General features: G+C 38.7%; 11 protein-coding genes across 19 annotated transcripts in view; 6 read left to right on the top strand and 5 right to left on the bottom strand.

Moving 5' to 3' along the window:
* The window catches only part of etfbkmt (electron transfer flavoprotein subunit beta lysine methyltransferase), a 6,391-nt gene extending 301 nt beyond the window's left edge, over positions 1-6,090 (top strand). Inside the window, exons 1-3 of the mRNA XM_059334747.1 lie at positions 1-296; positions 968-1,098; positions 4,486-6,090. The exon at positions 1-296 is cut by the window's left edge and continues 301 nt beyond it. Of these exons, the coding sequence (XP_059190730.1) occupies positions 10-296; positions 968-1,098; positions 4,486-4,835 (768 nt within the window). The 5' untranslated portion in view covers positions 1-9 and the 3' untranslated portion in view covers positions 4,836-6,090. The remainder of the gene's footprint in view (positions 297-967; positions 1,099-4,485) is intronic.
* A 14,155-nt stretch (positions 6,091-20,245) lies between these two features.
* Positions 20,246-31,301, bottom strand: si:ch211-106e7.2 (uncharacterized). The gene is made up of 4 exons (XM_059336120.1): positions 31,163-31,301; positions 23,341-27,478; positions 20,943-21,002; positions 20,246-20,837 (listed from the first exon to the last, which is right to left on the bottom strand). Exons 2-4 carry the CDS (start codon positions 27,458-27,460, stop codon positions 20,710-20,712), a joined length of 4,308 nt encoding a protein of 1,435 aa, XP_059192103.1. The 5' UTR covers positions 27,461-27,478; positions 31,163-31,301; the 3' UTR covers positions 20,246-20,709.
* A 26,281-nt stretch (positions 31,302-57,582) lies between these two features.
* Positions 57,583-71,536, bottom strand: slc41a2a (solute carrier family 41 member 2a). The gene is made up of 11 exons (XM_059334288.1): positions 71,517-71,536; positions 69,202-69,639; positions 68,832-68,939; positions 67,372-67,443; positions 66,771-66,915; positions 65,325-65,471; positions 64,513-64,660; positions 62,333-62,412; positions 60,489-60,620; positions 58,985-59,133; positions 57,583-58,909 (listed from the first exon to the last, which is right to left on the bottom strand). The coding sequence occupies exons 2-11, from the start codon at positions 69,580-69,582 to the stop codon at positions 58,733-58,735; spliced, it is 1,539 nt and encodes a 512-aa protein (XP_059190271.1). The 5' UTR covers positions 69,583-69,639; positions 71,517-71,536; the 3' UTR covers positions 57,583-58,732.
* A 746-nt stretch (positions 71,537-72,282) lies between these two features.
* On the top strand, positions 72,283-92,621 carry washc4 (WASH complex subunit 4). 2 transcript variants are annotated; one of them, XM_059335517.1, is made up of 33 exons: positions 72,283-72,420; positions 73,144-73,283; positions 73,383-73,436; positions 73,515-73,580; positions 75,815-75,860; positions 75,958-76,025; positions 76,114-76,196; positions 76,419-76,461; positions 76,637-76,740; positions 77,181-77,301; positions 77,509-77,632; positions 77,967-78,094; positions 78,197-78,357; positions 78,440-78,566; positions 79,406-79,531; positions 79,641-79,748; positions 80,169-80,315; positions 80,397-80,476; positions 80,975-81,080; positions 81,357-81,473; positions 82,289-82,457; positions 84,174-84,328; positions 84,421-84,495; positions 85,603-85,707; positions 85,831-85,965; positions 86,977-87,085; positions 87,197-87,263; positions 88,169-88,255; positions 89,198-89,345; positions 89,814-89,910; positions 90,017-90,213; positions 91,269-91,365; positions 91,557-92,621. In XM_059335517.1, exons 1-33 carry the CDS (start codon positions 72,360-72,362, stop codon positions 91,616-91,618), a joined length of 3,513 nt encoding a protein of 1,170 aa, XP_059191500.1. In that variant the 5' UTR covers positions 72,283-72,359; the 3' UTR covers positions 91,619-92,621. The 2 variants fall into 2 exon arrangements, with proteins under 2 accessions (XP_059191500.1, XP_059191499.1); XM_059335516.1 differs by having other exon boundaries at positions 91,554-92,621.
* Positions 92,622-93,722: 1,101 nt separating this feature from the next.
* Positions 93,723-102,376, bottom strand: cnot2 (CCR4-NOT transcription complex, subunit 2). 5 transcript variants are annotated; one of them, XM_059335828.1, is made up of 15 exons: positions 102,222-102,376; positions 101,002-101,127; positions 100,820-100,913; positions 100,444-100,591; positions 100,085-100,267; positions 99,848-99,927; positions 99,132-99,257; positions 98,759-98,883; positions 98,485-98,602; positions 97,981-98,137; positions 96,773-96,834; positions 96,120-96,169; positions 95,913-96,013; positions 94,370-94,514; positions 93,723-94,266 (listed from the first exon to the last, which is right to left on the bottom strand). In XM_059335828.1, exons 2-15 carry the CDS (start codon positions 101,113-101,115, stop codon positions 94,180-94,182), a joined length of 1,590 nt encoding a protein of 529 aa, XP_059191811.1. In that variant the 5' UTR covers positions 101,116-101,127; positions 102,222-102,376; the 3' UTR covers positions 93,723-94,179. The 5 variants fall into 5 exon arrangements, with proteins under 5 accessions (XP_059191811.1, XP_059191813.1, XP_059191812.1 ...); XM_059335830.1 differs by having other exon boundaries at positions 100,820-100,892; XM_059335829.1 differs by lacking the exon at positions 102,222-102,376 and adding an exon at positions 101,745-101,950.
* Positions 102,377-104,938: 2,562 nt separating this feature from the next.
* On the top strand, positions 104,939-105,781 carry lrrc10 (leucine rich repeat containing 10). The gene has a single exon (XM_059334257.1). It carries the CDS (start codon positions 104,954-104,956, stop codon positions 105,779-105,781), a length of 828 nt encoding a protein of 275 aa, XP_059190240.1. The 5' UTR covers positions 104,939-104,953.
* A 2,961-nt stretch (positions 105,782-108,742) lies between these two features.
* On the bottom strand, positions 108,743-110,758 carry LOC131973853 (seipin-like). The gene has a single exon (XM_059335956.1). It carries the CDS (start codon positions 110,492-110,494, stop codon positions 109,241-109,243), a length of 1,254 nt encoding a protein of 417 aa, XP_059191939.1. The 5' UTR covers positions 110,495-110,758; the 3' UTR covers positions 108,743-109,240.
* A 1,222-nt stretch (positions 110,759-111,980) lies between these two features.
* On the top strand, positions 111,981-120,475 carry fnbp4 (formin binding protein 4). 2 transcript variants are annotated; one of them, XM_059334966.1, is made up of 17 exons: positions 111,981-112,049; positions 112,643-112,720; positions 112,808-112,926; positions 113,167-113,341; positions 113,698-113,845; positions 114,006-114,108; positions 114,213-114,557; positions 114,691-114,883; positions 114,993-115,132; positions 115,217-115,321; positions 115,638-115,771; positions 116,747-116,916; positions 117,938-118,236; positions 118,343-118,460; positions 119,226-119,419; positions 119,681-119,838; positions 119,932-120,475. In XM_059334966.1, the coding sequence occupies exons 1-17, from the start codon at positions 112,046-112,048 to the stop codon at positions 120,020-120,022; spliced, it is 2,574 nt and encodes an 857-aa protein (XP_059190949.1). In that variant the 5' UTR covers positions 111,981-112,045; the 3' UTR covers positions 120,023-120,475. The 2 variants fall into 2 exon arrangements, with proteins under 2 accessions (XP_059190949.1, XP_059190948.1); XM_059334965.1 differs by having other exon boundaries at positions 112,007-112,169.
* A 750-nt stretch (positions 120,476-121,225) lies between these two features.
* Positions 121,226-130,819, top strand: agbl2 (AGBL carboxypeptidase 2). 2 transcript variants are annotated; one of them, XM_059334963.1, is made up of 23 exons: positions 121,226-121,290; positions 121,685-121,737; positions 123,096-123,225; positions 123,678-123,851; positions 124,042-124,149; positions 124,676-124,823; positions 124,938-125,193; positions 125,368-125,769; positions 126,107-126,249; positions 126,778-126,937; positions 127,159-127,285; positions 127,365-127,465; positions 127,633-127,745; positions 127,871-127,940; positions 128,061-128,180; positions 128,264-128,344; positions 128,438-128,536; positions 128,732-128,822; positions 129,348-129,500; positions 129,598-129,628; positions 129,730-129,956; positions 130,050-130,191; positions 130,315-130,819. In XM_059334963.1, the coding sequence occupies exons 2-23, from the start codon at positions 121,702-121,704 to the stop codon at positions 130,523-130,525; spliced, it is 3,123 nt and encodes a 1,040-aa protein (XP_059190946.1). In that variant the 5' UTR covers positions 121,226-121,290; positions 121,685-121,701; the 3' UTR covers positions 130,526-130,819. The 2 variants fall into 2 exon arrangements, with proteins under 2 accessions (XP_059190946.1, XP_059190947.1); XM_059334964.1 differs by lacking the exons at positions 121,226-121,290; positions 121,685-121,737 and adding an exon at positions 121,976-122,062.
* A 144-nt stretch (positions 130,820-130,963) lies between these two features.
* Positions 130,964-136,667, bottom strand: tmem17 (transmembrane protein 17). 2 transcript variants are annotated; one of them, XM_059334986.1, is made up of 5 exons: positions 136,469-136,667; positions 136,180-136,283; positions 131,691-131,804; positions 131,436-131,513; positions 130,964-131,263 (listed from the first exon to the last, which is right to left on the bottom strand). In XM_059334986.1, exons 1-5 carry the CDS (start codon positions 136,581-136,583, stop codon positions 131,186-131,188), a joined length of 489 nt encoding a protein of 162 aa, XP_059190969.1. In that variant the 5' UTR covers positions 136,584-136,667; the 3' UTR covers positions 130,964-131,185. The 2 variants fall into 2 exon arrangements, with proteins under 2 accessions (XP_059190969.1, XP_059190968.1); XM_059334985.1 differs by having other exon boundaries at positions 131,436-131,579; positions 136,469-136,657.
* A 2,061-nt stretch (positions 136,668-138,728) lies between these two features.
* LOC131973027 (E3 ubiquitin-protein ligase TRIM65-like) lies at positions 138,729-141,653 on the top strand. Its single transcript, XM_059334862.1, has 6 exons — positions 138,729-139,115; positions 139,207-139,302; positions 139,793-140,026; positions 140,131-140,281; positions 140,377-140,433; positions 140,834-141,653. The coding sequence occupies exons 1-6, from the start codon at positions 138,729-138,731 to the stop codon at positions 141,361-141,363; spliced, it is 1,455 nt and encodes a 484-aa protein (XP_059190845.1). The 3' UTR covers positions 141,364-141,653.
* The last annotated feature ends 486 nt before the right edge of the window (positions 141,654-142,139 follow it).

Here is a 142,139-nt window from a genome sequence, read left to right as displayed (position 1 = left end):
TCCATAAACATGTTGGGACTTTTAAAGCCCAGAACTTGTTATGTTAAAGAATTTCTCAAAGCGTTTAGACAAACAAACAGACTTAGAAAGCTCTCAGTCAGCTGTCAGCCTGATGAGTATATCCGCAGATTTATTTTAGACAACACGGAGGTGTCTGGACAGCAGAGCCTGACCCCAGAGGTCAAACTCAGACTGTTTACCCCGAACTGCAGATTTTGGAGAGAAAGACCGGAACTCTGGCCCTTTGATGATCCGTTCTGGGCCATATATTGGCCAGGAGGACAGGCACTCTCGAGGTAATCTTTTAACATCACTATAAACAACAGTGGGGGGGATACCTAACCACACAGTATCATCTTTTTCACCTAGCATCATCATTTGCAGCAGTCGTCATTAGTTAAACTTTAGTTAAACGACAGCTTTATATTAAGTCAGATCTTCTAGGCTTGACATATTCTGTCCATTTTTACCAAGTTTTATAAAATAAAAAGTTGAAAAGTCACTTTTTCCATTTTGTAGATGTCTTGTATAATGTTGGTCCAGTCCTCATTTCTTGGTTGCACAGGCTTGAGCCATCTTCTGGTAATGGCCTTTTTGCTTGCTGCTAAAAGAATATAAGGCAGTTTCTTGTCTCCATTGCTAAAGACGTCTAGTATTATGTTACATAGATGCACAGTTTCAAATAAAAAGGGGGAAACAATTGAGGACACATTCTGCACATGATGATGAATCTCAACCCAATACCTTTGAATAATTTGAAAGTTCCAGTTCCAAACATGGAAATGATTAGCTCCTTCTGTACCACACCTCCAGCAGGCATCTCCAGTTCCATGGTATCTTTTTTGCGCTGGTGTAATGAAAAAAAAAACATTTTCCAACAAAATTCCCGCCAGATATTTATAAACAACAGTTTTATGTGTGTTTGTGACTGCTGTGAGCTGTGATTTAGTGCCCCTGCTGTGTGCAGGTATCTCCTGGATAACCCTGCAGTGTGTCGGGGTAGGACGGTCCTGGATCTGGGGAGCGGCTGTGGAGCCTCAGCCATCGCTGCAAAACTCTGTGGGGCTGCTCGGGTAGTTGCTAATGACATTGACACTGGTATGTGTCTTTACTTATTTAGGGCGTGAATAAGTAGCGTGATGGGCGTGATGTCATGTCAGTTCAAACAAACCAACCCCCTGGCCCGGGAGTTATCCCAAAAGACAACGCTAAAGGTTGAGGCATAATAATTTATCATACAGTTTCAAGAAAAAGTAAGTAAACCCTTGAAATCACCTAGATCTGATCTGTGTCGAAGTAGGGCTGGGTGATATGGACCAAAAGTCATATCCCGATATATTAAGGCTGAATATCGATATACAATATATATCCCGATATTTTATCACAAAGTGAGAGCAAATGTTCAGTCAAAGTCAAAGCCAAATATGACATGTCACAAGTAGTTTTATTCATTCATTTAAGTGAACATAAATACTACAGGAGTAACTTTTTTTAGCCTATGAAATTAAAAAGGCTAATCTTTTTTTCTGAAATACATATATAATATGAGAAAAGAATGACGAACATTACAAAAGAATTAAATATGACAAACCCTAGTAAGGGCAGAATTTATATATAAAGAAATACTTCTTTTATTTAACTATATCAATATATGCGATATGGTCTAATTCCAAACTCCAAAAAACTCCAAAAAACTTTACAAAAAAGTAAATCCAAAAGATGGATTTACTTTTTTTAAAGTCAAAGTAGATTTACTTTGATGTTTAAGGTGATTGTCCTGCTGCATCAGCCAACTTCTACTCATATTCAGCTGGCAGACATTAACCTATAGGATTCCTTGATAAAATTGGGAATTCATTTTCCCCTCAATGATAGTAAGTGGTCCAGGCCCTGAGGCAGCAAAGCAGCCCCAAGTCATGATGCTCCTCCATCATACTTCACTGTTGGGATGGGCCCTTTTTACACCATACATAGTGCTACGTGCTCTTCATGAACAATCCAGCCTTTGTTTTGTGAACTGATGAAATATTTTCCCAGAAGTGTCATGGAGTGTCAGGTTGCTCTTTGGCAAACTTCAGGCAAGCAGCGATGTTTCTTCCTCCTTGGTGTTCTAAGGACAATACACCTGTTCAATCTTGTGTGTGTGGTAGACTCATGACTAGAAATGTTAACCCGTTCCAATGATTCCTTCAAGTCTTTACTTGTTACTCTGGAGTTCTTTTTTACCTCACTGAGCTTCCTGCGTTGGGCCTTTGGAGTGAATTTGGCGCCCACTTCTAGGGAGACACAGTACTAAATCGTCTCTATTTGTGGACAATATGTCTAACTGTGGACTGGGGAATACCTAAAGTCTTGAGGTTATTTTGTAAGCCATTACAGTCTGATGCAATCAACCATTCTTGATCGCAGTTCTCAGAGATCTCCTTTTTTGCGAGGCATGGTCCACATCAGCAGATGCTTCTTGTGAATAGCAAACTCAAAAAGTTTAAGTGTTTTTTACAGGTGAAAGTAGCTCTACACCTCACTCAAATCTCATTTCATTGTTAAGACTCCAAGTTTCCTAATTCCTGACTCCAATTAGCTCTTAATGGAGTCATTAGGCAAAGGGTTCACTTACTTTTTCTACCAGCATTATGAATGTTTCATGGATATATTCAATAAAAGCATGACATATTATAAATTTTAGTGTGGTATTAGTTTAAGCATGTTGTGTTTGTTTATAATCAGGACTTAGATACCGATCAGATAACATTTTATGACAAAATAATGCAGAAAACTAGGTCATTTCAAAGGGTTCATATACTTTTTCTTGCAAATGTATATGGCTACTCTAAGGATGCATAATATGAGCACCCTTAACTGCCAGACATGATAGACAGCACAAATGTGTGACTGCAAGAGAAGCAGTCTTGCAGAAGTGGTGTCGGCCAGACTGCTGCTGTATAACACAGTGAATTTATAGCCAACAGCAGGAATGGTTATTCTACTCTTTGGGAGGTCAGTGACCTGAAGCTTGACCTCGCTGATCTTTGAAAAATCCTACACCGAGTCCCTCTCTGACACAGACACAGAAACCAACTATGGGAATGCAGAATTATACCACACCTTCAAATCAGACATTTTAATCCTGAGCATTTTAGTACATAGATAACATCAATACATGCATACATCCAGAATATAAGACAAGAAAATACTTTATTTATCCCGCAGTGGGGACATTCAGTGGTCACAGCTCATTCTTATTTTAACTTTTAAAAAAGTCATGCAGAGCACTCAAAGACTTCACTGGGAGAGCAGAAATATTTTCAGAGAAGAAGAAGAGCTTTCATGCGTTCAGTTGCTTAGCACATCAACAACTCTGAGCCTTTCTCAAGGAGAGACTGACTCGGTACACTCAAACTATTTTCATTACCGGGCATAACTTGCCCCCACACCCTGACCTCTTATCAGGGACGGGCTATATGTTTTAATAGCACCATTTGGTATGACGAGGGGCATGGTGACCTCTTTCAAGGCTACATATAGTAGTGTATATATAATGTAATACACATAATGTATAATGTTTCACCTAGTACTGATTAACTAGACTTCTAACATGAGTATTTTTGGCCCACAGTATTGAGTAATTGATTATCAGGGTCTGTGATTGATATGCCTACAAAGCCGGTCCTATATGGCTTTTGTTATGTTGTGTTAACATATGCAGTGTTTTCATTTTGTTATGTAATGTGAGAGTTTGTGGCCAGTATTACCAATACAGTTGTTTTTGTATTTAGAGCTTTTAAACTTGAAGACACCTAAAGAGGTTGACTAAAGAATTTTAGTCCACTTACACTGCTACGGTTTTGTCAACTAAATGACTAACTGTCTTTAAATCCAGTTTACCAGAGATGTCTTCATAAGTTTCTTGTAAATAAGAAATTCAAGAATAAAGCCTGAATAAAGCCTTAAAAATTACTAATCAACAAAATAAATCGGTAACGCTTTATAATAAGGTCCTTAATAACCATTAATTAACAAGTAATAAGTCATTGTTCTCGCTTTAGATCTGGTAGTTGCAAAAAGCATAGTTAACTTATAGTTAACTTATAATAGATGAGCAATAAAGTATATTTTAATATCAATAAGCAAACAAAATAAGATTAATAAAGGCATTGCAAAGACATAATGGGTGGGTCATGGGTGTTTGTAATGCCATTATTAACACTTATATAAGTTTATAAACACACAATAATGTTAATAAGCATCTTGTAAGGACTTACAAGGGCCTTATTACTTGTTAATTAATGGTTATTACAAGGACCTTAATATAAAGCGTTACCAATAAATCTTAGTCGACTGAGAGTGGGAAGCTCCACAAAATTAATAATTAAAATTTGAGCTAGAGCAATTGTAAAATACTGTAATATGATACCTGGAGTCTGATGAGCCCATGCAGTAGACAGTAAATTACTAAAGTGCTGTTGTTGTTGTTTTGTTTCACAGTCGCTGCCATTGCTGCCCACATGAACTTTGAGCTAAATGGTTTGGAGCCGCCTGTTTGTCTCACTAACAACATTATCGGATCACAAACGGAGGGCTTTGACCTGATCCTCCTCGGGGACATGTTCTATGACGAGGCCCTCGCCACCAGCCTTCACAGCTGGCTGGACCGCTGCATCAGAACCCACGGCACCACCGTCCTGATCGGTGATCCTGGAAGAGCCCAGTTTGAGGAGCACGGCATCCGACGACTCCTGCTGCAGCTGGCTCAGTTTGAGCTGCCGGAGTCTGTCAGAGAGGAGAACCACGGTCTGACCTGCAGCGGTGTTTGGTGCTACCGTCCTGAACTCTGAGGACCTCAGAGGTGAAAAGTATTGTGAGAAGGCCTAACTGTCCTTTCTCTGAACTCATATGCAGAGAAATGTGTGAGTGTTTTACGACAGAAATTGCCACCATCAAAAGGACCGCCTGTGTTTTCTTGTGTGAATCAAACATAGACTGTATATAAATAATGGACGTAGTCACCGTGACGTCACCCATTGGTTTGTGGACTGCCTGTTGGAAGCCTCGAGTTCAGCGTTATACTTGTCGCCATCTTGCGTCGCCATCTTGTTTCCGATACGCGGAGCAGACCATATCTGGACTGTGGAGGAGGAGAGGGATCTGACGACACTGATTACAGCCTCTCTACACCTCAACCTGACTGAGAGAAGCCGCTGCTAATTCATGTTAGCATTAATTGGAGCATTAACTGGGATGTTAGTTTTGGCTAGCAAAAAACAAAAACAAAATGTATCTTTCTTACCTCAGGAGTGTCTGTTAGTCCAACCAAACGCTGAAGACATTTTTACTGAACAAAATGTTCAAATAAACTGTCATTAAGTGAACATACAGTGTGAAAGGCTAAAAGTTTTGAGACCAAATCGGTAAACGTCCTCTTTTATATCTATATAACGTTATATATAACTTTATTGACACGTTGCCGTGGATACGCATTGCTCTGCTTCTCTCCTGGTGACGGCTCGCCTTGTCAGTGACCTGTCAATCAAAGGTAGCCACGCCCCAAATCATACGATTCTTTATCTTCTATTTTCTTCTAAATGGGGCCATTATTAGAACTATTGACATCAAATTGTCTTGAAGATGATTTTTTACTAGCGATTGAGACCATAGTGTTGTTCTGAACATTTTTTCTGAGGTAATAAATCAAGTCAGAAGTTTTCAAATTTTGCACTGAAATGAATGGGCAGATTTTTTCTGCAGCCAAACTTAGCACACCCTGCTGGAATTTTTGGTGGATTGCAGGCTTAAGGCACTTCCTGGTTGGCCTCCATGCTCAGACACGGAGATTGCCGCCTGGAATCAACGAGTCACAGGTCATCAAAACACTGTGAGTTCATGTGAAAGTTTTCTACACTCAGGATCAATTGTCACTTCTCCTGTCACCATCTCTCAAAGATAATCAACATGATAAATCAAAATCTTTATATGTGGATGTTTAACTTCTTGTACTATTGCTTTGTAGATAAAAAATATAATTTACATTCAGAATTAAACCACTTTTCTTTGTCTTTTTCAAATGTATTTAATGCACAATAAATATTGAAGTTTAGTGTCAAAAGTCATTGCTTTTTTACATCCAGTTTAAATGAGACATCCCTTTAAGCCCCACACCTATAGCTCAATATTTCACATTAAACCTTAAAATGTATAGTCATTAGAAAACAAAGAATCTCATAATTCTGACAGAGAATAAGTTGAATTATAGGATTGACATCATGACGCATATTTTGCAGAGTATCAAACAGTATCAAAATAACATCTGGAAACATCTGCTTTGTCAAAGGAATCTGAAAACAGGATGTTACAGAACAAGATTGTATCAGAATGCCAAGAGGAAACACACACACACTTTTTTTTTTTTATAGTCCGTACACCGGATTTCCCCTCTTCACCCCGAGGTTCACACCGTTTACAGCTTCTTGTTTTCTACACACAGTCTTTAGCTTACATAGCAGGTATACCATTTGTTTTTCAGCCCTTTTTCTAATCTGTAAGTTGCATAGAACATTTCACCATTGCTGTAAAATAAATGAGCCGTGCAATGCTATTATGCAACATTAGATCTCTGGCTCAGAGCCACTGGCACTGAGTCCTGCAGCGCAATCATGTAACTGACAGATCAAGTCTACAACAGGTTTTGATCTGTGACTTTGATTCAGCTTTTACACAAGGAAACTAAGCAGGTGTTTTACCTTGGGGCAAACTCCTTGATTATTATCTGGCACATAGTTTCGTCAACAATATAATTCATTTTCAACTACATGGTGTGAGAATAATAAGAGAGTGAGTGCGCCAGAGATCAAATATTTAAGGCTTTTTTTCCAGCGTGTGAGGACAAACATCTCATTAAAACAGACAGCAGACTTAAAAGGATAATTAGAATTACATGTCTAATTTACTAATTATTTATTAGCAGCATTCCAGTATGACATAATTATATGGGTTTTTTGTTTTTAGAGATGAAGAAATCATATCTTGGTTATTTATAATAATCATTCTTTGTAGGGAAAAATATATATACATATATAGAGAGTTTTATTCTTGTAGAGGTCACAAGATCAAAACTGTGGTATATTTGATGGCAATGATGCGCAGATGAATGGAGTCTCCGCTGACACTGTCTTACTTGTATTAAAAAGGTTTATTTATGCAAAGCACAGCATCATTCAAGCACCCAGGATTGCCTGATTCACCACCATTATGAGTCTCCTAAGAAGCAGCCTTGCTGCTCCTTTTTATAGCCTAGTTGTTTTCATGAAACCAAGGTATAACATCTGGAAACCATCCCAACTGATATTATTCAACTGGACACAGACAGAGAAAGCGAGAGGCTGCCTTCTCAAGGGATGTTTACATTCCAATCTGAAGCCTCCAACTTAAAACACCGCAAAGTTAACATATTACATAATGAAACACCAGATACTTGGTTGCAACCACAGAGACTGAAGATACAGTGCTAAAACATCATCTTTTATATCATACATCCTTCCTTTTCTCTTTGTCTCATTGTCTTTTGTTAGGGATAAATAAAAATGAGCAATTATCTGCATTATAACCTTTCGTAAATGCTGCTTAAAATGTATTTAGCAAAGCATAAAACACAGATTGAATATCGCAGGCACAGCACTCAGAAAACATGAGTATTCAACAAGAGCACACACATATTTGAGGGAGAGCAGATGTAACACAGACACATTCATAAAGTCACATCCAAGGTCATACACTGACAAAAGATATAGTGTGCTGTTAACTTTTTTTCCTTCCACAGGCCGGTGCCTGGAAGCTGTAGCACCAAGAGGCTAAGGACTTAGCTTGTGTGCCATCAATGGGCAGGCCGAGTGTAAACCAGGGTGCAGCCCCAACAGTTTTGACCAATTAGATAGTTGCACATTCATATTATAAATGTGCAAAAGCAAGATAGGCACCCTTTTTTCTCTGACACTGGTTGCAGCTAACTGTCTTACAGACTGTGATTTCTGATCAGAAAAGGTCCATGTACATGATTTACTTTATTATTGTCTCAATAAATAATCAAAAGGATATTACTCTCCTCTTATCTGTTCTGTGTAGTATAGATTTACTACCTCTCTGAGTGAGAAAAATGGATTGAAGTTCATGGATTCAAGTTATTAATAATAATAATAATAATAATAATAATACATTTTATTTGGAGGTGCCTTTCTTGGCACTCAAGGACACCGTACAAAAAAGTTTGAAAAGATTCAGCAATAAAATACAATAAAATACACAGAATTAATAACAATTCAATACAAAAGATAGTTGAAGTTCCTTTTAGTTTTCTTTATTATCAATCATCAAAATACAGTGCCTAGGTGCAGCGGAGGAGAACTTTGTCAATTTCGAGGCTGCTGAATGAAAGGTGTCCAATGTAGCCCTTGTTCTCTCTGTCATTTCTTTCTATGTGTGAGGGTATTTGAGTCAAATATTGTAGCCCATACGCAACGCATGGGCGCGTCTTCCCGGGCACATGCACACTACTAAATTAACTTTTTAACCTTATTTAGGTCCACATTCCAACGTCTTTTCTGTCTGACATATAGACTTGTTTTTGTCTCAATTCCAACGTCTCTTCTGTCTGATATGCACCTGTCCCCAGAGCCCCAAAATAGACTGGAGACTGTTCTGACCAAAGGTCAGGGTGAGGCCCCTCTTACAGAAGCAAAACTCCTATACTGCATGTGCCCTACTATGTGTGGCATAATATACTACATCTGCAAAAACGAACTCTCACCTTTGTAAATAATGGTGTATCTTATGGGCTAGTTCGGTGATGACTTTGTGTATACTCATTGGGCCTCATTCATGAAACGTGAGCAGAACGAATTTGTGTGTAAACCGTTCGCAGACGGAAATTTACGTGCATCTCCGCATTCATCAATATTTTAGTAGCTCCGATCTTTTCGTAGCTACTAACAAAATCTACACATGCTGCTGACCACACGTAGTGCTTGTGTAAATTTAAGAACGCATATAAATAATGCTCGTCACTGTTGGAAATTACAATTTTAATTCATAATGCGTTCTGTTATGTACACAATACGCAGATGCCTTTGAAACATGTGATATAAACATGGCAAACGATTAAAAATATAACATATTTAGTTAAATTAGTTGGCAATTGGCGGGATTAAGATTCAGATTAAACTCATAATTGTGAATTATCTATGTTAATTGACGCATCCTGCCTGCAGTTCTCAGAGGTATCATTAAATTAATGCCAGAGTATATCCAATTTCCATACGGCGCACAACGGCAGACAGAAGTAATGCAGGGGTTCAGCGCAGTTGCAAACATGCCAAGTGTTATCGGTGCCATAGACTGCACACACGTACGCACCAAGGCTCCATCCGGTGATGCATTTGCTTACATTAACCGGAAAAACTTTCATTCCGTGAATGTGCAACTGATCTGTGACGCAAAGTGTGTGTTGTTAAACGTTGTGGCACGGTGGCCCGGTGGGACGCATGACGCATTCATCCTGCGTAATTGCGCAGTTGGCACGCGTTTGGAGGATGGAGCTGTGAGAGACAGCTGGCTCATTGGTAAGAATATAGCCTGCATAATCACATGTGTGTGTTATATATGGACTTACCTTTCTATATCCATAGGGGATAGGGGTTACCCACTGACGCCGTGGCTTATGACCCCACTGGCCAGCCCGCAGACACCACAGGAGCATACAATGAGGCGCACGCGGCTACTCGGGCCGTTGTAGAGCGCACCAACGGGGTATTTGGACTCTGAGCGTCCTCCTCCTGTGGCAGATGTACTTTTTTTGTGTGCGCTAATGCGTTTCTTTGCATCAAGTTTAATGTCAAACCATTTACATTTAACCTCGGACGTAGTTCTTTGCACTACAGAAACCACATTTACTGCGTCCGTCACCTCCCTCCACGCTTTCCTTTGCCTGTCCCTGTCACACCACTACTAACAGATGAAGATAAAAAAATTTTTTTGGACTCCACTTCTCCCAAAATAACTTCAATCTCTGCTTCGGAAAAATTCTTTTTTCTTTCTCGTTCTTTTTTTCTTTGTGCCATGACTGACAGGTTGACAGGATGCCTCTACACACCTCCTTATATGGTGGTCATTAGCAATTCATGGGCGGGGTTCATGCTAATTGCTGATTATCGGGAACGCGCTGCCACCTTACGATGGATTGGCATTCATGATCATACACACGTGTTTACGATCAGATCTGAGTTTCCCGCGGCGTTCATGAATCCGGAGTAGGTTTTTAGTAGCGTAGGCTTTTATGTGCAAATCTACGCACAAATCTACTAACGTTTCATGAATGAGGCCCATTGTTTTTTGGTGCTAATTCTCCAGGTACTTTCCAAAGGCCTGTTTGGGGCTTCTAGTACCAGGCTCACATTTCTACCGGTGTCAGCATTTTACCTTCCATGCTACCTTATTTAGGTACTAAGACTCCCTGTGTTTTGTTACCAATATTTTCAGGTGAGAGATCAGTTCATTTTAATCAAAACCTTCACAAACATTTTAACACATATCAAGATTTTACCGTTCTTTACTCTGGCATTACTTCTGCCCTTAGTCTGGTCATTGAAGTAATTGCTCATTCCATCTCAGGTTACAGCTCTTATTTGTAACACACACATTTAGCTCAACACAAGTCAAGAATGATCATTACTGCTTTTTGTCCTTATTAACACACACTATTGGATTAAATGCATACATTGTTTTATATTTTCTCACTACAGTCTGGAACAGGCAGTGAGATCATGTTAGCAGCTTGGCGTACTTCTCTGCCATGTCAACCCAGTTTCTTCTCCTTCAGAAGAGAGAGAGAGAGATTGGATCAGCTGGATACTTTGTGTTGGATAAAGTGACATCTGGGTGTCCCAGATAATGGTGATAGAATGGATTTTGATGTGGCTTATGAAGGAGAACAAATGGAGAGGTGGCCGTTCGATGCCCATTCAAACCATACAACGTTGGATTCAGTTCTGGCATGCTTCAGAATGAATGGAAGGATTACACAGACTTAAAAGATCTTACAGTATATACACATTGTGACTCAATGCCAGTTATTTTGGTACATTGAAGGTTACTTAACATTGTGCTTATACAGTCAAGTTGTTAAAATCGATGTAATGTATTACTCCAGTGTGGTCAGCCTGTCAACACTGCTGACTCAAGTGGTCAGAGGAGAGTCTTGAAGTCTTAAGTACACACATACCTTAGGGTCAAGTTTATGCTGAGCTAATACATGCTAGACAGGAACAAGGAAACACAGAATAACTATGTTTCACAGGGTAAGGAGTGTAAAAATGATTTTATAAAATAAATTAGTTATAAATGTTGGTGTATATGAAGAATTTTAAATAATTGATTTATCAAAAACAAATTTAGTTATTTTTAGTTCAGTTAAAAGATGTTCCTAAGTGTAACCTTATGGATTGATTTAACACGCACAGGGGCTTCAATTAAGGAGGCCACAACAGTCAGTGTGGGTCAAACACATGCCATTTATTTTACAATATTTAAAACTCTATAAAACACAGTCAAGAAAAGACAAGAGGACAGACAGTCATATCACGTCTGGGAAACCAACCATCCACTGCCTACAGGTGTGGAATGCTTGTTCTAGCAGGCATTCCACACCTACAAAACAAAGTCAGTCTTGGTGACTGATAATCTTTTATTTCATTTTAATACACTTTAGTCTCATCGAGGGTCACACCTATTTGAGCATACACTGGCCAGAAACCTGGGAAACACCCTAAAGACAGACTCAAACACTCCATCTCCCATTCAGTGGCGGTTCTACACAGGGGCCTCCAGGGGACACTGCCCCTGTGAAGAAGCCCTTGGCCCCTGCTGTGGCCCCTGTGTCAAATTAATAATAAAATGATCAATTTATAACAATGAACAATGGAACAATTCTAACCTTTTTTTTTGTTCAAACAATATCTCATTGTACACAAAAGGAACCCAGAATGTGAACATTGTATAATAGTTTAACTCTTTGGAGTCTTATAGGGCTATTTTGTCCATTTTTGAATCCTTTCCATGTCTTTGCGTGTCTTTGTAAGTCATTTTGTGTCTTTTTTGGTCATTGTGTCTTTTTTGTGTCTTTTTTTTTTGTAATTTTGTGTCTGTTGTTGTGTCTTTTTTATTAATTTTGTGTCTTTTTTTGTTATTGTGTCTTTTTTGTGTCTGTTTTAGTTATTGTGTCTTTTTATGGTCATTTTGTGTCTTTTTTTGTCATTTTTATGTCTTCTGTGGGGTTTTTTTTTGGTTATTCTGTCTTCTCATTTTGTGTCTTTTTTGGTCATTTTGTGTCATTCATTCAAAGATTTTGAATACTTCAATATCATCTTTGCCATTTTTCATTACCGGCAGCTGTGGTTACCAGAACTTCCCCGTAAAAAATACAGTGAGTGGATTTTCTATTCTAAATTTAAATGTAAATATCAGCAAAACTGTCATTAAGACTGAATAATCCTGTTATTTTTAGGGTAATTGTGTCATTCATTCCCACATCATGGTATTTCTCCATAAATTTTGCATGAAAATGTTATATTTTTAAAGCGAAACTGTGTGTTTCTTCAAGTTTATGACAGAAAAAAGTAAAAGTTTTGTGCTATTCCTTGATTTACGGTAATTAAAAGTGTCTAATATGGTGATATACAATTTTAAATTTTACGCCCTATTTCTGATGTATTTGACAGAATTTTACTGTTATTTCTAAAAACATTTTTTACAGTGTAGGACACTGGGAGTATACTAAATATTCAAAATAAATATAAACCCAACACTTCGAATAAACACACCACACTATTTCAATGTACAACCACAAGCCATATCACCATCTAAAGTGAACTCCCAGCATTTCAGCCACACCGTTGAATGGAGGTTCCCACCAGCCACAATACTAGGAACAGAAGAAGACAGAATGTTAAAATCCTAAAACTACACAACTCAAATCTAAAATAATAAAAACAATAAAATCAATATGGCTAAAAGATAAAATACTAAACTAAAATAAACGGCAGTCAGTGCTATGCCACACAGAACAGAGAGTCACCGGTCACAGCACATGTGTGCCAAACAAAGGATTTCCAGAAAGTCACTCAGGAGCTGGAGGAGAGGCTGATTAACAGCAGGTGTGACTAGCTGTCTCCTCTGATTGGTCTGTGCTGCTTCCTGGTGACCTACTGCTACATAAGGGCTGCGGTCGAATAGTCAAATTTGCTTAGGAACCTTCCTAACTGAGTGAAATGACCCGGAAGTATTATCTTAGCCGCCATGATAAGAGCTGTTCTAATTCTCTAACTGTTAAGGAAAGGAGCTTCAATGCTTCCTTTAGTATCTCCTTTAGCATAGGATACATCAGACCATCCTTTACGAAAGGAAAGGAGGTAATGCCATCCCACAATTCCTTGCGGTAGCAGCATATAAGGCCGACCGGTCACGAGAAGAAACGAACAAAATGACTGACAAATCCCGCAGATCGTCGTGTAAGTTACTGATGTGTTTTCATCTTAATTTAATTATATGTTGAAAATGAAGAATAATGACATAGGATCTCAATTCATCCAATTTTATTTTTATTTTTTTTAATTCTTAGCAATTTTATAGATTGTGTATATGTGAATAAGATCTGAATAATAAAGGTATGCTTTAAAAGCATAATAATAACATGTACAGTAGTGGCTTTGTAGCACTCAACGTTATAAATGTGCCATGATTTATCAGTTTTCATTCAATCATACCTATTGGTATTTTGTCTATAAATATGAATGGACAGGTGCATGATCAACCTTTCTCAATGTGATCACCATTTTGTTTCACTTTTGTGACTGGCGTGGTCTATTATTCTTTTTTGTTACATTTCATTTCCAATCATGGTAATCGCCTAATATTCGTGAGAACGCTGATTTTTGTAGTCCATCTTCGGAAAATTGTAGTTTCACCACGACATTCGACGTCATCAACATTCGCCGTCGCGTGATGACGTAGACTAAGTGTAAGTGCAGTCGGATTCTCTAAACACTGCGATCGTCTTCTCCTAACTCCTCATGAATTCTCCTTCTCATCTTTCCTTGACCTCGTGACGTTTTCCATTGAGGTTAATGAAAAGTGGTTAGGAAAGGATTTAGGAGCTGATTTTTTTGACTATTCGACCGCAGCCAAGGATTCCCTAGACAGAGGTGTAACGGGGCAGGTTTGTGGGGCGAACTGCTCCCTCTCTCAGCCAAAGGCAGCGAAGAGCGCACCTTTAACCCTTTATCAGGCAAAGAACTATATTTGTTAACTTCAGGTAATATTTTGAGAAAAAAGTTGCAAATTTACTAGATTAAAGTGGCAAATCTGCGAGAAAAAAGTTGCAGATTTACGAGAAAAAAGTGGGAAAAAGCTACTTTTTTCTCCCAGATTCACCACTTTAACCATTAATAGGGCACTCATTGAAATACTTGCAAATTCCAAATTTCAACCCCAGAAAGTATTGGAGGATATTACATCCTGCTGGAATGTGTAAAAAAAAAAACATACGAAAATAATATTTTGAGAAAAAAGTTTTGCAGATTTATGAGATTTAAAGTGGTGAATCTGGGAGAAAAAAGTAGCTTTTTTCCCCATTTTTCTCGTAAATCTGCGACTTTTTTCGAACAGATTTGCCACTTTAAATCTCTTAAATCTGCGACTTTTTTTCTTGTAGGTTTGCACTTTAATCTAGTAAATTTGCAACTTTCTCGAAATGTTACCTGACTCTAACTACCAAATATAGTTCTTTGCCTGATAGAGGGTTAAAGTGGAGCCTTCACTGTCTAGGCCAGCCTGCTAGTATAGTGCACCAATCCGTGAGTGCCACAGGTGGCATATTAATGAACAAGCGAGGGTTCCCGCCACGTGATTTAAGAAAAAAGCTGGTTCTAGGAGTCCAAACACGACAGGACTACACCACATTACTAACCCAGTTACTCATAAGATAAGATATTTTCTTTTAAATAATTCCGCAGTCTCTGCTTTGTGCCATCACAAACTTGCTACAAGATGTTTACAGTTACTTTAAACATTTTGTTATTTTAACCGTTGACAGATATTTCAACTGTGCACAGCATTTTTTCTTAAAGCAGTAAATAAAGTTTAGTAGTGGTTGGTCATTTGCTTCCAAGAGGTTTGGTGTTAACAGATTTAGCTGTGCAGATTTGACACACAGGGGAAGTGCATTCTTAACTACCTTAATTAAGTCATGTATTCTGAGAGACAATAAATATTTTACACAAAAATGAGCTGTTGTGTTGTAGTCACATGGTAGAGAACAAACAAAAGACTTTCCTCCCTGCACCTGAGCACCCGTCACCTCGCCTGCCACGGTTGGATCCTGGGAATAAACTGCACCCCTCCCCCTGCACATGACACCAGCTGTACCAATAAAGGATTTGTGTTATACTGATACCTGTCTCTTGAGTCGTTCATTTAGGTCAAAACCTCACATAGTTCATGACAAAAAGAGAGTATGAAGAAATAAGTCTGAACAACATCTACAAGTATAAAGATGGGGATTTATTTCATATAACTTCTACCCAGGATTCTGCCAAATCCTATTCTCATCAAATATTATCTCAAGTCTCTTCCTCTTGCTAGTGAGCTGCCAGCTGCAGCTTAACTATGCAACATCAGTATGTCTCCCCCCATTTCCATACACTCTATGATAGCCAGCTGTTTTCTATATTAGAGTGAAACTACAACCAGCTGGCTATGTTAAATGGTAACCATCAATTATATCCATATCTATCTAATGTAAAAAGTGACTGAAGAAACTATATTATTGCATACAGATCAGAAAAAGTAAAAAAAAAAAAAAAAAAAGTTTTCAGTTCGGCCCTGGAGACAGCTTGGGTTTAAACTCTTGTCTAAGAATAAACTCCTTTCCTTTTAACTCTGATCATATCTAGTGAAGTGTTTGAGGTTTTTGGACAAATGTAGCTGTTCATTTTTGTGGTTGGTTGAGACTCATACTGGCTCCAACCAGGGTATGAATGAGTTTGAGAAGATATACACCGGCCTCTCTTAGAACCGTGGTTAGAATTGTTTATATCATTGCCATGGAAACTGGCCAGACTGTCTTGCCTCCTGCTGTGATTAAAAAAATTAATTGAAACATGGCTGCACGCAAAACGAAACATGACATAAAATTCAAACGGTCTTCTATTAGTCATCAAATTCCGAAGAAGAAGTTAATTTCTCCTATAACTCTTTTCCAGATGGCAGTTATCCTCACCAGCTGTCGTCACAATACAGGTTGTGGCAGTTACATTGCAACATAACCACATTGCCACAGTTCAAGTTTGTCAGAAGCAGACATTATTCAACGACGCAGTAAAATAAGGGGTGGCGCTTTATATTAAGGTCCTTGTAATAACCATTAATTAACAAGTAATAAGGCCCTTGTAAGTCCTTACAAGGTGCTTATTAACACTATTGTGTGTTTATAAGCTTATATAAGTGTTAATAATAGCATTACAAACACCCATGACCCACCCATTATGTCTTTGCCATGCCTTTATTAATCTTATTTTGTTTGCTTATTGATATTAAAATATACTTTATTGCTCATCTATTATAAGTTACCTATAAGTTAACTATGCTTTTTGCAACTACCGGATCTAAAGCGAGAACAATGCCTTATTACTTGTTAATTAATGGTTATTAAGGACCTTATTATAAAGTGTTACAAAATAAGGTATAAAAAGAGAGCAAAACAAAAATTCTTAACAATATTCTTATGCTATTATGACTAAACAGCTGATCTGCAGCAGTGTGCATAGCGTATAAGTACGCTTATGGAAGTTCTACGGTTGAGCAAAGTAGTGCCAAATGAAATGGCTGTGGATAGCAACAAAAATCTGTAGATATATTCAGTTCAACATTTCATTCATTCAACATTTTGAGGGTGAGGGTGAGCCTTATGACAGGCCCCGTCTGAAGTCTGTTCCCTGCCTGGCCTGTGCATTCCCAGTTTGGGATTCCCAGTTTGGAAATGTGCAGGCCATCATCTACTGGAGGAAATACATTGACTGCAATGCAAAAAAAGAAAAGTTGGGTGAACTCAAAATTTCAAGGCAACAAACTTCGATAAAATTTTAAGTTGGACAATTAAACTAAATTTTTTAAGTTTTGTTTTTGAGTTTGCTTAACTCTGAATTCTGATTTTTGTCAACTCAACTGTAAGTTATACTAACTTATAATTTACATTGTAATAACTTGTCAGCTAATGTTGCGACCACAATTTTGAGTTAGCATTGATACGCTAATGGCTACTCTTGTAGCTGTAACAAGCAGCACCGCTAGCATCAGTTAGCCGCTAGCATCAGTTAGCCGCTAGCTTTCGCTAATGACCTAATTTCACCGCTTTCCTGCATTTCACAACAAAGAAATAAGAGTTAGCAGAACTATTGTCCCTTGTTTTGAACCCCAACTTAAAAATATAAGTAACAGTAACTCACAAACTTGTTTTTGAGCAGACAACTGGCTTCCTTTGTTGTGCTAACTTACATTATTGCCCTAAATGTCAATAATTTATATTTCCAAGTTTTACCAACTTAAATCACTGTTTTAGGCCAAAAAATACAAGTTGGCTTTCTTGCAGTGTGTAAGTACCTCGTCAAATGAGGTAGTCTTGGCTATATTTTATGTAACTGGATCTCTTAACAGCTGAGCCGGCTCCAGTATGTCTGCTGGCAACAGCTGTTGCAGTGAGAAAAGGCACACCTGGAGGAATCAAAGAAAACAGCTCAATTGGAAACAAAGCCTATATGAAACTGGAAATTAAAAGTGTGTATACAGATGTTAGCTACTTACACTTAAATGAAATTAAGTAAAAATGCATGTATGTACATGTATGATGTAAAATAATAAGTAACTCTAACTTTAATTTACCAGAAGTGAAAGTTTATTTGGAAAAAAAATGCATAGCTAAGGAAATTAAGTTGAATTGTTTTACTATTGACTTTATGTAGGTTTGTTAAGAAATCAGTCATTCTATTACGCTGTGGGTGTGAAATCCAGATGTCTTGAATTGTGCTCAGTAGCCTTTTTCTGACCTGACAGCTGTATGAGTCATTAGTTCCTGTGATGTACCAAACTTTCCCAGACTTGACAGTGACAATTGGTCTAGGATATCGTTTCAACAGCTGACAAAAATCTTCTTGTCAGGATTTGCAAAGACTCACTGGGACAGTGAGCCTGCTGTTCCATCAGCCAGAAACACAGATCAAAGCCCTGAGTCTACTTCCAGAAAGACTTCATTAAGTGGCTATATATAGAGAAACTATCTTATTTGATAGGTTGGACTACCAGAGGATAGGCCTAGATAAGTATATTTTACTTCAGCCTACTCCCTTTATTTCGGACCAAAATGATATAAGGACATGCGTATTGAATACTAGGTCGACTAGTTCTTATATTTATGTCATTACTTAGACGGGGCACATGCATGTATATGTATAGGGTTATATACACTGTATGTGTAAATGTATAGGGTTATATATACTGTATGTGTGTAAATGTCTATATGTTTATATTTACATCTGTAACGGTGTGTATGTGAGTATGTGTATGTACTATATATACATCTAGCCTACATTGTTTATTTTTTGGTTCGAAAAGATGAATTAATAAAATGAAAATGAAAAGATGAAAATTTCTGGTTTTCAACAAATCCACTAATCTTCAGGCACGAAGTCTTCACGAATTTCATTTTGATGCTGATACTTTTGCACTTTTACTTTAGTAAGTTTTTAATGCAGGACTTTTATTTGTAGTGGAGTCATTCTTCAGTGTGGTAATAGTAATTTTACTTCAGTAAGGGATCTGAATACTTTTCCACCATCACACGTTAGTCATAATACCAGGATTAATATTAACTTGTGTCCATAACTTGACCTTTGCTGGATGAGGTCTTCTTTATAAGGCTTTATTTGTAAGGAGATCTCAACTCACTTGATAAACTATATTACGCTGAGTTTTTTTTCTACCTGTGTGTTATACAATACTCCCTCTGTGGGCTACATTCTTTCCATTGCAGCCCCCTCTATCTTGTGAAGCAAGTTGGAGTCCAAACATAAAAGCTTTTTGGTTTGATTTGGTATATTTGCACCTCTCTGGGGAAGCATCAGTTGGATATTGGCACAGGTGAAGCAGGCAACAAAAGGCAACAATCACACTGTGCCCTTAGTCACACTAAAAGCATATCTGTTACAATCATTAAATTTCTCTGAGGTTAACCGTTAAAACGTATTTGTCTAACAAATGTGTGGAAGCTCAAACAAGTTTTCCTGGCTGTGTTTATAACCGACGAATGGAAGTTCTGCTAAATACTTGAATTTATTCCCCTTAAAAACATTCCAGACACATGTATGTAATGTGGACAAGAAAATAATGAACCCCCACTTAATTAAGAAATGTGGGGGAGTTAAAGTGAGTCTTTAACTCCTTAACCCTTTATCAGGGAAAGAACTATATTTGGTAACTTCGGGTAACATTTCGAGAAAAAAGTTGCAAATTCACTAGATTAAAGTGGCAAATCTACAAGAAAAAAAGTCGCAGATTTAAGAGATTTAAAGTGGCAAATCTGCGTGAAAAAAAGTCACAGATTTACGGGAAAAATGTGGGAAAAAGCAACTTTTTTCTCCCAGATTCACCACGTAGATTTGCCACTTTTCTCTCACAAACGTTTTTCTCGAAATATTATTTTCGTATGGTTGTTTTTTACACATTCTGGCTGTATGTAACATCCTCCAATATTCTCTAGGGTTGAAATTTAGAATTTGCAAGTGTTTCAATCAGTGCCCTATTAAGGGTTAAAGTGCTGAATCTGGGAGAAAAAAGTTGCTTTTTTCCCACTTTTTTCTCGTAAATTGCCGACTTTTTTCGCACAGATTTGCTGCTTTAAATCTGCGACTTTTTTCTTGTAGATTTGCCACTTTAATCTAGTTAATTTGCAACTTGTTTCTCGAAATATTACCTGAAGTTACCAAATATAGTTCTTTGCCTGATAAAGGGTTAGTCTTCAGATGTCTTCCTGCCTTTCATTGGAAAAAAAGTGAAGTTTCTTAAGATTTGTCTGAAACATAACACGAGGCAGAGGAAAGGAGTAATTACCTGTTTTTATATTTTACTCATGTATTTTTATTACTACTTTCCTTCTTTTAATTGATTCAATTCTTATGTTAATATATGTAATGTCTTGTCAGTTTATGTCTTTTTATTCAGTTATTCATTTATTTAAGTAATATTTTTTCCTCTTATGGTTGAAAAACATTAAAGAGTGTTTTAAAAATGTGATTTTTATTTTTGTTAAAAACACACAGTTACAAAACTATGTCACATTTCATGTTTTTTATAAAAAATATATATTTGTCTAGATCCAGATAATGTAGAAAAATACAGTTAATGTACAAAAATATGAACATATAAAAATAGCATAAAAGCTTTAAAAAGCATGTAAACAACTGAACTTCCACATGTACGATGAACAGTTCACAGAACTGGCACAGAACTTCAATTTAATCCTTTAATATATACAGTGCAAAAAGATAATGTTGCCATTTTCAGAAGCAAATTCCTCAGATGAAGAATTTCCACTGTCCAGCAAAACTTCTCCCCGTCATATTATTCATCCATGTATGGGACCGTCTTCTTCTTGTATTTCTTCTGATATTCATTGAAGAGGCTGCTGGTCTTGGGGACGGCAGGAGAAAGTGGACGATACTTCTTCTCAGGATTTGGAAACCATATACCTGTAGTGCATTTAATTCATAATTATAACAAAACACTGTAGACTTAAAATAACAACAAAGGCAAATGAAAAATCAAGAAGGATTTATACTGGATGAATTTGTTACCTCTTGTGCTGACAATTGGTCTGTGGCGCTGGTCTTTTTTTCCAACAGGGTCAGGCTTGTCTGGAAAAAAAAAAAAAAAAAATCTTTAACCCTTAATAGGGCACTCATTGAAATACTTGCAAATTCCAAATTTCGAATATTGGAGGATATTACATACTGCCAGAATGTGTAAAAAAAAAACATACTGACCCGGGGGAGGGGGGGGGTATTTTGAGAAAAAAGTTTATGGGATTAAAGTGACAAATCTGCGGGAAAAAAATTTGCTTTTTTCCCCACTTTTTTCTTGTAAATCTGCAACTTTTATCGTGCAGATTTGCCACTTTAAATGTCGGAAATCTGCTATTTTTTTTCTTGTAGATTTGCCACTTTAATCTAGTAAATTTGCAACTTTTTTCTCGAAATATTATTTTATTTACTACTCATTTATTACTCATTTTAGATATCCGCTGAAGTTACCAAATATAGTTCTTCGCCTGATAAAGGGTTAAAACAAAAGCATTAAAGAATGCAGAATCACTTGAATTAATTTTTGAGTACATTTTATATTTGAAGGTTTGCTTTCATACATATTATCTTATGTGGAATAATTATGTGTTGAGTGTGTTTATGTTTGACATGACCAGTCTAGATAAACAAACGCTCACAACTGTCAACACTCTGGCTTTATTTTGTTCAAGAAAAGGGAAATGTTAAGTAGGTTTTTTTTTTTGTTTGTTTATTCCATTTGAGTATTTCCACAAATGTAACTTTATACTACATACTTATACTACATTTTGAGGCAATTATTGCACTTTTTACTCCACTACATTTAGCTGCCAGTTTTAGTAATTTCTCAGGTCAAGATTTAATATAAGAAAATATACATTTAAAATGATTACCCATGTTAATAAGTTAAACCACGAAAAAGTATATTGAGCAGTTAAAATGAGCCTTACCTTGACAACAGTAAAATGCTTACATAAATGCATGAAAAGTAATAATCTAATAATATATTTGTAATATATAAAACAATCTGAGTGGGGCAATTCGGCATAACAAGTACTTTTACTTTGATACTTTAAGTTCATTCCAAACTCAGTGCCTGCTTTTCTGCTTTTCTTGTCTCTTGTTTTTAGCAACCACACAATGTTTTCTGTAAACTATCTGCTTATCTGGCGTGTTCTCACAAGAGAGTTTGAAGGCCTCTGGTTGCCTCTACTTAGTAAAAAGGTTAACTATACAAAGGAAATCCGGTTGGCAGTCAAAGTTATGGGAAGGCTAAACAATACCAGTAATTGAAAACTTTTCTGCCAAACATTATACGGTAACTTCATATTGTGTAGATATTATCTGAGTCACAGTAGCTTGGATGTTATTTGAACATTTGGTAACCTGAATAAGAATGGACAAACAATCTATTGAGGAGTAGCAGGCCTGGCCTTGGGGGGGAAGAAGACTGGAGGTCTGTGACGTATTTTGAAATGGTATCAAATAAGATGAGGACAGGTGGAGAATTGAAGGAAGGATTCCTTGTTTTGTCTTGTCTTTATTTTTTCACTTGTGCATACAATTCTGCAGAATTGTGACTATCTGTTGGCAGATAGATAAAGTGCTTGTGCTCAGTCAAAATGGATTGATTACTGATTCCCAAGTCATTTGATTGTTTTCAAAGTATTTTAAAGTTGCTGTTTTTTTTGTTTGTTTGTTTTTTACAATAGTGGGGCCGTAGGAAATGGTTTCTTAAATAGAGAATGTGTTGACTGAAGGTGTTTTGGAAGAAAAAAAATCCCCCTTATCAGTAGTGAATGTGGCCGGTGAAGTAGGCTTATGAGTCATTCTTGTTTTTGTGCCTGTTCCACAACCTATTTTACGACGATTCATTTTCAGGACTTGATTTATCACAGGTTGACACATTTAATGGCCATTATCCCAGAACATGTTAGATCACTTTTGGTGCTGACACTTTAAGTTAATGTGAACCCCAGTACACCCAAGAAGTTGACGGGAAATCTACTAACATGTCGGGACAGTGTGTGTCTGTTACACAATTTCTTGCTAATTAAAGAATTCATGCCAACAAACAGAGAGTCTCTTGAAGTGTGTGTGGGGGGGGGGGGGGGGGGGGGGGCAGAAATTAGTTGCCAATTCTTAAGAACAAGGCAAATAGTTTTCATTAAGTCAGTTATATACTTGTTGTATATCGTTTGCATTTGTATAAATTCTGTCATCACAAAGTGGCATTTTTAGATAAATACTATCAACTGGTATGGGGGGGGGGGGGGGGGGGGGGCATTGTAGGAAGTGTAGTAGCATGTAAACCTTGCCTCTCTGTTTTTATCTGTCTCTCACAAGTCCACCTAACTATTGGAGGTGCAATAATACAATTACTAGAGTACCTAATCTCAATATAATTACTCACATGGAACAGGATGTGTGGGTTTCTTTTTCCTGAAAGATCCATCTTGGAAGTCGAAGGTGTTGGGTAAGACACTGAACTTCAGGACATCCTTGCTCTGGAGAGGCACGGCAGCATCACTTCCACTGTCGGCCTGACGTCTTTCTTGATCAGCAGACTGGATGAGTGTGGTGCGTTTTGCCTCCTCTTTGTGTTTGTGTTCATCAATAACAGACCTCCTCCTCTTCAGATTCAGACAGAACTTAGGTTGTCCATCCAAGATCTTCATTTCAGAGGAAACTGTCATGTCATTCTTGTGTCTCCATCCAGACAAAGAGCCATAGGCACACTTCTTGGTTTTTAATTTGTTTTTGCGCCTCATTTTAGTCGGTTGAAAACTTCTACTCCATTTTTCGTAAATCTTATGTTTGACTGAAGATTCCCCAGTTTCATTGTACTTTATCTTCAAAGGACTGAGATTCACTGTGAGAACTGTTGGAGGCCTTGTAACTGCATAAGACACACCCTCTGGAGAGGAAACGTCGCTCTTCCAGCTGCTCACTGAAACACACTTGGCTTTTGGTGTTGAGCCAAACAGTACCAAATCTGCAGTTCTAGCGGGTGTTGCTGAAAAAAACTTGCCAGACTGTGAATTTCCCTCAAAGGATTTGCTTTTCTTTGGTTTATTGAAGAATTCAGGAAATCTATCAGGACTTCTTTGTCTCTTCCGGTTTCTCTCAACAGTTTCATTGTTACCAGTACAAGCTGTCTGGAGGGCCCCTGTCACAATACTTTGAGTTATTTCTTCAGTTTCCAATGATGACTTATTTTTGTATGTCAGCTGAGCTTGTCGACACTTTTCTTCCAGGTCTGACATCTGTCTGGCAACTTCATTTTCACTGCTGAAGAGACTTTCCATTTCGGTGTCACGAGTGACTGATGTATATGACTGTGCATTTCCTGTAGATGCCAACTGATCTTGTACATTATCCACCTCAGGGTCTGGCCGAATTTCAGTATCACTTCTGGAGAGTGTTTTGGTTTCTGTCTCGTCTGATCCGCATGACTGGCTACTTTCTGTCACTTTCACCAGAGCTTTTTCAGAATCACTCATAAAGTCTGGCATCTGGCAGAACATTTCCTTTTCACTGCCGAACAGGTCGTCTTTATTTTCACATGTGAGTGTAGTGCTTGACTGGCAACTACTTATGCTCATGTGGGAAATGTCCTCTGGTTCTTTGTCAGAATCTGAGTGAGGGTTGTCGTCATTTTCAGTCAAGTCAATGACGTCACTGAGTTCACTGCACTGCTCAGACCAACCAAGTGTCACAACCTGCTTGTCGAACTTCTCCCGACTATTCGCTTGATTGTCTCCATTTGTGGCAGAGTAGAGTTGACCGTCTGATCTGATGGCACACACAAGGGTCTTGTCAGTAATATTTTTATGGCTCTGCTTGGTCTTGCATTTACATTTACTCAATGATTCTGGTAATGACCCAGAAATCATTTCAATCCACTTTGAAATGCAGCAAACCTGCTCTATTTGACTGGCTGGCTTATTCTTCGGTTCTTTCTCACTCAATGATGTATCTATAATTTTAGATAGTTCATCCTCCACAGAGCTTTTTGTGACTTTCTGTGGCTGATTATCTTTTTCCATACTTTGGGGCAGCTTGCTTTTTGATTGTTCAAAGATAACTTTGGCTTCTTCTGGAGGCAAAACCTGGATTTCAAATGAGTAATATGGGTCACTAGAATCATCACTCTCCATTTTACTGGGAGATGCAGTGGAGTCTTCTTCTTCTTCACTTAGGACAAGTGGTTCAAGTTCTGTTGATGACAACAGCTCGTCTGACACTTCACTGCCACTCTCAAGCGTGTGAAGATGATGCTTCAAGGAAGGTGGGAAGTCAAACTCTTTGTCAATGTCATCTAGCTGCAAATTGACATTCAACCATGATGATTTGTAGGGCAGTTCTGAATAAACTTCATCATGTTTGAGGACATGGTATCTTTTGACTTGCCACCAAAGTTTGTACTTTATATGTGACAATACAACAGAATCTGGCGTAGTGTGGTTGCGTTGGAATTCAGAGGCATCACAGACTAATTTCTTGTACAAACCTGTCTTGAGCTCCGCTTGGAACTTTTCAAGGCTGCCATCCCAAAACATGCTGAGCATTTGGGTTATGGGATGAGGTTTTGTAGAATCTTTTAACGGAGCCTTTTCCTGAGCGTTTTCTACCTTCTTAATCAACCTAGTTAACTTGGCATGTGTCCATCCGACTGTTGGGAGTGAAGAAAGCTCAAAAAGCTCCTTTGGATATTCTTTCTCTTTATCATTGTTTTGGGTCACTAGCAATTCTGAGGTTACGGATTGTTGAGCAGTTGGTGCAACATGCTGCTCTACTTGCATGTCTGTAGTCAGCTCAGATCCTGCTTCATATGTACACAACTGTTTTTTAAAGCCTGAACCAGCTGAATCTAAAGACGGCAAAAGTGTACCATTATTGGATACTTCTGAATACCCATTTTCAGATTTGTCAGGACTCATTTGATTTTGGTTTTCTAGGGAAACAGATCCTACTGTCCTTTCTTTCTTTTTTGGTGAAATGTGGCATTCCTTAGGGTTACTTAAAGATTCATCTGTTGCAATTCCCTCAGTTGACTGACTGATGGTGTTAGAACAGGTTTGCTTGCTGGCAACCTGGAAGCTGTCATGAGACAACGGTTGCACAACAGCAACAGCTCTTGTGCGACCAGGAGATGATTGCATGGAGCAGTCATTTACCTTGACTGATGGGTGCATTTCAATCCTTTCACGACTGCCTGCTACAGGTGGCTGGGTCTCATTTCTCTGTGGTGAAATGCCCTCAGGCAACTGAATCAATTGAGCTGTATCACTTAAAGATCGAACATTGTTTTTAGGAAAAAATGCATTGGCTCCCTTACTTCCATTTCCACTTCCATCTCCCGTGACATAGATATTTGGTACAGTGCTTTGCTGCGGTGGCACATTTACAGTGTGCTGTGCTGACACAAGACTGTTGATGGTTTTAGGCAAAAATTGCCCCGAATTGATTGGCAAGGACTGGGAGTTATTTGAGTTATAACTTTCAGGTGCCATGGGTTGCATATATTGATTAGCCTGCATCCCTACGTTATGTGAACTAGTATACACTGGAGGACGATTCTCTGATCCAACAGGTTGCAAATCACGTAGAAACTGTTCAATGGTTGCAATCGCAATGCATCGTTGCATTTCTTCTGGAGCTTCAACTTGAGGATTCACTTGCTGGTTGCTGCGTTCATGCTGTCCGTCATATGAATTTGAGTTCATAGAGTAGCAGTGTAGAGTATTTGGACTTGTGCTGGACAAATTCTGTCCACTTGATGATGGGTTTGTTTTGATGATGTCGACCTTATATGACGACTGGTTGACAGCAGTACTATAATTCGGGAGGGGTTCGGAAGGTGCAAAGCCATGCTGGGTGCCATTTTGTATTTGGTTGTCGTTATAAGCAGCCTTCAAGTTGGGAGCAGCAGCAGGCACTTCTTTTCTGGTATAGGCCATCTGTTGATATGACGGCAAGGTAGCTGAAACAGGTTTAGTTGAGTTTCCATTTATGTTGTGAAACACGCCATTCTGAACAGGCATGTTACCCTCCTGTATCCGTAGTGATTGACTGCCATGAACTCTGACCGTCTGGTTCCAATGTGCCAACGAAGTTTTTACTGTAGCACTGTTAGTTGGACTCTGGCTGTAAAAAGTCTGAGCAGGGTTCTGCAATCCATAAGTGTATGGCAAACTAGGGTTCCCACTTTGCGTATCAGTAGATGAGAGCTGCCCAACTTTGCCCTTTAACAACAATTGGTGATGATTTAGCGTTTCTCTAGATGGCTGCTGAGAAGAAGAAACTGATGAGGTCTGCCAATTTGATGGCTGTCTGTTGGGGTGAGCTCCATTGTGATAGGTGAAGTTAGCACTCTGCTGTGGTCGGAATCCTGTGTTTGCTGTCAGGTATTGGCATAACAGACTTGCATTCCTAGGTTGCTGGTTCCGCATTGAATTATGGGAAAACTGAGCGACAGTCTGTGACGTTTGGGGGGGTGGTCGCGCCGGTCCATTTGTCCACAACGCCATTTCTGTCCTCCTCCTTTCCTGAAAGAGAAATTCAACAATATTAGTAAAACAGCTAAATGTTTAGTACACAACCTTTATAAATGTATGATTATATAATTAGCTCATTGTCTCCTTAAGTACATACACAATCCTGTTTTTTCTTCTCTTATCCATGTCTCTTGGTTTCCAGCCACCTGGCCATACAACTGAACAACTGTTGTACTATTCTTGTCAAACATGTGCGCTGGTTCCCAGAAAACTTTCCAAGCACAAGCAGCAAGAGCTGTACTTTCTAATCATCTCCGAGATGTTATATAACATAAAGAGCGTACACCTAATACTGTGGTGGTGCTACAGCAACCAGTGGGTGAAATCCTATACTGGTAAAAAATAAAATGGTAATAAATAAATGAATTAATTTAAAAAAAAGACAATGTGACTGATAGGTCCTGCTCTGGTCCAACTGATAACCAAAAAAGGGGAAAACATCTTAAGCTTTAAAAAAAAGCTTCAGGCAACAAACATAGTGCAAGCTTATAGTTAGGGCTGGGCGATATATCGATATAAAAAATATGTCGATATATTTTTAAATGTGATATGGAATTAGACCATATCGCATATATCGATCTAGTTCAAATTTGCACAGTGACCGTTGCTCCAGGCAAGCTGCGGCTTTTATTTAAGACATTTTCTTATTTAAATGTGCACTTTATGGAGCTTGAATTTTTTTTAAAAGGTACTCCTGTTGTTTTTCAGTATTTATGTTCACTTAATTAAACGGTTTCAATAAAACTTCTTGTGACATGTCTTATTTGGCTTTGACTTTGACTGAACATTTGCTCTCACTTTGCGATAAAAATATCGGGATATATATTGTATATCGATATTCAGCTTGAATGTATCGGGATGTGACTTTTTGTCCATATCGCCCAGCCCTACTTATAGTATTATGGCTTTAGGTTTTTAATTATTAGCAAATGTGACATGGTACATATTATTTTTGCCAGTTGTTGACAACATATTAACTGTATTAAAATACTGGAGTTGATATGATGCATTTTGTTGTGGTTTGGTGAATGAGGAGGTTGTCTAAGAAATGGAGTTCAATGCATGTGATTTAATTCACACGACATCAGAATCATCTCTCATGCAGCAGAATTAATGAGGTTACAGGAGTGGGGCCATTTATACAGTCGTGGCTTCATGACGGATATTTCTGGATACAGGTGTTTACATTTTGTATACACGGTGTTAGTATGCCTTTCTTAGTAATTATCCACTGCATGCATTGGCAAACTCATCACACTTGATACTTTGGTATGTGTGTATTTTGAGGAGGTGACGACCTGGCTTTAAAGCCATGACAAAAGATTAGGAAACGCAGAGAAACGGCAGACAGACTTTGTGTTTACTGTACATTTGAGTAAGATATTCATATCTGACAACACATTGACAACTTCATTCAGCTATGACACCTGACACATGTATGTTTCATCTGTGTATGACATGTTGACTATGTATGTACAATGTTCAGCAACCTGCAATGTCCAAAAAAGCTGGCACCGTGCCATGACAACCATGTACAAGTGACCAGTCTCTGCCACAATTCATTCATTTTCTGTAAGCATGGCAGAGATGAGTCCCACGTCGGATGGAATAAATGCGCATTTAACAAACTCTTCCACGCTTGTTCTCTTCCTCTATCAAACCACAAAATGCATCCCATCACATGGTCAACCGTTCATGACTGAAATCTATTTTATATATATAAAATATATGAATATAATATATATTGATTTAATGGCCAAATTCGGCATCCTTAAATGTAAATTCCAAGGTAAGGAACCATGCTTTATTGCCTTTCGGAATGACCACACAAGAAAAGGAAAAGAACGACTTAAGTATTGCCCATGGGTATGTCAAAAGGTTAATTCATTCATTCATTCATTCATTCATTCATTCATTCATTCATTGACATGTAAATAGGCTTCCTCAACACAAAATTCACATTGAGACATACAAAAACGAAGGTGTTTGATTGAGGTATGCTTAAATCAACAATATCAGATTAAATATATAGTAGGCATTACATTTTCTTCTTTAGCCACAATTGTATTTTATTTCACTAAAGTATTGACTTATAATTTTTTTATCCAAAAGCTTTAGTCTGATTTAGTCCCATTAAACCCAGCCCATGCCTTCAAAAAAATATTAAGAGTGAATCCATCTTATCTTTATGAAGGGGTCCACAGTGATAATGGTTGTTGGTCCATGTTAATGGACATGGACATGGGGCACCCCATTTCTCATCCAAAATATGCACACAGCTCTCTAACAGTTTGACAGCCAGCTTGTTAAAAGTGTGCGAATACAAAGATGGACTCCAATTTGTTATGGCAGTTTTCACGTTTAGGACAGTAATAGTCTGTGCATGTCTGACTGATAAGCCGGCACATGGCTAAGTTATAGGGCTAAGTCCACAGTCTGCACGAGTGTGATCTTGCTGACTAGGTTTATAATTATCGTTAGCTCACATGTGAAGGAAATGGGATATAAACAATCAATTATTTCATTGAACAACAAAAACATGAATGCCATGTCCCAAAAGTCCCATTCAAAATGAATTCCCATGGATAGTCATGGAATTTTGCAACCCTACTGACAACTTCTGTGGATAGGCAGCATTTTTGAGAATACAACACATGCTTCGCTAATCTATTTTCCATATTTTATCACCTGGATAACTGCAGATTTTTCACACGCAACAGAGAGACACGTCATTACCAATTTCTGGCGTGCTACCTTTTAAACTCAAACCAAAGTTAGCTGGAAGAGGACTCTTTCTCAGTTCACGCTTTGGGGGGACTGAATGCTTTTATTCATGAGGTGGCAGCTACTCTAAGTGACTGTAAAAGCAGTGTATGTATATTGAAGACTATTTGCAGAATACTCTGCAGAAACGGAAGCTAGTTAAGTAGTGAGCTAACAAGACTTCATAAAAAATAACAAATAACAAAAGAGTTATGAGTTTCACTATTTATACTATATAGTTTTTTGGAGTAAAAAAATCAAACAATTTAAAGGTGCTCTATAAAGATAGTCTGTTTCAAGCATATTCCAAAACTTCAAAAAAAATAAAAAAAACGGTTCTACGGAAGAGGATTTATACATACCGGTATTTGAGTTCTGACTTTATTTAAAAAAGTCAGAATTATGACCCAAAAAAAATTCTGACTTTATTCTCAGAATTATGACTTTATGACAATAAAGTCATAATTCTGACGTAATGACAATAAAGTCATAATTCTGAGAATAAAGTCATAATTCTGAGAATAAAGTCTGAACTAAAATATTTTTTTCTTGTGTGGCCCTAATCCTCTTCCGTACGCTTCCTATGGTAAAGTTAAACATTTTCCAAACTTTCTAAACTAAGTACAAACCCGATAAACACTCAGCAAGTTGATGCAATGATTGTGTCTGTAATTACAATTATATGTATGTAAAAGTGTGACTATTAAGCAGTTTGCCTATAACAAGATTAATGATAGTTACGGTGCAGTGCATGCTCGTGCAGAGCTGCTACTACGTCAGATAAGCTCCTGCAAATATCACTTTTAACACCAGGTAAATTAAATTAAATATCTTTAGGAATCACGAATGTACATTCATGTACGTATCTCCTCACACGCATGTCGATATATGTATAGGCTGCGACTTACTTACTTTTAAATCCCGCTGATGCCCGTAACGTCAGTAACATCCAGAGGTTCGTGAAAGAAAAAACGCCCCTCTATCTTTCTTTCTCTTTTTTTGGCGCTCAATCCTCCATAATATTGCTGCTTTGAGTCAGTGTGAGAAATCCTTCCTGTTGTTCGCCCTAAAGGCGACTGACACATGCAGCTTGGACTGAGCCAGAGGTGTTGCTTCCTCCCATGCGAGGATAATTATGTGTCATACGTCAGCGGCAGGGGAGGAGCCTGCTCGGCCACTGGAGCTGCACGAGCTGCACGCTGAAGTCCTGCAAGCTGCAAAACCTCTGCACGAAGCGAGTTCAGCAGAGCCAGGGATCCGCCAACTGTTGCTGAAAGTTACAAGTTAACTTTTATCTATGAGATGCATCAGCTGCACGCCACAGCTGTAAACACTGTAAACTGATGCAGATTTGATCCTTGGCCACACTGCTTCAAAAGTGTGTCTGTGATGTCTCTGAAAACTTCAGCCTGATGAAAATTGAATGGAATAGGCAGCTTTTATTGTGATTGAGTGTATTGTGATAACTATATATAGAAATGTTTTAAGTGATGCTCCTCATTTGCTGAAAGCACACAGGACTGGTGCATGAAATCAAAGAAATATACTTGAAGGCAAGATATACTAAAGGCAATATAACACAAACAAAAGGCAATCATTTAAAAAATAAAATGTGTAAAGTAATATAAAGTATTTAAAGTGCACAGTGGATTTACAAAGAGTGAGAGAGAGTTCTATGCATTGCTATATTTAAGTATGTTGGAGGATATTGTAGTGTATTGTCAGCCTTAAATTCTTTACTGTTATGTGTTAAAGGACTTTGAACAAGATGGTTACAACAGGATAAACAGAGTAATGCCCACTCAGTGTGACAGCTGACCATTGTTGATTAAACAATCAGTCCATTGTTTCCATTGTATGTAAAGCATACTGATAGATGTGATTGTGAGGACCTCTCAGATTCTTTCAGTTTGGAAACGTGGAGCCTTTGATAAAGAAACATATATAAGGTTGGGGTTTTGAGCCAAGAGACACACATCTCACATCGGCTCCAGAGGTGTTGTCAGATTTGTTTTTTTTGTACACTGTCTTTCTTCTTGTAATAAATTATTTTTAACTACAAGTGAAGATGTGTCGGCGGTGATCCCTTTTTCTCATCAACTCATCAATATAACACACTATATTTATAGAAATGTTTTAAGTGATGCTCCTCATTTGCTTAAAGCACACAGGAATGGTGCAAGAAATCAAAGAAATATACTTGAAGGCAATATATACTAAAGGCAATATAACACGAACAAAAGGCAATCATTTAAAAAATAAAATGTGTAAAGTAATATAAAGTATTTAAAGTGCACAGTGGATTTACAAAGAGTGAGAGAGCGTTCTATGCATTGCTATATTTAAGTATGTAGGAGGATATCCAAGCTTACAGGAGAAAGTGTACAAAAGGACTGGGATGATGTGGAACAGATGAATGAATAGTGCACACAGTTGTTGTTTTTTTTGTTTGTTTTTTTTAAAGGAATTTCAATGGAATATGTTTTTGTACAGCATGATGGGAAGAAGGGCAGATGTTTGGATATTCTGTCCCATTGTCTGGTGTGACAATGTCCCCCCCTGGAGTGTTTACTGGACCTGCTAACAAATAAAAACATGAATAAATAAATAAATATCAATTTGCATATATGAATTCAATTTTGTATCATATTTGATACATCAGGTCTTTTTGTGCAATTTGTTGCCCAAAGTTAGTTTTTCTTGAACAACAAAAACATATAAAACCTAATATTTTTAGCCAAGTAAAACTTTGACTTTCCTTTTAACATTTTCCTCAAACATACAAAATAACATTTTTCCATATAACACAACATCATACATCTGCTGAAATGAAGTTTTCACGCAGCACTGACAAATCCACCAGTAGAACCAGCAAATAATGTTTGCTACATCTGGTAGTTTTGTGCAATTTGTTTCAATTTGTTTATCTTCAACACATCTTCAACGCTCAATTTTTTTTGGCATCTAAAAATACACACCAAAAAAACAAATTATGTATTTCTTTGAATTGTTCAAGACGAGATATCTCAATTTTACTCTAAATTGCCTAATTATGTCAGTTAAACCTTTAATTAGTTTAACTAAATGAGAAAAGACTGTATGCTGCTTTATTGAATGCTTCATGTATGAAATGCAATAAAACAATTGATAGCTTTTCAAATAAGTTACCTTTAACACCTGCTGTATCGAATTTGATACACACATTTTAGACACATCAATCCATTAAATATCAATATTGAAGTTTCAGTAACAATTTTTTATCTGACAAAAATATTTTTGAAAAATGTACATGTGTGTCACTGATTGACAGCCCTCTGGTGCATAAATTACTGATCCCTACTAGATTATCCAGGTACTGCATCTATGTGATCATATACATCAGGTTTTTCAGGGAAAAAAATATCACACTGATGATCTAGAGGTCTCAAAAAACTCATGTATCAAATTTGACACACTTAGCTTTACAGGGTTACAAGCTAGACTCAAGATTTGTCTCAGTCTCTTGTGTTTTACTCTGTTAAAGTTTGTTTTTTGCAGAACAGATGAGAGGAGAGTAATATCCTTTTGACTATTTATTTAAGACAATAATGAAAGAGTGAGTGATGTACATCGACTTTAGAGAGAAGTATGCATCAACCTTCTGTCAAACTCTAATGACCTCATATAAATTTAATCATGAAAAATAATACAAAAAAGTTACGTCATTCAATAAGTAGGTCATTCAACCACTTCTGGCTGGTTGTGGCTTCTCTTGGGGCCTCTCAGAGGGGTGACCTCGTATGTTATGAAATGATGGCAGCTGTGTATGTTTGACATAAGGCAAATGATGTGTCTACAACTGATTAGGCGCCTTACGGTCTTCACCAAATGGTAATGACCTGCCTTGAAGTTCAGGGCAAAGTTCAGAGCAGACGAGGTGGCGGGAAAAAAGGTAATATTTCCCAGCTGACGAACAGGTCTCATAAAGGTTCTATAGAGTTCTGAGCCGGACTGGTGTTGGAGAAGAGATGACGTCATGAAACACAGGCGTCGATTATCCGTAGACCGCAACCAACGGAGGCCTTCTGATCGATCATTAGAGCAGACTTAGGGAGAATGGAAAAAGAAAACTACAGCGCTTTATTTCGTCTCATTACAGTCTATGTTAAACGTTCACCAGATGTGAGGCACACGTGGATTGTTTCAGTGTATAAATACACCCGGGCAGACTGGTTGGGCTGGTGAAAACACTCCATAAGCAAATGGGCAGTCGGCTGCGCAGACGCCAGGAGAAGATTTGAAGATTGGCCATTGCAAGACTTTTTTCCTGATGGGGAGCTGTGTGTGTGTTTATTTTTTATTTAATCAGAATAACTGTAATATTCAATGTTGATGAAAATTAAGTTTGTTTCTTCTCCCTGTATATATACCCGTAATAATACAGTGATGGGATATCCATGCAAGACTGTGACCTGATGATAGAATTCACAAGACCTATGAATGAAGGTGTGTGTGTATATCAGCTCTAATAATGTTTTTCAGGATAGACTATCTGTGCGTGTTTGTCTGTGTGTGTGTGTGTGTGTGTGTGTGTGTGTGTGTGTGTGTGTGTGTGTGTGTGTGAGTGTGTGTGTGAGAGAGAGAGAGAGAATATCTGGTATATGTACAGTACAGGCCAAAAGTTTGGACACACACCTTCTCATTCAATGCGTTTTCTTTATTTTCATGACTATTTACATTGTAGATTCTCACTGAAGGCATCAAAACTATGAATGAACACATGTGGAATTATGTACTTAACAAAAAAGTGTGCAATAACTGAAAACATGTCTTGTATTTTAGATTCCTCAAAGTAACCACCCTTTGCTTACTAGAATATAAGACATGTTTTCAGTTATTTCACACTTTTTTGTTAAGTACATAATTCCACATGTGTTCATTAATAGTTTTGATGAATCTACAATGTAAATAGTCATGAAAATAAAGGAAACGCATTGAATGAGAAGGTGTGTCCAAACTTTTGGCCTGTACTGTATATATATTCTTTAACACATCTGATTAACAAGATTCACTCTCTCATAGGAATCGCATTAGTCACCGCATCAACACCGAGGGAGGCTGGCCCATAACCACACGGAGAGGAGGAAGAGGTGCCAGATGCAGAGGATGAGGAGACAGTGGCCACTGAAGTCAACCGTGAGAGACAACATTCTTTCAGTGATATTGAGAGTGATTATGTTGACATGGAGGGCCAAGACATGTTGGCCAAACGACGTTATCCAAGTCACCCTGCGAGCCGATCGTTTGCAAGACGAAGTCACAATGACTCAGCGCTATGGAGCTGGCACAGTGTCTCAATTTCAGGAGCTTTTAGACCGATTAGTTCAGAGTAACATGGCGGTTTTCAGTGACGGATCTCTAGAGCTTGTGGGATTGTAAATAAGCTACTATAAGAAAATAATCAGAAGCATTAAAGAGGCAGCATTAACCAAACAGCATTAAAGGTAACATAAGCTTGAGTGAATAAAAGAAGTATTAAGAAATAAGTGTTGAAGAATAAACTCATGACACATCCTATATGTTGAAACACGAGCAGAGAGACACATAGTTTTATGGGACACTATGTACACCCGGGGGAGGGGGGGGCTCAATAGGAGACCCCCCGAGAGAATGAGGCGATACCCAGAGACGAGAAACAGACAAAAAGAGACAGTTGGTTAAACAGACAAAAAGAGACAGTTGGTTACGGCCTAATATGGAGGTAAATACATACGCAGGGTCAAGGACAGTAACCTTGCAGGGAAGGAGGAGACTTAGTGGAGTTTGTTATAAAAACACACAGAACTAGACATCGAGCAGCCTTTTCTTATGTACTGGTTGATGTATGTATTGAACTGAGCTCCGCACTTCATGAACTGCGCTTGAAGGAAGAATAAAGTGTTTTCATTTGACTCTTCCACCGTCTCCTCGTCTGCTCTCTCTGCTCCATCAACAACTCGGAGGAGTACAACTGGTGTACTCAACAAGCTTATCGTCAATTTTGTGAGGCCACAGCGTGGGGGTGGTAAGACGCGAATGGAATCGTGTTTTGCAACTGAAATTATAAAGAAAAAAGCAAAGCATTTATTTGTACTTCCCAACCCCAATCAGACGTGTTTTGCTAGAAATCTAGTGTTACTGACAAACCCTGAGTTGACGATGATGGAAGCCGTGACTGCAGGCTGTGACATCCACAGCAGAGTAGGTTTGAGTGCAATTGGTCAATTTGTCTGTGGGATGCCTTGGTTACCACCTCCTTAACTGAGCATCTGGTGAATTAACATCTCACTAACCTTTCAAACTTTATGTGTGTGTCTGTTGCCCGCTGAAGCTTCCACATCCTGTCCCCCCTCCTTATTCTGCTTCTCCCCTGCATACCTTTCCGCAACTCTGAACTCCTATAAATACCTCTCCTATCCTTATATGACCCAGTCCTGTCATTAAGTAACCCGGTCATAATTTAGAGACTCAGCCAACCCACACCATGTAGATAGTTGATTTTATGTTAATTTTATGATTTTATAATTTTTTGTTTTTATTTGTATACATGCATATTTTATTTTGTGCAGGCAGTACATTTTACATTTTATTTTATTTATTTTTATCCCATTTTTAACTTATTTTATCTTATTGCATTTTACTGTTCTATTGTTTACTACATCTCTTTGTATTGTGTTATCTATCTATTGTTTGTAGAGCACTTTGGAAACCTTGTGATTGCTAAAATTGTGCTATATAAATAAAGTGGATTGGATTGGAACCCTAGTATATTCCCCGCTCCCACAATGTCCAACTATCTAAATGGTCAAAAACTGTTGGGGCAGCTCCCTAGTTTAAACTTTGACCTGCCCATTCGTTGACACGCAGGCTAGTCCTAGCCTCTTGGTGCTTCAGCTTCCGGACACCGCCCTGCAGAAGAAAAAAGCAAACAGCACACTTGTGTATCTTGTCTAAGTGTTTATCAGTGCCTCCACCTGGGCTCATGGCCTTGAATTGTAGCAACAAGAGTGCTTCAGTGTTTCATCTGCTTGCCCTTAAATATGTGGTTATGTGCAAAGTGTTATCAGTATGTCCTTACTGTTGATACTCCTTATTTCTGTGTGCTGTGCCTGGCATATAAAATGTGTGTTTTATGCTATGCTTAATACATTTCTAAGCAGCATTTTACTAAAGGTCATAATGCAGATTATTGCTAATTTTATTAATCTTTAACAACTCTCATGTCTCGTTTGTTTTACTTTTCTTCGCTCTTAACAATTTTGCTTGTCTCTTTACTTTATTTTTGCTGGCTTTAACTTCAGTTTTATCATCTCCTTTTGTTACCCTTGCCCTTTAATTTTGCGATTTATTCCGCATTTATCACTTGAAATTTTGAATCTCTTTACTTCACTAGTAACTAGTAATAGTTACTAGTACTAGTAATCCGGTGACTGAGGTGGAACCATTTGATATCCAGTCGCCGATCAGCGCTAACAACAGACTCCAACGCATCCATCGTTGTAGGCTGAGGTTCTTTAGGCTTTCACTTGTGGTTAACAGGTTGGTGCTTGACTTCTGGATTAAACTTATATCTATTGATTTGAAGATGGTCAGATAACGCCGGTTAAATGATTCAGTTATTTAACGGCGTGGTTAGACATAAACACATATAGACATAGGGTTGTATTTTGTATAGGGGGTATTTTGTGGGAGGCCCCAATGTATGATGTCATGAGTGGCTATAAAGTGTTTGACTCTGGAGTAAATAGCCATATTTTTTGATTCCATGCTTCTGCAGAGTGTTTTTTTTTTTTTTTAAGTGTCCTCCTCTTTGTAAAATGTATTTAATCTGTGATTTGGTCATGCATCTATTTTCTCTGTTGATGAGAATCTTTTTAAAGTTTTTGAAAGTTAAAGCCACCACACTGTTCTGGAGCTTTCGATCTTATTACATGATGATAAAGGTCATGTGACTAAAGCTCTGTATCAGAGTAGCCAATAAATGTACATTGTGGAGATCAAGCTGAACTTGAAACCTTATTCAATAACATCGCAAATACTTTTTGCGTGTTACATTGTGATAACATGTATGCAAACTATATGCAAAGTACATAGGAAAATGTAGCTGCTAGAGTTTCACACATCTTTTGTTAAGGCTTCCAATGCACAGGATCATAAGGCTGAATGTTCTTTGTTTTTTGTCTGGTCTTTGCATAAAAGAGATGCAAAGCTATGATAAACATCATATCCAACTGCTCTGCCCTACCCTTGGCTTGTAAAATACAATTCAGTCCTTCATAAATGGCTTGTCTGATCTACACAGCCATGCTATGTTTACTTTTGTTTTGAATATGGACTGAACTTTCAAAATGACTCTCAACTTTGAGCAGCCATAGCAGCTGTCTACAAAAAAACTGTGAGCAAAGGAACACTACTATAGAAGACATACGGTCATGGAAAAAGTTATTAGACAACCCTTGTTTTCTCAAATCTCTTGTTCATTTGTCCAGGCATAGCCTGGTATTACTAAAGGGACATTTGTTTGGACAAATATAACAACAACAACAACAAAAATAGCTCATAAGAGTTATTTCTGAGCTGATATATTGACATTTTTCATGGTTTTCTTAATAATGGTTTTGGTTATTATCAAGAAAACCATGAAAAATGTCTAGATATCAGCTCTGAAATTAAACTCTTATGAGCTAATTTTTTGTTATCATTATATTTGTCCAATCAAATGTCCCTTTAGTTGTACCAGGCATCAGGGCCGGTTCTAGGCAGGCAGAAATGTGAAGGGGGCATCATGAATACACATCATGCTCCAGCACTTTTTTTTCTGTGCTTATAGTAACAATGCTTTTTTTATTGAAAGGGGTCTATGTGTCCAACCCTAACCTCGAGAAGTGGACAAAAGTCCTCTGGTTGCGTTGAGAGAAGTGAAGTCTATACTGGCAACATATACAGAATTCACTAAAAACCTATACTGACTGGGCAGTAAGAGTTTTTCAGCGGGGCGGTCTGAATCTCTCTGAATATTTTCTGTGATTAGTCTAAATCTGCATTCCTTTTTGAATTCACGACCGCTACGCCCTTCCAATGAACTGCCCCCGTTGGTCCAAGGCAATCCAGACTCTTTGCATTTCTTGTTCCACGCTGGTGGAACCACTACCAGTTCCAACCAGAGCAGGGACGTCCCTCCCTACCTTTAAAAAACTCCTGAAGACCTTCAGAGAGCATCTTCTCTCCTAGCACCACACAATAATTCTACTCCTTAAAGAATTGTCACTAGCACTTATTGATGCACTAATAGCTCTTTTTGCACTAAACCTTCTTTGTTTGCTTTTATTCTTCCTGTAAGTCGCTTTGGATAAAAGCGTCTGCTAAATGACTAAATGTAAATGTAAAGAAATGTAAAGTGGGTGGCACTTTGTCAGGCCTCTACCTTCAGAGCTGTCCAGGTATCCCACCTGAAGACTGAGCTCCTGCTGGTTTAGCTCTTAAGGTCACTGAGGCACAGAAACCCCCTGACCACAATAAGGTGGTACTCCCTCAGCAGGGGAAACTGAAAACTGAAAATAAAATAAACAAATAAAATAAAATAAAACATCCTTCACACAGATTTCAACCAACCATCGTGTCCCTTTTTCGGTGGATTTTTCCGCTACTGCAGATAATTTTGTCCAATTGTAATGTATGTGTTAATTTTGTGAGTATATTAAAATGTGCTTTCTCAACTTCTAAGATTTTGATTTGAGGGGGCAAGACATTTATTTAAGGGGGCTTGCCCCCCTCTTGCACCTGCATAGAGCCGGCCTCGCCAGGCATTAAAATGAACAAGAAATTGAATAAAATAATGGTCTAATATTTTTTTTCCAAGACTGTACATCTGCCATCTAAGTCAGAAAAACTACATGGTTTCCTGGACATTTCTCATATGCTTATATGTCTTGTGACTGACACTATGGGGTTAGACGTAGATATAGATAAGTGATAAGTGATAAGTGATATGTGCTTCTCATGGGATCATGCATGATTGCCTTTTTGGAATGCAACTACTAATCTATTGTTCACTTCGGTGTGGGCCTGTGGTATAAAAGAATACATAAAGAGGGGGGGTTGGGTGGCTGTTTCAACACTTACCAAGTACTTCCAAACCTCTTCTCGCGTCCCATGTCAAAGTTCATTAACATGAAGCATTAACATTCTTTATGCACAGTAGGTAGGGTTGTAAAATTCCAGGAATTCTCAAAGTTGGAAACTTTTTATGGGAATTAATGGGAATTTCCAAAATTGAAGGTTGGCCCTTAACAGGGAACTTAAATATAGTTGGGGAAAATATATTTTACCATCTTGACTAAAACAATCAACAGTTGGTGTCAGCCTGTTATTCTACAACCCAATGAAAAGCATTTAATGCTCAACTGTCTTTCAAGGATTTGTTCCTGTATCAAATATGAGCCAACAAATACAGAGTCACAGCACACTATTCAGCTGGATACGGACAGATTTATATCACCGAAGTAGAATCAAGAAGGTCCGAACAAGATCTCAACCTTGAGTGGAGCTTAAATACCAAAGAGTTTGTTGATTGAATTCCTTGGTATGTCAGAGTTGCACTCTGTCCCTCCAACAGGATATACCATGGAGGTCCATGTTTGTCTAGCTCAGGGTTGGCAACCTTTACTAACTAAAGAGCCATTGTTGGCCAAAAAAAGAGAAAAATATTATAATGGAGCAGCATACCTTATTTTGAGCCTTATTGTGAAGATGAAACAGCCTACTAAGTCTAAGGCCCCGTTTACACTAGGACGCTTGCGGGTAAAAACAACAAAATATTTTATCGGAAGTGCCTTTCGTTTAGACGGTGACGGCGTTTTGGGGGCTTAAAGACGCAAAAATCTGAAACCACCTTCCAAAGTGGAAAAGTTAAATACCCTCCGCCGTAGCGTGTCCGTCTACACTGCCAAGACACAAAACTCTGATCTGATCTGCTCACGTCACATATGTGTTTACGTCACATACATGCTCCAGTACAGGAAAATAAACAAACGTGGGATTATTTCCATGCGTCGGACCTTCAAGATGCTCTGGCAGCTCTAATAAACTTACAGGAGTCTTTCCACCAAATGTACAGGATATGTACAGATAGTATTACTGAACAGAGAAGGATCTGTAATTACCTCTATCACATTTTGGATGCAGCAATTCGTCGGAGGCGAGCCAGACGGCTGTGAACGAGACCTGGGAGATCTAGTGGATGGTGGAGAACTTTGTGGAAGGAGTAGCTGATGGAAATGTGTGGCGTGAAAACTTCTGCATGCCCAAAGATGCTCTTATCGCTTTAAGTGATGCCGCCTGGCTGCATACAATCGAATTTTCTTCTTCTTTTGCGTCACCGTATGCACGCAGATTTCCTCCCGAAAATGCTCGGCTAAACGAGGAATAAAAAGTGAAGACGCAACGCCACTTTTGCGTCTTCTGTTCAGACCGTCCTCGTGTAAACGTAGCCTAGATCAACCGACCCATAATACTAATAGGTCATAATGTACTGAATATAAATAAGCTAAATAGCAAAATATCTTTCAAGTACCATTTGAGAATGCACTATTTAAATTTGTGAGTAGGGAATGGACTGTATGAATGTAATAATAAATGTAATGCTTGTGAATTTAATAACTTATTTGAATAATTTCTGATGATTTTTAATTACGTCTACAATGTTTCATTGTGTCTACATCATCATTGGGTTTTTTGGACCCCAGGAAGACTAGCTCGTCCCATTTTGGTGACAGCTAATGGGGATCCTTTTAACAATTGACAATAAACAATAATGAGCATTTATTAGTATGATTTTGTCAGAATGCAGCCAGTACCCAAGTGCAAATGGGAGGCTGGACACCAAAAATATCTCAGGAGATTTTGAAGGAAAAACTCAAAATTAGACTTGATGTTGGCAAAATTCAGAGCCGTAGACTTTATTACTCTATGGTGCACCTTTAAGTTGACTAAAATGTAAACATAACATCAAATGTAATGCTGTATGTAAGCAACACATATTTATAATTCAGGAATACAAATTGCTTTGGGGCTACACCAACAATCAATGAAAATTAAAATGTAAAGAGAACAGAAAAGAAATTTCATTTGGTATAATTTTTTTGTTGCAGCCACGGGGAGCCACTGCAGACGGCCTGAAGAGCCACATGTGGCTCCAGAGTAGATATCAGATATCTTTATTGATCAAGACAGATGGAAAGAAAAGGGCAATGGAAACATGTTTGTTTGTTTGGATTACTGTTAGAAAAATTGCATGAGGAAACCTTGAAAATTGATAATCTGTCACCAACAGAAAAAACCTTACCATTTTTCTGCGCAGTTCGTTGATGGGGAAATGAAGAGCTGGAGACGTCCAAGTTCTCAGTTTAACAAAAGTTTATTACAATACGTCAAAAAATGTGCACTTTACAGAGAATCTCCGGGTTCAAAAACTCATGTCCCTGAATACAAACAGACGTGTTTCAGTTTGTGAGGTCTGAACCACGACTCTCTCCCTGAACCCATTAAAATACTAACATTTGTTTACAAAACATGCTGGTCAATTTCCTCCAGGAAGTCCCGCCTTCTTGATCACTGATTCGCCAGTTTTGATGAAGACAACGGCACGTCAATGCCAGCTGGTTGCTTGCTGCCCCAGACAAGGCCATCCTGCCCTGGCCTCTTCTCCAGAACATTCAACAAAAACATTCTGTCTTGTTATGTATAACAAAGATATTATGTCTACAGAGTCAAATGATTTTCACTGTGTCACATAGATTCTAAAAGTCTAAAAAATATGAAACAGACAATGAAATATATGTAGTCAAAGTTTCTAAACCAAAATTAACACACAAACACAATCAATGTATCAAATCATATTGTCTGACTTAATATAAATGCATAGAGATATTTATTACACTCAAGGTTTGACCTTTGATAGTGACCTGCGTCACTCACAGAGACAGAGAACAGAGACAGACAACAGGGAGTCAAACAGAGAAGCAGAAATCAAGCATAAAATCATTTACCAATATAGAAAATAATCAATTATTTTAACATTACTTAAATAATAAACACAATCAATTACTCTTTTTTTTTATCACACACACCAGATTTTCTTTAAATATCAGTATGCTACTTTGCAAAACATTCTGTCATGCATTCATAAACTGAAAAAATAAAAATAAAAAGTAAAAAAAAACACAGGACAAAAATACATTTCTGACTTATATCTCAACACGTCTTCTTTGTGATGGTGCAACAGCACAAATATTTTTTGAGGTGGAAGATCCACATTGGAAAACAATGCAAACACAGGAAAATGTTTTCAAAACAAACACAAAACATTACACCAATTTTTTTTTTATCTCAACACATCCTCTGTTTGGTGGTGCAACATGATGGATTTTTTTGCTAATAAAATTGTACATTAGGTAAGTGCCTAACTTTGCATTGCTTATTGTGCAAATAAAGCATTGCTATGACTTAAACTAATGAAGATATACAAGCATCAACCCCAGGTTCTGAAGGGTTGAACAGTAAGCGTAGGGACGAGTAGAAGGAAAGAAGAAAGACCATGCTTACTCACGCTCACAGAAGAAAAAACATGCATACTCACATCAAAAACTGTCTGTGAGAAAGTACCAGAGTGGATAAGAGCTATCTCAGCAGTTATCTCAAGCTGCAGCTGTTGGGCTGCACCCAGTCTTTCGATAAGGAATCACACCTTGACTTACTAGTGTCTAGTAGAAGGTCACTGAAGAAGGCAGACTTTTACATCCACAGGAAGGACAACACTATTGGAGGAATCGTGTTGCAAGGGGGCAGAGGACTCCGCCCGTGCACCTACTGTGTATGGATGTGAGTGTGTGATAGCAGATTCAAAGTCTAAACCAGGGACCTCCTCACCATAGTCTTAACTAATCACAAAAAAACAGCAATGCCCATGAGATCTATAAAATGCCTGGATGTAAGGAGCTCAGGGTTCTTCTAGAGGAACTGGTTTCAGAGTAACAGAAACCTGCCGACTGTGATCTGTGAATTCAGATGGAGGCCTTGGTGCCAAGAAAGATGTTGTCAGTTATTGCTTAAATAAAACAACACTACATTGTAGTCTGGGCTTCCAAGAAATAACGAACACTCAACAAACAGCACAAATGCTGTTTGAACATTGGATCCACTTTATTTCTGGTGGTATGCAACAAAGCATTCCAGGTTTGAAAACATTTCAATTTCAATGTTCAACAAACTGACATTCCCATCTTGAAACACCCTTGGGACAGAGGTTGCATCGGCCCCGCTTGTCACAGGGAAGTGCCCAGTGTCCCAGGGTGTCGTAACGCACATCTGATTGTGGCTCTGGTTGTGAGGGTCTTGGGGTGTAGAGTTTCTTTGTTGACTTGGTTCCAGACGGAACCTTTTGAGAGACTGTGGTGTCTGGTTCAGTAGGCCGCAGTCGCTATTGTAGACCAGCCAGGAATTCACAATGCACAGGTCAAGGACGTAGCCGAAGAGGTCAGACAAATCGATCCTTCCCATGTGCTCATTGGAGGGAGGGAGGAGTGCCAGGCACAGGGTGGCAATCTTTGCCTCTGGGTCTTTCCTCAGAAGGTTGACACATATGCTGTCAAATCATTTTACTGCGATCATTTCGTCAGCAGACCTGTAATCACAAGCTCCATGCCCCTGGTTCATCATCTCTTCAGTCAATGCCGTTTGGTTGCAGTGTGCCCATGCACTTGACACCCAAGGAGGTTTGCAGGTTCTGGACCAAGTGAAACTTGTGAAGTAGTTGTCACATGTGTCATTTTGTTCAAATAGTTAGTTTTTACCATATTTACTTGGAAAACATCTGAGAAAGTGACAAAAACTTCATACTTAAGAAAATATTTCAGCATATTTATGATAGAATAACGTTAAATGTTTCATATTTACAGCAATGAATGATCATAAGGTTTGATTTCATAGCACATAGTTCACACTGTAGCTGCTACCTCCATTTCTCACACAGTGTGTCTGCTGTTCAACCTCTTGCTGCAATGGTTCTATCGACTCTTTTAGTTCCTTATGGACGAAGGAAATCTTGGAGCGGTAGACAAACATGTCCCAAAATGTCTGTTTTCAGGGAGTCCATCATAGTCTGAAAAAGGTCAGCTTTAAGTGTGTTAGCAGTATTAGCCTTAGAGAGAAGCGAAACCAAAAAGGTCTATTGTTCTCCTGAATAAATTAAAAATACAAAGGTAATTTTGCATATTTTTTTTCCCACTGCTCCTCACAGTTTACCCCCTGTTTCTCACGGACTGACAATAACACCTCCCCCATACTCCTCTTGAAAGGATTTCATGGATGAATTTTAGGATCCTGCATATGAAATGTATAAGTTGGTGACTATAAGGAAACTTTAAGATTCAAACTATTGTCCTACCTACACATACTATAAAGTCTTTAAGATGCAAAATAGTGTCACACACACACACACACACACACACACACACACACACACACCATGACTCTAAATTTCACTTTGAGTTTCTCACAGCTTCCACAACACCATCACATACACACAGTACAGATGAGTGAATTAATATATGGTATAAATAACTCCAAAGCATGTGAAAAGTGCTGCTTTTTAGCATTACACACATTCATTGTGTTAAAAAAAGGAATCTCTATCTATAAAGATAATATCCCAGAGATTTCCTTTAAACAACAACACAGGTAATTATTATTCAACATAGAAAAGGGTATAAATATCAGGCACAAGATGATTTACTTTTGAGCAGACCACAGACCCAAGATCCAGCATGATGGCTACCGGTAAAAAACTTAATTTCATTTCCACACAAGTTACTTGTTTTTATAACATTTAAAAATATTAAATGAACGACCTATGTATTTTAGCATTTACCGTTTCCGCAGATGTTCACCTAACACCGCAGTTTTCTGGTAAGTGCTTACTGTATTTATGTGTATTCTATTCTATGTTTAAACATTGAACCATATTTGTAATTATATTTATATATTTATATATATATTATATATATATTAAATATATATATATATATAAAAATATTTATATATTTATATTTTCCATCTTTTAAAGTTGCCGCCGTTGATTTGGAAGAAATCAACTTCTCACCGTCACATTTTGGTACTATTTTTTAAAATCACACATCTGTTTATGTGCTATAATACCAGATACCACAAAACATACCGAGGTGTAACTGAAAATATACTTACTTAGAAATTATACTTGCAGCCAGAGGTAGACAGACTGGAATTTCTGGCCTCAAACAGAAAGCATTTTTGGCAAAACCATAAATTGAGCGCCCTGAGTTCTTCCTGAACGTTGTCAAGTAATCTGAAGGTTATTTGAGATCCCTAATAGCCACACACCAACAAAATGGTATGAGACTGGAAAACCAAGGGACTTACCAGCATAATAGCAGCTGGAGAAATTGGTACTTCCCTAACATGATGTAATACACAAGGGCACTGTGACTATGAGGTCATTTTTAATATAAAAAGATGATCTGTTATATGCATGACATTGTATTGAACTGTTGATCTAACATAATGAATGTGGAAATGATTGCACTAAATGAAGTAAGTAATAATATTTATGTGTAATGATAGTACCATGTTGATGTGATTAAATGATTTAACTGTTGAGTTAAAATACAATAATAACCAGTACAATAGTACGTGTGGTAACTGAAGTAATCATAAAGAAATGTGATGACTGTAACATTAATTCTGATGATTGTGTTAAACTGAAGGAACAGTTAGGGCGAAGTCAGTAGAAAAAGGGGAATTGAAACAAGAGCGAAGTTGAACTGAGGCACGTTGAGACTTGCCAAAAGAACGGAGACGTGAGAGGAGGATCGAACGGAAACAGAAGAATCATAGTTAGAGAAAAAATTAAACCAATAGGACAACGGTTGAGGAGTGGTAACAAAGTTGCAACTCAAGGAAATTCAGGGGTTACCCCTTGCTGCATCCTTCACGAGGAGCTGCAAGACTTTTTCAACTCTCTGGATCTGAGGACTGCGCCCCATCGACCACATCGGTGGCAGGACTTGGATTTTTATAACTAAAGAAGAAGACGGTTTTTAGGACGTTTTATATCAAGTTCTACATGTTTTTTTTTTAAGAAAAATGAAAAAATAGCTTTGTTAGAGCGATCTAAAATACTGTTACGTCTCCCTTTTTCAGAAATCTTCCTGCATTTTTAATATGGGAGTCAATGAGGCTGTTAGTACGTGCTGGTGGATCATCTGTGCGTCCTACGCCCAAACTATAACTCTGACAGCTTTACAAGAGGATTGTGAGTGAGAAGACAAATTTTCTTACATTTCTATGTATAAATTATTTCTGTAGAGTGGAATTTGCAGCCTGGAGCGCAGTTTTCAAATTTATTTTTTGACAGTTTTTTCTCTCCCTCTACACTCTGGCGATGATGTCACACACTGTGACGCGAACATTCCGTGCAATACACACCCATTATAATCTCAGAATTTCTCCAAAAATGATCATGGTCATTGAACAGGGATTGATAAAAAACCTATGACCCATAAAAACGTGGATTAATACACCGATACACAAGACTTGTGTCTACTGTTTAAAGTTTAAATGGAGTCTCTGGGTGAAATTATGCTGGAGAAGTAGACGTTTAAAAATCTCCAATTATTGTTATTTTTCGCTCTTTATTTTTCAGCAATCCCATTCATTTCAATGCAAAATTTATGGCAGTTTTTCTTACGTCACAAAAAATTCGTATTCCGTAGACAAAAGTAATAGCACACCGATCCCGATCAAACTGCACGTTTTGATATATAATCTGTCTAGTAGCGGGACTAAATTGCGTCCGGAAGAGGAAGAAGAAATAATTTGAGGCATTAAACCATAGTGAACCCAAATGATGATGACAGAGGTGAAGCTTGGCATCTCAGCATGCTCAGCAGAGTATGACCGCTTGACAGAGGTAAAGCTTGGCTTGGAACAGGATCTTCATCTCAGCATGCTCAGCAGAGCATGACCGCTTGACAGACTGACAGCTGTGCTAACTGTCACTAACTTTACCCACTCTCTTCTCACCAAACGATCCCCAAAATGAGTCTGTTTCCCTCCCCTCTTTCCCACAAGATGCACTATTATAGACCCCCCTGGCTCAGCAGCTGGGTGAGGGGCTGGAGGAAGAACACTCCCCTGCTGGAGAGAAGGAGGAGGGTTTTAGGGGGGATAGAGAGACCAGATCAACCTCTTATGAGCATTTTAACACCTGTGTCATGAGACGCACCTTTACAGTTCCCGGAAATGTACCTGACATTTTTTTTTTTAAAGATTATTTTTTGGGCATTTTGTTGCTTTATTGATAGTGAGAGATAGAGGGGAAGACATGCGGCAAAGGGAGCTCAGGCCGGATTCGAACCCGGCTCCTCCGCAGCACACGGCATACATGGTTAGCGCTCTACCGGTGTGAGCCACCGGGACGCCCCGACATTGCAGTATTTTATCGTGATGTGATAGAAATAATTCGGGAATTAGCTAACGAGGTAGAATCACAAGCTAGTCGCAATGATGTGATACAGCTTGAAGTGGTAGGTGAAAATGTGTATGATTATGTCTCACCCCTAAATTCCACTGAATGTGTAATTGCTGCAGATCCATTGGCGGAGCCGATACGCATTCATTATAATCACTGTGTGAGATTCCACCGACTCCGTATCCGCTGCGTAGTGAGACCGTCGTCACACGGCCATCCGTCAGCCCTCGCAACACTTGCGCAGAGCTTCTATTTATGACAGACGACGGAGCACGGAGCATCAATTCAGCACAGAGCAAATCGTTCGGGGCAGAAAAATAAAACATCCGGTGTATTTTCAAAATAAAATACCTCAGGTTCACGGTCGATCGTATTTCACATCTTGAAGACGTCATGACAGGCGGGGACAGACCTGAAGTCAACCGGTAAGAGGTTTTCACTCGTCTTTTCAGCCCACTGACACCATGGATAAGGAGATGTTGATTCTGGATGTCCAAAATCATACAATTATCTATGACCCGTCACATCCTTCATATGAAGACAACCATAAAAAGGAAGTGGCTTGGGAAACCATTGCAGGCGTAATGGGAGTGGATGGTAAGTTACTAATATGGTCCAAAAAATGTTGTTTGAAAGCCAATTATCTGTTCTTGTACATTAAATGAGACATTCTCTAGTCCGGTTATATCACTTGATTACGCGTGAATTCTCGATGGTTAGAGTGAGTCATGCACAAGGACAAAATCTTTATCCAGCATGCTCTCAACATGGGTGAAAAACAGAGTTGTTTAATCTCCACATTTCATACGTCTTCTGTTTAACGTCTTCCTGACCTTACACTTCCTTCCTTTAGAGACTGGCTTGTTCCATTGTTCTGGACATCCTGCAAGAGGCCCCAGAAACCCACATATGGTTCCTCAACTCAACTTTCTCTCAACTCAACTTTATTTGTAAAGCACTTTAAAACAACCACAGCCACAACAAAGTGCTGTACATAAACAAACAGAACAAGAGACAATAAAATAAATAAAACAGGAATAAACACTTAAATAAATAGATTCATTGCTTTTTAAAAAACAATAAATAAAAGCAAACCATAAAACACTAAAAACAAGAGCAGAGTCTCATGCATGGTTAAAAGACAAGGAATAAAAATAGGTTTTAAGATGAGTTTTAAAAATGGACAGTGAGGAGGCTTGTCTGATGTGCAAAGGTAGCTCATACCATAGTTTGGATGCAATATAGAAAGCCCTGTCCCCTCCGAGCTTCCGTTTAGACCTCGGTACCTCCAGGAGCAGCAGCTCAGCTGACCTGAGGCACCGAGCAGGAGCGTGGGGGTGGAGGAGCTCAGAGAGGTAAAGTGGGGCGAGACCATTTAAAGATTTAAAAACAAATAAAAGAATCTTAAAATGCACAGGCAGCCAGTGGAGGGAGGCCAGGATGGGGGTTATGTGCTCCCTCTTGCGAACTCCAGTTAAGAGGCGAGCAGCCGTGTTTTGCACCAACTGGAGCCGTGCGAGGGAGGACTGGCTGATTCCAAAGTACAGTGAGTTACAGTAATCCAGCCGAAATGTAACAAAGGCATGGATTACTGTTTCAAAGTGCTTTTGCGTAAGGAAAGGCTTCACCTTAGCCAGCTGCCCGATCTGGAAAAAGCTGGACCTCACAACAGCACTAATCTGACGATCTAATTTAAAATCACTGTCCATCTTAAAACCTAAATTTGAAACAGTCGGTCTTAAAAAATCTGCCAGAGGGCCCAAGTCAACAGGAGGGATCACACATACACATACTCCTCCTCTTAACAAATGTTACCTTTTACATTCACATTTGAGCTGTGTGCCATCATGTTTAATGTAACTACTTACCTCTCGTGGCAGGAATGATGATGATGACGTGCCTGTGAGACAGAGGTTTAGGAGAATCCCCCCCTCAGACTATGATGGTGTTAAGGCCCATATTAACCAGCTCTTAGAGGCCCAGGTGATCAGAGAGAGTTGCAGTCCCTATGCTTCCCCCATAGTCCTTGTGAAGAAAAAAGATGGCGTGGATTATAGTCAGCTCAATAGCAAGACACGCAGGGATGCTTTCCCTCTTCCCCGGATAGAGGAGTCTCTGGATGCTCTGTCTGGGGCACAGTGGTTCTCAACCATGGATCTGGCAAGTGGCTACAACCAGGTACCTGTAGCCGAGAAAGACAAGGCAAAAACGGCTTTCTGCACACCTTTCGGCCTTTTTCTTCCCAACCAAACCAGATCCTACACTTTTGCCTATGACCATTGACTTTTGCCTATTAGAACGTTCTCGTGATGGAAGAGAACAAGTTCTAATCATGACAGACGTCTTCTCCAAATTCACACAAGCTGTACCTACCCGTGACCAGAAAGCCTCAACTGTGGCAGGAGTACTGGTCCGGGAATGGTTTTATAGGTTCGGGGTGCCAGCACAAATACATTCCGATCAAGGCCGTAACTTTGAGAGCCACCTAATCCAGCAGCTTTGCTGTTTCTATGGCGTACAGAAGACGCTTACCACACCATACCGCCCTCAGGGAAATGGCCAGTGTGAAAGGTTCAACAGGACCCTACATGGCCTGTTACAAACCCTCCCACCTGATAAGAAAGTGGATTGGCCCACCTACCTGCTGCATGTGACCTTCTCCTATAACACCACTGCCCATCAAACCACGGGTGAGTCGCCGCATCTCTTAATGTTTGGTCAGGAACCCCAACTCCCTGTTGATTTTCTCCTTGGCAGGATTCAGGATCCGATCAGAGGTACGGTCAGTGATTGGTTGCGGGAACATTAAAGGCGACTCCAGACTGCCTTTGATGGTGCCAAAGAGCGGATTCAAGCAGCGGCTCGCCTCAGGAAAGAACGGAACGACCAACAGGTGACAGTCTGACTGAGGGTGAAGTGGTCTACTTGCGAGACAACAGTGCTCGAGGCAGAGTGAAGATCCAGGACGCTTGGGGTCCCAGGAAGTACCAAGTCATTAAGACCCCCTCTAATGGTGGGGCCGTATATGCAATCGCACCTCTGGATGCCCCAGGAAATGTTAAACATGTCCACCGAACCTTGTTGCGACCAGCTCCACCAACCACTCCACTTCCTCTGGAGCCGCAACCTGTGGAACCAGTGGGTCCCTCTGCCAGTGGAGGTGAAGAACACAGTGGTGAGTGGTGGATCATTCCTCAATCGGTGACAATTACTCATGGTGCCCCTGCTTCTCCTTCGCAGCCACTCACAGCGACTGGAGACTGACAATCCCATGGAGGGGCCCAGTAGGCCCCCCCTTCGCAGAACTCAGCGTGGGACAGCAGGGAGGCACACAAAGCCCTATCATCTTCCCGTGACAGTGGGGAGGAGAGGGACTGGGGCTGCAAACTCTCGGGTCCCTGGGTCTTGTAATATGTAACATGCAATAAAAACTTATTGCGTGTCTTTTGTGTTACAGTGTGTTTGACTTCCCCTTATCCCGGCCTGGTGGTGGTGGTGGTTCCCCCTTCCCCTCACTCACTCCCTCCTGCAGACTTCCCTGACACCCCCTCCCTTGTACTGGTAACCATTTTTAGCCTGTCACTGTTGCGCATTTTAGGTATTGTTCGCATTATTTTATATTTAAATAAAATCTCATATTTGTCTATACCTGGCAACTCACGTCTCTGCTTCTCCTTTGTATTACGAACCTAGATAGTAAGTGTGTATTTCCCTGGGTGAAACTCTGTTAAAATAATTGATTATTTTCTATATTGGTAAATGATTTTATGCTTGATTTCTGCTTCTCTGTTGTCTGTCTCTGTTTTCTGTTTCTGTGCGTGATGCAGGTCACTATCAAAGGTCAAACCTTGGGTGTAATATCTCTCTCTATGCATTTATATTAAATCAGGCAATATGATTTTGATTCAATGATTATGTTTGTGTGTTAATGTCTGTTTCATATTTTTTAGACTTTTAGAATCTATGTGAGACAGTGAAAATCCTTTGGCTCTGTAAGACATACTATCTTTGTAAGACATAACAAGGCAGGAGGTTTTTGTTGAATGTTCTGGAGAAGAGGCCAGGTCAGGATGGCCTTGTCCGGGGCAGCAAGATCGTATGCCCAGGTGGCATGACATGCCGTTTTGTATTGATTAAAACTGGCAGTCAGCGGCTCAAGAAGGCGGAACTTCCTGGAAGAAATCGACCAGCATGTTTTGTAAACAAATGTTAGTATTTTAATGGGTTCAGGGAGAGAGACGTGGTTCAGACTTCACGAACTGAAACCCGTCTGTTTGTATTCAGGGACATGAGTTTTTGAACCCGGAGAATCTCTGTAAAGTGCACATTTTTTGACATATTGTAATAAAACTATGTTAAACTGAGAACTTGAACGTCTCCAGCACTTCATTCCCCATCAAAGACTGCGCAGAAATAATTGGTGAGGTTTTTTCCTGGTGTCAGATTATTCAATTTTCAAGGTTTCCTCATGCAAACTCCCAGGGTGGCGTTGTCACATCCAGTGTCAGGGGCTTATAGTTGCCCTGGTCACATAAAGTTATATTGGCTGCCTTTAACATTTCTATTGCAAACTTACTTTCATTCTTGTGTGGAATTTGGGGGTTATATTTGAATGCATGGTATTGCTTTTGGTGAGATGAATGTGATGTTTTGTTTGTTTTGTGTCAGTGGGGGAGCTGATAGTAATTAACATTTGAATGACTGCTATTGTATATTGAGTGCATGGATGTTTTGGCTTTTCCCTCTCATTCTGTTTTCAGGAGTTCACATAGAGTGTGTTTATTTGGTTTACTTCACTGTCTCCTTTGAAGGAAACCACAGATCAGGTGTTGTAACCTAGCTTTTTTACATATTTTAACTTGAGCAAGATGGCCTCATGGTTGCTCGTCTCAAATATGGGGAGCAATTCCACTAGTCAGTATGTTGACAAAAGTCAGGCATAATCTTCTGAAGGTCAGCCTAATCTAGTTACATGAGCAAAGCATCAGGAATGAGCAGTTTAATTTGTTACAAAAATCCAACAGGGCAGCTTCTGAACTAGCTTATGTTGGATTGTAGATTGCTGTGATCTTAGCAGATTTAAACGTTTTTGATAAAATTGTCTTCTGCAGAGAGTATGAACCCCACTTGTCAACTTGACGGGTCTGTTGTCAACTTTGAATTAAGTATATTTTATAACAGGGTGGAATTACTATTTTTGCCAGTCTCTTCTCTGAGATCAGTTTGAGCTTCTCATATTCGTATGTATATTGTGTGATCATTTGTTTCTGAATTACTTCTCCTAAGGGACCTTTAGGAGCAAAAGATGCACTAAAAAGAATACTTGAGAAGTGGGATCAACTGAGGAGATCTCATAGTTGTATGCCCCTGATCTCAATTATGTCTTGGTTATTTTGAAGGAGAATTGAATTGAATTCTCCTTGAATGATACTAATATGAGAAGCTTAACCCTTAATAGGGCACTCATTGAAACACTTGCAAATTTCAACCCTAGAGAATATTGGAAGATATTACATACAGCCAGAATGTGTAAAAAAAATAAATAAAAAAAACATACGGACCTGGGGGAGGGGGGTAATATTTTGAGAAAAAATTTTACGAGATTAAAGTGGCAGATTTGTGAGATTTTAAAGTGGCGAATCTGCAAGAAAAAAATTGCATTTTCCCCACTTTTTTTCTCGTAAATCTGACTTTTTTCGTGCAGATTTGACACTTTAAATCTCTTAAAACTGCGACTTTTTTTCTTGTAGATTTGCCACTTTAATCGACTAAATTTGCTATTTTTTTCTTGAAATATTACCTCCCCCCACTGAAGTTACCAAATACGGTTCTTCGCCCGATAAAGGGTTAAACTGATCTCAGAGAAAAGATTGAGCAACACATAAGCAACTCATTTTTCCTACGGCTGGAGTCTGGTGTATTTGATGAGGGCAGAGCTGCTTTTGGCTAAATAAAAGAATTTTACTCATTTACATCCATATAGGTATCCTTTACCTCACGTTGCCACTTAGAATAACAATGTGAGCCTTCCAAGTTGAAAGTTGCTCCAAACAGCATATTTTGGGGATGATGACTGAGGGAAATTACTGGGCCAACCCCAAAACATTTGAAAAGGATTCACACAGGACGCTCAAAGACTCACTGGGACAACAGAATCGTTTGCAGAGTTAAAAAGCTTTAATGTGTTCTATCAGACAATAAAACCCTGATCCTCCTCAAGGAAAGACTGGAGAAAGACACTCAGGGTTCCTCATTTTATACAGTTCCTGGAGGCTCCCACACACCGGAGTCTCCTCTTATTCACTAACAAATTCATCATGTCCGGACTTACCAGAATCCAACCAAGTCAGTTATCTAAAAACATTTTGTATTAACCATGTCTGTATGGGCCAGATACCATTTGCTTCAACATATCTGATCAGATAGAATTCAAAATTGCTTAATATTTGCTTTCATGGTAGAAGCAGATCGTGGTAGGAGCGCATCAAGTCTTGCCTTCTCTGATCATACAAGTGTCTGATCGCATCACATCGTCTGTAGAAATAATGGATTAACACATTGTTGACGACCCGGAGCGTCAACAGGAGCTTGTTACGAGCGTTGCTCTCCAAATGAGTTTGGTGTGAACTGCAGGGCAGGATTACGGCCAGTATAATCAGTCATACTTGTCATGTGTTTGGTTCTTTTGTGTTTACATTTTCTCTGCCAACTTTTCAACCAATAAGAAAAAAATAGTGCAAGTAGATTTCCAGCCCTCCACATTTGTACATGCCCCTCTTCATTATTTCATTTTTATTTGGTCCACTTACATTTCTGCACTGTGAAAGCAAACCAGACTAAATACAAAACAAGACAAATGTATCAATTTCACTCTGATTCGGACTAACCAAACAGACTTGGGTTGCTGCACAGTCTTTTGAGGAAGTGGCTTTTTTTGAGTCTTTAAAAGTTTGTCATGCAGTGCCACGTGATAAATGACATATTTCAGAAGCAGGATGAGAGTGTGTGACTGAGCCTGTTAAGGCTACAGGATGTGAATTATTAAAAAAATAGAAAATTATGAAGAATTCAGACTTAGGAAACAAAGTACTTTCCTATTGCAGTTAACCAAATAAAAGAAAATGAATGATACATGTTTAAGTTGGTCTTGTTAGTCACGTTTACCCTGCCCCCAGCCACATATGTGGTTTGTGGTTTAAGACCAGCAAAGAGTTGGTGTCGCTCTGGAACCAGTTTTTTCAGTTTGTTCTTTGGCAGTCGAAAAGAGAGGGACTGGTTCAAGATGACACAGGAGTCAGAGTTACACAGAATTTGTCATACACCAACATGCAAGATAATAATAATAATAATAATAATAATAATAATAATAATAACAATAATAATAATAATAATAATAATAAGTGTGATAAATTCATTATTTAATATCCCAGAACATGATTATGTCCACTGAACACCAGCCAATTTTTAATTAGGTTAGATGATAAAGGGAAAATGTAAATGATCAGATCAAACCTACACTCAGGAATGATCAGCCTCTGGTGGGACTGAATGGAAACGACAGAACGATTGTTTTTACATTATTATAAATGTAGAAATATGTTTGTGGTCTTTTTGTTGTTCAGACCCACAATAAAACTGATTTTTAACTACATGGCGAATCAGAAGACCAATTAAATATAAATCTTCTGAGTGATACACTATAAAATATCTACAACAAATATTAACCGTAGAATCAAATCGAATTGTTCTTACACTGTATAGATTCAAATCGGTCTGTAATAAAAGTATATTGTTTTTGAATCATATCGTATCCTGTGTATCTAGATGCAAATCGAATCGTTTATCACACAGATGTGCAACCCTAATAATTAGAAAAGTTAACTCAGGGTGTTGAAACAGAGGATGACCTTTTGTTTGCAGAAGTGAAAATGACTGCAGTATCCTAAGTAATAGTTAGACAACATGCAGCTTCAGTTGTTTCTCCACAGACAGTGTGACAGATAAGAGGAAGCGTTACAACGTTCATACAGACAAGGAACTTGTAGCTCAGTCTGCCTGGAGACAAAGAAGAATGATGCATGAGATATCAAGAAGGGCAGACACCCGAAAAGACTCATCCCATCTTTAGAAAACTATTTTTAGCTTATAAAAGGGTTCAGGGAGAGTTAGTCAGAGTTAAGACTTTGTGAACTGACCCAGCTTCGTTTTACAGCAAGGAGATGAAAGTGACCAATCCATGAAAACTAAAGCGCACTGCTATTTCACCGGCATTAGTGTCCTTTTCCTGACTCCGGTAAACCCAAGGCTTACATACATGGTCAAAATGCTATAGTTAGACTCTAGTTTCATGTGAAAAATTGATAGAAAAGCCGGCCGGTGTGGGATTCATTGACGCTAGCTATTAGGATTGTACAGCCCTGTGTTACGTTACGCTCTGAGCAACATTGCTAGCTAGCTTAGTGTGCTTATTTTACAGACAGTGTCATTAAGATAAGTTTGTTGGACTACTTATGCACTAGTAGTAGTAGTTCACCGGTTCGAATCCCGGTACTGACAGGTCTAGGACTGAAGTGCCCTTGAGCAAGGCACCTAACCCCCCTGCACAGCTCCCCAGGCACAGTAATGTGCTGCCCACTGCTCCTTGCATGGTGTGTTCACTTGTGTGTCAAAAAGGATGGGTTTAATGCAGAGGTTGAATTTCCCCATTGTGGGATTAATAAAGTAATCTTCTTTTTCCTCTTCTTCTAGTGGTAAGAATACTAGTTGACAGGAACCATAACTGTTAAATCCAGTTTTGGTTATCTCATCTAACGTTGCTAGACAATCGTTAGTTAGCTCATGTTTGCTAGCTAGCAGCTTAACTTGGAGCAGACATTTGCGTGTCTGTTGATCTTGGAGATATTAAGTTGGGAGAGGGGTCTCCCACACTGTTTAATGCACAGCCAGCAACGCTCCTCTTGTTTTTTGAGTTTTGGAAAAAAGGGGAGAAAACGACCCCTCCTGCTAAACACTGAGTGTACCTGGTGTCAGATTTACAAATTCCGTATGCACACCGTTTCACCCTGTTGCTAAGAGCTCAAAGCTTATCAGACCTTCTTCTCATAGTAATGATTGCCAAGGTATGATTGGCGTGGGATTGGAATGTGAAGCTTGGAAAGCACCTAAAAGTACACCATTAAAGTAAGACCAATTCTTTTGAGATGAGATCACGCACTGAGTCGTTGCCTAACAAGGAAATGGAAACCTTAAGAATTTCTCAGAAAAGGAGGCAGTCCTTTTTTAGAAGGGCTGGCCTAGAATGCCCACCAATGAGAGGATGAGAAAAGGTAGGCTGAATGGTATAAAAGTTGTGTTTTAGACAGAATTTTCAGTCTGCTTGGTCCGGACCAACAAGGCTCAATGGGTCTTTGTGTTCTGCAAGAATAATCCTTACTGCTTGAAACTCTGAACAACTTTTTGTCACTACCTCTGCCCCGACAGAAGGAAGACACAACCTATATACTTGAGAAGTAGTTTTTCAATGGGGACCCAACCAAAAACAAACATCTTGCCAAAGTTACACAAACTTATAAAAGCTATATAAAAGTTTCTTTTTATGATTTCAGACACGTATATGAACACTCTCAACCTGTCAGTGGTATAAACAAGCACTTTTACATATGGTGTACAATTGCTGCAGTTCTCAGGTTCAACACTGGATCAAAAATTATGTCCACAAGTCACTCACACACAACGTGGTTAATGTATGGGCTCCAGATTCAAAAATACAAAAGTTCCACTTAAAACTCTGGAAACAGAAGCAGCAATAAGTGCTTTAATAAACATCCAGCAAGGCAGGAAGTGTATAGCTAGCAAAGATGTTGACTCCTTTGTTCTTCTTTAAACCTTCTCTTGTTTTAAACCTAAACACTTCCTGAGTCACCAATATACCACAGCATGACAAAGGCAAGAGAGAGGAGAGCAGTCCCAAGTAGGTCTCCGAGAGCTGTGAGGTAGGGTATTGAGTAACTGTCTGGGTCTTTACCCTTCCGCCATAGACAGTGGACCATACAGTCGGCTATACTCAGCAGGGAGGAGACCTAAGAGACAGACATGAGTGATATTGTGAAATAGAGATGAAGAATGGAGAAAGAAAATGAATACACGTGACTCACCTGAATCAAGGAAGCAGACAAGAAGGCGACAGTGAGTAGAGGACTTGGCAAGGTGTTGGCTCCTTTCATCAGGTGAATAGCATATAAGAAGACTAGCTGACCAGGGATTACCAGGAGCAGCAGAACCTGAGCAGACCGCTGGTTTGCACCTGTCGTGACAAAGCTCAAAATCAGATTGGCCCTCATTTATCAAGCGAGCGTAGAAACCAGCGCAGATCCGAGTGTATATTTTGTCTTACGACAGGGTCCACGTGTGATTTATCAAACGATCGTATCTCTCCAATCACAGCGTAAGAATGATCGGCTGTTGATAAATGTGGCGGCTCGAAACATGCGTCATTTAAATACCACGCCCTAATATATACCCGATTCAGAGGACTCGCCTTCAGAGTTTACGACATCAAAAAGGGCGCAATACGGCCAAAAAGAGGATTTTTTCACCCTCTAAAGTCAACTTTATTAGCAAAGTGCACCGTTACAATTAACAATAGGGGCAATATAGACATATTAAAGAAATACGCAGCGACAGAGGTTTATGAAATAAAAGTACTTATAGTAGTTATAAACTCAAACAAGTTCACTGAATATTTTACATTTGGAGCACGGACTTAGAAGTTTTCAGCTTTTTGGTTGAAGGAGGTAAACAATGTTTTAAAGTAAGTTTTAATTCTAAAAGAAGAGGCATTTCTCAGTCAGAAAGTGAAACGCTGACGTCCAACAGCTGCAACACAACAAACTAGTTTTGTTTGGCAGCATAAAAAGTGAAAAAGAAGGAAATCAGTGGTGCTGTCAGCAAAGTAGCGGACCATTAAACTCCCGGCGAGGTTTGAGTAATTACATCGTGATATATAAAGCCCAATAATCTATATAATATCTGAATATTGCTATTATTATGATGGAGATATATTATTCACCTCTTTACATTTACTAATAATGATGTCCTAGTCAGAGGAGCGTGTGGCAGCGCTGACTGGAAATGTTTCTATTCGGGCAACACCGCTGGTGAAGGAGACGCTGACGCTCCGGTGTCGGAGCTGGATAACAGTAAACAGCAGAAGACAACAACATTTAATATCCTCGGCTGGTATTCTGTTTAAAGAATTTCACGATCGCAGGGTGTATTTATTTTTGGATTATATTTTAATGATAAATTATGTAGTCTAGACATGTTTTGCTTTGTCACTATTAAAAATCAAAACACCACAGAGTTTTATCAGCTCCAGGCATCGATACTATAGTCTCAGATCAATTCTCAGACTCAGACGTGTGGACTTCACGCTGACTCAAATTTGCATACACGAGCTGAGAGCAGACGTTAGATCTGATCGTACCGTCCGCTCACGTCCAAATTGATAAATGCCGAGGCTTGCGTAGAAATCATCTTACGCCCACTTTACGCTCACTTTCTGACGTACGCTCGTTTGATAAATGAGGGCCAGTGTGTGTGGGGCATGTGTGTGTTGATGAAGGGACAATAGGCCATTTTTATGTAAGACCACTTCACCTGAACCAAAGAAAGTACGACAAGGGCTGAAGCAGCCCTTACGGTCTTCAGGAACCTCTCCAGGTGAGTAATTCAAATGCAGTTTAGTAGAGATGCGACTGGACTGAATAGAGACCAGGTTTCCTCCGATACCTGCGCAGGAAAGAGAAGGAAGTGGGAATTTTTCAGCCTTCACATACCCTTCCCTGCTGGGAATTGCACCTCCCCCATGACACTTTAAAATTCCTGAGAAGCTGAAAGACTTCCCGCCAAGCGTGACAGATACATTTTTTACATCCTCCCCCTTGATAGATAACAGGCTGCCTTAAAAGAAAAAGATCAGCTGTTTCTGAAGGTTTGGTCCCCTTTTCTAGATTATTTACCTGTAGACATGAACTTTCTTTCTATGGGTTAACACTATTCTAGTGGAAGAGGCTCAATTAAAGGACACACAACATGATACAGCTTTTGATGGCCAATCAATGTCTGAAATCTTATTCACTTTTTTCTCTGTGTTTTTGAATTTTTGTACTGTATAGGATGGGCGGGGTTATTGTGCACCCTTCTGTGTGTAGTGCTGTTTCTTTAAGTTATCTTGATCTCTTAACATAATTGGACCTAATTGACCTTATGACCTAGAACACAGACATCTGATGAGCCTCTCATAAAGAGTAAAGGTAAGTAAAGGTCTCACAGGTTCATAGATCAGAAGACAACGAGTAAACAATACCGGCTTTTATTTAGGTTACAGGTAAAGTTATGCGGAACTGGTCGCAGAATAACGTGCAGGAATTCAGTTAGAGTGAGCCCCGTGGGTGTGTGTGTGTGTGTGTGTGTGTGTGTTCTTGTACTTCCTACATAGTGAGGACCAGAACACGTTTTTCACCAACAGAGTGAGGACATTTTTGCAAAATGAGGACATTTCGGCCGGTCCTCACTTCTTCAAAGGCTTTTTTGAGATTTTGTTTGATTTTGACTTTGTTTTAAGGGTTAAAGGTTACATGATAATGATAATTAACTGAAACTGTATTGTGTGGTTACAAAACTAACTAAAATTACAGTAAAAACGTCCTTCATTTTCGTCTTTGTCAACTTTTTTTTATACATAATGAAGATGGATGAGGCAAAGGATATAAAGGCAAAATTTACTGTGACCTCCTTCAATCTCCCACCCAACAAATACCCCATTACAAAAAACTAAAACTAATAAAAACTGAACTAAAACTAAAGCATTTAAAAAAAAAAAATACTTAACTAAAACTAGCAAACTCACTCTAAAAATTCATTAAAACTAACTGAATTTGAGAAGAAAAACTGAGTTCAAACTAAAACTAAAGAAAAATACAAAACTATTATAAACTTGCAAGGGAATTCATTATTCCAATGAGGGCCCTCACAAAGATAGAAGTACAAGAATGTGTCTGTGTGTGTGTGTGTGTGTGTGTGTGTGTGTGTGTGTGTGTGTGTGTGTGTGTGTGTGTATGTTCTTACAGGCGCAAACCTATGAGTTACCAAGCCTAAATATGACAGCTTGTAATGACATCTTATTTCTGTGAGAAATCACTAACAAAGTTGAAAGTACCCCTGTTGTACAGCATTGTAATAATCCAAATATAACACTGACTTCTCCAAGATTTACACACAGATTACCGCAGGTCATGAACTAATGCAGAACCTGGAGTCTGGAGGAGGTGGGAGGTACAGTGAGGCCAGGGATTGCATATAGTATGAGGAAAATGTCTAAAAACTCTGGCATGCAATTTAGCCTAAGAAATTATCCAACACTGTTAACTGAAATTGTTTTTTACATCTTTGTCTTCACAGAAAATAGCCCATAAATGCACTTTTAAAACAGGGCGACTCACCATTTATGACTGGAGCATAAACTATGATCCCTGCCAGGTTGGGATCGGACACAGCCTTGTCAAGAATAAGTCCTCCAATACTGAAAGAAAGACAGCCAAAACAAACAAACAAACATAAAAATCGTATAAAAATCAAACCTTATAAAATTCAGTTTTAGTAAAAAGTAAAGTGGAATTGGAGATATTAGTGTTCTATCTTAAAAGTTAAGGCCTGGACATTTGAATGCCAAGTAAAATTTATTGGAAATACAGTTGCAAAAAAAGTAAGCGAACCCTTTGAAATTTTTAGTCATTTTGTGTCTTTTTTGGTCATTTTGTTTCTTTTTGGTTCATTTTGTGTCTTTTTTTTATCATTTTGTGGTCAATTTGTGTCTTTTTTGGTCATTTTGTTTCCTTTTTTGATCATTTAGTTTCTTTTTTGGGTGATCTGCGCGTGTGAAATTCTGTTCAGTGAGCGGGGGTCGCGGACAACATGCATGTTAAATTGGGGGTCGCGACTCAAAAAGGTTGAGAATTAGTGCCCTACAGAACTGCTTCCGCTCAGTCATGTTCTTAGTGTTAACAGCTATCTTGAGGTCATTCCACAGCATCTCTATTGGATTGAGGTCTGGGCTCTGACTGGGAAACTCCAAAAGATGGATTTACTTTTTTTTAAAGTCAAAGTAGATTTACTTTGATGTTTAAGGTCATTGTCCTGCTGCATCAGCCAACTTCTACTGATCTTCAGCTGGCAGACAGCCACTCTGACATTAACCTGTAGGATTCCTTGATAAAATTGGGAATTAATTTTCCCCTCAATGATAGTAAGTGGTCCAGGCCCTGAGGCAACAAAGCAGCCCCAAGTTATGATGCTCCCTCCATCATACTTCACTGTTGGGATGATGTTCTCATGTTGGTATAAGGGCCCTTTTTACACCATACATTAGCCTGGGTATACCCATACTGCCTTGCGCGCTCGAATTTCATTTCAAACCTGCCTGACAGGTCGTTTCTTAGCCCTGTTTTAGGGATCCAATCACAGAACGGGGAGGGATGGTAAGACGGTGACGCATACTACTCGGCAGACGGAAGCTTGTAGTTTTGTAGTTTTCTTACGGATCCAACATGACTGCAGCTGACGCAAAACTCTCTTTAGCTGTAGACGGCGTTTTAAATCGTTTAGAGCGAAAGTTGATTTTAAAAGAAAAACAACGTTTGACTTTACACTCCTGTTTCACCACCAAAAATGATGTTTTAGCCTTGCTTCCGACAGGATTTGGCAGTGCTACGTGTTCTTCATGAACAATCCAGCCTTTGTTTTGTGAACTGATGAAACATTTCCCCAGAAGTGTCATGGAGTGTCAGGTTGCTCTTTGGCAAACTTTGGGCAAGCAGCGATGTTTCTTCCTCCTTAGTGTCCACAGACAATACACCTGTTCAATCTTGTGTTTGTGGTAGACTCATGACTAGAAATGTTAACCCGTTCCAATGATTCCTTCAAGTCTTTACTTGTTACTCTGGAGTTCTTTTTTTACCTCACTGAGCTTCCTGCATTGGGCCTTTGGCATGAATTTGGCGCACACTTCTAGAGAGACACAGTACTTAATCGTCTCTATTTGTGGACAGTTTGTCTAACTGTGGACTGGGGAATACCGAAAGTCTTGAGGTTATTTTGTAAGCCATTACAGTCTGATGCAATCAACCATTCTCGATCGCAGTTCTCAGAGATCTCCTTTTTGCGAGGCATGGTCCACATCAGCAGATGCTTCTTGTGAATAGCAAACTTTTTTTTTTTTTATAGGTCAAAAGATCTCTACACCTCACTCAAATCTCATTTCATTGTTAGGACTTCAACTTTGCTAATTCCTGACTCCAATTAGCTCCTAATGGAGTCATTAGGCAAAGGGTTCACTTACTTTTTCTACCAGAATTATGAATGTTTCATGGATATAATCAATAAAAACATGAAATATTAAAATTGTTTGCGTGGTTTTAGGTTAAGCATGATGTATTTGTCTATAATCAGGACTTAGATGCAGATCAGATCACATTTTATGGCAAAATAATAATGGGTTTGCATACTTTTTCTTGAAAATGTAAATAATTTACTGAATTGATAGATTTCATAATCCTAACCACACCTAAATGCACAATATATCTGACCTGTGACAATGCTCAAATGTCAATAAGCTATAAAGTACCTGCTGATGACCATAGCTGTGATGATTGGTTCCCAGCCTGTACGAAGCAAGATGTTACTGGCCGGATGTTTGGATGAGATGATCACCCAAAGAGGAATTAGGCATAATAATAGCAGATCCACCAGGTACAGCACATAGGAATACAGGTCTGTCAAGAAAAATGGTCATTATTTATACCTTTATTTTAACCAGCAATCAGTCTAAACAGTGTGGTCTCTGATCTTTTTGGAAATATCAGTTTCAGGATCATGGCCACCATCTGCTGGCCATTAGAGAGAACTACATGGCCTCTAACTTCAAACTGATTATTCCACACTGTTCTGGTGTGTGTGTGTGTGTGTGTGTGTGTGTGTGTGTGTGTGTGAGTGAGTATGTGTCTGTGTGTGTGTGTGTGTGTGTGTGTGTGTGTGAGTGAGTATGTGTGTGAGTGAGTATGTGTCTGTGTGTGTGTGACTGAGTGAGTATGTGTGTGTGTGTGTGTGTTTGTGTGTGTGTGTGTGTTTGTGTGTGTGTGTGTGTGTGTGTGTGTGTGTGTGTTTGTGTGTGTGTGTGTGTGTGTGTGTGTGTGTGCATGTGTGTGTGTGTGTGTGTGTGTGTGAGTGAGTATGTGTCTGTGTGTGTGTGTGTGTGTGTGTGTGTGTGTGTGTGTCTGTGTCTGTGTGTGTGTGAGTATGTGTGTGTGTTTGTGTGTGCGTGTGTGTGTGTGTTTGTGCGCATTTGTGTGTGTGTGTGTGTGTGTGTGTGTGTGTGTGTGTGTTTAATGGATTCTAATTGGCCCACCAGCTCATATTGCTGCCCTCGTCTGTCTTTACCTAGGAGGGAGTAGAACCACTGACTGAAGCAGGCCAACAAGGCGAGAGTGATGAGATCCCCAAAACTGGCAGCCATGGGTGTGGCCACGTTGTCAGGATTGAGTCCGATTCTCTTGGACCCAATGATCACTCCCACCATAATAATACCTAGAGGGGTTTAAAGACAAGGTAAAGTTAATCATCAATAAGGAGAAGAGTGATCAGTTCTTTCAGGGCTTTCATTCTGTCAAAAAGAACTGACATACGTCAATACCTGGAATTAAAATGGCCATAAGCTCTTAATTTTAATATAAATGCTGATAAAGAAAATTGATGCATCCACTGAGCCAAAATTCAAATTGTGAGTTGATCAGAAGACATTCTGCAACCAAAAGTGATAAATGCCATGCCAAATTGATTTAAAATGTCCTAGATGTGCCCTGCCACGGCCCTTCTCTTCATACTCCAAATTCCAGAATATTTTTTATCATGGAGCTCAACTCACTTAACCAAACAAGAAGACAATTTCCTGAGAAAGTGCATTTTTCCCAGGTATTTAGGAATCCTGGCTAAGAAACTAGGGCAAAGTATAGTACCTTGAGGGGGATTTAAAAAAAAGAAATAATGAATTGGTAATAGTATTCAGAAACTGCAATGAAGAGTGAAGAATGTACAAAGCTTGCCCTAAACAGAGCGAAGGCAAATTGGGTTTCACCAAAACACATGGGTCAGCAGCTGATGGACATTGTTCTAGTACTTGTTACTCTGTTCAATGACAATAAAGTTGAATCTCATCTCATCTCCTCTCATGAATAATTAAGCTTAACCCTTTATCAGGCAAAGAACCATATTTGGTAACTTGAGCGGACATGTATAACAGGTCTCCTCATAGAACCACATGGATTTCTCCATCACAGATAGTGACACTGTGGCATCTGACCAATCAGTAAATCATACAAGATTCAAGCTTTCCTTTATTGTCATCGTGTTAAAAAAGTATACAACTAAATTTACGTGTGCTTCTCATATATAAGGTGCTTTAAAAAAGACAATCAGACATTACGCATATGTAATAAATAGTCTAAAAAGATAAATAGTTTAAAGGTAAAAGATAAAGTGGTGATGGATGCAAATGATGAGTTATTGTCTATTTATGGTTGCTGTGGGAAAGAGACTATAATAAATAGAATAATAATAATAATGACTCAATTGAACTCGATTTGCAATATAAAAATGAAACATTTTGCAAAAAGTCTTGTAATATCCTCCAATAACACTTCAGGGTTGACATTTTCAATATCCAGGAGTGCCCTATAAAGGGTTAACTGATTGTGGAGTTCAGGGGTGAAGCAGACAGGAAGGAACTGGGACATCAACAGGTTTGAACAGATGTAATGTGTGTGTATACGAGTGTGATGCAACCATCTAAGGTCAGCAGTTCAAGGTAATGAGAGGTTGTGTTGTCACCTTGCAGCAATGAAGCCACAAAGGAGGTAGAAACACTGGTTGAACACAGGAGCATCACGTGGTGTAAGGGCATCTTTCCTTCGGCCATCCAGCCCAACAGCGTCGCCATCAGAGAGGCTAACAGGCCGAGAATTGTGGCTTGTAGCTGTAGAATCAGGGTCATAGTGAGAAATATCCACAAATCATTGCAGAGAGCAATACAGTTATTCACATAAGCAGCTACAGACATGATTAAGTGGTAGATTAAATACACACACACTGTAAAAAAAGATAAACAATAGCTACTCAACAAAATTGAGGCATCAGATTGCAGGCAATATAACTAATTATGGAATAATTCTAATGTGTTGGATTCATTCAAAATTATCTTGATTTAGAATTACATACACATAAAGATTATATTTAATGTGATTAAAATAAGTAGATTCTATCTCAAAATCTTTTATGTTAAAGTTACTTAAACAACTGCCTCAAAATCAAGGACACATTTATATTTAATACATTTTATCAAATATATTAAGTAAAATGAAATGACTATAGAATTATTTATTACAGTGCAATTGATAACAATGTTGCTTTAACCCAAATAAAACAAATGCACCTGCTTGAGCGCCAAGTTCCCAGCGATCAACATCCACTTTTCTCTGGCAGTTTCCATTTTTCCTGCATTCACCTGACAACATTAGATATGATTAACTGATTAATGAATTGATATGATTGAAAGAACAGTGATCTTGATATCATTTTTTTGTCAAGTGATGTTTCCAAAGTCAAGAATGAACAAACTTTAACAGATAAATATTGAATATAATATTACCCCAGCATACACAACTGTGAAATTTAAAATACAATGCATGTCTACATCTAAAATACTACTACATCCTAAAAAATTTTAAATTGTGACCGGTGAAGATGCTTCTAAATTCGACCCTATATCTTGTAATTATTCATATGTCAGATTTTCAACGAAAGTACAAAACCGATCCGTAGAATGACATTTTATACAGAGTGCTATGGAAAATAAACATAAACCACAAATATATAATAATATATAGTGCAAAAGCAAATTACAGTAACATTTAACCATAAAGTAATTAATTAATAGTAATCACTCTAATTGCTCATTACTGTATAGCACCAAGCTCTGACTTATAAAGACCTATAAATGAGATTTTCTTTATTGTTCTTACTGTGGATAAATAACTGTCAAAAATTTGTAAATCTTCATCTCACAACAAGAGCTGTGGATTGTCTCGAGTAATCAGGTCATGGTTTCTGAAAATAGTTTTTCCAATTTCTCTTTTTTGGTGTTTTGAGCACCTTAAGTGAAGTGGTATATACACAGTGAACCACATGATCAACAAACATATCACAATAAAAAATGAAACCACAATTAACAGAGGATTGTGTCTGAAAACAAAATTATTGCAACTTTATGGGCAGCTATGTAGTTCCAATGTACTCAAGACATTTCTACAGTTGATATCTTGACCACTCAGCAACCCACACCAAAGGATTTGCACAGCTAAATAACACTATGTATGGACACTATGGAAAACATGTATTTTTCGATTTTGGGGTGACCTGTCCCTTTAATGAATGACAATTATGATCATTTCTGATTATTATACACTCCCCCTGTCCAGAAAAACAGATTTTTTTTAAATCACTGGACTATTGTTAGCACATTTTTTTCCTGGAGGATATTGTCCTGCAGGTTGATCTGCTGCTGAGGTCTTCACAGGTCTGTGAGGAGTTTCACACGAGGACAGAAAACTCATGATGTAAGAAGGCAAAAATATAATTCTGAGAAAGAGGTTCTTGTTGTACTCTTATTCTCTTTACCACATCACCTTGCACTTAATATTTTATATTAAAGTTCTAAACATATCTCATGTAATACTTGCTATTATATTGCTATATTATATATCTATAGCACATGCTATTTCTTTGTAATTGTGTACATGCTATACTATAAATGGATTAATGAGGTCAGTGTTTGTGTACATCATTGTGTGTGTGGACTGTGATTGGACTAAATTCTTGTGTGCACACACTCACAGCAGTCGAGAGTCTTGAGGCCAGGGTCATTTCCAGGTTCCCCTTCATGCCTAATACTGCAGGGACCAGGATGAAGATCTCTGTGATTTCCTGGAACACGTCCCAGTTCTGCCATGAAAAAACAATCATGAACTTAATATAGAAGATGAATCAACACCAACACCACAAACACACAATATATCATCTACTGGTTCAGCCAAGGTGATGTTCATTTAGAATAAACACAACAGTTTTGAAAGTTAAAAAACTTTTTTTTTAGAATTTCCATGTTTCAACTCTCTCCATCTTTTTACTTCCTGGGAAAATGAGAATGGTTTTTATACACAATCTCCTTCGTTTATCACTAAACTACTCGACTTTACTCCCTCACCTGAACCACTTCAAGCAGCATCCCAGCAGAGACTGTCCCGAGCCCGGCCAGCAGAAATGGCACCAGGATCTGAAGCACCATGGAACAGAGAGACTCAGCAGGTTCACCGGAGCCACCGGCATCCTTTGCGCTCGTGGACACACTTAAACTTGACAGGCCGTAGAGTTGATTCGGGAGCAGAAAGTCTGTCTCTGTGTACTCCTGTGGCTTATAATGGAGACTGGTGTTGACTGGTGAAATATTCCCATTAGAGCTAATATGTTGTGGATTTTCAGAGTGATAAGATGAGGACGGGTTTGATCCATACTGTCGGCTGGTGCCTCTGCCCACAGACCCATTTGAGGGCAGTTTCTCAGTATCATGTGACACTGGGACATTCATGGTGTTGCGCTTGCAGGATGTTATTCCTGCTGCTCCTGAGAAACAGTGGTGCCTACACTGGACAAAAATGAGCAAAAAAGGGAAATAAAACCAGCCATAAAGAATTGGTGGATTCATAAAAGCATAATAATAAAAAATGCTTTAAAAGTTGACTAAAAAGCATTAGATTAGATTAGATTAGATTGATTTTATTAATCCCACAGCGGGGAAATTTCTTTGTTACAGCCGATCACACAAATTTCACACAAAATTGAAGATAAAGATAGAAAATAACAATCTAAGAAAAAGACATTTAACAATATACAATATACTATATACGAGTAGTTCTCAACCTTTTTGAGTCGCGACCCCCAATTTAACATGCATGTTGTCCGCGACCCCCGCTCACTGAACAGAATTTCACACGCACAGTTCAGATCACCCAAAAAAGAAACAAAATGACCAAAAAAGACACAAAATGACCAAAAAAGAAACAAAATTACCAAAAAAAACACACAAAATTACTAAAAAAGACACAAATTGACCACAAAATGGTTGAGAATAGCTGCTATATACAACTTAGTGCAATTAAGTGAGGAATGTGCAGAGTGCAAATTATATGCAAAAATGTGCAGAAGAGAAAGAAAGAAAAACTACAACACGTTCAGGTTGTGCTGGTGTTGTACAGTCTTATGGCAGCTGGAATGAATGACTTGTGGAAGCGTTCCTTCTTACACTATGGATGTAATAGTTATACAGAGAAGAAATACTGTGATATTATATGATCTATTTCACTTTTATGAGAAATCTTGCGAGCTCTGGCATGTAGAAAGCTTGGCTGCAGAGGCGGTCTCAGAGTCATCTGATGGGACAGAGTGCATGTATTATCAATCTTCATGCCTGAGTGTTTGCCATCAGGAACACTGAGGCAGTGTTGTGTGAGGACAATGCACTTCATTGGAAATTCCTAAGAGATGACCAGGTACTAAACAGCTGAGGCTATCGAGTTGTGAGTGAGGAATTGTGCAAAATATATAACTTATTTTTATACCCAATCTGCAAAAATGTGTCATACTTCAAAACTTCACGTCAAAAGTGTATCAAAACATATCAAATCATCTGAAATTGCAAAGAAAAAGGAAAAGCTTGACCAAATATCAGGTTTATATAAGCTATAGTCTAGATCAGCTGTTCTCAACCTTGGGGTCGGGACCCCAATTTGGGGTCATTATGTGTCTTTTTTGGTCATTTTGTATCTTTTTTGGTCAATTTGTGTCTTTTTTTTGGTCATTTTGTTTCCTTTTGTTGGTCATTTTGTTTCTTTTTTTGGGTGATCTGAACTGTGCATGTGAGATTCTGTTTAGTGAGCGGGGGTCGCGGACAACAAGCATGTTAAATTGGGGGTCGCGACTCAAAAAGGTTGAGAACTACTGGTTTAGATTATAAGAGACTGAAACTTTGAGAGTGATACATAATTTTATTATGTTAAATAATCAAAGCCAAGAAACTTTTTTATCATCAAAGCCTCAAAACTGTCAGAAAAGTTACAGGCATCACACTGTTATGAGTCAAAAACTTATCTTCCTAACTCATTCAATGCTAATATTATCTATAAGGAGTCTTGTAGAAATAGATCTGCAGATGCACAAGGGTATCTAAAGGAAAGCATGCACATCAAACAAACATTATATAATCAAAGGATCTCTACAGTTAGGCACTAATAATCTCCAAGATTGCAATCAAAGGGTTGAGGACAGAAGAAGAGAAATTTTTAACCACCATATAAAATCAATTTGTAACGCTTAGTTTCTCTTGGTATGTCTCAGTTTCTCCAGCATGTCAGCTCACACAGATACTGCTTTAATCAATGTGTCAATACAAACATTTTAATTTGATAGCTGACAACATTTGGTTCACAGTTAGGAGTAGAAGAGTAAAATGAAAAGTTGCCTTACCCTTTTTATGAAACCATACGAGAAGAAGAGGCGTCTATTCTCACACTCAACTGCCAACCGTGACTCTTACTTGTGGCCTCTGTCGTCCTCTGAATGGTGTGCTCTTCAGTCTTCAGTGTGGCATTATCCTAACGCCCCCTCTACACACACACACACACACACACACACACACACATAAACACACACCACATGACTTTCACTCTCTCGCCCCCTCTATCATGCCTATATGCATATTCAAATGCATGGCAGTAGCAGTACTACACGGCTGCCCATAAACTAATATATAATAGTTTTGTTTTCAGACACAATCCTCTGTTAATTCTGGTTTAATTTCATGGTGATGTGTTTGAAAGAGATTGATTTATAAAGTTTTGAGAAGATATACTTTATCTGTCTATGGGTGACCGTGTATAACACCGACAGCAGGATACACACACATATTTGACATTTACTTGTTAAGAGCCGTGCAAAGCTGGCCTGTTGCCATATTATAATGTTGTTGTTATGGTTTTGTATCACATCAAGTGTTTAACTGTATAGGTACTAGTACATAGCATTGACCCTAAGACATGATATATAGGTTGCAATACTATCTATCTATCTATCTATCTATCTATCTATCTATCTATCTATCTATCTATCTATCTATCTATCTATCTATCTATCTATCTATCTATCTATCTATCTATCTATCTATCTATCTATCTATCTATGTCGTGGCACCTCTTCTGGACTCCATTTCCCATGAGCAGTAGCGACCATTCATGAAATCATGAGACCCATCATGGGACCGTGTAGCTCCACTCTTTAACAGCAGTGTTTTGGGTCACAGATGCAGGCAGTATGGCGGTAGAAACCATCGCACCTGACTGGGAGTTTGACCGTTTTGACGACGGTTCACAAAGTAAGTGACAGCTCGTCCTGAAACTGCAGTGAAACAAAGCGACGTGCTAAAGTTAACTACGTTAGCATCCAGTGCTAGCTAACGCTACTAGCAGGATGCTTTACCTCTAGGCACCGTCTATTTGCTGGCACCAAACAAACGTTGTTGATAATTGCAAACAAATGTTCGTCAATTTGATATATTTTTATTCATCTTCGCTTTGTTTACTTTAATTGAATGTCCAGCATACCCAGTCCAGATGTAATGTAAAAAGCAAATTCGTAAAATTAAGTGAGAAAGCAAAGTTAGCTAGCGTTAATGACCGTCGTTGGTCGCACAGCGCAGTTACAGCTGATCAGTTTGACAGCCTAACGACACGTAATTTTGACTGTAGCTCATCGTAAAAACAACGTTAATCGGAGACTTCCTTCCACTAAAGCAACAGAAATGCACCTTGGTTTGTTTACTTTTAGTGTGTCAGGTCTCCTGCAGTCAATAGTCAGTGCATCTAATATAAATTAATTAGGTCTGATTATTTATTTGGTCTCCATTCCTGGCTTCTAATCAAATGTTCATATACATTTAAAGGAGTAGGAGTTTGTTTTATTTAAACGTTTTAGCAAAACATAATGGTCCTGAAGCCGTTAACTGCTATCTAGCTGTAAAAGCACATTGGTATTAACATTAGAGTCAATCCTGAACTGTCCTGCTGAAGTTTCCTTGCTCAAACCCTTCACCCTACAGAAATACACACAGAGGTTCAACTGAAGAACTACAGTAAGTTTCTAGAGGAGTACACCTCTCAGCTGAGGGGTATCGAGGAGGCTCTGGATGACTCCATCGGAGATGTGTGGGACTTCACTCTGGACCCCATTGCCCTCAAGGTAAAACACCAAACACTGGCTGTACATTTACCTGAAAGGACTGACATTGTTTTTACACAATTTACACTGTGCAACTTCCTTCCCAATACTCTTTTTCAGCTTCTACCATACGAGCAGTCATCATTATTGGAGTTAATTAAAACTGACAATAAGGTAAATAAAGAATAACAGAATATTTGTCTCAGCCTTAAAGTTTGTTTTGGATAATAAGTGTTATTGTGGTGTGTGCAGGTTCTGAACAAAGTCATCACAGTGTATGCCGCTCTCTGCAGTGAAGTGAAGAAGCTCAAGTATGAGGTAAGTCAAAATATTGCACTCTGTGCTATTGCACCATATCTGTCTACTCTTGCTTAAAGGTGCTCAGTGGAGTTTGATGGCTATTTTATGAATGGGGAAAAATGCATCCATATTTACTATCTGTATTGCTGCATATTGTGGTGGCTTTGATTTTAAACTTTGTGTAGTTAAAAAGATTATCATAGGAAGATATGCCTTGAATACATTAACTTTTATTAAAACAATATGTGAGGAGGCTGAACACAGTTCTGCAGAGAGTGTTCGTTGACTTTATATTCACACATGACGTCACTGGTTACAAAGAAACTCACAGATGTGCAAACCATCATAGTAGCAACTACTTTCCCAACACTGGCATAGTTAAAAAAGGATTAATGTATCCCCTTTTGGCTTATTAGGAGAAAATCTTACATTTTAAGAGGCTTTGAAGAAGGGCTGGGTGATATGGACCAAAAGTCATGTCCCGATATATTTAATGTTCAGTCAAAGTCAAAGCCAAATATGACATGTTACAAGTAGTTTAATTGAAACAGTTTATTTAAGTGAACATAAATACTGTATAACAACAGGAGTACCTTTTTTTTTAAGTCAAAGCTCCAATTAGTGCCAATTTAAATAGAAAATATCTTAAATAAAAGTAGCCTATGAAATAAAATTGGCCAATCTTTTTCTGAAATAAATATATTTATATGAGAAAAGAATAACAAACATTACAAAAGAACTAAATATGACAAAGGGCAGCATATATATATATATATATATATATATATATATATATATATATATATATATATACACATCACAGGGTCCGCATTTTCAACTCTCAACATGTCAGAAGAAACTTTACTCACAGTTTCAATTTACCAAAATGACATGCCAACTTTCAAGCTTGGCTCTAGATATTGATTGCAACAGTATTTTTTGACCAGGACATGATCCCCAATTCAAATACAATGTTTTTGCTAATGACCTGCACACCTGTAAATGGAATTTTCCAATAATTACTTTTCCTTAATTGTAGACAACAGTTGAGTACATAATTTCTTTATTCAAAAGGCAATTATTGCATACACAAGATAAACAAAACAGGGATCATTCATATACAACTGCTCCATAGTTATACTAGAGGTCTATAACTCCAGAGGGAACCTTCCAGCAACATATTTTTACACAAATGATTATATCCCTCGTTGACTTTATATTCACACATGACGTCACTGGTTACAAAGAAACTCACAGATGTGCAAACCATCATAGTAGCAACTACTTTCCCAACACTGGCATAGTTAAAGAAGGATTAATGTATCCCCTTTTGGCTTTTTAGGAGAAAATCTTACATTTTAAGAGGCTTTGAAGAAGGGCTGGGTGATATGGACCAAAAGTCATGTCCCGATATATTTAATGTTCAGTCAAAGTCAAAGCCAAATATGACATGTTACAAGTAGTTTAATTGAAACAGTTTATTTAAGTGAACATAAATACTGTATAACAACAGGAGTACCTTTTTTTTTTTAAGTCAAAGCTCCAATTAGTGCCAATTTAAATAGAAAATATCTTAAATAAAAGTAGCCTATGAAATAAAATTGGCCAATCTTTTTCTGAAATAAATATATTTATATGAGAAAAGAATAACAAACATTACAAAAGAACTAAATATGACAAAGGGCAGCATATATATATATATATATATATATATATATATATATATATATATATATATATATATACACACACACATCACAGGGTCCGCATTTTCAACTCTCAACATGTCAGAAGAAACTTTACTCACAGTTTCAATTTACCAAAATGACATGCCAACTTTCAAGCTTGGCTCTAGATATTGATTGCAACAGTATTTTTTGACCAGGACATGATCCCCAATTCTTACAATGTTTTTGCTAATGACCTGCACACCTGTAAATGGAATTTTCCAATAATTACTTTTCCTTAATTGTAGACAACAGTTGAGTACATAATTTCTTTATTCAAAAGGCAATTATTGCATACACAAGATAAAAAAAACAGGGATCATTCATATACAACTGCTCCATAGTTATACTAGAGGTCTATAACTCCAGAGGGAACCTTCCAGCAACATATTTTTACACAAATGATTATATCCCTTGTTTGTGGTTTTTATGCTCAGATTCCTGTTTTTTTGTTTTGGTGTCCCAGCTTATTTGGAATTGGGGTAGTACAAATTTTAATTGTCCTGAATTTGCATCCCCTTGCAGGCTGAAACAAAGTTCTACAATGGCTTATTGTTCTATGGAGAGGGAGGTAATGTGTCGGCTATAACAATTTATTATTATTCTATTGTTCCCCTCAGTGGTACAAATATATTCTTGATTCATTAATTAAATAAATTGTGTTACAGTGTCTGACACCAGCGTTGTTGAAGGAGAGTCTCAGATTCAGATGGGCAGATTTATCTCGTTTCTTCAGGTAGGTGGAGAAAACATTCTGTTGTAATGTACCGTAGTTTATTGAAATCCACACAACATTTATAGTCTCCCACTTTGTCCTCTGGTAGGAACTGTCCTGTTTTGTGTCAAGATGTTATGAAGTGGTTGTCAACATTGTTCATCAGCTGGCCGCCCTCTACAACAGCAGCAAGTAAGAGCCGTCAACTGACACAAGTAATGTGATACAGTGACTGTACTGTTCTTGTTGGATTGGCTCGCAAACCCACACTGTCAAAAGAGCCTTTGTGCACTTCACATACAGACAAAACTGTAACTCACAGACTGCAATTCTCGGTTCAGCACAGTTAGCATGTTTGGCTCTGTTTATAAATTAATCAAAATGTACAAAAGCATCTTTCCTCTCATCACTCAGGGGTGCAACAAAAATCATTGAGTCGTCAGGTGTCCATTTCCAGGTGGGTTTTAGGATTTGTTTAGTTTTATTCATGACCTCAATCGAAATTCTGTGTATTACATATATATATATATATATATATATATATATATATATGTATATATGTATATATATATATATATATATATATATATATTTTTTTTTTTTACGGTGTCTGGTTTGTGTTTCCCATGTAGATTGTGTATGAACACCTCGGGGAGCTGTTAGTGGTTCTGCTCACACTCGATGAGATAATGGAAAATCACGGCACACTAAAAGATCACTGGAAGATGTATAAAAGGTTAACACACACACACACACACACACACACACACACACACACACACACCTGTCTGTTACAAACAATAAGATAAAGGTAAATCTCAACTCCAGAAGTTAAATGTTTTTGGTAAAGAAGATAACATTCAGTTATCCAGATGACCATGAAGGACAGCTCTTAAAAATGATCTTAAGATGAAGTGTTTCTCCTAAAGCCCAGAAGTCTATCACAAATATAATCTTGGAACAGCAAACAAAGCAAGAGGTTAATAATATGCTGTGTTAGAAGAGAAATCAGGAGCAGGGAAAACACTGAAGCACATAGAAACACACTGAGGCGTAACAATCCATTCTAGCAAGATATTTTGTTTTATTTTCAACATTTTCTGCATTTATACCTAATTTTATCTGTTTAAACCATAATATATATGAGCTATAGTCTTCTATAACCACCTGCTTTAGGTTATTGAAATCTGTGCACCATAACCCGGGGAAATTTTCCATTCCTGAAGAGAAGCTGAAACCATTTGAGAAGCTCCTGCTCAGACTTGAAGGACAGATGCTGGACGGCATGATACTCCAGGTAATTTCACTTCTTTTGGGCCTTTAGTATGTTGTAGAATTCATTTTCTGAGGTTGAAGTATTTTTCTGAATAGTCAGATGTTTTAGTTTTTTTGCTATATGTGAACAGAAATCCATTTCTCTACCATCAACTGAATACTTGAGTGAATGTATTCTTTTCATGTCTACTGAGCCTCATTGACTTCAATGTTCCTGACTGTGTGACAGGCCTGTGTGGAGCAGAGATTCGATGATCCTGGGGAAGGAGTAGCTGTTGCCAAAAACGGTGCCTTTGCCGAGGAGTTCGCCTTCAACATTCGCACCATATTCACCAATATTGAGTCCAAAATTGGTCAGTTTTTCTTCTCAGGATATCAAATCAAATCAAATCAAACTTTATTTATATAGCGCTTTTCATACATAAAAATGCAACACAAAGTGCTTTACAAAAAAAATAAGAATAAAAACAAACAATAAAAATGACAAAACCCACCCCTCCCTCCCCCACATACACATCTGTAAGTATACATACACAAACATGCACACACGCATTTAGTCATGCACGCACACAAACACACACTCAGACTCACACACAGCACATATTGATCGACTTGACTTGTTGACTTGTTTGCTCTTTCCATCGACTTTAAGTAATTTACAACTATGTGTCTTTTTATTGTTTTCAGGTGAACCTTCAGAGATTGACCAGAGAGATAAATATGCTGCCATCTGTGGTCTTTTTGTGCTTCACTTTCACATCTTCAGGAGTGTCGATAAAAAGTTCTACAAAGCGTTGCTTGACGTCTGTAAAAAGGTACTTCAGTATTCTTGCCCTGTCTCTTTTAACTTTTTTTATGGACCTCGCAAAAGTGAAAAGATCTTGCTTATGTGTGTTTGTCTCTGCCTCTTTCTCCAGGTCCCAGCTGTCACTCTGACTGCAAACATCATCTGGTTTCCCGACACTTTCCTCCTCACTAAGGTCCCAGCCGCAGCGAAACTGATGGATAAGAAGAGTCTTCAGAGCATCAGAGCGCAGAGAGACACCTACCTGCAGCAAAGAGCTCAGACACTAACAAAGTCAGTGGGGATAAAAACATTTGTTTTGTTTAAATCTGAATTTTAGATTTGTGGTGTCTGATTGTTCCTGTTGTCTATTCAGGGATGTTCAGTCTTACTACGTGTTTGTAACTTCCTGGATGATGAAGATGGAGTCTATCTTGTCCAAGGAGCAGAAAAGTGACAAGTTGGCAGAAGACCTGAACAGCAGGTGTAATGTGTTTGTACAGGTAAGGACTGACAGTATTGTTTTCTTTACTTTAAGTCCAGTCCCCACTGGACATGTTTCTGGAAGCGATTTTACGTCACACATGCACCTCACGGATTAAGTAGGTTTCCATTCTTTTAACCCTTTATCAGGCAAAGAACTATACTTGGTAACTTCAGGTAATATTTTGAGAAAAAAGTTGCAAATTTACTAGATTAAAGTGACAAATCTACAATAAAAAAAGTCGCAGATTTAAGACATTTAAAGTGGCAAATCTGCGCGAAAAAAGTTGCAGATTTACGAGAAAAAAAAGTTTCACCATTTTAAATCTCATAAATCTGCACATTTTTTCTCATAGATTTGCCACTTTAATCTGGTAAATTTTTTTCTCAAAATATTATTTTCGTATGTTTTTTTTATACATTCTGTATGTAATATCCTCCAATATTCTTGAGGGTTGAAATTTGGAGTATGGGAAAGTATTTCAATGAGTCCTATTAAGGGTTAAAGTGGTGAATCTGGGAGAAAAAAGTTGTTTTCGCGCAGATTTGCCACTTAAAATCTCTTAAATCTGTGACTTTTTTTCTTGTAGATTTGCCTCTTTAATCTAGTAAATTTGCAACTTTTTTCTCGAAATATTACCTGAAGTTACCAAATATAGTTCTTTGCCTGATAAAGGGTTAAATGTTTCAGTCCCCACTGAGGGCATGGGGTGAGTATCTCACCCAGTAAGGTGCATTGATTATCCTGCAAAAAACACACAAAGGAATATGTTAAAAAGTGTTGTTCTTTCACATAGAAGTTTGTTGAAGATAAAACTTCTTTACTAACAGTTTCCTTTGTGTCTCCTGTTCCCCACAGGGCATCCTGTATGCATACAGCATCAGCACCATTATCAAAACCACCATGAACATGTACATGTCGATGCAGCGGCCCATGACCAAGACCTCTGTCAAAGCTCTGTGTCGACTGGTTGAATTACTTAAGGTCTGTGTGTGTATTTGGATTTTTTTCGATTTTTTTGAATTTTTCCCACCCCTGCAGTGTCTGTCTGAGTAAAACTAATAAAAGTCACATGTTGTGCCTCCCCCCTCAGGCTGTGCAGCACACATTTCACAGGCGCTCCATGGTTGTAGCAGACTCGGTTTCTCACATCACTCAGCAGCTACAGTCACAGGCTCTCAATGCCATCGGCAACGCCAAGGTAAATATAAACGCATGGATAATGTATAATATTGTTGGTATATACTGGAGGAGGTTTGTTTTTATGGTTTTATTTTATTTGCACAGTTAGAATTACATAAAATGACAAAGATAACATATAATGTAAAGTGCAGGGAGAGGCAGAAACCCAGATGGGCTTATTTAAAGCCTCCACCTAAAATTTCATTAGAAAGTAATAAACTGATAATAGAAAAAACAAATGTATAACATCAACAAGTTATAATGACAATAACAAAAACAATTAAAAACAACATGTTAAAAAAGTGTATTTGTGTGTGAACTAGAATTTCAAAACGGCAGTTAAATGAACTTTCAGACATCTTTTGAAGCACAGGTTGTGACATAAGTGATATTTTTTCTCATTAGAGTTGTAACTTGATTGTGTTTTTATTCGATGAAGAAAAGGGTGATCTCTGACAAGAAGTACAGCGAGCAGCGGCTGGATGTGCTTTCATCTTTGGTTATGGCGGAAAATGCTCTAAGTGGACCCAGCACAAAGGAGCGACGCTTAGTGGTGTCTCTGGCACTGTGTGTCGGCACTCAGCTGGTACGTCCGGTGAAAGTTTGTGAATTAGAAATGCATCTGTTTCCTTAGCTTTTCTTTTACCTAAAATCTCGTGTCTCGTAGAAAACTTTCAAAGATGAGGAGCTGCTTCCACTGCAGCTCGTGTTGAAGAAGCTGGATCTGATTAGTGAGCTGAGTGAGAGGTGGGATTTCTTTCTTCTTTTGATCATGTTGAACTAAATTTCAATTTGTACATTTTCTAGTCAGAGCATGACACAATATCTTTTTGCCTCATCTGCCAAATGCTGGCATCATGCTTAACCCTCGAGGCAGCGAAGAAAACTTCCAGAAGTTTAGATGCTGATGCCTGGTGTGGAGCCAGCGCAGACAGCTTTCAACATCTCGTCGAATAGATGGTTGTTGTGATGTCTCATAGGCAAAGAACTTGTGCAGTTGTTTTGAGAACTTTATATAACCAAATTATGAGAAGATGCTGACATCTCAACTCTGGTCTTTGATTATCTGTTGAAATAAACATTTTTACTTTCGTCTGACACTTTGATGCTGAAGTTGGACGTTTACAAAACTGCATATAGATTCATTGCACAAATTCTTATTTTATGCACGTAGTTTGATGTTCTGTTTGACCTACATTAACAGTCTTTAAGCATACTTGGTCTCTGTTTTTCTTTGTTCCTCAGGGTCAAGCTGCAGTGTGACTGTAGTTTCCTTTACTGGCACCGAGCTGTGTTTCCTATCTACCTTGATGATGTATACGACAACGCTGTGGACGCAGCACGCATACACGTAAGTAAACTTGACTGTTCACACCCACTCTGGACAAGACTTGTAACCCTGCATGCATCACAAAGGATTTGTTTTTTTTTGTCAATTTAAGGGAAAACCTACATTGATTAATGAATGTTGGATTGCTGTTTTACCAGAAACATGGACTGACACTCTTCTTTTTTATAGAAACATCTCTCTCTGTAGTTTTTTTTTTTTAAATGTCACCTGTTTCTCTTCCTGTGTTTGATTGGCTCTTCTGCGGTCCTCGTCAATGTCTGTGATTGGTCGGAGCAGTACATGTTCAGTGCGCTGAGGGACAGTGTGCCCTCCATGTTGCACGCCAAACACATGGAATCATGTAACCAGCTACTGGAGAGCTACGACAAGGAGATCATGGACGTGTTCAACGAGGTGAGAACAGATAAAACAGAGTAGCCAGATTAAATGAGGATGTGAGAGGAGGAAAGAGGAAATGTACAGCATTGTGCATATTTTTTACAGATCAAACAAATTATTTACATTTACATTTAGTCATTTAGCAGACGCTTTTATCCAAAGCGACTTACAGGAAGGAAAAAGCAAACAATGAAGGTATAGTGCAATAACATCTATTAGTGCATCAATAAGTGCTAGTGGCAATTCTTTAAGGAGTAGAATTATCGTGTTGTGCTAGGAGAGAAGAGATCAATCATCACCCCTAAGTTTCTCATCACCCTAGTGGAGGCAAGACACAGGGAGTCAGTTTTGATGTTGATGTTGATGTTGATGTTGTATTGTAGGTTTAGCAGGGAGGACCAGCAGTTTAGTTTTTGAAAGGTTCAGCTGGAGGTGATGCCTTCATCCATGTGTTGATGTCAGAGACCCTTGCAGAGACCGAGGGGTCATCAGGAGGAAATGACAGATAGAGCAGAGTGTCATATGCATAGCAGTGATAGGAAAAGCCATGTGAGCGGATAACCTGACCCAGAGAGGTGGTGTAGATAGCGAATAGCAGGGGTCCCAGCACTGAGCCATGGGGAACCCCTTTGGAGAGGCAATGCAAAGTAGACAACTGTCCATGCCAGGATACACTGAATGAGCGTCCTTTGAGGTAGGAATCAAACCAGGACAGAGCCAAGCCAGAGATGAACATTTTAGAGATTATCAGTGTTGCTGTCTCATCCTTAACCTCCATGTACCTTTTGTAAACATTGACCTCATTTTGTCTTGGCATCTTCCTCTTATAGCACCTGCTGGACAAGCTGTGTAAGGAGATTGAGAAGGACCTGCGTCTCTCTGTTCACACCCACCTCAAGCTGGACGACAGGAACCCTTTCAAAGTTGGCATGAAGGACCTGGCTCACTTCTTCTCCCTCAAACCCATCCGGTTCTTTAACCGCTTCATCCATATCAAAGGTGATAAAGAAAAACGGCGTCCTGTTTTCTTTTCTTTCTTTTCCATTTTCTCATCACATCTATGGCACTTATTTGAATGAAAAAGTCCCATGATGGTTTCTATAATTTATATTAATTTGAAATTCAGATGCAAAATGTGTAAAAATGTTATATTATAAGGATAGTGTGGATTTATTGTCGGGTTCTATGCGCTACTTATTCAATCAGTGTGTTATCTACTGCTGTGAACCGGGGCAGCAGCAAAACATATTTTAGCCACCAAAAAAAAGAATCACCTAAAAAATGAATATCACTAAGTGTATGCTGTATTTACAACATTTTCACTGCTTTACCTTACTGTCAACAGCTCTCTTTATGTTAAAGTTTACAACAGGGAACTTAAGCTGTTACCTGGACTCTCTTCAAAGCCACCAGACGTTTTAAAAATAATATACGTATAATAAACTTTTTTTAAAAAGGGTGACTGAGTCAGTCAACAAACAAAAACATTATAAGAAATGTATAAAAATACTAAAAATAGAAATATATATACTGTTTTGGAAAATCACTGAAGAGCAATACTCAATAAGAAGTCACCAAAAATGAATACTGGAGAGGAAGAATAAGATAAGAAAAGAGAGAAGAGAAAGAAGTCATTGTTTGACGAAGAACACCTGCAGACCAAGCAACAACTTGCAAGACAGATAAGAACTAGAACAAGAACAGGCTTTCACTATTCATTTTTTTTATTCACAAAGATTATATTGAAGACAGTTTGTGTGCCATTCATTTCTCTATTACAATCTCAATAAATTAGAATATCATAGAAAGTTTATTTATGCCAGTAGTTCAATTCAAAAAGTGGAAATAACACATTACAAAGAAGCACAGTAGCTTCTTTTAAATCTCTTTTAAAAACTCACTTTTATCAATTGGCCTTCTCTTAATTTCCTTTTATTACTGTTGTATGATTACCTTGTTGTGATTGGTGATTTTGAATTTTACATTTAAAAAAATGTTTTTAATGTAATTTCTTCTTGTTGTTTTATTTTGTTGTTGTCAGTAAATTGTATTTGATATGTTTTATTTCTGTTGTACAGCACCTTGTAACTTGTTTGTGAAAGGTGCTATATAAATAAAGTTATTATTATTATTATTATTATATAGATCCATTACACACAGAATGAAACATTCCATGTCTTAATTTATTATTATTTATATTAATTTATATTATTTATTTATTTATTAACTAATTCTAATTATTAAGGCTTTCATTTAATGAAGACCTAAAATTCAGTGTCTCAAAAAAAGTTTAATATTACAAAAGACCAATTTTAAAAAGTATGTTTAATATGGAAATGTTGGCCTCTGAAAAAAGTATGTCCATCTATATGACGCAATACTTGGTTGGGGCCATTTGACTACAATTACTGGAAATGGACCTTTCCATAATATTCAAATTTATTGAGATGCATATGTGCACATGCACATGGCTTTAAAAGCTTCAGTTCAAAAGAGTACTGTGTGAGCTGTGTAATGCTGACACCTTCTGGAAAATTGTAAGATTACACTGATAACCGGGCGCAGTAATGTGCTGCCCACTGCTCCTTGCATGGTGTGAAAAAAAAGGATGGGTTAAATGCAGAGGTTGAATTTCCCCATTGTGGGATTAATAAAGTAATCTTCTATTTCTATTTCTTCTATAATAATTTGTCCTTTTTATCCATGTCCTTGCAGCTTACGTGACCCACTACCTGGATAAAACTTTCTACAACCTAACCACTGTCGCTCTGCACGACTGGGCGACCTACAGTGAGATGAGGAACCTCGCCACGCAGCGCTACGGACTTACAATGACCGAGGCTCATCTGCCCAGCCAGACGCTGGAGCAGGTCTGTGTGGTTGCACTATACACATCATGACAGATGTCTTTTAATGAAAGAAGCAGGTGACAAATGGCTGATTATAACTGTGTTGTCATCAGGGTTTGGACGTCCTGGAGATCATGAGGAACATTCATGTTTTTGTCTCGCGCTACCTTTATAACCTCAACAACCAGGTACAGACTTACTCTCCATATTCACCTTCTCTCTCTTGAACCAAGCAGTTTTCTGTGTTTTTTTTTATACTTTATTTGTTTTTCTTTTCACAACACAAACATGAGGTCATATACAAACTTTGTGTCACATTGAATAATACACATAAGCATTCACCACAGGGTTATAAACTTTTGTTCACAATCTACAACGATTTCAGCCGTCACACTCTGCATCGGCTAGCTATGTAGCCCATTTAGCCCAGTAATCTTTCCCCTTTTCCTTCTGTAATCTCAAAGTGAACGTTATATGTTCCACACTGTATATGTCATTTATTATATTTTTCCAAAGGTTCAGGGAGGGAGGTTCTCTAAGAGTTATTGCTTTTTTACTTGCTGCCATGAGGATCTTTAATAAATATCTGTCCCTGTTATGCAGATCCCTTGGTATATTCCCCAAATAAAATGAGACACAAGTGAAGACCATATCAAAGCCCAGAATCCTCTTTGTTGTAATAACAACAATAATAATAATAATTCATTTTATTTAATAGGGCCCCTTTCAAGGCACTCAAGGTCGTCTTACAACATGGATAAAACAATGCAGAACATCATACACACCATACAATCTAAACATCATAGAACATTTACGAATACATTACAATAAAGGAGGGGGGTTTGTGTGGAGGCTCAGATGGAGTGAGCGAGTCTGAACAGGTAAGTCTTGAGTTGTGATTTGAACTGATTGAGAGATGTGATGTTGCGAAGGGAAGGGGGAAGGGAATTCCAGAGCAAGGGAGCAGAGCGACTGAAAGCTCTGTTCCCCATGGATAAAGCTTGTACTTGGGTCCAGAAAGGTTGCAAAGCTGGGCAGGTCCAAAAAATATGGGTATGGTCTGCCATTAGTTGACCACATTGTCTCCAACATTGGGTCTGATGGCCTGTTTGTTATGATTTTATTTTGGGGGTTATTAAAAACCTCACCAAGTTCTTCCAACAAAAGCTCCTCCAAGACTGAGTTTGTGGTCGACATCTGGGTGTGTGTTATGGCGGTCCATTCCTCTGGGGAGATTGCAATTTCCAACTCTCTTAGTTTTCTGTGTTTTTGATACAATGTTTGTTTTCCTACAGATCTTCATAGAGAAGGCCAGTAACAACAAGCACTTGAACACCATTAACATCCGTCACATTGCCAACTCCATCAGGACACACGGCACAGGCATCATGAACACCACGGTGAGTTTACAGGAAGGGCGGTGGTGTGTGGTTGAGTCTCTATCCCTTTGTACTTTTTCTCTCAGATCTGGTTGAATCAAGGTTGTTTTTTTGCCTCATCTGTTGCATGTCTTCTTTCATCAGGTGAATTTCACCTATCAGTTCCTGCGGAAGAAGTTTTACATCTTCAGTCAGTTTATGTACGACGAACACATCAAGTCCAGACTCATCAAGGACATCCGCTTCTTCAGAGAAACAAAGGACCAGTCTGATCAAAAGGTAAGAAAAAACTGCCTGTCCAAATTAATTCATTTTAACAAAGCAGTCACACAACCAAAACACAAAGGGCAGCTGGTGAATATTGTAGGGGGAACTTCCTAGAAAACTCCTAATAATGAAATGAATGAGCATGTTAAGCTTCTTATCAACAGACGCAGAAGTTCAGTAAAGCCTCGGGAACAGGGGCTTTTTCTAGATTTCCTGTTATTGGAACCAGTTTGCTTCCTAATCCTTCTGAAGTTCATGTTATAAAATTATCACCGTGCACAGTAACTTGGCTTCCTGCCATCAGCTCTTGTTCAACTATAGATTTTGTTGTGTTTTTTTGTGATCAAATTTTTTTTAATTTACTCTCACAATTCAAGAAAGCAATAGAAAGCATTAAAAAAATATTAGATGTGTTTCCTGACCACCTGTTTACCACAGAATAATGTTATTTTGTTGATGATTGCAAGAAAAAATATGACTATAAATTGCATGACCCTCCCATGATCACTCAGTGGTTACAGAAAGTAAAACATGTCTACATGATGGAATATATGACGGCCCAATTACAGCTAAAAGTACCTGTTTTTATGAGAAGGTGGGCCCCAGTTACAGATTTTATTGCTTAAGACTCTTATACACTATTATTATCTAAATTATCCCTTTTATATTTTATTTTATTTTATTTTATTTTTTTATTTTTTTTTGGAATACAGAAACAGATAAAATATGTGTAATACCCTTTACAGTGCCATTTGTGTGACAGATGAGACCCAATCTCAAGATGTTTTGATTTGTTTTCCTTTGCGATGTTAATTGTCTGTAAATGTGCATAAAGGCAATAAAGTTAAAAAAAAAAATTTAAAAAAAGAAAGCATTAAAAATGCACCATGATGTAAAATACAAACAATGGCAGACTTTCACAATCAAATATACAACACACCGAAAACATAAGAATGTCTCCTAGGCTGTAATAAATGCACACATTACACAAAAATGAAGATGTTGTTGTTGTTGTTGTTGTAGTACCCATTCGAGCGTGCAGAGAAGTTTAACCGAGGCATCAGGAAGCTGGGCATCACTCCTGATGGACAGAGCTACCTGGACCAGTTCAGACAGCTCATCAGCCAGATTGGTGAGGAAAACACATAAGTGTTATTGATCTGTAGTTGGCATATAAATTTAGAAATCCAAATGTAGGTGCAGGCGAATGTAAACCAACATCAGTTTGACCCTTTTCTTTCAGGCAACGCCATGGGCTACGTTCGTATGATCCGTTCTGGAGGTCTCCACTGTTGCAGCAGTGCTATTAGGTAAAGGAGAGTTTTTAAGAGTGCTGGTTGTGTATTTGGTTTGTGCTCCATTGCAGTGTTAACCCATTGAAGCCTGGAAAGCAGATACGTCGTTTTGTAGTATTTGTATAAGCTCTCAAATACTTTTTGAATTTCATTTCTATCTGCTACAGAGGCTGAAAAATCTATTATTTAGTAGAAGCGTTGACACTTCTGTTGAATATCCAGAAAAACTTCAGGTTTTAGGGGCTTATTTTAAAATCGCCCAGAGGTTTTACAGGCGTTTTAGGCCTCAATGGATTAATATGGAGGTCTTGGGCTGAATATGTGTGAGAAAGTTAATGCATATTAATGAAGTTCATAAGGCATTTCAGAAAGATTCAGTAGGTAACTTTTATAAAAATAGCTTTCTTGTTCACTCAAACTGTCACTATATCCTAGCAGTAATACATGAGACAGATAATCTGTGAAACAATCATGTTCCTCTGGCTCCTCCTAGTGCTGCTAACAGCTTTTGTAAGAATCCTCTATGCCTGAAGAACAAAACAACCAATCAGAGCCGAGGAGTCCCGAACACAGTGTCACTTGTTGATGAACTGCAAACAAATTGTCATACTAGGCAGCGCTCATCAAATCATATTAAAATTTCTGTTACTGCATTGCCTTTTTATCCACATATTTCCATAAACATATTTTAGTGGACTGATAGCTGTATAATGAAAAAGTTTGTGACCCAGCCATCATGTTAAAAATAGTCAGTTTGAGCAAATATTACAAAAGTTATTTTTATAAAATTGATTTACTGAATCTTTAACTGGATGTATTACTGTTATATATACTTTTTTTTGCTTAAATGTGATTAAAATTCAAGTGTTTTCTGTCATATCTCACAATGTTTTATTTTGCATGTTATGTTTTTGTGCCAGGTTTGTCCCCGACCTGGAGGATATAGTCAACTTTGAGGAGCTGGTGAAGGAGGAGGGACTGTCAGAGGAGACCCAGAGAGCTGCTAGGTAGGGCATTTGAAAAACGAATTAACTAAAAATTAAAACTAAAATTATAATTCTGTGTTTCTGTAAATGATTTAGGGTATTTTTTGTGTGGTTGTTTTAAGTCCAGTGTTAGCTCTAGTCCAGGGATTCCCAAAGTGTGGTGCGTGGACCCCTGGGGGTGCGCGAGATGAAAAATGTAATGGCAGTCTGATAATTACATTTTCCCCCCACACAATAAAGTCGCATAAATAAACATTTCCTTTGTAAAATGTTAAATCAAAAACTGTAATATTAATTAATTAATAAATGCAGGCTATTCATAATGCACTTCATCTTTAAATGAAGCGTAGAAGAAGTTATCTTCTTCCATTTTTCCAGCCTGTGTTATGATGACGGGTTGTTTAGCTCCACGCTCATTTAAACTTGCTGCAATTTTTGTTCAACGCGGCTCAAAATATTATAACATTTTCCCAACTTATGTGCTTTCTGCCTCTGATCCTGAGCCTGTCATCATCCTCTTTGCTCTCAAAAGTGGAAGCTTGCACATAACTTTATTGCATTATACTGAAACTGTGTTCAGGCTAATTCAAATGCGAGATCGCATTGTTGTGATCGTGATTATGTGTGTTCTCATTTGAGCATGATTAAACATGCCGCCTTTAATATGGCTATAAAAAAGCTTATTGCATTTTAGGTTTTTTTGAAGGTGTGGGGGATTGGGGGTGCGTCAACCCGGTTGGGACATAGAAGGGGGTGCGCAGCTAAAAACGTTTGGGAACCGCTGCTCTAGTCAGTGTTAAACTCTATACAAACAGCTGTGCTTCATTTGCCTCTACATACAGATGTCAAGATATTTTCAGGGTGTTTGACTTTGTAACCCTGCAGAGGGCGCCACAGCTAAAAACTGTAAAGGCAACATCAGCTCTTGTTAGCACACTTCTTACTGTTGATTATCATTTCCAGTGTCCTCGATTCAGTGTTGGGAGATCTGACCAGCAACTCTGCAGAGGGGACGGAGTACTTCAAGATGCTCGTTGCAGTGTTCGCACCTGAGTTCCGTAGCGCCAAGAACATGCACCTGAGGAACTTCTACATGATCGTACCCCCACTGGTCAGTTCCAGCACCTTTTTTGGTCATTTTGTGTGTTATTTGGTCATTTTGTGTCTTTATTGATCATTTTGTGGTCAATTTGTGTCTTTTTTGGTCATTTTGTTTCCTTTTTTGGTAATTTTGTGTCTTTTTGTAGTCATTTTGTGGGTTTTTTTGGTAATTTTGTTTCTTTTTTGGGTCATTTTGTGTCTTTTTTTGGTCATTTTGTGTCTTTTCTGGTCATTTTTTGTCTTTTTTGGTCATTTTGTGTCTTTTTTGATCATTTCGTGGTCAATTTGTGTCTTTTTCGTTCATTTTGTTTCCTTTTTTGGTCATTTTGTTTCCTTTTTTGGGTGATCTGAACTGTGCGTGTGAGATTCTGTTCAGTGTGCGGGGGTCGCGGACAATATGCATGTTAAATTGGGGGTCGCGACTCAAAAAGGTTGAGAACTACTGATCTAATACACAATAAACAAATCTCTCCCATAGACGGTGAATTTCGTAGAGCACTCAATCAGTTGCAAAGAGAAACTCAACAAGAAGAACAAAACTGGAGCTGCTTTCACAGACGATGGCTTTGCTATGGGTGAGTGGGTTTACCCAAGGAATATATACAATACCTTGGTCAGCACAGTTCTGCTTTTTAGCTGTTAACTTCCTCTTCGTTTCCCCTATACGTCTCACTCTTGCAGGTGTGGCGTACATTCTGAAGCTGCTGGACCAGTATCTGGAGTTTGACTCTCTGCACTGGTTCCAGGCCGTCAGAGATAAGTACAAGAAAGAGATGAATGCTGTGGTGAAGGAGCAGAGCGTCCAGTCTGCCAGCCAGGATGAGAAGCTGTTGCAAACCATGAACCTCACTCAGAAGAGACTGGATGTCTACCTTCAGGTACAGCTCCTGTTTACGGTGGCCCTGAAGTGCAAATCACAACAACAAATCAGAAAACACAACGACAAATCAGAAAACACAACGACAAATCAGACACTCGCATGCCACATGGCAGCAAAAAGTGTAATATTGCCGTGGAACAGAGTTTATTAGCCTAAATATTTTTGACAAATTGGCAGCATTAAATCTATTCCGAATTAGCTATTGGTAACTGTATTTATGTATCCATGGATGTACAGATTATAGTCACTAAATTACTTAAATAGTTAAGAAAATGTAAAAAGGTGATGATTCTCAGGTAAGTTCTCACGTGTTAAGGAGCGTCTTTTTTCTGATTTTAAAGTGGGGTTATGGATGTTTTATTCATGATGGAAATTTGGAGATAATGTTGTTAATAAAATTGACACGCAATTGGTCAAATTGTATCTTTAAAAAAATGTGTATGTCCTTTGTGAAAAACAAACAACATGAAATTGCAAAATATTTGCTAGAAGATATTTATTTTCATCTTCAAATTTTCCGTTAAGTTGGATTGCAACATTTAAAAATAGCTGATTCATACCTTGGAGCTCCTGTCCGTTCCACCTCACAGTATCTTTATTATTATTATATATACTGTTGCTGACATTACTATTATTATTACTATATACTGTAATATACTACTATTATTATTATTATACCGGCCTTATTTATTATTATTACTATTACTATTATTATATATTTATATATCATATTATTTTATTTATAATTATTTTATTTATTTTATATTGTTACTATTTATTATTACATATTATATTATATATAATATACTGTACTATTATTACAATTATATACCGTCTAGTCACTATAGCATTGTTGCCATCATATCATCAGTACCTCAGTATTTTTATTTTATTGTATTTTATCGTACTTGAATACCGGACTGCTTTGACAACCGAATTTCCCTTCGGGATGAATAAAGTAATCTATCTATCTAACTATCTATCTTTCTCTCTCTGCCTAAAAATCTCACAAATTGTTAATTTGACCTCTTTTTATTCTTTTTTTTACTTCAGGAGTTTGAGCTGCTCCACTTCTCGTTAAGCAGCGCCCGGATCTTCTTCCGAGCGGACAAGACTGCCGCCGAGGAGACTCAGGAGAAGAAAGATAAAGGTACGATGATGTGATGATTTATTGAGTCTTTAAATTATGCAAAACCACTGGCCCGCCCACTCTGATATACAGGCTTTTCATAGATTTTTCATAGAAAGTTGGTACCCTGATTAATGAAGGGTGAGGTCAGTGGGTCTTCATCCTCCTGTAGACCTCAGAAATAACTCACTCGCCATTCTTTCCACCAGAAGAAGCTGCCAAATCAGGAGGTCCTTCAGATGGCCCGACCCCCACTGAGCCCGCCTCAAAGTGACCCTCACTGTGACATCAGCAGATCAGCGTTCATAGCTTGAATACTGTAAAATGAGGGGAAGTGTGAAGACAAGATCCCAAGCAGACTGCACTGAAATGGGTGTTCAGGGAGAAACGACCGGAAACTGGATGTAACAAAAGCCGATTTAAAGCTTCTCTTGACAAAACAATCATCTTCATTAGAGAAAGAATGTGTTGCTATTTCAGGTCTTTGTTTTTGTTTCCATCGCCGAAGCTTTGAAGTGTTCTCAACATCTAATAAATTCAGTTTGAATTTGTAGCATTTGCACAAGTGACTGCATTTTGAAAAAGTCAGGTGGTGTAACAAGTTAAAAGAAAATGCGCATTTTCTTTTTTGCCACGCTGCCTTTTGATACTTACACATCCCGTCTGGGTGGACTGGATTATTTTTCTACAGTAGAAGCTCACCTGTATGTGTCCTCTGCTGATCAGAGATGAATTCAATCAATGACTGGTTTGCATCTGTTTTGATTTCAATACTTTGCTGCATCTTTGTGTGTGTCCAATATAATAATTGTGATTGTTCCTGGCCTTTAATGGCAGCTGTTCTTAATGCCTCTGTAGATTATAGCACAGTAATGAGGACTCTTTGAGAATGTATTATCTTATGTTTGTGTGCCATATTTGTCGACTGCTTGTTTTTGTTTAGTCCATTTTATACAGTGTATGAATTATGGTGTATATGTGCCTTTCTAAGCTGTGGATACCTGTTCAATAACCTAATTAATTTAGAAATAATACATTGAAAAACACAAAGATTCTTGATCTGTGAGCGTAGCATAGTACAAAAGTTTCATTATTTCTCTGCAGCACTGGAGATGTATCATCAAATTTTTATTTCCTAATTTTGTAACTATCAACATGTGGTACATGTGAAAATGAGGCCATAATCTGGTCCAGATTACATTCCATGAATTGACTTGGTTTGAAGAGAAAGTTCTGTAAAGTCTTTGAAGACTAATAAAACTTGCACTTTTAACAAAGTTGAATGTCTTATTAGTTTGTCATAAAAGCCTTCATTATTGAAATAAGCACAGACATGAACAAATGTTTGCTCTGGATGTTTCCTGGTGTAAACATGTACATATCTGCCTGCAAATGTGTACAGTGTGACTATAACTGACTCCAAGAATTGAATTTACTGAGGGATCGCTGACAAAGAGAAATAAACACACACACACAGTGGCTCAGGAAAGCCTTTTTCTGCTTTAATACAAAGAAAAGAAGCTTTTGACTTCAGAAAATACAAGATTGGTCTGGATTTTTTTCTCTCCTCAATTTGTCATTTTTCCGTTTCCTATGAAATGCTGTTGTTCACGGCTGTTCAAACAGCTTGAAATAAAATGCATCCCTTCTTTTGCTTTGGACTCCAAACTTGGGGGATGATCTCCATGTTAATTCTGTTTCCTTTTTTGGCTGAGAATCAGGCCTTTCCTTAAATGACATTTTAATTTTGAATTATTTTGATGTAAGTGCCCGCAGTGCCATGTGACACCCTGTCCAGCAGATCCAGAAATGTCCTGTTGCGTCCACATATTGCATCCATGCTCACCTCATAAAAACGAGGTAAAAGGCAGGGCAAAATTTCTTCCAAAATAGATGTCATATATATATATATATACATACATATATATATATATAGCAATCATATATACACATTCATACATACATATACTAATTTATGTGATGCAAAGAAACAAAAATGTACACATTTCTTACAAAATTGTAACAAAGACTGGAAAGTGTTTTGTTTGCTCTGAAGCAACGTTGTGTAGCCGTTTAGCCTCTGTGAGGATTTGTCCACATTCATGGAAACCAAAGTAGTCTCCCAGATTTGTGTCCATGTTCAACTGGCACAGAACTCACAGAGAGAGACGGACAGAAAGAGAAACAGAGATTGAGACAGAAAACAGTTTTGTGGTGCAAAAACAGGTTGGGACCAAAGTAAACGGAAGAAAGGGGGAGAAAAAGTGAGATGAAAAGGGATGCACGTGGAAAAGTTGCATGAACCCCCGACCCTTAACAAAAAATGGAAAAGGAAAATAAAATGATCAGGAAGTATTCACATTAAAAAAAATCACAAACAAATTTTGTGTTCTTTTATTACTAAATATAGTGCAACAATAAACATTGCATTTCTTTCACCCTTTCACTTGCGTCTGAGGATGTTAACTTTCCTCTCCTTTTTTTTCTAATCTTAACACTTGGCCAGGCGTAGACATGTTCTATCACCGTCCTGTGCCACAAGGTCAGTCCTCCTTTCTAAAAGAAAACAGGCTTCAGATTCAGAGACGTAAACATAACACAAACCCTGCTCAAAACAAGACAAAAAAACAGGAGGAACATAAAGAATAAAAACAGAACAAGTGTTGGTTTTGGGCAGCATGTAATTTTGGAAAGGCAGGGCAGTTTTGATGGTGGCGACGACCCCCGCAGTTAAATCCTCGAGGAATAAAAACCAAGCTGTGTGAACCACAGCGCCCCTCCTGGACAACAGTGTTGTGTGCAGGAACCGCTGCGGCCCTTTGGACTGGTCGGGCCTTAGAAGGCCTGCTGGGCTGGGTTGTAATTGAATGTTGTTGGCACGTGAGGCCTCTCTTCCAGCTTGTCATACTCCAGATGAAATTCCTTAAAGATTTAGACACAATTTTAACACGATAGGAAAAAGTCTAATGACACCATTTCACCATGTAGTGTAAGTGCAAAGAGGCAGCAGAAAGACAATTCCTACCTTGGCTACTTTCCTCCAGTTAAGACAATCAAAAAAGTAGTAGGTTCCCCTCTCGTAGGTGTTGGTCTTCAGTGTCGGTTCCATACCAGGCGCCCTCGTTATCCATACCCGCTCCTCTTTGTGGTACCTCCAGTCCCGGTTGAAGCTGGAGAATTAAGTTATTAACAAGGAATGAGGAAAAAAAAGGGAAGAAACCCACAGACTTGGTTTTAAATCTAAAAATAAAATCATGGCTTAAATCCACTCAATCATGCACCCACAACTATAAACTCAAACATTAGCTCACTATTTTGCAATCTCTTAAGTGTTGTATTTTAACATTGTTTTGTGTTGTGTCTTAATACTGTGACTTTACTCTTGCTGTTGTTCTGTGTTATATTCTGTTTTTAAGAGTGTGAAACTTTGTTGTTGCTGTTTGAAAGGCTTGTTTGTTTGTGTTAGATTTAAGTTATTTGTTCCTGCCCAGGGACTACAGATGAAATTTAGCTCGTAGCCAATTCTGGTACGGCTGAGAGCCATGCACCGTCCCTGTTAAATAAACGAATAAATGAAATGAAATGAAAATGACTGACCTAAAGTTTAACCCCAAGAACCTCAAAACCCACATCAATCAATGCTTCACTCTAAAGAGAGAAGAGCTACTGACAGATTGCCATAAACTTAAGGGTAAACTGTTGCCAATTTTACACCAGCTTTGTGTCGTTGCAGTGAGGGTAGTATATACCAAGCATAAAAAAAGTGAAGCTAATGCATTAGTGCCTTAGGTCGATTTCAAAATCCAAATCCGTTTGGTTAGTCCGAATAAGAGTGAAATTGAAACATTTGGTTGGTTTCTTATTTAGTCTGGTTTGCTTTCAGAAATGCAGAGGACCAAATGAAAAAAAAGAATTGAAGAGGGTCGTGTATGAGGGTGGAGGGTTGGAAATCTACTCGCACAATTATTTCTTATTAGTTGAAAAGTCGGCCGTGAAAAATGTAAACAAAGCAACGTGGAACCGAGCGCAAACTGAGTACCTGTAATTATGCCGGCTGCAATCTGCTCTGGGGTTCCGACCAAAATAATTTGGAGAGAAACGCTCAGAACAAGCGCCTGTTGAGGCTTGTCAATAATGTTAATCAATTATTTTCAACGTGCTGCGATCAGACCCCTGTATAATCAGAGAAGGTGAGCCTCCCACCACTATCTGCTTCTACCACAAAGGCAAATATTAAGTTATTTTGAGCAATATGTTGATAATTCTGCAACTGATAATTCTGCAGCTTTAGCTCAGTGGTAGCCTACAGATGAAACTGAAGGACACAAATTTAATCTTTATATTATCTGTGTACATCTCACTGCGCAGGTAGCCCACAATCCACTGTATTTTGGTTAATTTCCTTTGATTGGGTCGGATTACGTTCACAGTGGTATCAAACCACACTAGGGTCAGTTTGGAAACGGACCGGGAACCCCTCTGCAAGTGGTCTCGGACGGGTTGTTTTGCCATAGTTTAGTTAGTTAGAAATTAATAAATGATCACCATTCAAAAGGTTAAGTACTCACAGCTCTACTGCTGCCAAAAGCTGTAGCAGGTCTCCACCATTCATGTAGTACAGGTAGAACAACAGGTCTTCACCGTATCGTGCCAGTTTAATTGCAGCCAACTGGAGGCAGGACAACAAAAGAGAAGAAGAATTAGTTAGGCACCCACATATACTACATGGAGACTACAACCACTTAATTTTGCACCGCTCTGAAGCTCATTATTACCTTGTCCCTTATGTGGATATTGGTTAAGTATTCAGACGGAACGTGGAAGTCTGAAAAAGAAAGAACAAGGAAGAGTGACTAAAGCATACAGGATGTAGCTTAATAGAAAATTAATGAAGACTTTTTCAATTCGCTTCCAATGGGGAGATAAAAAGAATAATGCTTCTTTTTACACCATATGTTAATGTTTTGCAAGGTAATTTCTTATTGAATTTGAGCCCTTTTGGAATCAACTGGGCTGGATTGCTACTTTTGTACTAGCGAATCATAATGATGTGGTTATTAAAAGTGACAAGATGAACTTCATTTTAAAGCTTTCCTCTCATCTCCCCTTTGGTGCAGATCAAGCAGCAGAGTGCAACATGAGCGCTAATATTTAACAGAAGATTTCAGTACATCGTAAAGCTAATTATATCAAACATGCGATATTCATACATTTCTTTATTATACTGTCCAGCAAGGGAAGTGTGCAGTTAGATGAGGCTTCAGCTGGTTCCTAACAACCTGTCTGTCATCATAAAAATGGCTCTGAATGGCTCTGACTCTGCCAAGTCTTGAGAGCTAATCAGAACCACCAAATGATCATTAAATTAAGGTAATTATTAAAGATTAAAAAGTCTTAATTTCCCACATAATTCACATTAATGTCTTACCAATGTCTTGAGGTCGACATGGTGATGAGGCCCAAGGAGAGGCGAACTTGGGGTACAAGTTTCTGTCAGGGAAGAAAGTTGCAGTGAGTTCTTGCCACTTTTGACATTAAATACGAATATTTTTTTCGTACAGTTAAAATAATAGAGAAAGTATCCATACAAAATAACAACACTATCCAAGCTAATGCCATGACATTGAAAACACAGTAAACGAGGGAAATGTTTCTAGTGGATTATCTTTCTCCTTGTAAGCTGGTGTTTCTGAGTAAGACATTAAACTCAATGTATATTTAAGTACCTTTAAAAAGCCTGTTTTTTCAGCAGGGTACGCAGCTTTCAAGTTTTCGGCATATTGTAATTCAAGTGGTCTGAGAGAAAACTAGATTCCTGCACGTCTTCTTGACACTATTTTAAGGCTTTAGAATATCTAGCCTGTGACAGGAGACTTTGGCCAATCATAGTTTATTTAAGAGATAGTTTAGCTTTTCTACAAATGCAGATGAGCATGCACATCCCTTCAGATGGTGAAAGTCTGATTTCAGCATTGGCAACAACTGCAAAGCAACCCAAAAAAATTAAGGGGGACCTATCAAAAAGACAGTCTGACAATTAACACAACGGTGGCGAAGCCGTCACGCCATGCTCACGCAAGCTGTGTGGCACAGGCTTGATGGCATCAGGGTTACTTTATGATGCATTCATAATGCTTTAAATGTGCTAGACTGCTAATTACAATATTGGGGGAAGAACCCGTTTATGGTTTTAAAATGAAACAAATGTAAAATGTTCAAGTCGGATATCTGTGGCTTAAAAATATTTTGATTATACTGCTTAAGATGTCTCAAGTTTTATTTGTCGTGATATAATGTGTGTGATATGTTTTTTACACCTCATTAAGAAAGAAAATAGGTCAAAGAGTCCAGCACAGTATTAAAAATGGCACGGCAGTAAAAAAAGGAAGTTAAGTGGTCCTGGTACCGACCAAAGTCAGAATTTAATCTGTGAAAAGGGAAGCTGGGCAAATGTCACTGTAACCATGGTAACCACCTGTACCTGCAACATGTATTATAGGTCACAACATTGAAATGACTTACTGGTTTCATTACTGGACCCTTGATTTACTATCCCATTGTCATTTGTTGGACATATACTTACTGGCTAATGAAACCCTAAAAGTTAATGGATTTAGAGGAGAGCAGCTGTCTTACTCTGGTGAGTTTAAGTTGAGTCCCAGTGTTGTGAGGTCACTTCCTAGCGCCAGATGGACCATCCCCGGATCAGTCTCTGCTGCCCGGATAAATGTCAGCAGGCCAATCATGCCAAATTGGTCTGTCACCATTCCTGAGGGAATGTTCGTCACCCGACCTGCAGCAGCCGAATAATTCAGAGTTCAACACACCGCTGAAACTGGACTGTGAACTACAGTTAATACTTACTGTCAATACATTACCTCCATATTTCTAACCCACACGCATTGGAGAGCAAACCAAGCCAATTAGTTTTTAACAAGTGATGGTCACAGACAGACTAATGGAAAGATGATGATGGTCTGTATCATACTGAATATCTTTTGGTTTCCTCACTGCAGCCTGTCCAATAATTATCTAACCCCAAATGCAGGGTAGAGAGCCCAACTGCCTCACCCAAGTTGTGCGATTAAGAAGGGATGTCTCAGTGGAATTGGAGCGATACGATTGGCTGAGAGGTCTCACCATCGGGCAACACCTGGATCCCTTTCTTCTGGTTGTTGTTCTGTGCTGAGGCCGTCTTGTCTCCGGGGAACTTCGGCCCATCTGCATTGGATGTGCTCTTGCTTGTGGAGTTCAAGTTCTAAAAACAAGAAAAATCAAGTTTAAAAACACAGAAAAATAAAAGCCGGTAAATTCATAATAAAACATTCCCTTTGATGTGTAAAATTGTCACACACACAAAAAAACAGACTTCCTGCCAGACTGTGTTGTGGACTCATAAGTGGCTCACACTTACAGTTTTGCTGTCATCGTTGTTCAACGTGGGGTCCTTGTAGTTTGGGCCAGGCAGTGCAGGGAAGTCCTCGTTATGGATGGAGAAATCCTGTGTCTGCTCAGTTGATGGCTTCGTCACCATGCCAACTTGATGATGATGAACACAGTGAAGTAGAGATTATAGTTCCCCAAAGCGTAATCAGCAATAAATCACAACAAAAGGCTATCATAAGCTATTCTGGTTTCTGTGAACTTATATGTGTATTAAAACAAAGCCTCAGCTTGTATAATGAACCCGATCAAGAAGCTAATATCCATTTCCTCTCCTAGGGGAACCTACTTCCTATAGTTTAATGTGTGTAAAAATAAGACACTTCTCCAGCCTAATGGCCTACCATAAGGAGCCCGTCCAGCCAGTGGGTTGAGCACCGGTGTTGGGTTTCCAGTCCCTTCTCTCCGACTCCTGTCTGCTAACGCAGGGAAGTCTGACAGATCCAGTCCTGTTACATTTTCACTCCCATCTGTAGTAACAGGAAGGTTAGGAACTTGTAATATGTAATGTCACCTTTCACTCAATGTATCTGTGTAGTAATGGGGCAATTATTAACTTGGTACTGTAATTTGATTGCACTCTGTATGTATGAATAACTAGCCCTCATCTAAGTAAAAGCTGACCAAACACAGCAGCTATTGTCTTAAGTAGGTACTCACTATCTGTTATGGCAGTCAAACATAAATTTGATACAATGGTACATTTCTTTCAGAAATGAATTTTACTTTCGGATATGTTCACCACAAAATACCCAATGATAAAAAAAAACATCAGATAATAAAAAATAAAAAAACCCAGAACAAATTAAACCGTGCTGCTGCATCTCAAAGTAGCTGTGCATCAAGAACATACTGTTCACAGCATGTCACAGGGAACAAGGTCATCTTGTCGTGTCAACAGCTCAGTCTTAACTAAAGTGTATCTATGAAACATAATTCTTGCTGTGTTTTCTGCAGAATTTATGTTTTATCAATTAATATAAACAAAGGAGTGTTTGTTTAAACAAAACCCCAAAGTTACAAACCCTCGGTGTACCCAGCAGGGTTAAAACACACTAACCTGTGCCATTGAAGATGTTGCTTGATAATGAGTTGTTCATCCCAAAAGCCTGATTGCGGTTCATTCCAAACCCTGACATGCTGCATGGATAGAAGAAAAACAAAACAAAAGATAAGGCCAGCTTCCAACACAACATTCCTTGAAATAATAAAATTAAACATCTATATCAGAATTGTAGAGGACACAAAGAACAGCAGATCTCTACAGGGTCAAGTTGGTTGTGCAGGATCTGTCTACCTGTTTATAGTGAATGGCTGGCGTGCTGGCTGCTGTTTGGGCATACAGATGATACTTGGCGAGCTGCGGTTGGGACTGCCCAGCCCCGAACTGCCCATACTATTGGTCCTGCCGCTCATCCCAATGCCTTGACCGACCTGAGAGTGGTTCAGCATGTTCCTTGTGTTCATCGGCAATGTCCCCCTGTTAAAACATCACCAGGTCAGATTTAGTGGAGTTACATTTTTTCTCATGTCATGTCAACTGTCATTCTATTCCAAGGTATGATTTATTTCTATAAACCACACAGGTGTGCGTCCAAACTGAGCTTGCAAACTCAAAAAAAAAATAATTATAATAATGAAAACTTTCATACACACCTGCTTGGTGATGGAGGAGTATGGAGGGACATGGTGGGAACCCCCGTTGTGGGGGGGATATGACTTGGTAGCTGTGTGCCTTGTGTTAGATTTCGATTTAACTGAGGCGTACTGTTCCCCATCCCCCTTACCGAGAAGCCGAGTGCACCTGCAGAAAGACATAAAAGAAAGCGGAGAGAAGAACAAACACTGTTAGACAACCAAGAAGATAAATATCCAAAAATGTCCCACATTCAATTTTTATTAGCAAGAAATCCCCTTAGATGCCTGAACTCATGTTAACACAATTTAAACGCAAGATTTCTTTTTACTCCAAACATGCTACAAATGTGAAAACTGCTCAGTAAGTGACTGTAGAAAATATTAAAACACTTACTTTGTGGACCGTACAAACTTGCACCAAGCTGCGATAGCTGACCCGACGACGACGGCGAGGGAGATGACAGCATCTGAAGGAAAACATTTGAGGACTAGAGAGAGTAAGACAACTAAAAAATGTCTCCTCTGCAGTTAACTCAAGATTTGACAGAAGTGTGCAATTATGTGGACAAAACTCACATCTTTCTCCGACCGATGTGGGAACATCGACGGCTGGCCGTAGTACATGCCTTCATCGGTGAAGTCATTATCGACTACCTCGAACTCTACAAATTTCTTTCTAGCACCAAACATGCCTTTTGTCACCTGGAGAGAGAGCAGAGTTGCTGTTAGAGATGTGAAAGGGAAATAAGTCTGGCAAGAGGATGAACTGTATATAATATACACAGTAAAGTTCACATTTCTAATCTAAACACAATGATTCCTCTTCAAAAGCAAATGTCCAAAGTATCATTATAGAAGTTTCACGTGGAGTTGCTTAAATGTTGTACAACCTTTTATTTATTTATTTTTACAATAACTGACAGTTTACATAATTTGTAACCTTAATCTGTTTGTCACAGCACTTCTCTGACACTAAACAGTCCTTAAATTTAATCAACTTTTCACACACAAGACATGATTTTCTATGGGTGCACCTGTGAATCAAATGGAAGATCCTGGATGCATCATTTATTCTTATTTCTTTGTAAATCCCCATGACATATTTTGCATCTTGTGGTTGTTAAGATACTTTTGAACATTCAGTGACTTTTGTTATCTCGTACACGCATAAGTAAAGAGTATGTTGAACTTTTATAACAAAATTAACTTTTTATTTTAACCATTACCTACTTAAATCAGCTGACAGCAGACCTAACTGTGAATGTTCTCCGTATTAAACTTCTGTGGATATTAGTACATTTTAAATGCTGAATAATTACCTAATTTGACACTGTTGAGAAAATGAACAGCAGCGATGCTAACATGCAAGTTAGCCAACACTAACTAGTGTAGTTCGCTAACGTTAGCAGGCTTGTAATCAATCTGCGTTAGCTTAGCTAACATAGCATAACGTCTAGCGGGCTGTCTCAATAAGAGGTTTAGTACCACAACACACCGACACCTTTCAACTCCAAAACACCCTGACTTAGCTACCAACGAACAGCCACTATAAGGCAATATTTTGGGCCCCCTCTGCCTCCATATATCCACAGTCAGCTGTCCGTTTTCTCGGCTCAGTTTACGCTCCGTTTGCAGCCAGCAGCAGCAGCGACAATCTGCTACAGCTAAAGGCTAACGTTACACATTCACTCCGGACAGAAACCGAGGAACACGGCGAAGTAAACCGCACACACCGAAGACTTAAATGTGAACCAAACCTATTAAATATGACGAGAAAATAAGTTAAATATCCTCACCGCATCAATTTCCCTTCTCTACGTTAGATCCAAGATGGCTGTGTGTATTCTCAATCGAAAGAAGTGTAGCCTTTACCCTCTGACCTTACAACCTGCTGACCACTTCCGTACACAAAACATGAACATGTCAGAAGTGTACTCCATCAGGCCCACAGGGTGCTGAGTAATCAGTAGAGCAAAAAACAAAAACCTTTGAAAATGTGTACTTTTTTATACTATGAATATAAAAAGGAACACCACTGTCAAGCCTCTACCTCCCTCCTGTGATCAGAAGGTGTCTTTGCATTATGAAGATACTGTGCTGTCTGCAGCTGGAGTCACTTCAGAGGATGCCTATTTTTATATAATTAGTCCTATATCAAAGTATTTAGGTTATAATGTCTTTTTTCAAATAACTTTCTTAAGACTGTGGCATTAGAGAGTAAGCAAGAGTAATGTTTTGCAGTTTTCTGGGGTCCTTACTATCCTTTCCAGGGGGCCCTAAAGCTCATGGTTCACTGTATCAACTGATTTGTGTAATCATTAATCACACTGATTTGTGTGTGTGTGTGTGTGTGTGTGTGTGTGTGTGTGTGTGTGTGTGTGTGTGTGTGTGTGTGTGTGTGTGTGTGTCCTCATGGTTAAATATGGTCCTGGAGACACCAACCTCAGCGGGATACTACCACAGAAGCGGTTTTGAATACTTTGCCAAGTGTTTTCTGTCTGTGGAATGATTTTGTCAAAAGATGCAGTCATGAACTTTACAGGTGTGTAGCAGAGAAAAAAAATAAAGGTTGAGTTCGAATATGGATCTGGTCTGAGCAAATGTGCTGGAAGTAGGGGGTATGAATTAAGGAAGGGGGCATTTCCCATACATTTTTATACCCGTTCCTTGGCAACATACATACACAAGACAGCTGGTACATACATGTTCTTTAATCACCACATTTGGATTGGAGTGACCATAGTGTTGCCTCCTATTGCTGATCGAAACCACTAGCTGGCTATTCATTGATTTGATTTATTTGGCACAGTTTTAAAAGAAAGAAAATAACATAATAACAACAATAATAATACAATTTATATATTCCATATACATATTGAAATAAGGTAAAGACATGCCAGGAAAACCCAAAAAACCCTCATGGGGCTTGAATAGTGGGATTCCCTAATCATCATCATTGAACGTGAAACGTGAACGTGAACGTGAAAAGAAACATATTTCTTCACTTTGGAAACATCCAAGTTTTTTGTAAATGAGCCTTTATAGACATTTTTTACAGAGAAATTTGACATACAGCAGGTCGATTAAATTAATGATGGCATCATAGCATGCTCAAGTATTCACATAATAGGAAAATGAATTACATTTGTACTTGTACTTGACCTGTACTTCCTTCTATGACATATCTATCTATATGTATACTGCCATGGCTTTCTGTGTGCTGGTCTGGGTTGTACTGCTGCCTGTTTGAGACCCCCAGGCGGTGAGTGGATAAGGAGAAAGACAGGTGCTAAAAACAGTCTGTCAGTGAGTGAAAACAGACAAGGGGCAGCATTGTCTGATAAGGAAAAGAAAATTCCTTTACAGTTTTATCGAATTGGAAAATAGCTCTAATGAAGGCATGCAAGATAACATGGGCAAATCACACCTCAGGAAGTTCAGGAGGAAGAAATTGAATAACTGAAAGGTTGCTTTAAAAACCATATGCCAACATGGAAAACTAAAGTGTGAGCACCTGCATTTCAAAAGGTTTGTAGAGTGATTTTGGCACTGAGGTCTTTACTCCACAGTGATCACACAGTTGATGTTCAAGCAGTTAAAATGTGACAAAACACAGACCCACAGAGCCGCACAACCTCCGCCACACTTCAGTACACCTCCAAGTTTTCCTGGGAGCCTGTAAATTCACTGCAACGATTTATTACTGTTGAAGTCAGAGCAAAACACATACAAACTCCCTGTTTGGTCTCCCTGCACACACTGACAAATTCTTGAGATTATTTCATGGTACGGGCCCACTTGACTTGCCCGGTGGCACAGACCCAGAACTGGGACGATTAAAGCAGCATGTAAATGACCTTCTCTGCTCCGTCATCACAAAGCCCTTCCTATGCTTTGCACCCTGCCCCTCCCTGTCTCTCTCTCTCCCACCTCTGTCATCTCAGAAGAAGAAGGGGGGAAAGTCATTAGGCACAAATGGGGAGGAGAGAGTAGCTAGTGGTTGCTATTGCCATGAAAGTCAGGGCAAAGCTCAGAGCCACTGAGAGATAGTGAGAGGGCTGCACTGGGGAATATCTGCCCAGGGAATACAATACGTTTTCAGCCCATTAAGTTGGATAAACAAATGGCTTACTGTAGGAGATGCTGAGAGTCATGGACATCAGCAGGGAAACATTGGAAAGTAGGTGTTTTTCAATTCATATTATGATTATCTTTACGCTTAATGTGGTTTCTTTTTCACAATTTGTAATGCCTATTTTCATCGTTGTTTGCATGTTTTTTTATCAGAAGAAAGACTGTAATTCAGCATCATAATCATGTGATTCACACAGCTTCATTTGCTGATGCTATATTACAGAAATGCATTGTTTTGTTGTTCTCCAGATCAATAACCCCAGAGGGCTGGTGGAGGAGCATTAATGGGATGCCATGAAATTCATTTGAAGACGCCAACAGCCTACTTCACTACCACCCTTGTCTGGCATTAAATTGATGTGGAGAAGCAGTGGTGCATCAGAGACTGGGCAAGATGGGTAACGCCATGCGAGGCGTCATTGCCTTCATCCCCTCGGAGCGCTGTCAACGCTTCCTGGTGGGGGATCTAAAGGAGATGCCACTTGATCGGACCCTGGACCTGAGCAGCCGGCAGCTGCGCCGGCTGCCTGTTGCTGCCTGTGCCTTCAGTGAACTGGTGAAGCTCTACTTGAGCGACAACAACCTCAGCAGCTTACCGTATGAACTGCAGGGCCTGAAGAAGCTGCAGCTCCTTGCTCTTGATTTTAACTGCTTTGAAGAGCTCCCTGCAGCTGTTTGCAAATTGCCCCAGCTCAGCATCCTTTACCTGGGTAACAACAGGCTTTACAGCCTCCCCAGAGAACTAAGAGAGCTCAAGGAACTTAGTACTCTGTGGCTGGAGACTAATTGCTTCACTGTTTTCCCTAAGGTGGTTTGTGAGCTCTCTAATCTCAAGACTTTGCACCTTGGATATAACCAGATACAGAGTTTACCAAAAGAACTAAAAGGGCTGGAAGAGCTAAGAAGTATCTGGCTTGCTGGGAACCAGCTGGCAGCGTTCCCACCCGTGTTGCTGGAAATGCACTTTCTAGCCGTCATTGATGTGGATCGGAACAAAATACGTTACTTCCCAGGCCTGTCTCACTTGGAGGGGTTGAAGCTTGTCATCTACGACCACAACCCCTGTGTTAATGCCCCGGTAGTGGGCGAAGGAGTCAGAAGAGTGGGGCGCTGGGCAGACAGCTCAGATGACGAGCAGGAAGATGACGGGTCAAAAGCAGTGAGTGAGACTGCAGCAGAGATCACCGAAGTACAACCTGAGGAGGAGCGCGAGAACATTTAGGGGTCAAGGAACAAAGTGACCTTCAGCTGTGTCGAGGCCTGGCAGCACAGGACGGCGTTCAAGTGGAACACAAGTGGTGTGTTGTGCATCAGGCTGATGGCATTTAGTCCATGTATGGTAAAGGCATGTTGTTGGTCAAGTTGTAAAAAAACACTTTTGAAAGGGGAATTTTAAACAACAAATGTTTAATATGTTTTGTTACTTCTAATGTATGAAATATTAATGTCTTATTTAACTAATAAAACTCTTTATATTCCTTCAAATGATTAGGTGCAGCAACAGCAACATTGTAAATTGCTTTTTTTTTGCACAAACATCAGATTTTCTGTTAGTCAAAATGTTCTTAATGATTTTATCTTATTGTACAAGACATATATTGTGGGTTTTTTTACAGGATTTTGTAGATCAAAACAGTACTGGCAAGCATGTATTTCTACTGGATAAATATTACTGGTGTGTATGCAGGACACTTTTCTAACAAATTTACTTTGCAGTTGGTCAGTATGGCAAGGATTGAGAAAAAGAAAAGGATTAATTGCACACATTCATGCCCCAGCAGAGTCTGCGATAATATCTGTACCTGCTGAGGCTAAATACAGTGAGGTTTTTAATACAAGTGATGGATGGTTTAAGTCAATTAGTGCACTCCTTATCCAGACCAATGCATAATTCATCTGATAGATTGGGGCTGTGGCTTTGAATAAAGGCTGCTAATGGGTCTTAATATCATCGCCAAAAGGTTTGGATTTGAAACAGATCATATATGCAGCTTTCCACTTCCTCAGAATACCAGGAAAATGTTCTGTAAACACGATTAAATGTCACTCCACAATGCATCGTTTTAGCATTTAGAATCCTTTTTAACAAACCATAGTACAAGACATTAAAATGGGCTTCACATCAGCACTTTTACTGGGAATGTGGTTATTTTACACAGCATGAACACACTGAGCTACTGTATGAACTTTAATTCAGCCTCCTAGTAAAAACAATCATGACTTTGTTGTGTGTTTATGTAATCCCAGAGGTCCCAAGAACAGACCATAGACAGACCAAGACATAATTTTGTTTAATCATTCAAATGCTGTGCAGTTTATGTCAGAGATAAACCTTTTTCTTCTGTTACACTGCCCTCTAGCAAACCTAAATCCTAATACTGCAGTTACTGTGCATGTTATAGTACTGTACATTTCAATTCTAAGGTCACTCTTGGTTTTACAGTAAACTGTCTGCAATAAAGTATGCTTTAAATTGTGTATTTAAAAAACAACCCCGTTCTTCATGTAAAGATTTTTTGAGGATTTTATCAGAATAATATAAAGATTATACTACAGGGAGTCCCCTTAGTATAATTTACATGCCAGAATGTAATGTCCCGGACATTACATTCTAGCGTGTAAATAGTAATGACTTTATTTAAAGTGTACTACTTTAAAAAATGCTTTAAAATTAAATACAACAATCAAGTGTAATAATGCACACCACATAATATTTGACAACCATTTTTTTATATACTAATATACTAATACTTTCTGAATAATTTTATCAATATAATATATCATGGTAGAGTAAAAATAAATCAGCCTTTCCGCCATGAAAAATATCAAATTTGTGCTTGAGAAGTAGACTGGCCTTTCATTTTTTTAAACCAGAGATTTTACATAAATCTTCAGATTTGGGTCTCTTAATCTCACATGGTATTAAAAAATAACACAAATTCAGTGATCTTCTGCACAAAAATTACAAGATTTTTCTGTAGACAAAATTATTTTCATAGTAAAGTAAAGTGTTTTCTTAAGTGACATGGATTTCATCCAACTGTATAGGAGAGACAATAAAAAAAAGGAAAATGAAGTGCTGTATGTTTATTAAATTTTTTTAACACATAAATAACACTAACACATGAATTCAGGGGCATTTGCGAGATTTTTCCATAATGAAACCCAAGATGACAGAATATGAGTGCAACAATATCTTTGGTAAAGAATCAAATGTCAACAAAACCTGTACAAACTCTTACATAAACCTGCTTTAACCCTTAGCTCCCCTGAAGTGTAGGTTCAATACACGGAGGCTATATTCCAGCAATTCCTGCACCATCCTTACTTTATTAGCTTTAACAACCATTATTTCAAAGTATAACCTTTACTTACCCTGCTCAAGGTTCCCCAATGTTAAAAACTAACATGTTTAATTAACAGACGTTATAATACTTAAAAGACCCATCTAAAATATCTTGGTGCTTTGTTGTAATGAAAGCCCAATAAATACCACTTTCTCAACATTAAATTGCATTGTTCAAACTGCACAGTAACAGATACTGAATACAAAGGAAGGATTATAGAATGAGCATCAACTTGAGGCTTTAACTGTATATGCCCCTGCTGGTAAACCACTTATTAATCAGGTACAGAATGTCTCTATATGCAAGATGAAAATTAAGTGCAACGTATTATGTCCCTCAGGCTGGACCTATTGCGCACATAAGTTATTCAAAAACAAAGACACTCTTTTGGGCACATTCTCCAAATCGAATTGCTCTGAGAGAGCCTCTTTGAAAAAGTACTAAGAGACTTGTGTATGCTCTAAAAGCGTGTGAAACATTCTTGGAAATCCAAAACAACTTAAAAACTTCAATTCATTCAAACAAAGAGTCACATCTACTGATGTTTGAACTGATAATCAAGAGAGTCAATGTCATGGGATGATACGCCTTTTTCACAGCGGACATACTGAATTCACATTGATGTCATAGTATAAAAAAGCACTCGTGTAAATAATTAAATCAATGATGACTGAATTCCATTTAGCTGTGTGGCTTTCAGATTCCTGGTAGCATGCATTCTGGCTTACTGTCCCTACAACTGGGACATTGAATAGAACAGAGCCATTGTTAGTTTTCTAAGTAACATAAGTGCTTTTTCTACTACGACAAGTCAAAATGTCTGCTGTGCAAGAAGGCCTTTGGCCATGATGTGAACATTCAGCTATAGCAGGCTGGCCGTGATGTGACAAAATGCCACCTTATAGCAGTACAGCAGTAAAACATGGACAGGTTCAATTGACTTTAAAAGGGTGTGTTAAAATGTTTGCTAACACCTATTGGTAATGCCACATTCCTCTAGGTATACTGTTGGACAAGCCAGCACTGGAATGTAGAATCTCCTGCTATAGACATCATTAAACTAAGAAATCTAAACATAAGACTGCATAAGCAAACGAAATGAGAAGAGGTCAGTGTTAAAATGAGGTAAAGTGTTCTCAACACAAGACAATAAGCAGTATTTGTTAGCTAAAGCAACACAGGCATTAGTTTCTCATGCATGTGAATTTAGGCTGACTCAAACAGTGGGTTTGCTAGAGTCAATTAATATCTGCCACATCATGTTCAAGCTGCTGAAGAGTGATGGGTCATAGAGCATATACTATAGGTGCCTTTATTGTGCGCAGCGGCATGGTTCACAGGCTCATCCATGGTCCAGGTCTCTGCCTGAGTGCTGTCTCACCCTGGGCAGGCAGCTGGCCTTCATTCAACACGTCTGAGCCATCTTTCTCCTCATGAGAGGAGTCATGAGACGCTTCTTCCTTGGCATCTGCCGCATCATCCCCAGGGGCATCTGGCATTTCCGATGGCTTCTTTGGCGACGGCTCTGACACCGAGTCATTCCCCTTGAAGTCAGATGCCTCATTCACAGATCCAATCGCTTGAGGAGCAAGTTCCTTGTATGAGCTTTCCCTCTCCATGCGCTTCCGGGCCTCCTCTCTCCTCTGCTGGATGCGGGTGTTGTCTCCCATCATAACCCTGACTCTGACTTGGTCTGGAGGCCAGATGCCGCCCCATATGAACTGCAGGTAGCTGAACAGCACGATGACACTGAGGAAGGCAAAGTTTGTGGCCACGCCGATCACTGCAGACGTCAGGGGGAAGTTGTACAGAACATATCGTATACCAGTGAAGTAAGCATGGATACGTAGTTGAGAGGAGTAGATCTGCACTCGTTTGGACTGGATCTCAATGACAGCACCAACAGAGGGTTGATAAGCATTTGTCTTGTAGTCGGAGAAGAGCTCAACTTCTATGAGCTGCTTCTGCTCAGCCATCCCAGTCAGAAGGAAAGGAGAGAACAGTAAAGTACTCAGGGTCTGCAGAAGGCTGGAGCGGTAATGCAGCATTGTAGATCGGCCCACTGACGAGACAGTCTTCCCACCTTTTGTGTAACAAGACATCTTGACCATGAACATACCCAGGTGTTCATTCACCGGAGACTCTGGCATCTCTAAATCCAGAGACACTCGATAAGGCTGACCATTAGCCATCACTTGGTCCTTGTCATTCTTCATGAAAGAGATGTTGGCAGTGGGAAATGAACAGAGTGATGACTCTGAGGTATCACAATCAGAGTTGTAGTAGAAGTGCACTGGGGTGGAGAAGCTCACAGTGGGCATGTAGGAATAATAGAAGCTCCCATAGAGAAAGATGGACACCCAGAGTAGCAGAACCAGGACACAAAACAGGATGGCAGCCTGAAATAAAGTCCGTCGGGCTTTGAGGAGTGTGACAGATGCCACATCGTGGATCCAGTGCAGAACCGGTCCCATGGTAGCACCCATCGTGTCTGATCCGGACCTTCTTCTGGTCCTGGTTTGGGCAGTTGTTCCTCCTTCGCCTCCTCTTGACTGCTGCCTCTGTGGTGGGTCTTTATGTTCATACATCTGTGGGCGGCTCCCTCCCAAACTGTATAATTGCTTATCTTCACCCTCACATGACGAGCTAGTTTACTCAACTAAGCTATTAAGCTAATGTCAAAATTTTAGATTACGCCAGTATGGTAACGTTACCAGACAAAATCAAAATATAATATAATGAATATAATATAACGTTTTTCTACCTGACTTGCTCGGAGGGTGTCTAAGCGCGTTAACAACTTAGCATTCAGACGTAGCTGCTGCTTGTTTTTTTTCTTTTGTTTTTTTTCTTCTTCTATGGTGTTTATTGGCAGTTGGCATCATTTTCGTTGCATTTATCGCCATCTGCTGGACGTAACTGCTTTCATACTTTCCTTCTGTTATATTCTTTGAATAAGTCCAGTTGTGGCAAGAAATCTCAGAAGGATTTTCTTCCCTTTCACTAGATTTCCCACCTTCTATTATATATATATATATATATATATATATATAATGTTCTCCTCTTATAGCTGCCTTCTGCATCTCTACCTTCATCCTTTCCCTCTTCCTTTCATACTCAGGACACGCTGTTACCACGTTTTACTGCCTCCCTCTCCCCACAGTTACACTCACCAGTTGCATGTTTTCCTATTATATTAAGTGTGCTATTTAACCTACTGTGCCCTATTCTTAGTAATTTTATATAAATGTCTCCCTTTTATCTCCCTCTTCCAATGATGGAAGTTTTGATGAAGTTTGTTTTTTGTTCTTGAACTTTATTAAAGCAACATGGTGCAATTCGAGACAATACACCAACAAAACGCTGTCAGGGGGGTTCAACAATACTTTCAGCAATCTTTCAAACAAAAACATTGTAAAGTGTACAAAAATTCAAAGTTTTTATAGCTTTCATGATGGTAGATTTCTTAATAGACTTAATATATTGTTTGGTTTCATTTTCAAAGAAAAGAAAGAGAGGTTTTTGACTAACGTAATAACATTTATGGATATGCCATTTGGCTAACTGTATCATGAGATTTATGATATAGTATTGTTTTTCTTTTGCAAAAGTAAAAAAAAAAAAAAAAATATCATATCATATCTATATCGATATCTATATCTATCTATATATATAAACATTAATGACACTTTGAAGTAACATTAATGCTCATGATACTTGTCATGTCATGTTTCTTATGTAGACACCTTCAAAATAAAGTGTTACCATATCTTGCTAAAGTCACAAAAGCATGTTCAAAAAATTGCCTAAGTCATATTTTTTCTCTTAAGTTACATTATTTACACACAGAGTTATTACTTTGGCAATAGCCATCCTTTGTTACATCCTTTTTGAGTGAAATGATCAATAAATGTTATATGTTACACTTTTGGTGATTTTTTGTGTGTTTCCTGCACAACTTTAAAAAAATGTGTTAGGCGATTATTTTAACAGGGTGTATATATGTCTGTGGCTGCTGCTGCATACAAAACATGACCCTTTGAACCGGAAGTTGATCCTCCTTTTGTGCAGCTCAAAGCAGCAGAGCGGAGCCGCAACAACGACGCCAGGGAGGAGCAGGAGCAGACTGACGGACAGAGATGGGTAAGAAAAGTCGCCTCACAGGAGGAGCGGTCGGTCGAAGAACGATACTACAGCTTTCACCTCCCGGGCTCCGTGGTGGGAATGCCGGAGAGAGGGAAGAAGCTGCTTCGGGATCCGAGGGTATATTTATTTTAATGTTATATCATTGGCTTGTTAGCATCAGGCTAGCTAAATGCTAAATGATCGAGGTGTGAAGAATGGGCCCATCTGGTAAAAATCGATTCACTTAACGACACGTAGCTAACTTCTAGTGCAAAGATAAACCACCACTAATAATAGGCTAAACGATAGCAATGTGCTATCTTGGGAAACGAAACCTTTATTTTTAAGCTAATGGATCGGCCAGAAGCTATCGGTTAGCTCGCTAAGCTAACACGCTAATAGGTTTGGTGAGCATGCCAAAACAGGCTTATAGCAAACGACTGGGCCAATTAACCTAAACGTAATTAACCTACCTAACACACATACCCTAAGATTTAATTTGCTTCTTTTATGAGTGTGAACAGTGTGCGAATAACGTTAGCTTTTAACTAACTAGCTTGTAGCAGCTAGTGAAGCTCAAGGCTAACATCTTGGCTGGTGTTTCTTTGCAGATGAACAGGACGGCGAAGGATTCAGATTCGTGAGAGAAAGACATACAAACATGAAGGCTCCCGCAGTAAAAGCCACAGGTAGAGTAAATGTGTGTGTGTACATTTGAAGAGCTGTTGTGTGGAAGACCAGTTTAATGAACAAAGTTGTCTTGTCACCACCTGTAGAGGGGTTGTCCTTGCTTGGAGCCTATGCGGACAGTGATGATGAGGATGCTGGAGACACGCTGCATTCAGCTGCCAAACAGCCAGCTGACATCGACAGTACACTTGCCAATTTCATGGCTGTGAGTATCACTTGCTACACAACCTAATCATACATTTAGGATAGTGGTGTATATAATAGAAAAGTATGGATTCAAGATGAGCAGTTGGACAGCTCAGTGTGTATCTGTGAACTAGACTAGGCTGCAGGGTTTGGTTTTCTCAATATAACATTTATTTTGTTTGTTTTCTAATCTTTTATTTTTTTTAAAATTAATAGGTTTTGACAAATCTAAATTCCTGATGCCATTTCCCCACAACAGGAAATTGATGCAATCACCACTCAACCAAGTTCAGATGATGCTGCATCTCATCCTTCGGTCCCAACTGCCACCCCACCCAGACCTGAGGTTAATACTCAGCAGCCAGCTGCCAGTGATGGACAGAATCAACAAAGCACAGAGTTTGAGTACAACACTGAGTACTCACTTGCTGGAGGTAACTGTCTGTGCTGTGTTTATGATTAGGTGTTCTATCCCAATGCCCACCTGATTGACAAAGGAGTGCTGTTAAACTATCTGTTAAAGTTTTTGTATATATTAATCAACTTTCACGTTTGAATGCAACCAATCAATGTGACCAAGTTACGTGCCAAAGGTGCTTATTCCGTCCATCAGAATATTGATGAAATTTTGTTTCCAGTTTCCAAATTGCTATGCAGTGATTAAGTCATTCATATTTAGCCTAAATTAAGAAGATTGTTTATTTGAGGCAACAGAGAAATTGTGTGCAATATGTTGCATAAAATCTGCAATGATTTGTTTTGAAGCATCTCCTGTATCTGTTTTTTGCAGTGGGTGTAGAGATGGGAGACTGGCAGGAGGTGTGGGATGAGAACTCTGGCTGCTACTACTACTGGAACACTCTGACCAACGAGGTGTCCTGGGAGCTTCCACATTATCTAGCAGATCAGGTGCAAAGCCTGGGGCAGTCTGCCAACAGGTAGGAGGATGTTGCCGCTCACAGCTTTGTGAACTGCATCTTCTGCTTCGAAGTCAGATAAAATTACTGCGCCTGCATGATCTGAACATTTCTTTTCACATTTCTTGGCTATGTCTCCAGTACATAAATTCAGCTGTTTTATTTTTCTTTGCAACTCTAGTGTTAATGGCAACGGCACAGCGCATGCAGCTTATCAGACCAAGGATTCTACAAATGCTACATCTTCTGCAGCCCCGCCATCAGTGAAAGAGACCAAAGTGAAGGCAAGTCTTATTTAAGTCCAATAATGTGAGTCCTGTTACGTTTTTTGGAGTTTAATGACTTTATTTTGAGTTTTAATATGTCACCTTGATGCTTTGTCTAAAAGGAGGTCATTGAGAGTGTCGTGGGCCTCACAAGTGAAGAGGAGGAGCGCCGTGGAGTGGCAGCATCTCTTCTCGGACCTCTGATCCCGTCTGAAGTGAAAGAAGCAGAAGAAAAATGGAGAAAAAGACTGCTTAAAGGCTTAGATGAGACTGAGAACAGTTTAGATTCAGATGGAGAAGGGGTTCGCCCAGTGGGATCTCCTTCTACTCCTCTGCGGGACCCTGAACCAGTCCCCACTGTACAGAAAGATCTTGGCGCCAAGAAGCAGTCGAGAGACAACTCAGATGCTGAGGAGGAGACTGAGGAAGACACAATGGAGCTGGAACTGGCTCTGGAGAGGAAAAAGGTTGGTTTTTCAGTGTGTAACTTTGATTACTGACAATAACTACCTTCAAGGTATTTTTTTATAGCACTGGAGTTATACTTGAATATATGTCATATTTTAAGTGTGATGCAGCTCTTAACTGTTTGGCTCTTAGGCTGAGCTCCGTGCACTGGAGGAGGGCGATGTCAGTGCAGGCGGCTCTAGTCCTTGTTCTGAGACGAGTCAAGAAGCCTCTGGTACTCGTGGCCTTCCAGTAAAGAAGAACAGATGGAAGACTGCCTTCCCCTCTGCACCCAGCCCTGACTCAAATAGCAGAAGCTCAGACCAACAGGACAACACAGAGACCAGTGAGTCCAGATATATTTACACATGTGCTATTATGCATAATTGTTCCTAATATTAAATGTAAAAAAAAAAAAATCCTGCTGACTTAAATGCATCTTTTGTGTCTTGTAGCACTTCCGAAAGTCCTGGAGAGCGTTGCGGAAGGAGAAGACAAGGAAACGGACAGTTCTGAGGAGAAGACGGTACCAAAGCCCCCAGTTAAAGAAGAGGTGGAAACATCTGAGCTCAAAGTAGAAACGCCTGAGCTCAAGGTAACAACAATGATACCATTACTTACCGTCATACTTTTGACAATCTTTTTTGAGACACATTTTAATGCAAAAACTATAATGTAGTTTCAGATTGGAGAACTGGCAAACACCTTAACCAGCAAGATGGAGTTCCTGGGAATAAACAAAAAGGCGATCTCGAACTTTCAGTTTCTTCTGCTACAAACTGAGGTGAGAGGAAAATGGTTCCATTTTAAGCAATACTACCATAGCCTGCAGTTGTACATATCTCCGTGCGACTTTTAAAATATTCAAGGCTTAATTTTGTTTCATATAATTTTGCACACAGCCATGTGGCAGTACTTAATATTTAAAATTCTCATGATAATCCATCACAAGGTGTCATTCTGGAAACTTACTGTAATTACTCTTTCACGTTACTCATCTATCTTCTGTCTCTTCTGTCTTTCTCTTTCTTTCTACTTTCTGGGCTTTTATCTCACTCTTATGTCCCTCCTTTTGTCTCCTTTTCCTTTTTTCCCCACAGACTCGGATTGCTGACTGGAGAGAGGGCGCTCTGAATGGGGTCTATCTTCGTCGCAGACTTCAGGAAGCTGCCGAACACATAAAATATTACGAACTTAACGCCACCCCTAAAGGCTGGTCTTGCCACTGGGACAGGTACGCGCTACTTACCTTTCACATCTCTAAACTCCCTCGTCCCCCAAAAATCTTACCGTGTGACTACACCCTTCTCAGTGCCGAGGTTGCAGACTTTGTTACATGACTTGGGGGAGAGGCTTAACCAGGCTGAGAGGATCAAAATACTTACCAGAAACAGACTCTTCAGGTTTCTGTGATGCAACCCTGGCACTCTGCCTTGCACGTACTGATAAGGGAGCATCCACACTGGGCCAGCCTGCTTCCTGTAAAATATACCTGCCACAGTGAAAACTCCCTGTCCCCATAACAGACTCTTAAGCCCTTTTGTTGTGCGGGCATTTGTAGACTGATTATGGGTCCAGTCAGTGGAAAATGTGGGAGGGGGAGGGGGGTATGGTAGGAAGGTTGGTTCATCCCACTTTACAGGACTGCAACTTCCCGAATGCAATGCAGACAGAGTGATGCCCTGGAAGCAAGGAGTGTCACGCCTCAAATAAAAGGTGAAGATGGAGCAATGACGGGAATCCAGCAGGTCAGACCTACTCTATTTCATATGTCTTCCTGTTTTTTATTTTCTTTTTCTGATGTAAAACAAGTTGACTGTGCTTGATATTTTCTGACCTATGGTTGTTGATGATTATGATGGTGCTTCCTCCCTGTGTCTGGGAGGGAATGGTTGTCTAAAACAGAACAAATCTAACAACCATGGTGTGAGCTGCTGAATGCTGCTTTCAGGACCTAAGAGATGATTTGTTTTGCTTTCTTTGTTTTTTGAGAGCAAGGTGGGTTCCCTATCCACATCCATAAAAACATTCTAATTGGGCCCTTCTTTTGGACGGCTAAAGACGCTGTCCATATCAACACTCCTGCCCCCTACTGTGGCGATTATGTCCACTCCCTTGCCACTCTGTCCCAGGGTATCATGCCACTCAACCAGTTGATAGGCCAGTAGTTGAGACTCTTGCCTTCTATCTCTGTTGTCCCACTCTTTAGAGAGCACAGGCAGTATTTCTATGTGAACGACCGGACCAATGTCTCCCAGTGGGATTTTCCAAAAGAGGACAACAAGGAGGACGACCCGAAAGGCAGCCAGGGTACCCAGACACCGACTTCTAATCAAGGGGACACCAAAACATCCTCTGCACCTGCGGGTGGGGTCACAGGTCAGTCTATTACTACTGTTGCTGCACCTTGTGCTCAGGCCACATTGCCTGTCTGAGTAGCGAGCATCACAGAACCAATGGGTTTTTGTTTCAGAATCACTGTTAACAGTTGAGGAGTATTGCTGCTCAGGCTCAGCTGCCACATGTTTAGAGATTCAGGGTCAGCCTATATCTTTTCCCATGTCACACACAGCAAAAATACACGGTGAAAATTATTTATTATACTTATTGTAAGTCGCTTTGGACAAAAGCGTCTGCTAAATGACATGTAATGTAATGTAAAAAATTATATTTTGACAGTTATATTGATAACCTACATCTTTCACTAAATGGTAATCTGTAGACTAATGTCACAGACAAAAATCAATTCCTGCATGTATCTGACACAACACCTTTATTCTGACACATTTGCAGAACCAAAAATGCAGTGACTTCAACAGCTTCATAAATTAAGTTCTTTTTTTCTCTAATCCATATGTATTATTTGCAACTGAGTACAAACCTTAACCTTTGCCTGTGTAAAATAAATAAACACATTTATGATCAAATTAAACATTTTAATATTGATGGCCATTATCCAAAGAAACTCCATGTAGAAAAGCTGGCAGCATCACAGCAGAGGTAGCTGTCAGAAGCTGTTCATGCAGCAGTGGAGCCCAGGCCTTAGATAAGATAAGATAGAACTTTGTTGATCCTGAAGGAAATTCTGGTTACAAAAACAATCACAATATAGGATAATATAAAAAATTTTAAAAAAAGAACAAAATGGCTAACAGTAACAATATATATATATATATATATATATATATTATAAATATACCATATAAAATAAAAGTGTCTAATTAGTAAAGTGCAGATGACATGGCAGGATGCAGTAGACTGATATATCTATAATATATAATTATAATCTAGTGTGTATTCCTGATGTTTAGGTGGTGTTCAGTAAATATTGCGTTGCTGTATATCAGAGACAAGATGCTATCATCACTAACATCCCATATTGTCTTCCTCTTTATAACAGGATCCTCAGCATTCACCACTGCTCCCCCGACAGCACCTCCTCAGCCCAGTGCATCATCCCTCTGGTTTTCATCTCAACCCCCTCTTCCAGACAGCCCACCTCCACCATCCAACAACCCCCCACCTCCGCCTCTCCCCCCAGGCTCACCGCCTCCACCTCCTCCCCCTCCTGACAGTGATGGAGAGATCATGGAGGTGGAGATGGAGATGGATGATGACAATGACAGTGAGCCTCCAGCGCCTGGAACAGAGGAAGATGGCAGCGGGAGGCCTCCTTTACCTCCAGGCACTAGCATGAAGGTATGCTAGTAACTAATCAATTTTCTTCTTGATGTTCTAATAATGCAATAATACTACATGTGTAAATTCAGAATAACTTCAGTTATATTTGTTGTCACTCACACAGATTGTGGAGTCGTTGGGCGCCCTGGGGAAGGGTCAGAAGCGTAAAGCCAGCCAGCTGAGTAAAACGATTACTATCGGCAGCAGTCCCATTCTCTACACCCAGCCTGCTGTCAGTGCAGGTAAAGAGATATCGCCATACATCTGCAGTTGTAGTATGCATTAACCATATCAGGAACAAAGTTTCGGTAACTCTTTATATTAAGGTCCTTGTAATAACCATTAATTAACGAGTAATAAGGCCCTTGTAAGTCCTTACAAGATGCTTATTAACATTACTGTGTGTTTATAAGCTTATATAAGTGTTAATAATGGCATTAGAATACAGCTAATAGCAGGCTATAAGAGATTTATAATAAGAACATTAATAAAAGCTTCATGAGTATCTTATAATTCTTCATAATAGCATTACAAACACCCATAACCCACCCATGTCTTTATTTATCTTTATTTATTAATCTTTTGTTTGCTTATTGATATTAAAATATACTTTATTGCTCATCTATTATAAGTTAACTATGCACTTGTTAACAATTAAATATGCTTTTTGCAGCTAAAGGGATCTAAAGCGAGAACAATGCCTTATTACTTGTTAATTAATGGTTATTACAAGGACCTTAATATAAAGCGTTACCAAAGTTTCTTATCTGTGCAAACAGCTTAATTCCATATTCCCTGAAAGAGGACTAAACACTGAACCCTCACAGGGCAAGTGTGCCAGTGCTCCCAGTCATACAACTTAAGAACAAGACTGGATTTGCTGGCCTATATTGCGTAAAGGCACTCCTGTGTAACACCTCACTTGTAACAGCCCTTAAATCATGGCTTGTATTTCAAACAATAAATGTTCAAGTGTTTACAAAATAAAGGCTTTTCTTTGTCTGCAGCTCCTCTAATGTCTGCAACTGCCTACTGGGGTGTGCCGGCTGTCCCCGCTCCTTTGGTCCCTTTTGAACCTCCTGTTCCACCTGTGCCTGCCCTTCCTCCTCAACCACCTCTGCCACCATCCCAGCCGCCTTTTGAACCTCCTGGAGCCAAAGCTCTGCCCACAGACAAGACCAAGAAAATCAAAAAGGATAAGGTTGGTATTGGAGTTCACATTTTCCAAATGTCAGGGTAGTCACGCCATTTACTGTAATCCAAGGCTTAAGGAAAGGTTCGTATTTTTTGAATGGGGTTCTATGAGGTATTTATTTATAGTCTGTGTGTTACCCACACTAATTGGTGGTTAGAACACGCGTAACCTCATACAACCCCACTTCAAAAAAACGGAACTAATCCTTTAATAATTAAACACAAAAGAACCTGAGGTGTATTTATTTTTCCTCCTATGTCTCTGTAGTCGAAGAAGAGTAAGATCAAAATGCCTTCCCTGGTGAAGAAGTGGCAGAGCATCCAGAAGGAGCTGGATGAAGAAGAGAAGAGCAGCTCCAGCGACGAGGACAGAGATCTGCTTAACAAGAAGAGTATTGAGGACTGGAAACAACAGCAGCTTGTGACGTAAGTTTCTTGGTGAATAGACTAAATTTGTCATGGATATGATAATATCTATCTATCTTGTTAACCCTTCACTAACTGTTATCATCTCTATAGCGGAAAAGCTTCAAAGAATGCCAATTTTGAGGCCCTTCCTGATAACTGGCGGGACCGACTGAAGAAACGGAAGGTGACGAATAGCACGTAACATCCGACCTGGGACGTACACCGCCCAGTCATTTTTTTTTTTTTTTTTTTTTTAAATCCACTCCAACTATTACCATACAGTCATTCTAATCCACCTTAAGTTTTGTTAAACGATCTATGGACTTTCTTTATCATTTTCTGTGTTCATAATGGAGACATTTAGAGGCCCTTACATGGCAGGCCATTCACCAGAGGGGTTTGAATGTCCTTTTCTTGTTTTTGTAGCCACTGTTGTAAATGTGCCAAAAGTCTCTCAGAATAAGTTCACCACATTTTGTATAGACTCCACATAGATGACCACCACAGTTTGGAAGGATTGTCTATTTTATTGAACATTTTTACAGCTGTGTACATAAAATGTATAATGGGATAAGCCATGTTTTTGGAAGGGGAAGGGAATGTTACTGATCTTGTACATTTTGTAAAAAGTTATTAAACTGTTTTTCCAAAGCCACCTGTTTTGGTTTTGTTTGTCATTTATGCTATTATTTTAATTACAATTTGGGGAATGCTTGGATCTTGAATAAAATGCTAGAAATTTAGGTCATGCAGGATGCCAGGTATACTTACAAACAGCTGACAACTTTTAAAACATGAAACTTTTTTGTGTTTTCCTTTAATTCACCCTTTTGTAGGATGCTGCCATGAAACTTATTTCTGTTGTTTATAGCACAGTGACGTCTAATTTAATGGGCTAATACTCTACATGTTCTATACAATCCAAATTCCCCAAAAGTTGAAATGGTCTGAAAAGTGTAATATTGCTATGATCAGATCATTTGTGAACAATAGCCAATTGGATATGCCTATAGTAAGGTATCTAATGCTCAAAGTGGTTAATTCTGAATTTGGTACACTCTATTTTTTTGTTTACGTTTTTCATAGTGTCCCGACCCGAAAAATGGGGTTGTATACGGTTACTACTGTATTAAAATTTTGGAATTTACCATTGTTTTATAGTGCAGAAAAACATTAGAAATGCTCGAAAAGTGCTTGAATTTCACTTTTGAAAAGGCGTAGGTAAAGAACCCAATTTCGGCTTTGTAAAAGAACAAAATTATAATGAGAATATATCTCATAATTGGATTACATACACAAAAAACAAACAAATAAACGTCTCCATGGCAACCACTGTGTTGTCGAGACGATGGGTTGCTTGGCAACATCACTTACTGCATGAAATATTCTTCCACTGGTACCCGCCAAGTTTGCTTTTCGCTTTTCTCTTAAAAGTTTTGGTAGAATAGCACCAACTGAAATGTAAGCGAGGTAAGTTGCTGTCGGAAATGATACATGTTGTACAAACTATCGTTGTATAATTTGAGAGCGGCTCTGTAGCAGCAACGCTAAGTTTATAACCAATTGAAGAGGCTAAGTGCTAATTGCTAGCAACACGGCAGAAAACCAGCCATGATTCGTGAATATATTATTGGCAACCGAGCCATACCAAAAGGTGATATACACCTGGATTGACCTGCTGAAGTCATGCAGAAATACCAGGAAGCTTGACCGGCCATGTGCTGAAGAAGGACAAGTGTAGGCTTCTGCTGTTAGAGTAAGCTAATGGGTAAACTTGTAGTTACACTAGTTTACCTTATGAAGGAAACGTTATAGCTGTTACTGAATGGGAAAAGAAGGACTTTCACTGGCATTTTCCTCTCAGAAGAGAGGCAGCCCTAGATGCCTTTGAGGAATTCCACCTTCAACTCCTCTCGTGTGAGTTTTCTTCCTCTGCAATTAAGCTATAAATATCAGCATTATTTCACACTATCTACATATTATTAAGTGTTTTCTCCCCTTTCAAGTTCAGATATGTTCAGACATGTTTAATGGTAGATAAACTTAGATACAGTTAAAATAATCGCCTAAGTCATTTTTTGTCAAAATTGTTTTTTGTTGTTGTTGTTTTTATCCTAAATCATCCCCTCATGACGCCGGCCACCTATGTTAAAATCGCCTACATCCTCAGTTGATCAGATCATGTGATTTTACCCCTTTTAAGATCACTTCTTTGACAATTTGCCACATTCATAGGCATCAGGTAAGAACCCAGCAAAGAAGAGCTAGAGGGAGATTGTTTAGTTGTCAGTTTAGTTTATCAGTGTTTTATTGTTGACACTAATGTTGGTGTCTTATGTTATATAGACAACTCTAAGGTGTCTACATAAGAGTGACATGAGCGTGTCATTAACATGACACAGGATGTGTCATGAACATTAATGACACTTTGAAGTAACATTAATGCTCATGATACTTGTCATGTCATGTTTCTGACAGGCTTGTGTGACTCTTATGTAGACACATTAAGTAAATTTTATATTTCCAAACTGAATTAAATCGTCACCCTGTTAAAATAATCGCCTAACTCATTTTTTCAAGTTTTGCAGGAAACACAAAAACTTCACCAAAAGTGTAACATATGACATTTATTGATCATTTCACTCAAACAGTATGTAACAAAGGATGGCTATTGGCATAGTAATAACACTGTGTGTAAATTATGTAACTTAAGATAAATAAATGACTGACGCAATTTTTTGAGCATGCCTTTGTGACTTAAGCAAGATATGGTAACACTTTATTTTGAAGGTGTATACATAAGAGTGACATAAACATGACATGACAAGTATCATGAGCATTAATGTTACTTCAAAGTGTCATTAATGTTCATGACACATCCCATGTCATGTTTATGTCATCCTTTGGTACATCCTTTTTGGGTGAAATGATCAATAAATGTCATATGTTACACTTTTGGTGAAGTTTTTTGAGTTTCCTGCAAAACTACTAACTAACTTTAAAATTAACATCCTGTAGAGAGATTGTACCATAACTACTGGAAAGCTTAATCTGCTCAATTACTAGCATTTGTAATAAGACTCTAATTTGTTATGGCTGACAAGACTAAAATGGAATCTGCTTCAAAATCTATATTGGTTCATGATGATAACTTGACTCATATTTGCACTACCCTGATTCTAAGTCTGGTTTCATACAGAGGCTTAGACAAGTCACTTCTGACTCTGTCTGGTTTTAAGGATACAACATAAATTATTTACATTTTTTCCAATTAGGCAGAGAAAACTTCAACCATGGCTGTTTCCGCTATCAGGAATTGGTGGAATACCCACCAGTTGGACAAATCAGACAACAATGACTCCAACACTGAGGAAGACGAGGACGAATTAGCAGGGAGGAGACAGTGTAAGCTATTTTCACATAAGCTGCATTTTGATATACATATGCATGTGTCTTGTATGCCAAACTGTTGAATGTAAAATTGTTAATGTAACTTCAGCACAAATATCTATCAACCTATTGCTGTTCAACCTCTAACTCCACTGTTGCATGCTTGATGTATAGTGGGAATTGCACTGCTGATTGTCATGTACAGGCTTAGCTTTTTGTTTTGGTAATGAGATTTGGTCAGTACTCCTCCCTAATGCTATATCATTATATATTAAACAAGCTCCTTTGTGACTGAGATAATTAAAGCAATCAGGTGCAGCATAATCCCTTCTTAAATTAACTAGCTTGTTTGGACAGGTGAGGTAAAGGGGCAGACCTGATGAAAAATGTATATCCATAGTGCACCAGTGCAATAACAGGAGCATGAAAGACCAGTTAGTGAACATGTGATTCATGTCTCCACTCAGTATCTATAAACCTAAGTCAGACTCTGCGGACGAAGCAGCTGCTCATAGACTTTGATGGTGGCCGGCCTATTTTAAGTCTCAGGGCACCACTGGACTTGGTGAACTTCCCATCTATCTTGTGCCCCCGTTGGCCCATAGAGTGTGAGGTCATCACCGACATCATCCATCATATAGGTAATTTTTTTAACTTGTTTTGGAATAAGTATGTTACTAAGCCTGTTACCGATATGCACAAAGGTGTTAATAAGTGAGAAGCTTCTTCAGTAAAGAAGTAACGAAATTTAAATAAATTAATGTCAAAATTTACATGCTCTTTTGCTGTTACTGTTGACACATAATGACATCAAGCGAGTGTGTGTTGTAGAGTGGGACCCCCCAGAGCCAGAGCCTTTCTACCAGCCCACAGGACATGAGAGGACCCCCATGCCAGCAGGAGAGGAGAGGGGGAAAGTGGTGTACTGCATTGACCACGGTAACTTATGACACCAGAGGCATGATTGTTGTTGTACCACCAGTTACATGGTGCATTATGTCATCACAGTGTTGTCAACAAATTCAGAATATCATAGGAAGAAGTGTAAACATTAACAATGAATCTTGTTCTACATAAACATAATATACCCCTCTAGTGCTCTCTGAAAATCAATTCAAGTCCAAAGTTTTAAAGGTGGAGTCTGCAAGTGTGATCCAATGCACTTCTCAAATTCAGTGAATCTCTTCTAGCTTTCTGTTCTGTGTGCACACTGAAAAAAAAATAAAATCGTTTATATGCAGCCCTGGTTCAGTAAATGTGAAACACACAACATGTTTTACTCTTGCACAGGATGGGAAAGATCATTGATGTAAAAAAAAAAAAAAAAGAGGGCAGTAGGAGGGACAAGGAGGGTGAATCTGGCACATGTAATGGCATGTGTTCTGGTGTTGACTTCAGATGTTGACAGTCTTTTTTCAGACTTGTGCACAGCTTTTGATATTCATTCTTCTGTGTTTTTTTTTAGCTGCTAAGCGTCCCTACTTTACCTGCTCCCGTGTTGGTGGAAGCAGGGGACCCATTAAGAGCGCCACTCCTTATGACAATCAGACCGACTTCACACTTGAGTTTGAGTCACGCTTTGAGAGTGGGAACCTTCAGAAGGCTGTGCAAGTGTGAGTCTCTGCATTTTTTCAGAGATTTCCAGATATATTTTCATCCTTATTAGTTCTTACTTTGGCTCCCTCTGACTCTCTCTCTGTCTCCCCCCATACTTCTTCCCTGCTCAGTGGTGTTTATGATTATGAGCTCACTCTGCGCACAGACTTGTACACCAGAAAGCACACACAGTGGTTTTACTTCAGGGTCCGGAACATGAAGGCTGGAGTGAGCTACCGCTTCACTATCATCAACTTAATGAAGAGCAGCAGCCTGTATTCTCTGGGTATGAGACCCCTCATCTACTCTGAGAGGGCTGCCATTGAGAAAGGTGTTGGATGGCAACGCACTGGCTCCAACATCAGATACTACCGCAACTGCAGTCAGGTAGATGAACTTTCTGATTTTACCTGGAGAACTAAAAAAACTAAACGAAAGTTTTGTCAGTAACTGTTTACAAGCCTGTTTACTGCTTTTCCAGCAGCTGTCATTTTTACTGTATGTGATTATAGGATGAAAAGCAAAACCTCTTTTTAAAACCATTATCTCTGTCTCTATTAGAATACAAAGGACAACAACGGCGACCCAATCGCCCTGTACTCACTCACTTGGACTCTCCAGTTCCCTTACGACTCAGACACTTGCTACCTGGCCCACTGCTACCCCTACACCTATTCCCACCTGCAGCGCTACCTCAGGCGCATTTCCTCTAACCCAGCAGTTGCATCATACTGTACACTGCGGGTGCTGTGCCACAGCCTTGCAGGGAATGCCGTGTATGTGATGACGATAACATCAAGGGGTGTCAGCGGGCTGGAGGGCAGGACCAAAAAGGCTGTCGTGGTGACGGCCCGAGTGCACCCTGGGGAAACCAACGGGTCCTGGATGATGGAGGGGTTCCTGGACTTTCTGCTCGGGGACACAGAGGATGCTCAGCTCCTCAGGGACACTTTTGTTTTTAAGGTGAGGGAACTCAAGCTCATGATCTCATTTCTGTCTCATTATAATTCTATTCTGTGTTTTTTTCTATTGTTGTTTTTATTTATGCTACCTCAGTATTTTATTCTATTGTATTTTATTGTACTTGAATACCGGACTGCTGTGACAACCGAATTCCCAACCCAATCTATAATTTTTATTGCTTTAGTATTATAGTCATCTGTGATGTGTCTAAATGGTAATTTATAAAGCTGACAGTGAGTGAGTACAATGATGACACTGCTTTTATTATATGTTTTAATATGTTGTAATACTTCTATCAAGCACTGGTTTCTTCTTATTTGGATTTGTGGTGCTGCAGGTGGTGCCCATGCTTAACCCAGATGGTGTGGTAGTGGGCAATTACCGCTGCTCTCTGGCAGGCAGGGACCTCAACAGAAACTACAAGACATTGCTCAGGGATTCCTTCCCCTGTGTGTGGCACACCCGAAACATGGTGGAAAGGTGTGAGAGAACACAAACATGCACATCAACACATAGTACACAACAAAGAGCTTTTATTTCATGTATATTTTGCAATTTAGAAAGAATTCAGCAATTTAGTGTTTTCATTTGTCTTTCTATATGTATGGAATCATTAATTTGCTGTTTATCCAGTACATTAAGTGTGTTCTGGTCATATGTTAATAGTCTTTTTTTTAATTCATTTTAAGCATATGTGGAACAGAGAATTATTACTTCTTCCACATTTTGTCAGATAGCAACCAGTTTGTGTTCTTGGCAGCAGGACTGTAGTCCCAGATTAGTACCTGAGTAATACAGTCTATGGTAAAAATGTGAGATAGAATGAACAGAACAGAATTTAACAAACAAAAGAAAAAATTAAAACTCTTTGTACATCTTCTTTCAATGAATACAGATTGTGTTATTTAGTTTGTATTTGCAAGTTTTGCACTTTCAAAGTGGCTCCCCAAACATGATCCAAACTGTATCCACCACAAACCACTATCTGTTATGATATATTTTCCTCAGGTTATTGGCTGAGACGGATGTCATTCTTTACTGTGACTTTCATGGCCACAACCGTAAAAACAATGTCTTCATGTATGGCTGTAACAACCGAGGTGATGCTTCGCTGAAGCTTCATGAGAGAGTCTTCCCACTGATGATGAGCAAGAATGCCAGTAACAAGGTAAAGTCACTGTTTTTGAAAAAAATATATTAAATTTGAGTAACATACAGCTGTTATTTACATCATGACATTAAGCTAATTCAACAGTCACCAGTCTGTTACATGCAACACCACTCTTCACAACACTTCAAATGCACCATGTTGCCGAAGGAGTGTCTCTTATATTCATCTGTGCATGCTCAGCATTTCAACTAAAACATCTAAACCACTGTCTTCATAAGTTCTCCTTTAAGAGCTGTAAGTTTCGGGTGCAGAAGAGCAAAGAGGGAACAGGACGTATCGCCATGTGGAGACTTGGCGTCAAAAACAGCTACACTATGGAGGCCACCTTTGGAGGATCCACTCTGGGTGAGTTTATACTTTCAAAATGTGTGTTTGTGTTTGTGTGTATGCTCGCATAAGGATCTATCATGTGTTTGAACATTAGGCGACAGGAGAGGAACACATTTTACTACGCGAGACCTGAAGTCCCTGGGCTTTTACTTTTGTGACACACTGCTGGACTACTGTGACCCAGATCCAACAAAGGTGAGAGATGAAGCAGCATGTCTACAAGTTATATAGAAATGTTCAATTATATGCACCACAATATACTTTAAAAAAGCTTTGAACTTTGTAATTCTGGTATTTAAAAGTGGACATTGTGTGTCAGTGTGTGTAACTGTTGTATCTTTCTGCTGTGCTTTTTACTTCAGACCACTTACTGTCTGACAGAGCTGGCAGCGCTGTTGAGAAAGGAGGTCACAGAGAGGCTGGGCAAAGATTTGGGCATTGACTGTAACTTCTCTGTGTCTGACCTGGAAACCAGGTGATATAGTCATTTATTATTATTATCTTAAATACACATGGAAGCCACACTTGTGCAATATGGCATACGTATAAAATGTGCTCCTTTTCAGCTTGAATGGGAATATTTCTTGTTTGCTTTCACAGCACCAGTGGTTCAAATAGTTCAGATTCAGACGGACTCCCAGTTCATTTGCTGAACCAGCCACAAACAGAGGTACACTGATATATATCTACTTTCCAGTGGAAATGAGTTTTAATGCAACCACTTTACTGATGTTGTTAGGTTTATATGACATTTGCATCACTTTTTGAATCATGACTTCTCTTGTACCAGCAAACTCCAGTCAAGAAAAAAAATAAACGTTTGAAGAGTTGTAAAGAGAGGAACAGGCTGCGACCAGACAGAGTAAATAACTCACAGCCAAAGGTCCTGCAAAGCAGCATAAAAAATATAGTAAGAAACTAAAGGACCCATTCATTTCTGCACGCCCTTGTCTGGTTACCTGTTACTGACTTTAATCAAGACGGTCTTTGCAGGAGTCCAGTCTGTCCCATGAGGTCACAGTTACAGAGAGCATCCAAGAGAGGCCTGTCGGAAGATACAGGAAAAAATGGCAGGTGTGAAGTAGAACGCGAATGAATACATTTAGGAGGAGCAGAGTCAGCCAGACTTCCTGAGCTGTTCCTTTCAATATTTCTTTCTTTGTGAAGGTAAATGGCCTGTTAAGAAGAGCTGTGATCCCTCCTCCCACCACTCACGCTGGGGAGGTCAGTCAGGTGACTCTGTGGCAGGGCTGCGAGCCTGTCAAGGTAAAAATGACCCAGATGATCTGGATTAAGTTCTCTCATAACATCGCTTGTCCTCTCCAACTGTTAAAAATTAAATTATCAGCACCTTACTGACCAGTCATGATTCACTTAACATACTCACATCATGTTTTATCAATATAAATGTAATTTTGACTTGGTTTCTGGCTTTTTCTTCTTTTTTTCCCATTGTTTTAGGATGACAGAAACATGAAAGCTGCATGCCCACATCATAGGATAAAAGCTTGTTCACATCTCAGCACAGACACAGCTGTGTCACCTCACACAGGTAACGTTTATTTTTAATTATCAGCCTTTCTCACATCCTCAAACAAAAAAACAATTCTAAACTTTAAAGAGTATTTGGTATATATGACCTGAACGGATGGTTCTGGTTAAAAGATTAAAAAAAGTGAATGTGAATAATATACCCTGATTCCAAAAAAAAGTTGACACTGTGTAAAACAAATAAAAACAGAATGCATCAAATTCAGAATGAGTATATGTTTACAAAAAACAAAAGTTTCAGTAGGTCACAAATTATTTATAAATCACTGCATTCTGTTTTGTTTTTGTTTTTTAAAAGTTGATTCAATTTTTATTTTTTGAGGCATTTTTTGACAAAGACCTGCAGTCCTCTGAGGACATCAGAGCAGCTTTTTGAAAGGGGTTAATCATGTTCAATTATGAAGTAGTAGTACATTTTGGAAGAGACTTATGAAGTATGTTTTTATTATTTAATTGTCCAATATATATATGCAGATGTATTTGGACACATCAGTGCATTAAGAAAAGGTTTGACTTACTTTAATAGATGACCTGGGGATGTATTCCGGACAGTGGAGATGCTCTTCTCAGCTGCTGCACCTGAGCGCTCTCCTTCCACCTTCTCCAAATTTCATACATTCAAACCAGCAACAGCATCGCTGCCCCCAGCAATCCAGTGTCTCCTTTAAAGTCTACAGAGGTTTGTTATGCACAGTAATTCAAGGCCAATTTTAAAAAGCGTAAACATCTCTCAGTGAATCCAAGCCTGCTCTTTTTCTCACTCATCTGTCTTTCAGGGCTGCCTCCTTCCCTTACAGCGCCCAACAGGTAAGTCTTTCAGAGACATTGTATCCTTGTAAACTGGCAGTAGATGACGACATGCTGAGGAACTTTCAGATTCATGAAGTGTTCTGTCTCTTCTCTGTCAGGTCTCCCTCAACAATGTGCATCAGGATGGGCCCAGACATAGGTCCAACAAAGCGCTTGCTGTCAACTTTCACCACTGACAAGTTGAACTCCCGGCATATTTTTAGAGACAGAAACTCTTTACAGGTCTCAGAACGTTACTTTTTGCCTGAGGATACCTCCATTGCTCACAGAGACATAAACAAGACCAAACGGCAGAATGAGGAACAGAAAGAAGAGTCCTCAGAAGGTTTCATATGATATAACTCATTAAGAAAATCATACTTTTTTCATTGCTGTTCGCTAACCGCACCTCTTTAATATCTGATCGTCATTTATTCAGTGTGTTTGTTGCCGCTGAGATGTATGCCATTTGGAGAGCAGAACCAGAGAGACATCAGCCCTGACATCCCCGGGAAAGAAACTAAATCACGCAGCAACTTATTTGTTCCTGTTCTGAGGGACACAGACCCAAGGGGAAAACAGTAAATTTACTTTTGATCTTCTTGAGCACTGTCTGTAAATATGCCTGTAAGATGTGTGTTTTACCTTTTTCTATGGTCTTTCAAATGTTTTCTGTGCTCTCCATTCTTTTTCAATTTTCTCAGACAATGCAAAGAAACTTTGGACAAAAGGCACATGGGTGTTTTATCCCCGGTGTCAAAGCCTTTCAGTCTCATGAAGATGGAACTTCCACGTCCACAGAGTGACAACCTTGGTAGGCTTCAGGCTAAGGACATCGGACACTATCACTCTGGCAGAGGAAGACAAAACAGTACGGCGATGCTCACAAGGTCACCACAGTCTGCCCCACTGTAGGGTGTAATATTTATAATCAGCAACTGCAGATTAATATTCTCTCTATTGTCTGGCCGGTGATGTGAACCTCAGATATGCTGGGATAAAATTGCTCTGTTTATGATCTTTTTCATACAGATATCATGATGAAGGACAAACTTGTGTCAAACAGATAAAAAGAAAGGTCATCTTTGTTTATTGTTTAATGAAAGGCCCCTTTTTAATTTTGATAAAATTGATATCAACTCAATAAAAACACCATAATGTTAACAAAGTTCCTGCAGTCTGTTTTCTGCAGTGCTGATATGTCTGACATTGATACAGGCAAGACTTTAGGTTGACAAACCTTCATGCTTCAATTCTTTTAGTACAGCAAGTCTATAATGTGTTAAATTAGCTGCCTAATAAAAGATACACAGACTGTGTTTTAAAGACTTTATTTGTTGCAACACTACAAAAACAAAAAATACATTCCTATCGAATATCATTTGACTAAAATATAAAAATAAATATTTTCTTGTTTTGCTCTTTAATACTCAATCATGGGAAGAAAATATCCCACGTGCTACACGTAATACAAAACATTTTTGTATTGTACAAGTTTATTGTGAGTCTGGGAGGTGTGAAGTGAAGATATGTCCTGGTGTGGCAGATGTGGCGGGGACGTCAGAGCCTCAGAATTCAGTCAAACTGTCGGAGATTAAATTGGCTCCGTGTGTGGTTGACCATGTCTCGAAGTGCCACAAAACCAGACAGGGACTGGTTCATTCAGGAATGAAAACAGTTTAATTAATTAAATAAATAATCACCAAATGATTACATCTAGAAAATCACACAATGTAACAAATTATAACGTATTACTGTAATGTATATGCTGATTGGCAATGGTAGAATTAGTAAATTGTAGTTTTTAAAAGGCATGTTATCCTACCTGTGTGAGTATAAATATGGCGAGAACTATGTGAACACCCCTCTCTAGTGGCTGTATGAGAATAGCTTCATTGAAGAGCTGAAACAGAATCAATGGAAGTTGTAGTAGGATGCTTAGCAGCCAAAATCCAGCCAACTCCGGAACCTTACACAAACACAAACATTACATGAATTAAAATTTCTGCCTTGTACTCTTACTGTGGTTTGACTCATTCTATTTCAAGTGTACCATTCTGTTTGTGTAATGATGCACCACCTTTTCTTGCAGGTTTCCAGCATAACCGAGATAGAGTCTAAGAGCCTCAATTACAGTCATCACGACGAGAACAGTGACAAGGATGAACTTGTAGTGGTCTGCCAAGGCAGGATACTGGTAGAAACACAATTACACAATGCAGTTAAATTAACTAAAGTGGAATTAATGTTCAATTCAAATGGGCTGCCAATTAAAATAAATGCCTGTAAAAATAACAACCAGACCAACTGACCGTAACAATAACTTATTACATGTATAAAACTTTCAGGATAATTTGTTCACTTTGTTGCTTATTCTAATGTCATAAATCAGCTTTTATTTTGATCGTCAAAGTCAAAGATACTTCAAAAGATCAAATTTTAAAAATCGAGTCACACCTGCCTCAGCATAGAATCAGCAACAATGTGAGGTGTGTGATGAGAGTTCATTCTGTATTTCGTCACACTGTTAAAAAATAATTGCCTAAGTCATTTTTTGTCAAAATTGTTTTTTTTGCCTAAATCATGTCCTAATGACGCCGGCCACCTATGATAAAATCCCCTTTAAGATAATGGCCTATGTCAAGTGTGTGACATAAGCGGATTTATTATTCCTACGTCAAAATGAAATGTGACTTAGGCAATTTTTTAACATGCCTTTGTGACTCAAGCAAGATATGTTAACACTTTATTTTGAAAGTGTCTACATAAGAGTGACATAAACATGACATGGGATGTGTCATGAACATTAATGACACTTTGAAGTAACATTAATGCTCATGATACTTGTCATGTCATGTTTCTGACAGTCTTGTGTGACTCTGATGTAGACACCTTCAAAATAAAGTGTTACCATATCTTGCTTAAATCACAAAGGCATGTTCAAAAAATTGCCCAAGTCATTTATTTCACTTAAGTTACATAATTTACACACAGTGTTATTACTATGCCAATAGCCATCCTTTGTTACAATTTTTTGAGTGAAATGACCAATATATGGGCTTAAATTTGTCTCATTAATACTTGTAAACACACAGGGGGTGATCTACAAATATTTTTGATTTGCACACGTGTTTTGCTATCCACAAATACAAATTTCTAATTTGTAACTTGTATTTTGGTTTTTACAAATACGAGTGTACTTGTAAATATATTGTGTTTTTGTAAATACACAATTTTCCATTTGTAAAAACAAAAAAGCCATTTGTAAAACTGAAAATTCTGCTTGTGAAGTGTGATTCAGCATTTGTGGATCACCAATCACACACACGCATCTCTTTCCTCACTTGCCTATTTTTGAGACGTTCTTGTCGCAGATCCACACAGATCCACAAGCAAAGCCCCTGGCTGCAGCCTGCAGATCAGGGCGGAGCTCAACGGACGTTGAGGTGGGTGGAGTCAAACGTTGAGCTGGGTGGAGTCAAAAGCAGTGGAACTTCAGTCGTTTAGCTCCGGTGGATTAATGTGAGGAGAACATTGCAAAACTTTTCAATTTAATCAGAGATAGAGGTGATGATAACTGGACAGAGTTAATTATGGACTATTTCACCGCACCGGTAGGTGATGAGACGAGAGAGAGACAGCCGGACCTCCGACTAGGACGCGGACGGTCCGGCTAACGTTAGCCAAGATAATGCCGGAGAGAGTGAGTTGGGGGAAGATGAGGAGGAAGATATTGCGCTCATGGAGGAGCCGATGGTAGCATACAATGTCTCTGACTGTAGTTATCTCAACGAGGACGATGTTAAAGAGACTGTGATAGCTCGGGAGTACAAGTGGAGCCGCAAACTTCACAACAGCGGCGCCTGTTAGCTGCTGTTTACCGGAGGAGACGTGAGAAGACGTGACCTAGTTAAAGAGATGACTGATGGTACGTGCTTATACTTTATCTACACGATCCTCTTTTTCTCTGTTAGTAAGGGCTAATAAAATCACTAGAGCAGGCTAAGAAAGCAGCTAATAATGCTGTGTGATAACTATAGTGTGTGTAACGTTAGCCCAGGTGTGTGTACTCAGGTGTCTACTGTCTCCTATAAATTACAGTTTCATTCACTCAAAAAAGTGTTGTTTCTGAACATAATCCAGGCAGTGATGACCTTATCACCACACAACTGAGGCTAATTATTAAACAGTAATATACAAACATAATTTGTAGGAGACAGGTTTGCTGTGAGACACAAAGATGAGGAGATATTTAGGCTATAACAAAATAAACAGCCTAAAGTATGGTAAAAGTATAGTAAAAGTATTGTTTAAAAGTTCTGATATGGTGAATCATAACCTGTATGGTGAATATGTTATGTTTCTGAACATGGGGCTGTATTGAATCCTGTGCTACAGTCTGTCTATCAGTGAATGATCATATTGAAGCAATAATACAGAAATGATCAGGTCTCATTCAACAATGATTCAATGTGATTTAGCCAGCCTAAATGGTTTGTGATGACTGGATTTTTCATTTATGCTATCTTATTTTGTAGATGAAAACATTTGGTCCATCTTGTGAAGCTCCATACGACTCTGTCAGAGGATACAGTTTGAGAAGCAGCAACACCAGAGGACTGCCTGCTTCCTTGATGCATGTGACAGTTTAATTATGAAATAATAATAAACAAATATGAAATAATATAAAATATATTCTGTATTATTATATTAAAAGGGCCATTGTCTGTATATATATTTTTAATTGTATGGATATGCACTTGTAAGTAACTGTAAGTAAATGTGTGCATGTGGCTCGATATTTAATATTTTATAAATATTATTTATATTAATATTTTTTAAGTATTATATTTAAATACCCATCATATATTCTGTATTACATCATATGTACAGTATATTTTTTCATACTTTGTCATTATTGTATTCCATATGTTTTGGATACTTATCTACATGGGCTTCTAGGCCTGTACTGTGTTGTGTATTGCTTTGATTTTTGAATTTATTGGTTTATGTTGTTTAATAGAGGGGTTTTGCTGTGATTTTTAATTCAGTTATTTACGTTATTTTTTAAATATGTTATCTTTGATTTTTAATTGTGTTCAGTTCAATAAAGATGATGTTAAAGTCACCTCAGTCTTTGATCTCTTACGTAAGTGGTATAACCTGATGTACAAAGCACATTCACCTTGTCAGTGTGTCTGACAGAATTTTGCTAGTACAAGTAAAATGCTACAAATGACACATCATAATAGCATTATAAATTAGGATAGATAAAGTTTTAACATTTATCAAAATAAACGATGACCCATATTTTACTAGAATTCACTAAAGGCAAAAAAAACTCGACATTAGACTTCAAAAGGATGCAAACTATTTTGGCATGATGAAAATGGGAATGACAACAGCTTTTTAAAGTTTTAATGGCGCTTCAAACTCCCTTATTTGTCATTTGATGCATTTCTCACATCAATATTAACATTTGCACAACAGTTAGGCTAGTTCAACCTCCTCAACATTTAGTCATTTGTGCTCATCATATTAGCAGTTTCTCCTTACAACAAATTATAAATGCTTTTGGACATGCATTAATTGCTTTCATACAACTCTCTGCTGTTTTATAACATTATCATTGCTTATGTCATGTCAGTCAAAATTAACTATACTTGTGAATGCTGAATAGTCATTCCATATAAAACTAATAGTCCTCATTTCTTTACTTGAGTCATTACAAACAAAAATATAAATATATATATGCTCCTTATTTGTTTATATGCGGCCAGTAATAACAACCGAACGGTGCTTCGCGCTGTCATTAATAAGTGGTGCCGTTGAGTAAATCTAACATACTCCTCCAGCTCTACATTTGACTCCACCCAGCTCAACGTCCGTTGAGCTCCGCCCCGATCTGCAGGCTGCAGCCAGGGGCTTCTTGCTTGTGGATCTGTGTGGATCTGCGACAAGAACGTCTCAAAAATACGCAAGTGAGGAAAGAGATGCGTGTGTGTGATTGGTGATCCACAAATGCTGAATCACACTTCACAAGCAGAATTTTCAGTTTTACAAATGGCTTTTTTGTTTTTACAAATGGAAAATTGTGTATTTACAAAAACACAATATATTTACAAGTACACTCGTATTTGTAAAAACCAAAATACAAGTTACAAATTAGAAATTTGTATTTGTGGATAGCAAAACACGTGTGCAAATCAAAAATATTTGTAGATCACCCCCTGTGTGTTTAGTGTTTAGCAAGTATTAATGAGACAAATTTAAGCCCATACCAATAAATGTCATGTGTTACACTTTTGGTGACGTTTTTTGTGTTTCCTGCAAAACTTGAAAAAAATGAGTTAGGCGATTATTTTAACAGGGTGACGATTTAATTTAGTTTGGAAATATAAAATTTACTTTATATCGTCTTTTAAGTATTAATAATAATGAACCCGAATGCTCCCCCTTTTGGACTGTCTGATACTTTCTTATTTATAATAAAAACACATTTCCAGTACTTCACATTAGCCCAGTTTCTTCACTGCACTGTATCTCACTTTCTCTCAGAATTAGCTTACCTTGAGGTGCAGCATTACAATTTCACTGATCCACCACCAGGGGAAGAACCACATGTTAAAGTATAGGGACATCTGGAGGTGGAGACTAGACAGAACCCGCTTGTCTGAAAACAAAAAACAACAAAAGACACACTGAATGGACACACAACCTACTTTAAGCAACAGCTACTGTGAAATGATGCTAGAGACAAACAGCAAACAGCCCAAAACGCTGCTTGTCAGCTATTTATGTTAACATCAGAGCTAACTCGTTCATAACGTTAGCTGCTGCTGTGCACTCTGAGTTTACCGTGTGGAAAAAACGTGTCGTTCTCCTTTGTGAAGGGCTGAGACCGACTCTGGTCAAATAACACATTCCGGGAAAAGTCTTCTAAACGTTTTCTGATCGTGTCCGGCAGCTCCATCGTGTAAAATGCTCCCTGTTAAACACAAACATCCCCAGAGAAAGAGGACAGCCTCTTCCTCACTGCAAACATATCGTACGCTGCCGTCGTTTCCTTGGATACCAAGGAAATCTCGCGTGAAAAGTGTCCTTTGTTGCTTCATTCTATTCCTAAATTGTTTCCTCGTTTAGTCCCTTAAAATGTTTAAATGTGACACAAAATAAAGGCACAGACGAGATATGTTTCTTCTGATATCACACTGCTAAATGATGATGAAATGATGAAAAGCATATGAGATGTTTTGTACTGATATTGGGCTGAAATGTTCCCAAAACAGCTATGTAAAGTTGTCACCAGGGGCTGTTTTCAGTAAGCACACGTATCAAGGAGCCCAAATTCAGAAATCGTTAACAGATTTTTTTTTAATTTATGCTATATGAGAAAAAAATCTGCTAACTGCTATATATGGGGTAAACTATTGTTAAAGGTTTTTATACCAATAGATCAGTTTAAATAGATGTTTATGGAAAAACTTCTGGTGGTAATCGTTCTACAAGTAAAAAGTAGGCTCTACATTCATTAGGAAGTTAGAGATTTGATTTTTGAAATTGCTATTAAAGGTTTGTAAAAAAAATATATATACTTAACAACTATTCAGAACCCTTTAGTGACTCTTTTCCCAAAAAAGCAACTAGCAAAAACTTTTAAACTTTTGCAACTTTTCTGGTGTTATTGGAGGCTTTGGGAGACTTGTTCCTACTCTTCTTAACAAGTAGCAGAAGCCGTCCCAAAGCACTCACAAGTGGCCCAGTCCTCCCGCTGCAGTCTCTCCCAGCTGCCCGTGGCAGGTACTTTTGGCAGATCTTGGGTGGATCATCTCATTTCATTTTACTTAATATATTTGATAAAATGTATTAAATATGAATGCGTCCTTGATTTTGAGGCAGTTGTTTAAGTAACTTTAATATAAAAATGTTTGAGATAGAATCTACTTATTTCACTTATTTCACCACTTTAAATCTCATAAATCTGCACTTTTTTTTTCTCGTAGATTTGCCACTTTAATCTCGTCAACTTTTTTACCATTTATTTGAGATTTTTTGGTCACAAATTTGAGATTTTTTTTCCCACAAATTTCTAACTTTTTTCACCGTTAATATGAGATTTTTTTCTCACAAATTTGTAACTTTTTATACCGTTAATTTGAGATTTTTTTCTCATAAACTTGTTTTGACCACATTAAATATAATCATTTAATTGACACAATTGTCACTTCCTGTTAAGTTGTTATTAACTTAACTTGTAACGTAGTTAATTTAATTAATAATATTGCGTGCAATCTGTTGCCTCAATTTTATTGAGTAGCTATTGTTTATCTTTTTTTACTGTGCAAGCCACAGCCATAACAGTTCACTAAGGGGAAAAGTACCTAATGGAAAGGCATCTTTTTTTGCTTAGGAAGGTTCCTATCTAGGTTAAATGACCCTGAAGTATCTAAGTGATGCTCGTGATAAGAGCAATTCTCTAAATGCTCAGGATAGGTGCATCAGAGCTCCCTTTCTTATCCCCTTTAATATAGTGTGTACAATACACTTGTGGTTCATGACAGCTGGCCCACAACATTAACATCCATTGTTGTATGATTATGTAGCCGAGTGTAAGTGCAGTCACATTCTCTTAGTGCCACTGTTTCCTATATCCTTATGAATTCTTCATCCTACCCCTCATGACCTTTTCCACCAAGGCCATCAAGTGTTTCGGAAAAAACAAACATAATTTTATTTCACATTGATCACTTCCGGGGTTTATGAGCATGCTGTGCTGTCTACATACAACATTTTTCTCTTTTGCTGCTACCAACTTAAAGCACCAAAGAAAGAACATTTTAAATTATACTCATTGGGGGTTGAAGATTTTCTCTCAGCTAATTGCCTGTCTGAAGTTTGATGCTGGGCTGAAACATACAGTTCATCAGAACTGAAAAAAAGATAGACCAGATTAAGTTGGGTTATGTACTATTGTTCTACACTGACACTCACTGACCAATCAGCACAGTCAGTATCTGTGCCAATGAGAATAATCTGCCAATAAGCCACTCCTTTCACAGAAGAAAAAATGATAAAATCACATTCACTCAGAAGTCCCGCTCAGTTCGAGCGGGAGAACATGGCTTGCAGTAAGGAACTTTTCAACTGCTCCATCTGCTTAGACTTACTTAAGGAACCTGTGAGGATCACTTGTGGACACAGTTATTGTAAGAAATGCATCAGTGCCTACTGGGATACAAATAAAAGAAAGAGAGATACAGATAGATACAGCTGTCCCCAGTGCAGGGAGCCTTTCTCCCCAAGGACCGGAGAGGAACACACTTTAAAAAAACACAATCTGATTCAAGCCTCTTCAAGGATCAAAGAGAGCATCTGTGTCCGTCATGACAAACTTCTGGAGATTTTCTGCCGCACTGATCAGCAGTTCATATGCCTGCTGTGTAGGATGGAGGAGCACCGAGGCCATGACACGGTGACAGTGGCAGCAGAACAGCGTGCAAAACAGGTAATCCACTTCAGCCCCATGCTTAATTCATTTACTGCCTGTACTTTTAATGTGGATGTGTAAAAAAGCTCCTGGATTTGTGTTTCAACAGATTGAACTGGATTGGACCCAACAGGAAATTGCTGACAGAGTGCTGAATTCAAAGGCGAAAATAGCGGAACTGAAGCAGGCTGCAGACTCTATAAGAGTAAGTGCAGCCATAAGAACAGGTCATATTTCTTATTTTCAAAGTGTTTATACATGATAATAAAGTTCCTAGTTTGCAGAGAATGTGTGTCTATTCTAGTCTATAAAATATGTTTGAATCTAAATAAATGCTAGAAAATGACTTTATTTGAAAGGAAGAAACCATGCTGCAGGAAGAATATAAAAATGTTTTTGGCTTAAAATTTTGGTCTAGCTGAGGGCAAACAGGAAGCATGGCTCTGCCCAAATTACTCATTGTTCTGAGTCATTTTACTTACAACATATCATAGGTCTGCATAACAAAAATGATTGACATGATTAGAAACTGTAAAAATCAATCAATTTTTCTTCTTGCAACCCCTAAGATTAATCTTGTGACCTCTTGGAAGGGTCCAGACCCCCAGGCTGAGAACCACTGTCATAAACCACTATTACACTTTGAAAATTATTACTTCAAGTGTTCAAATGTTTTGGTGCATGTTTCCTATTAGGACGCTGCATATGAGGCATGCGATGACTTTGAGCAACTGTGTGAGGAACACATCCGCTCTGTGGAGAAGAAGTGCTCTGAGATGAGAGAGAAAATTGGAGGTGCAGAGAAAGCTGGACTGGACCGGACCAACAGTCGTCTCAAGAAACTGGAGCGTGAAGTGTTAGAGCTGACGAGGCAAAAAAACAAACGCAATCAGCTTTTACTAACAGATGACCCCATTCAGTTTCTGCAGGTGATTATATGTTAATTAAGTGTTTGTAATTATATACCATTTTGTATCTCTTTTTTTAAGCTAAAAAATTGTTTGTGACATAATGTATTTGTTTGCCTTTGCAGGGTTTCCAGGCCCTGGGTGACCTCCCTGAGTCCACACACTCACATGAACGACGCGACCTGACAGAGTTTGTCTCTGCACAGACAGATAAACTGAAAAACATGTGCAACAAAGAAAAGAAAGAATTATTCAGTCATTCTGAAAATAATAAAGGTAATTGTGCTAAAAAATTGTGTTAAAATCTTTAAACTTTATCATTAGTTTGGGCTTGTTAACCTCCACGAGTGTTTTTTTCCTTTTCATTGCAGTGTCATTGCCAGTGCTCAAAACTACATCAAGGAAATACCATCTGACCAAACATAAGGGTAAGCATGATGTTAATTCACTTTGCACAACATTAGCAACAAACATGAACACTTCATAAGCTAAACACGTGTTTCATCTTTCCCTGCAGACAGAAAGAAAGAATTATTCAGTCATTCTGAAGAAAATCTGGGTAAGTGTGACGAATTTAGATCTTTAAAGTTTATCATTATTCTGAAATCTGGTTTGTTTACTTCCTGTATTGTATCAATAGAATGATCAGTCTTTATTCTCTTTCCATCACAGTGTTAAAAATGCCAAGACTGCGTGATAATGCAACATCAAGGAAATACCATCTGACCAAACATAAGGGTAAGCATGATGTTAATTCACTTTGCACAAACAACAGCAACAAACATGAACGCTTCATAAGCTAAACACGTGTTTCATCTTTCCCTGCAGACTCCACAGTGGAGGTGGATCCCAACACTATAGCTGCATGTCTTTGCTTGTCAAACAGAAACAGAGAGATGTCATGGGGTGAGACTAGCCAGGCTCATCCTGATCACCCTGCCAGATTCACCGTCTACCCTCAGGCTTTGTGCAAAAACAAGCTTACGTACAGCCACTACTGGGAGGTGGAGTGGGATGGTGGCAGTGTTGATTTAGCTGTGTCGTACAAACGCATTGAAAGAAAGGGTTCAGGGAATTATTGCCGTTTTGGCCACAATAAGATCTCCTGGAAATTAACCTGCACTTCATCTGGCTGCACGTTTTGGCACAATAATCTTCACAAAGGCCAGATTCCTCCGGTTCTCTCCCGCAGAGTGGGCATACACCTCGAATACGATGAAGGAACGCTGAGCTTCTACAGTGTTTCTGATTCTGACACGCTGAAAGTGTTGCACCAAATCAGGACCACCTTCACTGAACCTCTGTATCCTGGGTTTTCTGTTGATTTAGGCTCAACACTGAAAATATGCAACATCTGAGCTACAGTTAAACATGTGAGCTTCAGGAATTCCTTCCATTTCTGATTCAGGAGAAGAGTAGGAATGATATATAAACATATGGAAAGTTTTACATATTTGAGCGTGCTTGATTTAAGGTAATTCAACAAATTTGATATTGTTTCATTTTAAGGCTTTTGTGCTTAAACACATGATTTCATTATTTCATTTTCATTATTTACAATGTAATCATCTTCTGCAAGCCCAAAATCAATCTGTATTTTTAATAATCAAACAAATCAATCAAGAGGAGTGTTTTTGCTTTAGCTTAATGGACTAAAGACAAAAGCTTTATTTTGGTTGTGTTTAAAAAATAATCTGTAAATCATGAAAAATTGCTCAAGAAAAGATTCCAATCTTAATGTTTTGTTTTTATCACAGTCCTATTACTGCTGTAATAAAAGCAATAAAAAACAATTTAACAAAATTAATGAAATAAAAATAAAAATACAACATATTTTTTATGGGGTTTTCTTTTTTCTTTCGAGCCATTGTAAAGTGAATTACTGTCCCTGTAAGGTGAAAAAGAACCTAGTTCTTTTCAAAATCCATCCTGACAACTGGAAATGTCTCTGTGGCCTGATCGGGGTTCCCTCAGCTTTGAGGAGGTAAGAATTAAGACTCTTATGAATTAATGAACTTTGAGGCCAATTCAACAAAAGCCATAAACAAGGGGAAGAAATGTGAACTGTTTCCAATTAGAGTCAGCCCATTAACATTCTTCCCCCTTTTATAGAACATGAATAAATGAATGATTA

Source organism: Centropristis striata, chromosome 6 (assembly GCF_030273125.1).
Source record: "Centropristis striata isolate RG_2023a ecotype Rhode Island chromosome 6, C.striata_1.0, whole genome shotgun sequence".
NCBI classification, from domain to species: Eukaryota; Metazoa; Chordata; class Actinopteri; order Perciformes; family Serranidae; genus Centropristis; species Centropristis striata.
This window is presented reverse-complemented; position numbering and strand designations above follow the sequence as displayed.

Bases quoted from the DNA above. Each gene is read 5' to 3' on its own strand.
- si:ch211-106e7.2 (XM_059336120.1), bottom strand. From the start codon at position 27,460: ATGGCGTTGTGGACAAATGGACCGGCGCGACCACCCCCCCAAACGTCA. The intron at 21,003-23,340 runs GTGAGTAATTAT...TTTTTTTTCCAG, and splicing joins ACCCACACATCCTGTTCCAT to ACAAGCCTGACCCTGTTGGA. The intron at 20,838-20,942 runs GTAACAAATTCA...AATGCACTACAG, and splicing joins ACCAATTGTCAGCACAAGAG to GTATATGGTTTCCAAATCCT.
- slc41a2a (XM_059334288.1), bottom strand. From the start codon at position 69,582: ATGAATGTCCCAGTGTCACATGATACTGAGAAACTGCCCTCAAATGGG. The intron at 66,916-67,371 runs GTGCATTTGTTT...CTGATTCTACAG, and splicing joins GGAACTTGGCGCTCAAGCAG to CTACAAGCCACAATTCTCGG. The intron at 64,661-65,324 runs GTAAAGACAGAC...TTTTCTTGACAG, and splicing joins GTGGTTCTACTCCCTCCTAG to ACCTGTATTCCTATGTGCTG.
- washc4 (XM_059335516.1), top strand. From the start codon at position 72,360: ATGGCGGTAGAAACCATCGCACCTGACTGGGAGTTTGACCGTTTTGAC. The intron at 78,358-78,439 runs GTCAGTGGGGAT...TTGTCTATTCAG, and splicing joins AGAGCTCAGACACTAACAAA to GGATGTTCAGTCTTACTACG. The intron at 90,214-91,268 runs GTACAGCTCCTG...TTTTTACTTCAG, and splicing joins GACTGGATGTCTACCTTCAG to GAGTTTGAGCTGCTCCACTT.
- cnot2 (XM_059335828.1), bottom strand. From the start codon at position 101,115: ATGTTTGGTGCTAGAAAGAAATTTGTAGAGTTCGAGGTAGTCGATAAT. The intron at 100,268-100,443 runs GTGTGTATGAAA...ATGTTTTAACAG, and splicing joins ACTCCTCCATCACCAAGCAG to GGGGACATTGCCGATGAACA. The intron at 98,603-98,758 runs GTAAGTGTGAGC...TCTTGTTTTTAG, and splicing joins ACAACGATGACAGCAAAACT to AACTTGAACTCCACAAGCAA.
- lrrc10 (XM_059334257.1), top strand. From the start codon at position 104,954: ATGGGTAACGCCATGCGAGGCGTCATTGCCTTCATCCCCTCGGAGCGC.
- LOC131973853 (XM_059335956.1), bottom strand. From the start codon at position 110,494: ATGTATGAACATAAAGACCCACCACAGAGGCAGCAGTCAAGAGGAGGC.
- fnbp4 (XM_059334965.1), top strand. From the start codon at position 112,046: ATGGGTAAGAAAAGTCGCCTCACAGGAGGAGCGGTCGGTCGAAGAACG. The intron at 114,884-114,992 runs GTGAGTCCAGAT...TGTGTCTTGTAG, and splicing joins ACAGGACAACACAGAGACCA to CACTTCCGAAAGTCCTGGAG. The intron at 115,133-115,216 runs GTAACAACAATG...ACTATAATGTAG, and splicing joins TAGAAACGCCTGAGCTCAAG to TTTCAGATTGGAGAACTGGC.
- agbl2 (XM_059334963.1), top strand. From the start codon at position 121,702: ATGCCTTTGAGGAATTCCACCTTCAACTCCTCTCGT. The intron at 128,345-128,437 runs GTGTGAAGTAGA...TTCTTTGTGAAG, and splicing joins GATACAGGAAAAAATGGCAG to GTAAATGGCCTGTTAAGAAG. The intron at 130,192-130,314 runs GTAAATTTACTT...CAATTTTCTCAG, and splicing joins ACAGACCCAAGGGGAAAACA to ACAATGCAAAGAAACTTTGG.
- tmem17 (XM_059334985.1), bottom strand. From the start codon at position 136,583: ATGGAGCTGCCGGACACGATCAGAAAACGTTTAGAAGACTTTTCCCGG. The intron at 136,284-136,468 runs GTAAACTCAGAG...TTTTGTTTTCAG, and splicing joins CGACACGTTTTTTCCACACG to ACAAGCGGGTTCTGTCTAGT. The intron at 131,264-131,435 runs GTAGGATAACAT...TGAATGAACCAG, and splicing joins CCATATTTATACTCACACAG to TCCCTGTCTGGTTTTGTGGC.
- LOC131973027 (XM_059334862.1), top strand. From the start codon at position 138,729: ATGGCTTGCAGTAAGGAACTTTTCAACTGCTCCATCTGCTTAGACTTA. The intron at 139,303-139,792 runs GTAAGTGCAGCC...GTTTCCTATTAG, and splicing joins AGGCTGCAGACTCTATAAGA to GACGCTGCATATGAGGCATG. The intron at 140,434-140,833 runs GTAAGCATGATG...CTTTCCCTGCAG, and splicing joins CCATCTGACCAAACATAAGG to ACTCCACAGTGGAGGTGGAT.